The 144,179-nt window shown below is 42.0% G+C and overlaps 5 protein-coding genes across 7 annotated transcripts; all 5 read left to right on the forward strand.

The window, feature by feature from the left end:
* The first annotated feature begins 15,736 nt into the window (after positions 1-15,736).
* Positions 15,737-18,075, forward strand: JUN (Jun proto-oncogene, AP-1 transcription factor subunit). The gene has a single exon (XM_080623623.1). It carries the CDS (start codon positions 16,527-16,529, stop codon positions 17,469-17,471), a length of 945 nt encoding a protein of 314 aa, XP_080479749.1. The 5' UTR covers positions 15,737-16,526; the 3' UTR covers positions 17,472-18,075.
* A 19,867-nt stretch (positions 18,076-37,942) lies between these two features.
* On the forward strand, positions 37,943-40,201 carry LOC308223623 (CARD- and ANK-domain containing inflammasome adapter protein-like; the record flags this gene model as incomplete). Its single annotated transcript, XM_080622938.1, has 1 exon — positions 37,943-40,201. One exon carries the CDS (start codon positions 37,943-37,945, stop codon positions 40,199-40,201), a length of 2,259 nt encoding a protein of 752 aa, XP_080479064.1.
* A 2,895-nt stretch (positions 40,202-43,096) lies between these two features.
* Positions 43,097-72,257, forward strand: MYSM1 (Myb like, SWIRM and MPN domains 1). Of its 3 annotated transcripts, XR_013957345.1 has the most exons (21): positions 43,097-43,180; positions 44,777-44,852; positions 45,044-45,114; positions 45,475-45,552; positions 45,688-45,714; positions 46,246-46,324; positions 47,794-47,892; positions 48,872-49,635; positions 50,829-50,959; positions 52,446-52,549; positions 53,454-53,531; positions 54,175-54,263; positions 54,584-54,638; positions 54,724-54,774; positions 55,437-55,511; positions 55,775-55,963; positions 56,167-56,299; positions 58,129-58,234; positions 58,955-59,012; positions 59,655-64,055; positions 64,529-72,257. XR_013957345.1 is itself a non-coding variant. In XM_080622653.1 (20 exons), exons 1-20 carry the CDS (start codon positions 43,104-43,106, stop codon positions 59,817-59,819), a joined length of 2,505 nt encoding a protein of 834 aa, XP_080478779.1. In that variant the 5' UTR covers positions 43,097-43,103; the 3' UTR covers positions 59,820-72,257. The 3 variants fall into 3 exon arrangements, 2 of the variants coding, with proteins under 2 accessions (XP_080478779.1, XP_080478780.1); XM_080622653.1 differs by having other exon boundaries at positions 59,655-72,257; XM_080622654.1 differs by having other exon boundaries at positions 58,958-59,012; positions 59,655-72,257.
* TACSTD2 (tumor associated calcium signal transducer 2) lies at positions 66,297-72,257 on the forward strand (the record flags this gene model as incomplete). The annotated part of the gene is given in 7 exon segments (XM_080623243.1): positions 66,297-66,372; positions 66,499-66,882; positions 66,885-66,931; positions 66,935-67,019; positions 67,022-67,110; positions 67,113-67,256; positions 67,260-72,257. Coding segments are annotated over 7 exon segments (1,032 nt in total). The 3' UTR covers positions 67,467-72,257.
* Positions 72,258-77,997: 5,740 nt separating this feature from the next.
* On the forward strand, positions 77,998-95,175 carry OMA1 (OMA1 zinc metallopeptidase; the record flags this gene model as incomplete). The annotated part of the gene is made up of 8 exons (XM_080622655.1): positions 77,998-78,506; positions 78,937-79,165; positions 80,339-80,512; positions 80,605-80,712; positions 82,296-82,424; positions 85,758-85,832; positions 88,325-88,474; positions 94,963-95,175. The coding sequence occupies 8 exons, from the start codon at positions 77,998-78,000 to the stop codon at positions 95,173-95,175; spliced, it is 1,587 nt and encodes a 528-aa protein (XP_080478781.1).
* Between the last annotated feature and the right edge of the window lie 49,004 nt (positions 95,176-144,179).

The raw sequence follows: 144,179 nt of genomic DNA on the forward strand, positions 1-144,179 counted from the left end.
AGGCAGGGCTCCCCGCAAGGCTTGGTCCAACACCAGCCAAGGGGGACCCCTTGGCCACAGCCACCCTCCTACTTAGCACAGCCTTCCAGCCCCCAGCATTTCCAATGGGCCTTATTTGGAAGCAGAGGAGTTCAATTAGTTGAAAAGATCATTTTCAGATCTGAAAAGCCAGATGGTTTGTGGGGGAACCGTGCTGGGTTTTAATGTGACATTTTAAGGCACTCAAGGCAATGTTTTGGAGCACAAGCCTCTAATGTCAGGCATCTTTTAGGTTCCTACAGAAGAGGGCAGGTTTCAGAGGGGATGAGCAACTGGATTTTCCAAAGACTTTAACAGGAGGAGCAGGACTCAAGCCTCAGACACTCAGCAATCTGTTTAAGCAAGCTTTAGGAGCACATGTGATCAGGGCTCCTCCCCAGTTGCCTAAAACTTAAGGCTGCTTGAGAGAACAGCAAAACCATTTTAGTTTCATTCTGCTTGTTACATTTCTTTTTGTTTCCTGTTTTATTTTCTTAGGGAGCAAAACAACCCAAACCACCTGAGGCCAAATCCATCTATACAGGTATATGCGTAAGCAGCCCTGACCATGAATGGCCCCATGCTGTTGCTCTTCATACTTTCCTTACCCTAGATTTCAGAAGAGAAGGCTGTGAGGAAAAAAGAACTTCTTTTCCTCAACAATATCCATTTTAAGATTTTATTTTTAAATCTTTCTCAGAAAATGGCAACACAAAGGGAATGTCCTGGAATATTTTTCTTTGGAAAATTAAAATTAATCCTTTAGATATGGTTAAAAAGAAGTCATTTGCAGTGTAACATTAAAATGAGACACTACCCATCCAGGAATATACAGTATCCCAGTTCTGAATATGAAATGCCACACTGAAACTCAAAGAATTACCCATACATTTTGCCATCTTCGTTTCTTGAGGCTAAACTCAGGACAGCCTGCCTGGAGATGCTGAATAGCACAGGTGTAACTGAAAACAGCAACTTTTAACCTGGAGATAGGAGAACTGCTTGATGGTTTTGATCTGTACTGCTTTTAAATCCACAGACACGTGGCTGTTCCACATCACACACTGCTGCCATTGTTGGTGCCTTCAGGTAGTAATTGCAGCAGGAAGGCCAAAACTTCGGTTAATCTTGCCACATCCCACTTGCAACATATTGGCAAGAAAACATGGGGAAGCAGTAATTATCCATGGATAATCACAGGGCATCTGTTTCCAGGATTCCTTGTGAAAGGCCCATCAGGAGAAAAGAGGCCACAGACAACATGAAAAATTACATTAAACAACTCAAAAATACCTAAATATACGACAAAGTTATCCAGTATGAGCTCAGACATTGGGCAGGACCTTCTCCAGCTGCTGATGGGGCTGGGATTATATGTCTATAGCTCCAAAGGAGAACTAAGGTAGTAATTTCATAAAAGGAACACAAGCTTTGACACCAGGTTTCGTACTGTAAATTTCTCCTTGCAAATAACTTGCTTGCCAAAGCAGTGCAGCAGCCAGAGAGGGAGAAAGGCAGGCAAACTATTCCCCTAAAAGCACTGACTATGCTGCTCAGGTACACAAGGCATTGCTCCAGAAGTAGGGAACGCTGGCTCATTAGGAGCAATGAAAAAAACCCCTCTGAGGGGATTTTAAAAACAACAACTTCCCAAAGCAAAACATGCATATGTACCACATGCATTTGTTTATGCAGCTGTAATGAGTGATGAAATCCATTTATGAGCTGAAGTCACAAGATTCTAAGCAGGTCTTTGTTTCATCTCAGTAAGTCCTGACATTTCCCTACTACTTATAATAATGTGATTTGGAGCAACATTTTCAGACTTAAGCATCTGGGGTTTAACAGTGTTTCTCATCTGCTTTGCTGAGACTGAACAGTCCACTCCTGAGCCTCTGCTTTGATTATGCATCCCAAAGACAGATACAGAAAGCTTGTTTGAGTTTAACATCCGCCTGCAATTCCTGCATCCAGCATATATGCTGCAATTCTTACTCAGACTGGGACTCTCAACCTGCAAAGCGTGTAAATAGAAATCAATGAGACCATTAGTGGAATGAATCCTTACAGCATCAGCCCTTCTATAACCACAAAGTCTATCCGGATGGATGCCCGTAAAAGACTTGAGAAGGTTTGCCTCAGACAATGGCCTTTGTTCCAGCCTCTAGCTGTGACTTGGGAGAATAAAATGAAGATAACTGCAGCTGGCTGCTGTTTACATTAATGCAGCATTAGTGCCCTGAGTAACAAGGTAGGACACAGTATGCAGGGGGTGGAAAGATTCAGCACAAATAACTATTGAGTTATATGTTTTGTGGATTTATAAACTGTGCTAAGCTTTAGATGCATTATTATATAGGTTGATGATTCAGTAATCCTGCATTATAAATCAAGATCACATTTTTAGCTTTGATATTAAGGAGAAAAAAATAAATAATATAATAATAATAATATATATAAAAGCCTCTGCTGCTCTTGCCATTACTCTCTATTAGCTTTGCAAACAGATCCGATGTTTTGTAAGGATCAGATCAAGCCTAAATGAACACAGGTTCACAGTTAATATAAACAGAGTGACTTCTTTACACTTCTTTTAAGAAGGGAAAATAAAATAGACTCCTGACCTGAAAAGAACACCAACCTACCTAATGTACAAGAGCAGAAGATCCCAGACATAGAAAATACCCTCTCAGCCTTTAAGGTCTGAAGGGAAGTGTTGCTGTCTATTCTGTTCCTCATGTCTGGCACATTCATTTACTGCTCTCCAGAGTCCCAAATGAGTGAAGAGGTGGATTTTACAGTGTGTCACCAAGTCAGGATGGCAGCAGGATATAAGGAAAATGCAAGGATCTTTCACTTAGCACATTTGTTCTAAGCAACCTCTTGTTTATATGCAAAAGCATGAAGTCCAAGACAGTTTCTTCAGTAGCTTGGACCCAAACTCAGGAAAGCTCTAAAAGTTCAAAGCCAATACACATAATCAGCAGAGGCAATGTCTCACCTGACTGGCATACAGTATGTTCCTAGCCTTGCCTTTTTTATGCCCCATCACTACAGTTCCTGATGAAGAGTCCCTCTCAAGCATCCTTGTAGGCCCCCTTCAGATACTGGAAGGCTGCTCTGAGGTCTCCACGCAGCCTTCTCTTCTCCAGGCTGAACAGCCCCAACTTTCTCAGCCTATCTTCATACGGGAGGTGCTCCATTACTCAAGCACAGAAGTCACACAAAGCCGTATCAAACAAGAGTCTGTAATATTCTCAATGCCACATCAATTTATATATGCTACATACATTAATGGGAAAACAAACTCAGATGAAACCCTCTCACCTAAATTCTAAGTCTATAAGGATTGGATATTATATTCCCCCAAGGATGTGGTTCTGAGCAACTTGATCTGGTTGAATATGTCCCTGCTCATTGCAGCAGGGTTGGACTAGTTGAGCTTTGAAAGACCCTTCAAGCCCAAACTATTCTATGCTTCTATTTCCCTTTAGCTTTTGGGGATCTACTACACCAGTGTGCCAGAAAGAAAATGTCCATAACTCCTGAAGCCAGAGAAACAACTGAAAAACACACACCAGTAGAAAATACTATTTAAATACTGCTCCACATGAACTAACCCCAGCTGAAAAGCTCTGAAAAGGCACATTAAAAGAAATATAACTGCGAGAGTATTAAGTAAACAGCTCTCTTACTGGATATGCTGTAACTGACTGAACCTTTCTTCCCCTTTCCACATTAAAGGAGAGCCCTAAACCCACATTTTGCATATTTTATTAGTTCAAACCTTTTCTAACATGGTTCCCAGGGCAGACCAAGTCTAACGAACTTTAAAATACTAATGTAACACTGCTCTGCAATAACAGTATGAGAAGCTGGTGGAGTGTGAACAACAGGGCTATCAATATATGCCTAATTCCCAGACTCAGAATGCAATTCACCCTACGATTCACAATTTATTGAACCTGAACTCGCACTCCAGCTCCAGTAATCAATGTTCCCCATCTCCCACCTCCGCTTTCAGCAGAGAGAGGACCTGCACGTTGGAAGAAAGAAAAACATTGCCGTCCCTGTTTTAAAAACCATAGTTGAAAGTTTCTTGAAAGGTCAGAAAGCCCAGAATGATCCTGCTAGGAACAGATTAACAGGCAGAGGGTAGGAAAGGTGCTCAGGGGTGGATGGGAAGCACAATCTATCAGACTGATAACACCACTATGTATATGGTACAATTATATCTTATCTTTCCAGCTCCACAACCCAAATAAACCACATGGAAACCTTGGAGCCTGATTCTGTTGTCTTTAAGCACACACCCCTTAGGGTGGCGACCCAGGACACACCACACATCTTTTTACTTCATATAAGACAAAATCTAAACAAATACAATCAGTATTTTTCCTTTTAGGACTCTCACGGAGCCTCTTTGATGTGTTTTCTCTAACAGTTTGCTCTCAGGGGTTTCTCTGAGCTTATAATGGGCTCGTTTTTATGTAACCTCTTTCAAGCTCCCAACACAGCAACTGCTGTAACAGTACACAGCAACACTACACCGAGGAATACCTTATCCAAATGAAACCAAAAGGGAAATTTAGATGAGTACATTCTGCTTAGGTTGGAATTTTGGCTCAGACACAAGAGTTCACACTCCTGCTCTTGTGTAAAAAAAAAGCAGCTCTAATAGAGATACTGAAAATGAAAGTATCTCTTCCACTTCAAAGCTGACAATCTGGCCACTTCTATAGCATGTTTTGCTACTCTGGGAAATTTTACTTATCTAGACCCATTCAGGAAGGGGAAATCCTCAGTGCTACAAGCTGAGCGTGGGTTTGCCATTCACTTGGCCAGACCCAAGACTCCAGCACTATGATTTAGTACCTGTGATATAAAACTAGTAGAATTTCTATAAGGTGCTTGCCAATTTTTCTTTGGTTTAGGAGCAATAATTCACATTTACCTTTTATTTTGATTTATCCCTCTTTAGGAGAGAATCCTCAACCAGATTACCACATTCTTTTCAGTGTTACCAAACAGATACATCAGTGTGCTGCAGGTCTAAAAGTCTCCAGATCCGCTCCTAATAAAATGCCTGAAGTTAAAATAGGCACTGTGTAAAACTCACATAACTGAACAGCTCTAAAATACCCTGTAAACAGCTGCCCTACACCCACACTGCCAGTAGATTCATGAGGTTGTAGAGGTAATTTCCATCTATCGGCTAAGATAGATACTGATGTTTCTGTTACTCTCTGCTGTGCTCCGTCAAGACACTACACATGGAGGAAGCAGGAGCTTAGACAAGGACTGGAAGTACTGCCTTCACGTGGGAAGGTGCCCTGCTAAGAAACTGCTTATTGAACCTGACAGCGAGGGCATAAACAACATCAGAGGGAGTGCTTACACGTGTACTCCCAGTAAAGGGGAGGGCAAGGCGGTGAAAGTCAGAGCTAGTGCGGGACAAATACAAGTTTAAACACTGTTTTCAATCTCCAGGATACTAAAATGTCTTTAAGTGCCCCCAGTGTCTGGGGGAGAGGGAAGGAGGAAGAAAGGAGTAGGGGGAGCAGTAAACTCTATGGAGACATTACTTATGGTTTATATCCCCTTTTGTGGGAAAAATCATCCTAGAAGGAACGCAACAAAGGGGTTTGAAACCAACAGAAAAGTACGTGCTAAAAGGTAGCTTGCTCTTTGTAAAACTTCCTGATGCCTGAAAAAGCACCCTGAGCATGCACTTCAGCAGACAGCTTTGCATATGAAATGCTCTTCGCTTCAGAAACAGCTGTGTATTTTTACCAGAGACAGGGTTATTCCTGTCAATTGTCCTCTGATTACTGATCTGTGAGAAGCAAAAAAGGGGCACAGCTACCACAAAGGCATAACTATTAAAGTTCGTGGGATTTGCAACATTCCCTTTCCTTACCCTAAAACTTTAACCCTTGAGTGGATGCTGCCATATACATTTCCTTTGTTCAGCTGCCTGCTGGGCCACCTGGAAAGTATCAGCACTCGAAGAAGAAAACTGCTATTGTTTATTCGGCATTCCCTCAAAAGCAAACCTTGCTGTCCATTCCCATTCCCCAGAAAGGTATTTTGCTCTATCGGCACCCCTATCAAATTCAAGTGCAGAGACACGTTTAGGGTACGTGCAGCAGCTCAGATAGGCTGGGCTGTTGCAATCCTGTTGCAATCCAGTGCAGAAAACAGAATGTGAGCACTGGCATGCTGCTCCCACGCCCTCCCCTCTCCAGGCTTTACATTAACTCAGTGACACCCTGCTAGGCACAAGGTTTATTTACACAACACGAAGTCCTGAGACCAGCCTTTGTTGGACTACACTGTTGACAAGGCTCGGGAAGCACCACGGACCATAGTAAAGGTGTATTAAGGACTGGAAGGACCACGTATGAATGAGATGTTTTGAAACTCGCCTGATTGAGTTCCCAGCTGCAGCAGAACCCCCTTACAGCCGGAAGCTGTCAGGACAAACTAGCGAAGCTCCTGGCTTTCCCGGGGAGCACTGAATTGTACTGACACGGTGGTTTCCACAAGGACTTGACTCCAGGATATGCTGGTGACACCCTGAAAAGAAGCAAATGCCTCCCTCGCCAGGCATTCAGATTTTTTGCTGGGCTAGATTAGGACGGGCTGTGTTTCCCAACACACTTCACCTCACGGCTGTGTCAGCGCAAGGGAGGGGACAGCGTGGGAGCCGGAAGAGGGCAGGACTGACTGACAGGCTCTTGGCGGCAGGACCGGCCCAAGACACTCGGGGAGCCCACGGCATTGGGAATTGTGCACTCCCTAGTTTTCCTTAGAAATGCTTGCTTTCTGCATAGCACTTTAAAACCTAACCTATGTGTAAAACCGGGCAAGAAAGCTTAGGTGCCAGCGTACTGGGTGGAAGCATCCAAGGGATGTAGCTTCACCTCCCCAGCACGAGCGCTGCCCACTCTGCGGCACTCACCCTCTTCCCCACGGGGTGTGTAATGCAGAACTCCTCCTGTGTTTTATGTGGCCATCTTCTTGTTGAAGTTTTGGACTAATTCCAAGGCTTTTTCTTGGAGATTTGGAGGTCTGGAGATCTGGAGAGGTGCTGGTTGCTGTGCCTCAGCTTCCCCCTTCTGGGAAGCAAACATGACAGGGATATACATTCCCTAGCACACCTGCCATGATATCCTACAAAGCATTTTTGACATTAACAACTCCGAATCATTGTCAGAGCCTCTCACGGCAGAGACTTTAAACGTAAAGAAAACAAAAGAAAACCTCTCCAGAAAAGCAGGCCCAGAACAACTGAGAGATATTTGGTCAAAATGTCAGAGAGTGACCAAAGAGTGAAAATGGCATCAATTTAAGTGCCAGTATATGCTTTACACAGTCCTGGGTCAGCTTCAAAATGCATTATAAGGCTGATGAACCAATAAAAATGTCAGTGGTTGATCTCCTAAAAGCAAATGGGGCCAGTAACAAATATTTTATACCAATAAGTTAATCCTAGGTCTTCTTCCAGAAAATTTCATTCCTTTTCTGTACCTTTTTCCTTAATGCATTTTTAAAATTAAAAATAGTTCTTTGTATACCACTTGTACAGCATTTATTCCCCACAGACCTGCATGATTTACTAGAACAACAGTCCCATTATGCCCATTTTACAGGCTGTGAAACTAAGCCACAAAGATAAAGAAAGTGATTAAAGGTCATGCAGCAGAGAGGCAAAACCAGGGAAGACTACAAGGGGCCTACAAGGAATCTGGAGAGGGCCTTTCCATAAGGACATGTGGTGACAAGAGAAGGCGAGATGGCTTTGACCTGACATAGGGAAGATCTGGATTAGACATTAGGCAGAAGCTCTTCCCTGTGAGGGTGCTGAGGCGCTGGCACAGGGTGCCCAGAGAAGCTGTGGCTGCCCCATCCCTGGCAGTGTTCAAGGCCAGGTTGGACACAGGGGCTTGGAGCAAGCTGCTCTAGTGGAAGGTGTCCCTGCCCGTGGCAGGGGTTGGAACTGGATGAGCTTTAAGGTCCCTTCCAACCCAAACCATTCTAGGATTCTGTAAAACTGCACTTCTATTCCATTTCAGTTTATTCTGTTCTCCTGTATTTTTCTACTGGTACACAGAAAATAAGATGACTTCTCATTAAACTCATGAGGTTATATTAAAAGGGTGAACAAATTTTTGCTTCATTTTGTAAATTCTCTTGGTTTTCTTGAAGGGATAAATATTTCCCACCATTACTGCTACAGGGTTAGGTAAATACTTCACACACAGTACGTAAATGTGAAATACACCCCTGTTCTTATTAATATTTATGTAATAACCTAGGGCTGGAATTGGCTATCATTGGCTTGACCTCAGATCTTTGACATAAATGCCTATTTGAAGCACCTGGCAATAGGCTGGAAGCCTCCACACCCAGAACTGCTCTGTCTGGGCTTGCAGTTTTGCCAGCCACACACCTTTTCCTATCCTGACTGTAAGGAACGCAGCAACTGGAAAACATCAGCACAAAACATGCTTAGAGAGAACAAGGCAACGTTGTACCATTAGCTCTTACAACACACGTGCTTAACCTCTCTCACATGACTTACCTGAGTCCACAGTCCATGCTCAGCTGAATAGAAGCCTCTGCAAACATGTGCATGCTGCAGCTGGTGCCCAGACCCCTAAATACCACATAGCCATTTTTGGAATGTCTTTCTAGTTGTGATCTCTAAAAACAACCAAAAAAACTAAAGCAAAATTCAGACTAACCCTGAATTTCAATTAGCAGCCATTGAGGCCTCAGGCCTTTGCTTTATTATTGCCCTTTTATCCAAAAAATGTCCTTTGATCTTATGAACTTTTTTCTAATGTATTCAAATGTTATGGCTTTTTTTATCTGTTTCATATGTCCTCAGCAGACTGTGTAAACAGCCCTGTGAGCTGACCAACACATCTGCCAATCCAGCACACATGTGAGCAGTGTTCCCACTGTGGAAACCCAGGATTTCACGTAGGGATCAATACTGAATTCCACACTAAATTTTTCACCTCTGCTTCCTTCTGAAACAAGGGCACACATAGACACTGCAGTGTTGGCAACTGCACACTATTCTTAACACAGGAAAGAGAAAAGAACAGCGATTTTGAGGGGTGTGAGTATCCTGGTGGTTCTCCTGTAGAAGTCCTAAGGGGCTGCTGTGGACAAGACCAGGACATTCCCACCCTGTGAGGGGACAGGTCTGCCCTGAGCAGCGGGGAGCAGCCACACAGTTGCTGTGTGATACATCAGCTGCAATCAGAGATCAGGTTTATTATGAATCAGATGGGATTAAGAGTAGCTGTTTAGTAGCATCTTCTCCCAAACTCAAGTCTGTAACTCTGCTTGTGCTTTCAGGTATTGTCCCACCCAGGCTGTGCCCTTTCCTCCCTGCAATGCCTTCCTTGCCTATTTGGCAACCCCAAGTGCTCCCACACCATGACTCCAACACAAATGACTATCATCCAGAGTGAATGCTTCCATTTGAATTCCATGAGCAGGCATTCTGTAAACTTCCCTACAGGCTCCACCACTATAATCCCTGGGAAGGAGCAACCTGCAGGACCTACTTTCACTGGGGAATGCTTTCTCTGCTTATTGCTGCTCCTGTCAGAAACATTACTCTAATTCAGACAGGGGTCCTTACATCTGTCAGCCACCAGGCACTGGTGACATTCATAACAGAAACTCAGTGTCCAGGTCCAAGCCTGAGCTCACAGCACAGAGAAGGAAAGCACAATTCCTCACTGGAAACCTCTAAGCTCTATAATGCTTTACACCAGGCATTTTTGGTCTCACACAGACTTGCTTCCTTTCCTTCTCCTGTTGCAAACACTGATTTAGCCCAGGTTGCCAGGAGCCTACTGTTCCAACAGCTGCTAAGATAGAGTGAGGTGTTAACTTTGACAGGATGCCATACTGTTTATTAATTAAAAATCTAAGCATTTTGTATCCATTCTGAGACCCTCACCATAACTGAGCTATTCACCAAGGGCTCTGAAGGGTTAAATCCAGTTACTTTGAGCCTTTCAGTCACAATTGGCAACCGTAAATCAATGCATTTTGTTGCCACTACTGACTTTAATATGTGTTTATTGGACCATCAAAATGCCAGAAAGCAAATTTCAGTTCTCCAGTGAAACCACAGCCCAGCAATATCAGAACAAATGCAGGCCTCCAGTGGGATCCTCATTCCCAAACACAGTAAATATCCTTTCAGAGGTGTTCATCTGCCTCCCCACCACTCAGCATTAGCAGCTTCTATTTGTGGGGGTAATGCTCTCATGCTGCCAGCTCGCAACACTGAGCGCAGCCGTCTGCTGCCCATATGCCACCCGTCCTCCAGTGCCTCCTTGACCGCTTACCTGCACTCCTGGGGCTCCCGCTGCAGATCAGCTGCTATTCTGTCAGCCTGCTTTGTGTGTAGAGGATTTTTCTGACTGTAAGCTCCACAGGATGGGAATTTTGTCCAATTCTCTGTTTCTCAGAGCACCAGTTATGCTATGGAACAGAAATGATTAACACAGAGACATTAATGGTGTGACATTTTGATCTGTAACATCCTAAAAAGCATGGGGAGCAAGCCTGCAGAGTTCCTTATCTCTAAGACACTGCAGTTAGCTTCTATTTGGTCAGGGTTTTGATCAAAAATGGTAAAATACATACAGTTTGAATAAAAAAATATATAGTTTATTACTTGTTTGAAAATGTATTTCTGGGCGTTTTCAGTGACCACTGAAATCCTTTATAAAGCTACCTGGGAATGGGAAAAGTAATAGTGAGAAAACTGGATAAAGAGATGACCATATCAAATCTTTCATTCACGTGTTGCTGCACATAAACACGCAGGGGTTGAATTGCTCAAGGAACATTCTTAAGAAAATGGAAAAGGTTTTTAATGGTTCCTCCCTTAGTTCTGCAGTGTTTCTCTGCGTTTACAGCCAAGTGTTACTGTCCTGCCCCAGAGGTAACCCAACAGGTCTTGCAAAGGCTCCTAACTTGGCCCCACCTCCGTCATTCCCAATCTTGTCTTTCTAACCTACTCATTTTCCTCCATTCCACAAACTATTAGTTTCAAAGAAATTCAGAGATTAATTAAAATGATTGGTGGGATGAGTAGGTGAGGGGGACAGGCTAAAGGGCTTGACAAGAAGAAAGATGAAAAGGACTAAAGGCGGACAGCTTGGTTATGTGATGAGTAATTGAGGGTGGAGGAGATGGACATGATATTCATTACAAGTGCCTATAGTTCTGAGAAGCACTTTTCATGTGCAAACTGCAGACTAGCTCAAGACCAGCTTTCAGATCTGCTTCCAGGGTCCTTCTCTTCAAGCTGTTAGTCCCACTCTTCCCCCAGCCTAAGCATTCCCACCCCTCCCTTGTACCCTCAAATATATAAATATTATATATATTTAATTTCGGCTCAGCTTTCAGCCAGATTCAGTTCCTGGATCTCTACTTGGCCACATGCACCCTACTGGGAGCAAAGAGCAAAAGGAGAGGCCATGGAAGCTGGGGGTGGATGAGGTGGCACCTCTTTGCCACACCTCTGCTGTGCTGCAGACTCCAGTGGACTTGGAGTGACTGTGAAAACACACCTTGAGGAGCCAGGGAGGAATTGGGAGCAGGAGCACCCAGGAATCATCTGTCTTCCTTTTAGCCTAAGGAAACTCTGTTCCTTGTGCCCTCTCACTCCAGCTTCTTTTTCTGTGCTCTGACGTAGTAAATAAAAGAGAAACACTTGCTGCTTCTGACCCTTCAAACTCGTCCTCCTCAGTTGGGGAAATCTGCTCTATAGTAATTGCTTAAGCAAGTGAAAAACAGTGTGAGAAGACCCAATAATTCCCACTCTTGCTCAGTTCATGCAGAGGTGAAACAGGATGTCACATTTGAATGCAGTAAGTGAGTCTAAAAATACCCTATATCATAAAAATGATTGCCTATATAAGAAGAATATTGTGGAAACATCTCTGCTGAGGGGAAAAAGCAAGATGGTGGAATATAGTTAAGTTTAAAAAGGAAGAAAACTGTATGAAAATAAGTATTTTCTTTCCATGAGCACCTTTTCCAATATAGAAGAATAGAATCTGTCATTTATCCTTTTCTCTTTCTTTTTCAAATGGTCTAGAAATAAGCCAAAAGCATTTGTGCTACAGGAGGGGAAGAAAACAACAAACCCATTTATTCCTGGCCACCAAACATCATTTAGATGGATGTGGTATGTATAAGAAATTTTAATTTGTCCCTGAAAAGCCATTTAATTATTCAGATGATCTGATTGCTTCACTCAAGGCTTGTATTGATTGATTGGAGAACTTTATAAATCAAAATCTGCATTACTGCTGCTCCATGCATCTGCTTCTCACAGCAACAGAGATATAGTTCATTTCAATCCCTACCCACAAGTTAGGTTAGTGAGATATGTAAACGGCTATGGTTTATAAATGGGTTTGTAATTCTTCCTTCGTACTACTAAAGGAATATTCACTTAAGGACATCAGGAAAGGAGGGGGAAAAGCCCTAAAGTAAGAGGTGTTTAATAAATCAGGGCATAGTCACCAAAATTCCCAGCTCCTTGGCTAATGGCCAGGAAGGATCACTGTTCATGGGCAGCACTCAGTGAGTCTCAGGGTCAGAACTTGGGGCACTTGGCTGAAATCTAAGCTGAGACCTCCCTAAGCACCCGCTCACCAGTCTCGTCCCGAATTAGGCAGAAAATCCCCTCGGAGCAGCAAAGAGCATTTGGCTTTGATTTCAGAGCTCTCGCCTGTTATGCACAACCTTTCTGACCAGCTCGACTGTCTGTTGCCAGCCTCGACCAAATAACCTCTAAGTGAGTAGCAATTAACATAATGAGTGGACTGATGGGTGTCCCCCATAGCTACAGGCCTCGGTAGCAACACGTCTCTGGCAAACTGGAATGTCTGGTCCTGAAACTCCACCTCTGCAAAAGGAAGGAAGTCGAAAACTAAAATGGGTGGAGGGTAAGAAAAAATAAGGGAGAAGAAATTAAATGACTTTAAATGAATCCCTCCAGCTTGATCCAACACTCACTGAAGCTAATGAAAAACCTGCATTGATAGAATGGGGCTGAACTGGACAGACTACAGAGGCAGAGCTTTTCTGCTTATACAAATAAGTATTAGAGTGATTAAAGCTACACTGACCATATTCCTTGTAGTCTGAACTTGGCTTTCTAGGACAAAGGAGACATGCAGAGAAGCCCCCAAAAAGATAAACCAAACCAATGAAATTCTAACACATTAAATGTGGCAATTAATCAGAACAAAATTAGTATTGCCAATAGAAAAAAGTGACTGAAGCAAAGTATTTGCATGGCTTCCCATGTAACAGAAACCAGAAAAAAACCCCAAACAAAACCTTTTTAGCTTAATTCTAAAATAATTCTTATTTCATAAGAAACCTGATCCACACAGCAAACTACTCAAAATCCACTCCTTACATTTCTCCTTTGCACAGACAAGCCCTCTATAAAGACCAGAAATGCACAGAGCCACAACACAGATCCTTTATGGACTATCTCGGGGGGGAGCTTGAACACAGCAAGGCCAGCCACGTCAGGTCAGACCAGATCCCCTATCTCAGCCAGGAGCCAAGAGCAGATACCTGGAGAGGCAAACAAAACCAGGGCACCACACAGCAGGTTTGCCTCAGGATGCTCTCCCAGGCACAAGCTTTGGGATTTCCAGAGCCAACAGGCTGTATTTGACAGCCCTCAAGTGATTTCTGTGCTGTGAATTCATCTAATCACTTTAGAGTCCCTCAGTCCACACAGCGCTCTTGCCAAGGAGTTCCACAGCTGAGCTGCATTTCTATGAAGACATTTCTCTGGTTTATTCTGAACCTGCCAGCTTCATTTGATGCCCCTTGGCTCTTGTGCCATAAAGTCAGTCACCAGCCTCTATTTATCTTTATGTAAAGCTTAAAAAGGAGTTAAACAACTGCTTCTAGCGTTCACCGCACTAATGAATTTCAGAGATTCTTATGCATATGCAACAACTCACTGCTCTCTGGCTAAACTATTGGCAGCTGATGCTCCAACAGCAGATTGAGTCTCAGTTACCTGCAAGACAGGCAGATGCTGCCTACATGAAGGCTGTGTGTATATCATACTCCCTTCCTGGCCACGGGCTGTTAACACAAACATAGCGAAGCGCAGGTATTATCTGCACAGTCCCAGTTCTCACACAAAGTAACACCAGGGCCCACCGTGTGGTCAAATGAAGCGAGGTGGGAACACCCAGGGAAAACACAGAGCCAAATCAATGTACAATTTCAAACAGGGGAGCCAGACCTTCAGTTCTGTGTCCCAGCTGCCCTTGTTTCTGTTTGCTTCATTTGTTGCTTCCTACACTGTAACTGGTAATTATGTCATTATGTCTAGGAAAAAATAGCACCACAGAATTTGAAAGTGTATTTTCAAACCTAGACATAAGTTTGTCAGCTTCACCTATCATAATGAGTGATTAAACCTGATAGACCAAGTTCTTCACTGGTCTATCCGACAACAGGTAACAACAGCTTTGCGTTGCAAGCCTAAGGAGCACTTGTTACACTGTTAGCAACAGTAAACCCCTTCAGTCCCTGTCCTACCCAGCGTTGCCATCTCCGGTCCTTAAACAGCTGCTGAACTTTATTCCAGAGGCCTGTCAGCATTCACAACTTCACACCTCCCAGAGAGAAGGGTGTGGAGGGGAAGGTGAGGAGGGGAAAGGTAAGAGAAATGAACCCAGGCACCGGGGCATATGCTTTATGAGGGATGCGCACACCACGTTCAGCATGGAGCAGTCACAGCAAACCAGAGATCACCCATCTGTTACTCCCAGGTGAACATGCCAGCACAGACTTTCCTCCACGACCAGAATGCTTCACCTCCAGCCTTTATTCTCCCTCCCGACTAACCTGTGCATCCACAGTAATACTAGGGCACTCTGTCTAAAATTAGGCCGTGCTGTCCCCTCCCCTTGGAGAACGACTTTAGAGAAGCCCATCTGGAGCCGAGATTTTTCCTGTAGGCTTTACAACCCCTCTCCTCCTCTGCCGTCCTGGTGCTGTTTTGAGGCCAGGAACCGGCCTCCCACCACTAGCCGTGCCCACGCCGACAACCCACAGCGACCAGGCGGTATTGGACGGAGGAAGGGAGGCCCACACAGCCCCACAGCGCTGCTGACCGCCCCCCGCACCTCACAGCCGGCAGCGTTGGCGGCGCCCCGGGAGCCGGGAGGCCCTTCCCGCACGGCGGGGCTCCGCCAAGGGTGAAGGCGGGCGAGGCCTCCGCGGCCGCCAGCCCCGGGCGCGCCCGGCCGGCGGGAGGACAAGGAGGGGACGGGGGATGGCGGGAGGCGCTGAGGCCCCTCAGCGGGGCGGGCGCGTAGGCGGGGGCCGCCCCGCGGCGGTTGGTGCCCGCCCCGGCCCCGAGCACCGCCCCCAGCACTGCCTGGAAGCCGCACGGGCGGCGAGGAGGGGAAATCACGTGAGGCCTCCCCCGAAGCACCACCTGAAGGGCCGTACCACCACCGCCGGCGGAGGGGTGTGAGGGGGAACAACAGGCCGGACCCCGCCGGCGCACAGCCCTCCGCGGGGACCGACCGGCGGGCAAACAGACGAGAAACCGGGAGGGAGGCGGCTGCTCGAGGGTGATGGTTTATGGGATGGGGCCGAGCGGCGGGAAGGGGGCAGCGGCTTCTCCGCACACCCCCCCCCCGCCGGGCGGTTGGTACGTGCCCGTTAAGGAGGTGCCGGCGGCGGCCAACCCGGTCTGCGCTCTGTACGCGGTAACCAGCTATTCAAAAACAAGACGTCAGCCCACAATGCCCCGAGCCGCCGCCAGCATTACCTCATCCCACAAGGCCCCGCGCCGGCGCTGAGAAGCTTCTAGGGGCGGGGTGGCCATGGCGACCGGCTGATCCGCACCGGGCCGGGCCAGCGGCCCGCCTCCCCCGGGAGAGGCGGCGGCAGCCAATGGGGAGCCCGCGGGGTGACATCATGGGCTATTTTTAGCGGGCTCCCGGTCGCTGATAAGTGAAGGGCTCCACGCCGGGAGCGGGCTCAGAGCGCGGGGCGGGCAGGCGGTAGCGCGACTGTGGCCGTTGAGTGCAGGCGAGCGGAGCGCGGCGGCACAGCGGAGCCGGGAGAGCGCGCAGGGAAGCGGACAAAGTTCTCGCGGCAACTTGTGGCGGCGGAGCAGCTCCGCAGCAGCGGCAGCAGGAGTGGGACCGGGCGCCGCGCCGGAGCCCCGCGCCGCTCAGCCAGACCAGGCGGACTCTCAGCGCGGCGGCCGCAGGCACCGCGGGCCCGGCCCGCGCCGGGAGAACCCTCCGCGCCCCAGCCAGAAGTAAGGCTCCGTCTTCCCCGTTCCCGCTCCCTGCGCGGCCGGGAGGGTTTGGGGTGGCGGAGCGGGGCGCAAGCGGCGGCCGGGCGGCTTCTCGGCGCTGCCGCAGCTCCCGGCGCCACTCCGCGGACTCTGTTCTATGAGTGCAAAGATGGAGCCTACTTTCTACGAGGATGCCCTGAACGCCAGCTTCGTGCCGCCGGAGAGCGGCGGGTATGGATATAATAACGCCAAAGTGCTGAAGCAGAACATGACGCTGAACCTGTCCGACCCATCCAGCAACCTGAAGCCGCACCTGAGAAACAAGAACGCCGACATCCTCACCTCCCCGGACGTGGGACTCTTGAAACTAGCCTCGCCTGAACTGGAGCGGCTCATTATCCAGTCTAGCAATGGGTTAATCACCACCACGCCGACCCCGACGCAGTTCCTCTGCCCCAAAAATGTCACCGACGAGCAAGAAGGGTTCGCGGAAGGCTTCGTGAGAGCGCTGGCGGAACTGCACAACCAGAACACTATGCCCAGCGTGACCTCCGCTGCTCAACCTGTGAACAGCGGCATGGCACCTGTGTCCTCCATGGCCGGCAACGGTAGTTTCAACGCGAATTTGCACAGCGAGCCCCCGGTGTACGCCAATCTCAGCAACTTCAACCCCAACACACTCAACTCCGCACCTAACTACAATGCGAACAACATGGGCTACGCACCCCAGCATCACATAAACCCCCAGATGCCGGTGCAGCATCCCAGGCTGCAGGCTTTGAAAGAAGAGCCTCAGACTGTACCTGAAATGCCAGGGGAAACTCCTCCCCTGTCCCCTATTGACATGGAGTCACAGGAGAGAATCAAAGCCGAGAGAAAACGCATGAGAAACAGAATCGCAGCATCCAAATGCCGGAAAAGGAAGTTGGAAAGGATTGCCAGGTTGGAAGAAAAAGTGAAAACTTTGAAAGCCCAGAACTCAGAGCTGGCATCCACTGCCAACATGCTCAGAGAACAGGTTGCACAGCTTAAGCAGAAGGTCATGAACCATGTCAACAGCGGGTGCCAGCTAATGCTAACACAGCAGTTGCAGACGTTTTGAAGAGACTGTCTTAAATGAGAACTGTGAGATTGTGGTATAACTAAAACAAAAAACAAACCCCACCAAAAGTGGCAGATGCGTAAAGCTGATGGCAAAAGCTGAAAGGCTGAGTCCTGCCTGTGCTCTGCAAAGCGCATGTGTGGAAAGACTGGTGAGCCTTCAGCTCGAGCGAGCGGCCAGCACCATGCCGAGAAGTGCTGTTCCTGCCCCGGTGAGATGTCAGATCTTCGTTTAACATTGACCAAGACCTGCATGGACCTAACATTCGATGATCATTCAGTATTAAAGGTTAAACTGCAATAGAAATTGTAGATTGCTTTATGTAGTATTCCTTAAGAAACAAAACAAAACCAAGTGGGAGGGAGGTTTGTGGGAGGCTGATAAACAACCCCAGAACTATTCTGCCTGCCTTGAGTCAATTGTGTATGTACAGATCCTTTTTTATTTTATTTTATGAAAGTTGATTAATGTCAATAAACTACTTCATGACTTTGTAAGTTATTTTTATGTTGTTTATTTGGGCACTGCCCAGTATTGTTTGTAAATAAGAGGCTTTTTTTTAGCACTCTGAGTTTACCATTTGTAATAAAGTATAATTTTTTAATGTTTCTGTTTCTGGAAAAAATATCTAGAAGGTTCTATTATATTTAAGAAAAAAATAAAAGAATTAAAATGCATTTCCCCCCTCACACTTTTTGTTTTGCTAGTACCTGAGTTGGGAAAATGCCCTTTGTGCTCAACTCTGAGGGTAGGGATTCTGTTCAACTTGCTCTTGGAGAGTGGGTGAGGAGGAGAGGGAGTAGTTGAATCCTCATTGCTAAAGTAAATCAACTTTTTGGGTCATCCTGAAGTAGCTCTTAGTTTAACCTGACCAGTTTGCCTGCTGTATTCTGCTGGCCCAATTTAGATGCTTGTAGCGGGGTAGAAAGCCAGTGTATGAAGTTGCTCCATAACTGGGGCAACTGGCTACTTGATCTGACATGTTTTTCTTTATTAATGCCCTCAAGAAGATCAGGCAAGTGGTTGTCTTAAACCCCAAAACAAAACATGTTTTAGGCTTCAAAAACAGCAATGTTCACCTTTATTCCTGTGTTCCTTCCTATGTAGGAGGTGATCCTTGTTTGTGAGTATTTATAACAAAGCTGCTGTCAACAGTAAGATAATTTTCTAACCCTTCTCCCCTCTTTAAATCCTTTTGGGTGTCACAGTTCTAAGCTTTTTAGAAATAGGAAAACAGCCTAGTGGGAAATAAAAGCAGCTTGCTGAGAAACAGCAACTCCTATTGCTTGTTTTCAGCAACTTGATGAAAAGACCAACTTCTCTGGTGCTTCCCATGTACTTTTAATAAAATAACTTAGGGTTTAGTACAATGACAATATAAATACGTATCTTAGAAACATGCTACTTAACTCGGGGGGGGGGGACACAATTATTATACCAGGATTTTCAACACTGTGCCCAGTTCATGTAGTTTAATAAGCATGTATTTGCAGGGAGACCAGATGTTTTCCTGCTTGCTGCTTAGAGCCAAACAGCCAAGAGGAAATAGATGCTATCAAAAGACAGCCAGAAATATTAGAAATTCATCATTAGTGAATGGTAGCTTTTTAGAGCAGTGTTAAAAGTGTCTTTTCTCATTAAAATAGGAATAAGCAATAGTCTTATTAAAGCTCACTTCACAAGATAACGATTGGATACATATACACCTTTACTGTTATCAAAATGATACCCTGAAACTTGCAACTACTGTGGGTCAGTTCCTTACAGGAAGCATAGAAGTATCATTCCTCCAACTTTTTTTCTGCCCATATTATATGGATTTTATCATGAGGGGTTGTTTTAGTGTTTTAAATGGGGTTATATGGTGATCTCCCTTCACACGAAAATCCAAGTGTCAAGGTAGGCACTGTTTAGGTGGTGTTTGCTGCTGTCAGAGGAATACAACTGTAACAACATCAACCAAACAAAGGGTTACTAGGAGGATACTGTACTTTGCCAAGAGTACATTTTGCTGATGTCAGCAACCCGGAAGGTAAGTTGATTTTGACCATATGTAGGAATAGACAGCAGAGGGATAATACACTGCACTGCTGGGTGTGGTTTTTACAGGGATTTAGCAAGTGCCAACTAGCAAAATAAGCAGGGCAAGGAGATTAATTACCTGCAAAGGTGCATGTTTAACTCTCAGCAGTGCTGGGTTATGGACTCAATGTTACTAGCAAGCATTCTGCTTCATCACCTCATTACATACTAAATAAATACATTAGAGAAAATCCTATGTTAATTAAACACAGCTGAGTGACAGTCTGCTCCACTCTCTCCTAATACGCACACACGGACACTTAGCACTGCAGTTATGTGTCTTCTCTCGAGTACAACATTCTGTAGCTAAAGAGTTACTGAGTAATAGCACTGCTCCTTAGGTGGGCATCACCTGGCAGGTTGGTTTCTGTGCCATGAGTTACCTGACCTGGTCCAGCTCAGGTGCTGGTGTCCACCACCATCAAGCAAGGTGGGGTTTAGTGCCAGTTACAGAGTTTCAGAAAGAGATGAGGAGTGATTTAGATGAATCTTTGGTCCACATGTCATCTGAGCATCAGGCTTAAGACAGGGCAAAGTAAGTTTATATTCCCTCTGCTTCCATCTGTTTTGTAAACAGTGTAGTGGGCTATGAGCCTGTTGCTATCTGGTTCACTTCAGCACAGATTACAGTCCAGCACTCTCGGTATATCACTAAGTCCCTCAGTGATCAATACGCACAAACTGTAACGAGAGATGTGCCTGCATTTGCATGTGGTGAAATGTAAAGTTTTAACACTTACTTAACTGCTTAGATTAAAACTGCCTAATGCGCTATGTGCCTCGCTTCTATGAGGAATAGCCAGTTTTCTTTGAGATTCAGAGAGAAACTCTCTTTTTGTTGCCCCAGCTGTACTCACAAGGGAATATTTTGCAAATAACAGCATTGTGAACATGTATTTTGTTTGGCTGTGAGTGTTGTCAACGGATTCAGGAAGTGAAGTCAGAAAAAGGCAGGGTTTCAAACAGGGCAGGCTCCACAGAAATGCCTAGCACAGAGCCTCTAATCAGAACAACATGTTTGGGACACAGGAATATTAATTGGAATTTGGGTCTCTACTAAACCCAGCAAAACCCTCACGTTTGTATCCCATGAAGAGAAATGAGTTATAAGGGAGGTTGACCATGATTACTCACTGCATGCTTTTAAATCCGGAGTACTTGTCATTACAGAAATAACAGTCACAATATCTAACTTATCCTACAGCAGGAAAGAGTTACATACCAGCCAGTTCCAATCTCAGAACACAGTCGTAGTTACTAATAGAATCCTGATCCTCAATTGCCTACATCTCCATAGGTCTAAGAAATACTGACCTCAAAACATGGCACTTAAAATACCAGCCTAAGGCAGCACATACCCATTTAACAATGAAGTTTAGCAACCAAGAGATGCCTTAGCTATCTTTCCATTTTATAGGAAGCTGTCAGGAAATACAAACAATATCCCTCCAAACCTACGTGAAAAATGACTGACAGCTTTGTCCCATGCAAATGCCTAAGAAATCCATTACAGTGATTACTTTCTGAGAAAGTAAATAGGCCTTTCAGTGAAGTACATTGCTGCATACCCATTAATGACCTTATCCCCCCAACTGTGCAGGGAGCAAGGACTCTAACTGACAGGCACCCAGGTTACTGTGCAGCAGGCTTACATCGTTCATCTAGTGTCACACAGCACACATGGACACTGCACAGTGGAGCCAGAACCAGTGGCAAAACTGGACGTTACAGAGCTGGATCAGCACAGTGTTTTGCCCAAGTGCATCACCCTGACCAGGGCTCTGGGGTTATGAGCTGGGCAGCACCACTGAAGTCTGTGAGGGCAGATGGACCAACTCAGGCTAGGACAAGCTTGGGCACCAGTTGAATACACCACAGAATGAGGTATACCATGTCCATGAGAAGCACAAGGCAGAACTGCAAAGAAAAGAACACTTATCTTTAATATCAAGCCTAGTGCTTTCTCTGTTCTCCATCTCTCTACTCCTATACCCAAGACTTCGTTATAACAACATAGAGTTACCCACATCAAGAAACTAGGCAAAGTTTGCTGTGTAGGAAAGAAAAAGCTGTAAACATCATAAGTGAATACAAAATATTGCTAACAGGCAGATGGACAGCAAGGAAGCGATATTTGAAATTACCATATACACAAACCCATGATGAGACAGAATATCCCTCAGTAACATGTAGGGATGTAGCTTAGGGATGGGGGAAGGAAGGGAGTTTTAGTCTTATAACTACAGAAAAGGAAAATTCCAGATGTGGGTGGTTTGCTTTTTGAGGAGGCAAATCTTCCAGAGGCATGCTTGATCTTTAGAATTACACATGCTGCCAACACCAGTGTCTGCACCCAAGGGCTGGTGGCAGTCCTGATTCTACACATACACATTATTGTTGACAAGAATCACAGAATGGTTTAGGTTGGAAGGAACCTTAAAGCTCATTCAGTTCCAACCCCTGCCACGGGCAGGGACACCTTCCACTAGAGCAGCTTGCTCCAAGCCCCTGTGTCCAACCTGGCCTTGAACACTGCCAGGGATGGGGCAGCCACAGCTTCTTTGGGCACCCTGTGCCGGGGCCTCAGCACCCTCACAGGGAGGAACTTCTGTCTTATATCTAACCTGAACTTCCCCTGAAGTTTAAAGCCATCACCATGTGTCCTGTCACTACAGTATAATATATCCTCTGAACAGGGAACAGTGCTGCTGACAAAGAAAACTTGTAGAAACTCATCATATAATTTTACTGTGAAAGCCTCTGACTACTTCAACACTTTTAAGGGTGGTTTTGCACAGCAGGACCCTCTTTTCCAATTTTGCACATTATTATTTGCAGTCCATTTTTGTTAAAGAATAATTGAACTACAAGAATCAAATTAGACCTTCACCACGGTCCCTTCTGTCCTTGAATATTCTGACATTTGAGAAACACAGTTACAATGGGAAGGTTATGACTGATCTGATTAATCCAAATCTCTATAAAACACCCAGAAACTAACTCTGTAGACAAAAGTGGAGAAAAACCTGTTATTTCTTTTCCTCAGTCTCACAACTAGTTTGTGTTTTGAGTTTTGTATTCTCCAAGCAATCCTTAGTTTGACTCCTCAAGCAAAAGGACCAGCAAGTTGCTAGAAATTCCTCTGAGCTGTGAACTTTGTTCCTTAGTCTCGTTTAAATGAAAAGCAATTCCCGTGAAACCTGGCAGCAAAATAACACTGAAGATGTGGGAAACAGAACACAATTCCAGCAGATGGAGCTCAAAAGCAAACAGTTCTGGAACAAGCTGCGCAGATGCCTGCAACATGAGCCTTTGCTCAGACGGTGTAGTTGCCAGAAAAGCCTCCACATGAAACCCACCACCATGCAAACATACAGAAAAGACTCATTTTAAAGTTCCCTGAATTATTACAATAATCACGGCAAGTAGGGAGATCCTTCATCATTTTAATCATAGAATAATCGTAGTTATTTCAGAGGACATTAAGGGCTCAAACCCAAGCATCCATGGCTATTTTCCCGAGTTCTCATCCATGATGATGGCAGGTCTTTTAGATGACTGCTTATCGTGCCTTTTATGTCTTGGGTAACCAGCCATGAACACAGGCATGGTGCAGGCAGAATCCAGGGAATGTTGCTATTCATTCACAAAGCCATTCACAGCACTCACATTGAAAAGAGAGAACTGAAGAAGTTTTGAATCTCCACTGAGTGGATTACTGGCAGGTACAGTACTGGCTAGTACATGTGTTAGTGATGAACAGATTTCCATATGCAAAGTTTTATTCTACCGCATCATATACATGTTGTACACTCTTTTTCTCCCCTATACAAACACTAAGGTATTCCCAAACATTAACTATACAAAACTCCTTATATGAATGCACTAACAAACTTACTATGAACCCTCCCTCCAGTGGTATCTCAGGGCCCAAATCAAGCTTTGATCTTTATTGTGCTAAATAATCACTAAGTGTCTGACCCAAAATACCTGAAGGGGGGGAAAAGAACCCAATTTCCTCAAGGCAAAATTCATCTCTAGTTTTCTTGTTTGGCTTTGCTATCATACAGTTTGTCCGTTCTCCTGCTTCCTGACTGAGCCAGATAAAGTCTTTCTAATATATATTCTAACTAGTTAATAAAGTGCTTTTATACACAAAATGGCATAAAAACTGTGTAAAGCTATACCATAAGTGTAGCTGACTTCAGCACTGACAGTACAAGAGTTGACAGTCTGGTTACTGACCAAAGCTAACCCTTGACAAGTTAACAGCAAAGTTTATTCCCCACTTCTGCACTTCCCAACCTACCTCAGCTTAGTACATTTAGGGAAGAGACCCTAACAAAGCTCCACAACTACTGACAGCTTTTGCTTCTGTGTAATTTTGTGAAAGGAACAATAAAGTTGATCAATATGAGTCTTTCTCAAAATACTGATTGACAGTTATCAAAAGTAGGACAAGTCCTGCAGATGCTGGGTATGCCAGGTTTGGAAATCAGGCCACTGATAAGTACTGGAAAGAAAACACGGTTAAAAAGCATTGTACCTAGTATGTTGGGAAAGAAGGATGTCAGAATTCCCAGAGTAGAAAGAAAGAAAATTAGCAAGAGCAAAGCATTTTGTCCCAGGGACTTTTTTCCTTATCAGGAATTTGCTTAGTCTCAGACTAAACTTTTGTGTTTATAAGAAAGCTACACAGCTCCAGCTCTGTAAAATCAACTGTTTCAAACTGCTACACAAGTGTGCACAGCCTTACTTCTTCAATACAACTTGGGGCCTTGCTGTATGACCTGGGGCAGCTTCAGCTGTGGTGTTTTAAGAAGCTGCCAGTAAAGCAGTTCAGGTTTAAATGCCAGTTTGGGAGCTGCAGTAGCTAAACAGTTGGCCAGTACTGCACCAAGGGCCGGTGCTGCCAGGCGAGCACTGACAGATCCACCTCCTGGCCTGAGGGAGCTCAGCTTTGATGTGTGTAAGCAGAGTTTGTACACGGGTGCCAGGCTGAGCAGCCACCTTTTCTCCTCCTCCTCTGCCTCTTCTTTTCCACTCCCTCATTTATGCTGGTAGTGCTGTTTGGAATATTGCAGGATATTTATTTTGATGTGCATTACTTCCCTTATTCTGTAACCACACAGCTCTACAAATACCTGAAATGACAGGGGGCAATAGGAGAGGTGGAACATAAATGCAGGTACAAGCAGTAGGGATGTGGCATCTTCTGAAACAAATGCTCACCAGCAATCTTCAAATTACCACAGATTGAGTCAGAACTCTTAAATTCATTCTTCCCACTTTAAATTACAGTACAAAAATGCCCAGGTGGATTTTGCACCAGTTTTACCAACTTCATTTGAATTCACACTTTGGGTTAAACAAGCTCTACTTTCCATATGGACAAACCTATAAACCGTGGTTTGACTTTCACAGGGAACATTTTTCATGCCCCCATTAACTTGAAGGAGAACTGTGAGTCCTTATATACCTTACTATGAAACTGTTTTTGTTAGATGACTAACTTTGTGCATATATATTTGAAATTATTTAAGAGGGCAGCGAGGTTATTATTCAAAGCCTTCGAAATGGAATTTCTTGCACATGTTCCTGATATTGGCTTCCATGTTCTGTTTTGAATTTACTTAAAAAACACACTACCACACCCAAAAATTAGTTTCAAGTTATTTCCTTGCCCCCCCCTCTGCTCACTGTGTTATCATTCTTATGTGCAGAAATCGCTCCTGGTTTTCCACTGGACAGGAAATGCCAGACTGGCAACAAGAGAGAGGCTTGGGTTTAACTTAATGTTAAGTCCTACTGCTTCCACGTCAATGGGTTGAATGTGGCAACTCAGTTACCAAAATGCTCTCACACTTAGTATCTATGATATCAATTTGCTGCTAGCAAAGCCAGTTATACATTCTAAAGGTAACAATGACAAAGTATAGTAACAAAGGCAACAAAGTCTTGAGGTTAGGGTAGGAAAGATCTGATGGTTATTCTTTTTCTGTTAGAAACAGCTCAATTCCCAAATCTGTTGGAAATTAGGAACACCAGCAACTCAGTTGAAGACTAGTACCACTGATATTCTGTAGCCTTTCTAGTGGTATTTAGTTTCAAGTGTTTTGACACATCCACCATCCTATCTAAGAAGGGAAAGCTGATCTGATCCTTTTGGGAACACGCTGCCCATCACAGCACAGAAGGCAGGCCCATCACTCTACGAAGCACATTCCTAACCTCAGCCCTTCCCTGCCTCTTGAGGAGTGTCTAACTTCTATGGTGGCACTGGAGATTTAAAGGTATTAAGAAGAAATAAAACTCCTTGTCTTGTACTGTATAGAAATGGGAACAAGCAAGACCTAACACTTAGCACACAAAAATCAAACCAGGTTCCTTGGTGTTTCTGAGGTTCAGCTGATACCACATCAGACCAATGGCACAATAAGCAACGAATTTGAGCTCAAATTCCACCTATAGTTTCACATGAGGAGGCACCCATAGTCTCACACGTGATTTTCCATCACTGGTGGTTGTGTGAAGCACAGGGGAGATTTACAGCACAGAAATACTGAACTCCTTTTTCAGGTCTTCGCTTAAAAAACAAAACCAAAAAGCCCCAAATCAAAAAAAATCCCCACTATGTGTTGGCCTAAATCCTCCCTCTGGTTTGGATCTTCAGAATAATACTGACTTCACAGACATCTACACTCCAATTTAAATGACCCTGTGATTCGATGAGTTTAAAAAGAGTTGTTTTATAAGTATAGGTTGAAAACAAACAGAAACTCAACATGTAACCAAGTAAAAATGATAGCTTTGGCCTATGCAACCAAAAAGGGTTATTTAGAATGATGTAGCTCCAAAAATATATGACAGGCTCTTGAAATTCAGGAGAAGAGCCAGAATAAGAACAGAGCTCTCAAAAATTGAGACTTTTAAATTGCTTTCTATTTCTTTTGTTGTCATCCATCAGTATTTGCATGTTCTAAAGCCTCTCACCTAGAAAAATGATATATTTAAATGTATTTTGATTCACTTCAACTATATTTAAGCACCGCTGTATTTTGAGCTAAACTTGGAGTACTATGATTCACCACACCACTAAAACCCTCTGATTCTTTCAGTTCATTTGCTTAATATATGTTTGCCATGCCTAACATCACAAGCCTCATTCTAACCTTGATTTTAGCTATTATTTGATACTTAATGCTCTGAGATCCTTTCCTTAACTCTGAAATCTTAATCTAAGCCAGCTGTTCCACAAGATCTCAACATGTGTGGGATTTTCCCACTAAATGAAAATGATAACTAGGATTTACTTATTCTTTTTTTTTTTTTTTTTAAGGGATACAATGTCCGTTGGGAGGTGGCCCCTTTTAGATAAAGACAAAGAAACTGCCAAAGTTAGTTCACCCATGTGATGTGAAAATGATCCTGTGCCACATGGCTGTGTTCATCAATGCCTTGACCATGTTACAGTTTGAATTACAAAGTTGTGTTGGCTTTTCAAGTTTACCATTTTTACTGAGCTGTGCAGTTTGTTTGATGCTAATAATTAACATGAATATTAATGTATTTGCCCTTTCAGCATCACAGTCCGAGTCTGTTTTTTAAGGCAGTAACGTGCTGCTGACACTGAAGTTCATGTTCAGTTAAGCCTCCTCTGAGTGCAGTGGTAGCCCCACTGCCATTCACAGGCTACTTCCACAATGCCTAAGGTGAGCATGAATTGCCCTCTGTGGTAACCTCCTGTTTTGCATCCTTTTGTCCAAGACAGTGTCTCAGAAACAGAAAACGAGTTCACACTGATGCACCTAACTTACAATTTGACCTCCACCAACTGCTTGTTATGTTTCATGGCCACCTTTGATGTGGCAGCTGCAGGAGAGGATGGGGGACAGGTCTCTAACATCCTCTCCATGAGGTCCCATGTCCTGACCCAGTCTACTGGGGATTGGCTGAGCAATAAAATTGCTCAATAAAATATTTCAGCACCAAACATTTTTAAATATTTATAGTATATATAGTATTTAATGTAATATATTATGAGCGTTAACCATACATATGCAACTATAAAGAAGTTCTACATCCTGCTATTAGAAACACTTGATTCCCTTATACCCAATAATCTAAATCAATATACTTAATTCAAATTCGTTTTCTTCTAAATAGCTTATATTGGTGTTCATGGACATCTACACTCCAATTTAAATGACGCTGTGATTCCATGAGTTAAAAAAGAGTTGTTTCATAAGTATAGGTTGAAAACAAACAGACACTCAACATGTAGCCAAATAAAAATGATCTCTTTGGCCTATACAACCAAAAATGATTATTTAGAATGAATATATATACATATACACATATGTATCTACAGAATGCTATGGGTATGTTATTAAAACACAGAAAACTTTAGCATTGAAACAATTGGTTTTCAATACCATTTTGCTCACAAGACAATGAGAAAGAGGCTTTGGAAAAGAGAAAAGCAGTGCCATACCAAGTAAAGGGTTAAAAATCTACACAGGGTTTCGGAGTAACAGAATGTTTTCCTGCAAACTCCTTCTATGGTGTGATCCAGGGGAAGGTCCAACTGAAGTGCTGGATGTTCACACAGGATTTCCTATGACTAATGCTGTCAGCATTCAAAACTTTTAATTGAAAATGTGGGTGTTCTACACAGATAGGAAATTTACCATTTCATATTTCTTCTTTGAAAATGAATGGAAATTACTCTGATTTTCAGATTCATTTGCTCTACGTGCAATGATGGCATAAAATAAGGAAGTCACTAAGTGGCATATGCTGGGATTGCCTGCCAAGCTTTTACACAAGTCTTTTCTATCTGGATGGGATTCACAGGAAGCTGGTACAGGAAGGCACTTTCCTTCCTTATTTTTGAAAGGCTTTGTTGCATGGAAATTATGCCAGTGAGAAAAAGAGGGGAAGGGGGAACAAACTACCATCCTGGTGGGTTTGGTGCCAAGCCATGCAAAACTGAAAGTCACATCTAGAGCAGCATTAATGTAACCTGTTGTAAAATAAACTGACACAAAGCAAGCCTACAGAGCACAGATACTGTTTAATAGCTTTAAAAGATTCAGAAAGAAAGTAATATAGATACCAAACCAAAACCATGCAGAAAGCACAAATCTGAGACGGAATCTGCTACAATTACGCTAAATTTGCCAGTATTTCCAGCAAGGATGCCATGGCCATGTACACTCTCTAGTAGGTTTGCTCTGAATTCCACTGCAAGCTCTGGCTGTGTCAGATACTTTTTAAATAGTGATATTTTATGGAATAAAACATGAAGTTACTAACAGCACTTAGGCTGTCACAGCAATATCCCTTCCTTTCACTTCTTAATGTCGCATTGATCCCATTTTCATGGTACTATTTTAACTGTTAGTTGAATCTAAGCTTTCCTGATACCTTGTGACATGAGGGAAAAATAAGGTTGATTCTTGAGTTCATCTCTTTACTTATTGTAGCTAATTCATGGTGCAAGTACTTGCTAAAAATCCCTATTCTTTCCTTAATCTGGGTCTTCTAAAATCCTTGGCAGGCATGTTACTGTTTTGTGTACTATGATGCTATACATATTGAGCCAAAGAATTTGCTTCACTGGGAAGTGTAACAGCAGAAAATCTACCTACAGATAGACTACAACAGATCTAAATGCCTCTTCAACATCTACCATGTCACCTGGCAGGAGTCCTACAAGTCTCAGAGAACACAGTTTAACCTCAAGCATCCTATAAATGCAGAACTGCTGTTTAGGCAATGGGAGGGGGAAAACCAATCCAAAATAAAGCTTAAAAGCTTTCTCAAATAGGGAATGCTTCTAGTGCACAGTAAAGGAGACTGAAGTTGTAAACAAGTGGGTCAATGATAGAGGAATAATGGTGGAAGAGAAGACTCAGAAAGGTAGAAGGGGGTAATCAAAGGATAGAGAGGAAAGTAGTACAGAGGACAATGGAAGACATCAAAAACATTAGTGACTGAAGAGATTTTGTAAAGACCGTTTGTACAATTCCCTCCAGATGGATATCAGAACAAACATTCAGAGTATGAAAGCTATTATTATGATGCAGATATAATGAATCAAGCTTGTGCTTTATCCACAACATAGCTACAGCACAGGTATCAACCAGATGCGTTCATGTGCTGTGAGAAAAAGCAATATTAGAGGAAAGAAAATCCATGCTGGTGTGTTTTCATTGCTCCTGTGACCAAAGCAGGTTTGGGGTTTTTGAAAAAGCCTCTTTATGCAGCAAACATTTGCCTGCTCACAATGTACAATACAGGAGTAAGGAATAAAAGAATTAGTTGTAGGAATGGGAATAGAGAAGTCTGAAATTAAAACTCCAGTTCGGATGAGACTGCACATGATTTGCAAAGTGATGGAAACTGAGGGGGCAGCTAGGTCATGCCTTTCCCCTGCTGCATGAATCACTCTTTGAATGGAAATTTGAGTAGGAAGACATAATGGCTTGGGAACAAAGAGAGCTGCTGGAATATCACAGGTGCAGCTGAGCAGAGAAGGATGTTTTGGGATATGCCAAGGAAAGCAAACACCATGAATCTGGAGGAGTTGTCAGGACTTTGTGATTTAGGGAGCTATCCAAATCAACAAGGCTATTTCTCACAGAGTGAAACAGACAGGGGTAGAGCTGAGGTCTTGATTCAATGCTCCAATTCATCAGTTCCTTAATGTTAAAGTAGAATTCAGACAAAGACAGGAGGTGCCAATGTCCTACTGATGTTTCTGGGAGTCAAACTTACTGAGGCACCTCTCTGTAGTTAAATATATAATTATATGCATTGCTGAATTAGAACTAATGTGAAGTGCAGGAATCCAGATCCTGACATGCAAGAAGACACAGATATTGGGAAAACCAGAAGAGTCAGTCAAAGTCAGAGAATTCAAACAGAAAACAGGGAAAGCTGCTGGAATCAGGAAGAAGAGATAACATGAAAAGATCAAGTCTATAAGCCTCAGAAACCCCTCTAGCAATGAGAAATATTGCAAAACTGAAGAAAAAGTACTCACCAAATGATAGAATTGTGAATACTAATAAAAAAGAAATAATTACATCCCAATGATTTTCTAGCATTGCTATTCCAGGACAGTTAAACTTCATTTTGATGTACAACAAACATAGACTGAATGCAATTAAAAATCCAAGATGATTTTAACTAGTTGATCAGGATGGAGTACAACTGAATGCTAAGAATGGCAATCAGGAAAGAAAGAAGATTCACTGGTGATAGAAAACTGAATAGTAAGATAAGTAGAATTTAAATCAAAGTTATATTTTAGCCATTTAACATGAAATAACCAAAATCAACTTAATTCGCCTCTAAACACAACATTCTAGACAAAGAAAGAGTAGTGAAGCTAAGCTAAACCAGCACTGACAGGGAGTCTTTCTTAACCCTGAGTTGCCTTGCTTTTCCACACTGTAGAGACCGATGCTATTGAAAACCTGAGAGGCAAAGAATTAACATAGGAATTACAGTCACTCAAGGGCACAAAGAAGCTTGCACAGATCTTATTTAAATGCTGCTAATTATTATCAGTAAAACTATGGCAGTAACAAAACCATAAAGGACTCACAGTGCAACAGCCACCTCCCCAGGCTCAAAGAGAAGGGAATGCAGAAAACAGCTTCAAGGTAAATGGAAAAACAAGAAACAAAGCTAGGCTATTAAGAAGGGGGGGAAACTTATGGAGCCCTGAATTGACAGATGTGGAGAAGGCAGCAGATGCAGGAAATCTTCTCTGATGTATTATATGAAGTCTATCAGGAAGATTCAGCCAGGCCCAACTGTTTTAATTGCCCTTTAATAGGTTTAAAGAAGGAATTAACTGAGTCCCTATTCACTACTTTCTGCTCTCCCTCTTGCAGGACTACAGTGCCTTTTTGCTGCTGCTGCTACTGGTGGTGGTGGTAGTAGAAGATAAGCTTCCTATTGCTAAGGCAGAACTCTTGCTGCATTTTTTACAGAGTAATTATAACACAATTTTTCTTACCAGAATAAAGAAATATTGATATTGTTTTCCACACTGAGCTGAAGTAAGTTTTACCTTTCTTCAAGTTCAGGCAAAAAACAGCTGTAGAACTAAATAAATGGATTTACTCTGACATAATAAATACAATTTATATATGTTTTACTGTAAATGGATTCCTTAGAGAGGGCGAAATTTCAAAGTGTGTGTGTGGAGACTTCATTAGCAAGACATTGTTTGGGCAAACGTCTGTACTATGTCTGATGCTTGACATCTAACTGTAATAACTTCATAAATAACAGCAATTAAAACTGCTTTATGAGGTGGCAAAACATGATTTCCTTTCAAAGTCACATTAGTCTCTAGTTGTATCTACAGCATTTTACAACCAAGAAGAACAAAATCCTGCTCATGTACCTGTGTACATTCAGAATAGCTTTTCACAAATTACATCTACAGGGCAGATCTGGCCAAAAGGCTTCTGTGGGACATGCAGAGGTAGCACCATATTCACCTTCTGGGAGCAATGCTGCCTGTAATGTTAGTACAGGGGGTGTAAGGAGGATCTTGGTCTTCAACAGTTAAAGAACTTCAAGACAGTATTTCCTTCCGTAAGATGCACTGACAAAGTGCATGTTCCTGACTCCAAACCACAAGAGCTGGTTTGGAAAAGAAATCTGCCCATTTTGGAGAAAACCTTTGGCCCTCTCCAAAACCCCATTTGGTTTTGCTATTCCTTGAAGCTGCCTCAGCATTTAGTAACTTAATACTTTCACAATCACTTACTTTTGTGCTAATGATATGAGGGTTAGCATTTTGCCATAAGTGCTTTCTATTAGCATTGGTCTGAAAGGACACATTCAAACCTATAAAATTTGAAGATAAAAACCATGATACTAATAGAACTTTAAGCCAATGAATTGGAAAATGGTATCTCATTAATAAAATCGGTATTAGTGACCAGGTTTAGTCAATAGATTAGATAGGGAAATTAGTTGTCAAATTTAAATTAAGCTTGTGACAGTAAAACTTCTGCAGAATAAATAGATGTAGAAACAAATAACTAATAATACTCATCACTTAGACACAAAAGAAAATGTACTATTTCTTTTTCTTACTTTGCATTACGAAAATTGCAGTAACTAAATATATCATATCATCATTGACATTTGTTCTGCTTGTCTCAAACCAACTTTTGTTTTCTTTATTATGTTCTGAATCATGACCATTGCCTTGCTTTAGCTCTGTGAAGCTACATTAGAAAGCTTTTTTTCCTTCTGTCTCTGCCATGTAGCTTCCCAGAAAACTCCCTGGCAAATAACTGCATAAAGAACTGTGGAAAAATACCTAAATCTCATGATTCAAAACCTGAATGGCAAAAATACGCCTTCTGAAATGTACAAATATATGTACGGTAAGCTGCAAAACAATCCTCATCCTAACTTTTGGCTGAGTTATGGTTGTTAAGCCACATTCCTACACTTGGATCCAGACAAACAGCTTGCTCTACTCTATCAGCATTTACACCATCGAGGCGCTTTGCAGATGTGGATCATCCACTTACAGTTACCTCAGGTTGGGAATGTCATAAAAGTATACACTAATCTTTGGAAAGAAGAACATTTTGCATCGTACAGGTGCAGCACTTAACAAGGTCGTCATTTTTTGTTTATACTTGAGGAAATAGCACTACAGTGTGGGGATAACATTGTGACTTTGTTTGGAAATAGAATAAATTACCTGAATTATTATATCAGCTGTTGCATTATTACTTAGTATTTTGAAGGCATCCATGAAAAGTAGACAAAACAGGGAAGCTGTGCCTTCTGTGAGGCACCTCTGTCAAGGATAGGACCTGGCAGAGGACTCTGCAGGGATGGTTGTGCCCTGCCAATGCCTAAGGTGCATATTGGATAAGATGGAAGCCTGGAGTGCAAGTCTAGAGTCAAAACATGTGACTGGATAGATCAGCTTTCCCCTCCCTCTAGCAGGCCCCTGCTCAGCCCCTGATGATGATACACATGTTCTGTGTGTGCCAGTCCCGCCCAGAGGACAGCACCACTCCAGGGAACACCTCACATTTAAATACCAGCCAGGGTAGAGATTTCTCAGCATGAGGAAGGCCCCAAGTCTGTCTCTACAGCAATATGACTAACACAAACAGGATCACTCACTGCCAAAGCTCCCTTTTGACTTCCCTGATTTACTGCAGTTCATCTTTAGGCAAAACTAAGCACTACATTTTGTCTCTCTTGCAGACATTCGGACTAGTCAGCTTCTCTCCCAGTGCTATAATCAGTCAAGTGCACTCTAATCATCATTGTGAACACTTCTAGCACTCCTATTTCTCAATCTAGTTATATCTAAATATAGTTCAACCTCAGCCAGCTAGGCCATGCTTAGATTTCCGGTTATCCAAAACAAAGCTTTATTCAGGAGCCATGTTTATTAATGAAAATATATTTCTCCATCCTTCATGATGTTTAGATAATGATGCTGGCTTTATTATCTCTTACAGACTGGTTATTCTACAGCGAGATATGTTCCCAATAAGCACTTGGCATTACTGCAAACAATTGTCATAAATGAAATTACATATTGGGAAACATAAAAATATCACGGTGAGTGAAACTGTGTTATTAATGTTTGACTTTCCATCAATTTGATCAAGAAAATGCCCTAGAGAATATAAGGAGTTACTGGAAGTCATTCAGTCGCATTACATGCCGTTTCAGCAGAAGACAGTAATAACAGGCTCAATGGGAAAGCCTCGGTGGAGAAATGGTGACCTCTACAGGTTCTTCACTCCGGTGCCACACCACCTCCCGTGTCCACCTAACAGCCTGCAAGGTGTAGTTTGGGTTGCTTTCATCTTGGAGAAATTAAACTAGAGAAAATTAAATGTATATTCGATGATGACCTAGCAACATAAAATAAGCTAGAAAACACGGGCACGTGTTAATTTAAGACATAAATGTTCATCTTTGAGAAGTCAGAAAACAGTACTTCAAAGGACAAAAACTTCAAAGCACTCTGTAACTTCAAAGCACTGCACCAACATTAATAAACACTTAGGACATGTCTGTGAGGTAGAAAATATTTCCTTTTTTAATGCTTGTGTAAACAGGGCACAGGGATTAAGTGATTTGCCCAAGGACACAAGTTAGTAGCACAACTGAGATTGCATATCAGAAATAACTGGCTCAAGCCTCCCAGCTATAGCCACGTTAAAACAGTTCCCTATAAGGGCACTTACTTGGCAGAGGCCAAAATAGAGATCTTTCCTATCAACAGTATCACCTGCCCTTTCAGAGTCCTGCTCTAAACTTTACCATGTTGTTTCCAGGGGCACTAGTACCAATCAGAACTTTTTACTACATTCTTCTCAAGTAAAACATAAAATCTCTTCAATGCACACCACTTGATCTGCTCTATAGCCCTGTGATATACACCCTTAATGCAGAGCACAAAGATCCTTAAGTGCTATCTGCCAAAGAAGACAGAAGCAAACACCTTAATTTTCTTTGCAAAATAACCTAACAGGGACCAGTCCTGGGGCACATGCAGCCAGAAGAAATGGAAGTGCTAAGCAAGGAAAATAAAAATCACCTTATGACACTCAGACAACAAATATATATGTAAAGGATAATGATAAATGTAAAAGATTTGCCTTTTCCTCTCTCCAACTTACTTCTTTTCTTAGCTCTTTAGTAATATTAAATTTTGCCACTCTTGTTTTTAATGAAGAGCTTCCTGACAATCACACATGTTTGTGGTCTCATGCACTTAATTAAAGGAGAAGAGATGTGAAACCTTAGTATTTCTCTCTTCTCTAAAACATTTACGTCAAATAAATAGTTAATAAGTTAAAAAAAGATATAAACAAAAAACATGTTTCAAAGAGCCAATTCTCAATCCCTTTGTGAAGTCATTGTTGGAACAAAGGCTCAATTCTAAAAGTAGTTAAATACTAATTAAAAAATAAGAGCTTTTAAAGCACTACTTCTAAAACTGTATCTATACCACAAGCTTCCAAAATTTCCTTGTCAAATGTAATTCTTGTTTTAAGACAAATTTTCCTCGTTAGTCACATACTTATCACGAAGAACTTGTTTAAAAAAATGCATTACTCTATTTTGAAGACTGATTTGCATCTAGTAACAACTGATGTGCTGCATATTATTTTCCCCAAATGAAGTCCCCCAGTGGCTCTAAGAGAGATGCTGACTGGATATATTGATCAAATGTTCCTCCTCAAGGCCAGTTAGGAGTACTGCACCCTTCTTTTGCACTGTTTGCCAGTAAAACTTCTGTATCCAGAACACCAGAAAACTATTGCTGTGCTGTTAGACTCAAAAAGAGTATCACAATCTCTGGTTTAGAAGTTTTCAGGAGTTCCAAACACCTGGGTGCTGTCCATATTAATGGTACAGCTCAGAACTAATGTAACATTTCCCATTGCCAGAACTTAAAGCTTCGCTGTGAAGGTAATTATAGAATCATAGACTGGTTTGGGTTGGAAAAGACCTTAAGATCATCCAGTTCCAACCCCCTGCCATGGACAGGTATGTCTCACACTAGACCTTATTACTCAAGGCTCTGTCCAACCTGGCCTTGAACACTGCCAGGGATGGAGCACTTACCACTTCTTTGGGCAACCTGTTCCAGTGCCTCACCACCTCACAGTAAAGAACTTCTTCCTTAAATCTAACCTGAACTTCTGCTGCTGAAGTTTAAACCATTACCCCTTGTCTTTTCACTACAGTCCCTGATGAAGATCCAGTATTGCTATGTCTATTTTGCATGGGAACAATAACAATAATGATGTTAAGATCCCATTTCAGCAACCTTTAAGCAAGGCCTATTAATTTACTCAAGACATGGACAGACATTCAGTACTTTGTTAAGTCAAATCTGCAAACTGAATAATTTGCAGATCACAGACTGAGTCATTCACAGATTTGGGAACACAATTTAGGCCTCCTGACTCCCTACAATAAAGCCAGGTTTTCCATGATAGGCGTTACCAATCATTACCTAAATGACAAAGGTTTTGCTGTTCTTGGTGTAGTGCCCTTCTTTGCATTTCAGAGGAATTATTGGGCTCTTACATTGGCTGTCAAACTTGCTGACTTGGTAACTGGCTGCCTTTCAAAATATATATTAAAAATCTCACCTTTCACAGCTATTTCTTCAACAAATCTTTATATATATAATAAGCTTTGTGATCTTACTTATAAAACTAAAGTTAACAGAAAACAAATTAAAACTCTTATCAGTCACATTGTACATACTATTAAAGAAAATCCCAGCAAAGGCAGCAGGACCCAGCAGAAAGGGTGCTGAGCTAAGAAACACATGCCAACATTTCCCATTTGCTTAAATAAGGTCAAGCTTTCAGCTTCTCAGCTCATTTTACTTCTAGCTCTTACAGAACTCTGTAATCTCCATTTCTCTCTCAGTTGCTTTCAAAACGTGTAGGTGATTATTATTTCCTTCTCTCCATAAGGAATTTTAACACCAATAAGTTAAATTAATTACAGCCAGATTCAAAGGCCCTACACCCATATTGAAGACTATACATATTCACAGATTTGAAGCTCTATTTAATTATACTTTAAATGTTGCATACTGAATCACATGCCTTGATCCACCTCATGGAAAAGAATTAAGTTCCAGACAGACTCCAGGTTACAGCAGGAATGACAATCTAAATAGCCTTTAAGTTAAATATACTTCTTAGACTGAAGATGTAAATCCTATTAGAAAGGCTGGATTCCTTTTTATAACTAGCTGCTTGTACAGTTTATTTTTATCTAGGTCTTCATGTTTTTATTTCATTACATTATAGCTGGCAGTGTGTACTCTTCCATTGAAGATCATACAAGGTATGTAATCACGGCAACAGTAACTACGCTGTGCATTTTCTTTTGTCATGTTTAATAGACCGGTCATTTAGGCACCTACAAAAAACAGCTTGGACATAGGAGCCACGAACTCGATGAATAAATATCTGCTATTCAAATACCAGAGTCACAAAACCATCTTTTTTTCCTCCCTAATTATTTCATTAAAAAATCTGGAAGAAATCTTCCATGTAGAATATCTTTGCATATCACAGATTTTTGTTTTGTTATTAAACTTTACTCGTTGCTAAGGAAGACCAGAGAAGATCAAAGGACTTCTAACAACTAGCAAAGCAAAGGTAAGGGAGTTTTGATTTCTTTCTCATTCTTCAAAGACTTATCACTGAAGTACAACGGTTTTTGGTGCATAGTTGTATGAAAAGAATGTGTGATGTGAGCTTGCTTTGCTATTTCCTATCTGACTTCAAATATCAAACAATAGCTCAATTCACTTTTTGTGCAGCAACACGATCATGCATTCAACCAGCCTGTTCACAAATCCATACGCAACTGAAGTCCTAAAGACTAAAAAAGAAGACCTCATAGAAGGCATAAACCACCCAGACCATCTTCTGAACTGGCTGATAGACAATGGTGTTTTTACCCCAGAGAAAAAGACGGTCATGAGTTTCTACAGGACACGAACAGAAAAGAACTCTCGAGTTTTAGACCTACTGATGTCTCATGGTGAACGAGCTTGTAGGCTCTTTTTTTATCCATGTTTAAAGCAAGTGGAGCCAAAACTTTACAGCAAGATAAGAAAATACGTCAGTGAAGTAAATGAAAGCATTGGAGATGCTAGAAGACAATTAGTAGGATATTTACTTGAAAAAGACAAGGTTTGGTTTGAAAGTAGCAATGAATGGCACCAGGGAAAAAAAGACAGTCCTAGAAGAAAAAGGAAAGAATGGGCTATTAGGAAGAAAGGAAAAAAACTTCAACTGTCAAGGACAGCAAAATCTAGAAAAGATCACACTGATGTTGGCATCTTTGATGCAGTTGCTAAGGGCAATCTTTCTGAGTTACAGAAGACATTGAAAGACGATATTAACGCGCTAAACTCCCCAAGTGAAACACTTCTGCATATTGCAGCTGCTAATGGACATGTAACTGTAATGGAATATTTGATCAGCAAAGGTGCAAAGGTAGAGGTGAAGGACAAGAATGGAAGAACACCACTGCACAGGGCTGCTGAGAAAGGCCATGGTGATGCAGTGAAAGCCTTGCTCCAATCTGATGCTTATCTGTACAGTTTGGATATGAAAGGCAAGACACCACTTCATTTGGCTGCACAGAATAACCATAGTCACATAGTGAAGATACTCGTGGAAGAAGAGGCAAAAAGCTACAGGAACCAGCACAACTTCTTGCACATGGCAGCTCTTAAAGATGAAAGCAGTCTGGCAAAAATGCTTTTAAAGGCTGGTGCCTCCGTTGATGGAAAGGACGAAAAGGGACAGCCTCCTCTTAGTCATGCTGTATCTCACGGGTCTGAAAACACTGCAAAAGTACTGCTAGAGGCAGGAGCCAGTGTTGATTCCAACATGGCTGAAAGAGCCTTCAACAGCAACAACCCATCCATCTTCAAAATACTACTAGAATATTCCAAAGATTTTCCATCTGAAGTAATGGAATCAGCTCTTTTTAGAGCTGTGCAGAAAAATCTGCCTGGTATTGTAGCTGCTTTAATTGACAGAGGTACAGATATAGATGCTCTCAATGACACGAGGTACACTCCTTTACTCTTGGCGTGTGAAACAGGCAAAGCCGAAGCTGCAGAAGTTCTAATCACAAAGGGAGCAAACTTTGGAATGAGGACTCCTGCTTCAGACACAGCTTTGCACTTGGCAGTTCAAGCTGGGACTGCTTCCACTGCACATCTGCTTCTGCACAAGGGGATGGAAACTAACTTGAGGAACCAAGCCCATGAAACCCCGCTGCATGTTGCTGCCCTTCATAATAAAGGAGCATTAGTTGGACTTCTAGTTAATGCTGGGGCCCAAATTAACGCTGCCACTAAAGAGTTTATTACTCCCCTGCATATTGCAAGTCAAAGAGGTAACAGTGATGCTGCCCAACAGCTCTTGCACCACAAAGCCCATGTTAATGTTAAGGATAAGCAGTTAAAATCCCCTTTACATTTTGCTGCTGAAAGGGGAGACAGAACAATGGTAGAGATGCTTCTGAATGCTAAAGCTGACCCTAATGCACAAGACAAAGAGAAGAAGACTCCCCTGCACACCGCAGCTGTGAGAGGACATCTCAGCATCGTGGAAGTTCTGTTAGCTGGAAAAGCAAGATCTGGAGTTAAGGACATGGATGGATGCACTCCAATGCACTATGCAGCCATCAAGGGAAACATAGAGATTGTAAAAATTCTTCTGGCATCAGGGAAAAATAAAAATATTGATGATAGAAACGTCTGGAGAAAGACTGCACTGCATATTGCAGCGGAGCATGGGCACAGTGACCTGATCAATGTGTTGCTGAGCCACGGGGCAGCCATTAATGCCTCAGACAGCAGCAGGGACACGGCACTGCACTGTGCATGCAAGGCTGGTCACTTGAATGCTGTGAATGCCCTCCTAAACTGGTCACAAGGAGAAAGAGCAAATTTACTGGCTGCTAACAGTCTTCAAAAGACCCCACTGCAAGTAGCAGAGTTTAATATAACAGAAAATCAGGCTCAAATTGTAACACTTTTGAAGAAGAAAATGTTAATAACAAAATGAAGATGTAAAGTTAAAACGTCTAAAGTTAAATGCAGAACTCTCTTGTAATGTAGTTTGGATAGTGCTGCTGCCCGATATGATTGTAACTATGCTAGGGCAGGCAGAATTAAGTTAGCAATCAAAGGTGGCCATGGAAAAAAAGGTATCTTATAGACACTGTTAAACTTCAAAGTATTGCTTAGCCTTTTGTTTCTGTCATGAATCTCCTATTTGGAATCTACTTTAAAAGCACCACTCTTAAACAGAATGTGTATGACCTCTTCCAGTAAAAATCAAGACTTGAAAAAACAAGATAGAAAATAACTGTTCATGTACCTGTCATGAACAGTTTGTATTAGTTAAGTGCTGTTTTGTAAAATCACATTTTTAAAAGGCCATGTCTATTATGAATAAGGGGATATCAGTATCTTCAAGGACACTGAGATAGAGACGGAGTAGATGAATCCAGTTTTGTTTAACTTTGGCAGTCCTAACTGCAGAGTGCTGCCAAGAGAGGTTGATCTGCCCTCCCTTCCATTCCAGCCCCACTCTAGGTTGTATGTGTGATCTGATCCAATTTACTCCACAGCTGTACCTGAACACAGGGAGAAGCAGGATAGCAAAGAGAAGAGCAGCACTGGCTCTCCTGACAGTAATGTGATATGAGCTTGGTCTAGGCCGATTATAGCATTGCTCTCTGAGCTAACTGGAGATCAGAAGGCATCCCCTGCAAAATGTACTGTGTGGGGTTGCTCTACTCTAGATTTACTAGATTCATTCCCCATGCTAATAAATCATAGAATCACGGAATGATTTGGGTTGCAGGGGACCTTAAAGCTCATCCAGCTCCAACCCCATGTCACGGGCAGGGACATCTTCCACTAGAGCAGCTTGCTCCAAGCCCCATCCAACCTGGCCTTGAACACTGCCAGGGATGGGGCAGCCACAACTTCTCTGAGCACCCTGTGCCAGTGCCTCAGCACCCTTACAGGGAAGAACTTCTGCTTAACAACTCATCTCAACCTCCCCTCTTTCAGTTTAAAGACATTTCCCCTTGTCCTGTCATTACAGACCTTTGTCAAAAGCCCCTCTCCAGACTTCCTGTAGGCCCCTCTCCAGACTTCCTGTAGGCCCCTATAAATCCTACCAAGAACCTTGGTATAAACCAGCCAGAGAAGTGTGTGTTCCAAAACTTTGCTAACACAATTACACTGTTTTTAGGACACTGGTATACGCTACATTGACATTCAGTATTGCACTGGACCTTCTTTAGACACTTCTATATTATACCCTTCAACATGGCACTGACAGCTCCAGGGACTCTAACAATAATTTTTCTTTTTATCTTTCATAATACCATTTATCTAGATTTTGCATTTTTATGTACAGATAATTAAACCAATCATATTTGCTGTTTATTAACTTCACTTTCAAATCAATTCCAGCACAATGATGAAATGTTGAGAATAAAAAGGTTGCAGCAGAGTTTATTGGATCAAAACATTTGTATTGCCATCTCTCAAAACAGAAACGCTTTCTTGAGGCAGCAGAAAGTTCTCTGTGGTAATTCTCTATATAATGATAATCAAGCCTCATGATTCTTCACACCTCTCACCTGTGTATGACTGGAAGCCCAATTACCACAAAGGGCCAAATACCTCTTGTGACACAAACACAGATTTAAGAACGTACGACAGTAAAACTGTAATTTTTAGAGCCATATTACAACACTTTAACTTGACCCACACAACACTGCGGCTTAAAAGACATCACCACAAGCTTGGAAGCACACAGGCAGAGCCCAGCAACCACAGCATCTGCAGCAGCAGGTACCCAGCGGCACCAGTGAGCAGTGTCCCTCTTCAGCCATCACTCCACACTTCCACGGCCCGGTTCTCCCCGGGCCGCTCACAAACCACCACTCCCCCAGTGCGCTTTTGACTACAGCCGAGGGAAGGCAAATCGCCAGAGGGCCTTCATCCAGCTGCAGCCCTGAGGCTTCCCCTCACAGAACGCTCCCACCATACAGCGAGAAGGGCAGATAGGGGTGGGGGACACAGGGGCATGCGGCCTGGGCAGGCTCCAGCCACCTCCTGCACTGCGCTTCATAGTATCATAAAATTAGCTGGGTTGGAAGAGACCTTTAAGAACATCAAGTTCATCCGTTAACCAGGCACTGCCAAGGCTGCCACTAACCCATGTCACTGAGGGCCTCGTCTACACTTGCATAGATGGTGACTCCAGCACTGCCCTGGGCAGCCTGTTCCAATGCCTGAGCACCCTTTGGGGAAGGAATTGCTCTTAATTTCCAGTCTAATGCTCCACTGGTGCAGCTTGAGGCTGTTTCCTCTTGTCCTGTCACTTGTTCCTTGGGAGAAGAGACTGACCCCACCTCCCCACAACCTCCTGTCAGGCAGTTGTAGAGAGTGTAAGGTCCCCCCAAGCCTTCTTTTCTCCAGATTAAACCCCCTCCAGGCTCCTCAGCCGTTCCTCATCACACTTGTGCTCCAGACCCTTCACCAGCGTCACTGCCCATTTCTGTATCCGCTCCAGCACCTCAACGTCTCTCTTGTAGTGAGGGGCCCAGAACTGAACGCAGGCTTCGATGTGCGGCCTCACCAGTGCCCAGTGCAGGGGAACAATCACTTCCCTGGCCCTGCTGCCCCGCTACTGCTGGCACAAACCAGATCCCCACTCTCCCACCCCTACCTCACATTCACCCCTTCTCCCTCCGCCCGCCCCCCGGACGCGGCCCCTCAGGCCCGTCCCGCCTCAGCCGCCCCCGCGCGCCCCGCCTACCGCAGCGCCATGTCCCCGCCTCCGCCCCGACGGCCCCTCAGGGAGCGGCTTCACTGAGGTAACCTGCGCATGCGTGGAAACCCTGCTCCCGCCAAATCTCGCGAGATTGCTCCCAGAGCCGGTGATGGCGGCGGCGGCTGAGGAGCTGGAGGTGGATATCGAAGGGGACCCGGCATCTGTATCCGGGTCTGCGGGGCCGGGGTGAGTGAGAGCCGCGCTGCGGGCTGTTGGCTCTGCCGCTCTCGTCAGCCTGTCCCGTGTTCCTTCTTCCCCCGGCGCGCAGGGCTTGTGGGGCCGCGGCCGCCGGGGTTTGCGTGAGGGGACGGCGAGGGGAAGGCTGCCGCTTGCTGAGGGGCTGCCCGGGCTGGGCCGCGCTCGCCCGGGGCCTCGGCCGCTTCTGGTGCTCCCCGCTGCCGGGCGCCGCTGGGGAGAGACCTTGGAGTCTCATTGAGGGCCCTTGGGGGCGGGGGGAAGCGGCAGTGTGGAGCATTATCGGGCAGAGCATCGAGAATGGGGGCTGTGGAGGCATTAACGTGGGGTGAGCTCGAAGCTGCTGTCATGGGACCCAGCGGTACCCGGAACCAGGGAGCTGGGTGAGGCTGCTGGGAGAGATTCCTTTAAAAGAGAGAAGGGACTCTGTTGTGTAACTGGTGGCGAACTTGCAGATGGGTTCAGAAAACTGAGTCAACAAATTCACAGTTGAGGGATCTGTAAACAGATGCTGAGGAGAACGGGCAGCAGCTGCAACACTACAAACCCAGCATTGCAGTTGCTGGCAGAGTAAGAGGAGGTCGTACCAGAGGCCTAGAGTAGTACCTGCCACTGCTGGAAACAGAATACTGAAGAGATAGGCTATGGATCTGACCCATTTCACAGAATCCCAGACTGATTTGAGCTGGAAGGGACCTTAAAGCTCATCCAGTTCCAACCCCTGCCACGGGCAGGGACACCTTCCACTAGAGCAGCTTGCTCCAAGCCCCTGTGTCCAACCTGGCCTTGAACACTGCCAGGGATGGGGCAGCCACAGCTTCTCTGGGCACCCTGTGACAGCGCCTCAGCACCCTCACAGGGGAGAACTTCTGCCTAATGTCTAATCCAGATCTTCCCTATGTCAGGTCAAAGCCATTCCCCTTTGTCCTTGTCTACATGCCCTTGTAAAAAGTCCCTTTCCAGATGTCCTGTCAGCCCCTTTTAGTACTCTTTCACAGAAAAGGTCAAGTATAATCAGGATGAATTCTGTAAGAGCAGTAACAACCCAAGATGATAGGATTCTATTAAACCTTGTGTAAGTATGAGCTTTCTTTGGCACAAAAACAGGTCTGTGTTTACAAGAGGGTATTTTTTTGTTATTGGGGGAAAGATGTAGGAATGTGAAGTAGAGATAATAAAACTAGATGACTCTTGTGATACTAAAAATACAGTCCATTTGTGGAATTCTGACTTCTTCTGTTGGTGTAAATTTTACATGGGCCTTCCTGCTCTCAGTCATTCTGGATAAGAATTTTTACTCTTTGGAGTTTCACTGGTATCCCGTACAGTCTGCAGTGAAATGGGTGAGCAGCTGATACTGAGATTACTGAAAAATAGGACTTACCGAGGGGTTTATGTTATATCTAATGGAATATTATGAGAAAGTAACCTTATATAATAGCATGCAGTATGTGAATTTAGCTTTAGTAGCTAATTCTGTCATCTTCTGTTGAAGTCTGTCATTTACTGCAGTGTTGCTTTAACTCTGACAACATTCATTTTGTTTGAATCTGTTTGTGTTGTTCTGAGCACTGGGATCTTTTCCAGAGATCATGAAAACACGGCTGCAAGCTTGCTGCAGGATCACTACCTTGATTCATCCTGGAGAACTGACAACAGTCTTGTAAGTTTTTCTTAAATAGATGCTACTTTAGCAAGGTTATCAGAACTTCTGTTTCCTCCATTCTCGTGTTCATGCTTGTTTTTAAGCAGTGCTTTTTGCTGACTTTTAGAAACTATTATTTATTGCTTCTTGATCCTCAAGTCACAGCATGATAGAACTCAAGTGTTAAATCATGCTTGTATTGTTTGCAGCCATGGACGCTGGACAGCAGCATTAGTGAAGAAAACAGGGCTGTCATTGAGAAAATGCTGCTGGAAGAGGAGTATCCTTTTGCTTATTGCTGCATGGTTTCCTGTGGAACAATTAAAAAACTTCCTGTTTCCAAAGGAACTGGATGATCTTTTCTTATTATGGTGACTGAAGCACTGTCATCCTGTAGGTAGATTGCAGAAATGCTGTTGTAGAAGCAGGATACCCACTTGGCTGCAAGTAAAGTGAGCATGGAGGTACAGAAACCAAATGTCACTCTCTTACTCATTAAGTTAGTGTGAGAAATTGTTTTTTGATATTGTAGCAGCGCAGTATTTGTTTCTAGAGCTGCATAATTAGAACCAGTGTATGATTATTAGAATCCTCACGTGTACACATCTCAGATGCTTTGAAAACTTAATAACTATTTCAGATATTATTTATCTAATAAATCCCTTTCTGAAAAAATATGGCTCAATCAAAAGGAAGTGGAGAAAAGATCTGTGAAAAGGTAAGCATTCTCTGGGAAAAATTCTCAGTTGGATGACAAGACATGAAAAGCCCTTCTAAAACCAGGTTATTTTCCGAGATATGCAACTGCATCACAATTATTAATCTTTATTTTCACTTTGTTTTATATTTGCAGCCCACATAAGAAAACTGGAAAAGTCATGTACGTACATCTTCATGATTTAGTTGCCTTTTTAAGTGTGGGGTCTGATTTGTGAATTACCAGACACTACCTGAAAAAAGGTTTTGGAGATCTTGCAACACAAAGAAATACTGTTGTGTATAATAATAGGCCTGTGGTAAACCAGTTTGGCTTTTGTTACACAGCGGTCCTTAGGGAAAGAAAAACCTTGTTAATTCTGTTGACTTTCTTGCCTGAACTTTTCTGTTTGCTGCTTGCATGTATTTCTCTGCCGCTGGTTACTGATGAATATTGTGTTGCCTTAAACCTTCCTTTATGATGGAGAAGAAATACTTAAATCTTCCTTTGTGATGGAGAAGCTGAGATAATTCTCAAGATTTTATCAGTCATATTCATGTTTAAATGAATTCCTTGAGTTTTACTAAAGATTGGGAGTAGTTCTCCTGTCAGAAGTTGCCTTCAGTTACTGGGATTGGAGAATGTATTGTTAATATTAACATTAGTATCAATAGTAATGTTAATGTTTTTCACTTCTGCTTCCTATTTTCCTAGGGTACGATCACCTACCAAACCAGCTAACTACTCATTAAAGTGGACGCCAGAAGAGAAAGAGCTATTTGAACAAGGGCTGGTAAGTTTGTTTATGTAATATATGGAACAGAATTAATTAGCTTATCTTTAACAAAATAATAATATAAGCATGTTAAATTCATCTGCTCCAGCCTTTGTACTTCTGATTGTTTAACAACACTTGCATCTACCAAAAGCATAATAATGAATAATTTTGGAGGATTCATCACTATAAATCTGATTTTGTTTCATGTGAGGTTGATTACAATTAGAGATCACAAAATATCTCAAATATACAGCTTTATGAACTGTACGGCTGTAATGCTGTAGTTACCTACAGTGTGTTCTTGAGGCAAATTGGGGAATAAAATGAAATCCTTTAGCTACTGTTGGAAGGTCCTTGGAGATTTTATGGTTGTACAGTGCTGACTGTAATGGGGTTTGCTTTGCCAAGTATAAATTCATTTGTCCTGGGTTCAGCAGTAGCAGTCTTTTTTCTCCTTCTTAGTAGCTGGTGCAGTGCTGTGGTTTTGACTTTCAGCCTGGGAACAACGCTGATAATACCGATGTTTTTAGTTGTTCCTAAGTCGTGTTTACTCTGACCAAGGACTTCCTGAGTCTCATGCCCTGCCAGGGAGGAGGGGAAGCTGGGAGGAAGCAGAGACAGGACACTTGACCCAAACTAACCAAAAAGGTATTCCATACCACAGCACGTCATGCCTAGGATAGAAACCGGGGGCAGTTACCCAGAAGGGTTAGCTCACTGCTCAGGTCAGCTTGGGTATCAGTCGGCGAGTGGTGAGCTGTTGTATTCTCTTCCCTTGTTATTCCCGTTATCATTATTATTATTGGTGGTAGCAGGAGTGGTTTGGGTTATACCTTAGTTACTGGACTGTTCTTATCTTAGCCTGTGGGAGTTACGTTCTTTCAACTCACCTCCCCATGCCTCCGGGAGCCGGAGGGAGGAAAAAGTGGAGGGAGTGAGCGAGCGGCTGCGTGGTTCTGTGTTACCGGCTGGACTTAAACCACGACATCATTTCAGTGTGATTCCTTGGGTTAGTAGGCAGCGCAATTTACAATGTGCCTTAATTGAGTGAAGATCCTCTAGTTAAGAAGAAAAACAGTAATTCTTCCTGTTGAATACAATATTCTTGGTAGAATACGAATAGCGAGGTTCTTTACTATGGATTTGCTGTACTATTTGTGCATTTGCAATGAATAATTTGTGCATTTGTAATAAATAATTGAGATATTGAGATTGTAAGGATGGTGAGGCACTGGAATGGGTTGCCCAGGGAAGTTGTGAATGCTCCATCCCTAGCAGTGTTCAAGGCCAGGTTGGACAGAGCCTTGGGTGACATGGTTTAGTGTGAGGTGTCTCTTCTCATGGCAGAGGGGTTGGAACTTGATGATCTTAAGGTCCTTTCCAACCCTAACTATTCTATGATTCTGTATTAAACTCTTGGCATGTAAAGTGCAATGTTTGGAATGTTAGAGTGTGGATAACTTAAATATGCTGTCTTGTACCAGGTGAAATTTGGCCGCCGGTGGACAAAAATTGCCAAGCTGATTGGCAGTCGTACTGTGCTGCAAGTGAAGAGCTATGCTCGGCAGTATTTTAAGAACAAGGTAAATAGAGTATCTCTGTAGTTAGCAAAAAGGATGTTTGATAAGTCTGCTGTTGCACATGTGGCTTGATTTTAACCTTTCTTTTCAGGGTACTGCTGTTAAAGCATGTGCTCTGTTTATTCGCATATTCAGAAAAGTAGTGGAATGTGCTTATTTGCAGATTTAAAGTCAGAACTGATTCCAAACTCCTAGAATGACTTAGGTATTTTTACTGTTGTTATAACTAAACAGTAACTAGTATAATTGTAGTCTTACACTGTTGGTTGTTAGTCTGAAAATTTGTGTTTTCCCACTACACAACTGTTTTAGTTGTGTTTGTAGCTTAAGCTTTAGCCTCATTTGAGACTTCTGGAGCGTTTAATTACTGCTGTCTAGTTGTTTTTAAATGAAAATACATGTTAATTTACACTTTAGCTGAAAGTATATCTATAATGCTGTGTCATGAGCAATGGATTAAAATGAGAAGGATATGGACTTGTTTGAATGAGTCCAGAGGAGGCAACTGAGATGCTCCAAAAGCTGGAGCAGCTGTGCTCTGGAGCCAGGCTGAGAGAGCTGGGCTGGTTCAGCCTAGAGAAGAGAAGGCTCTTTAAGCAGCTTCAGGTGCCTAAGGGGCCAACAAGAAACCTTTAGAGGGAATTGACAAGGGCAAGTAGGGACAGGACAAGGAGGAATGGCTTTGAACTGACAGAGGGGGATTAAGATTAGATGTTAAGAAGAAATTCTTCCGTGTGAGGGGCTTGGAACACCCTGGTCAAGTGGAAGGTGTCCCTGCCCATGGCAGGGGGTTGGAACTGGATGAGCTTTAAGGTCCTTTCCAACCCAAACCATTCTGTGATTCCGTGAATGTTTATTAAATGGATAATTGAGGAAGAAACACTTCCAAATATCTGCTGTTCAAGTAAAATAGTTCTGACTATTTGGGAGGCAGGGGGATTCTTTTGATTTTTCCTTTAAAACTATTTTATGTTTCCCAAAGGCAAAAAATGGTGATTCTGAAAAAGAAGCACAAAGTCAATGTGGGAGCAGCCTTCCCATGGAAGACAGGATAAAGGTAGAAGCATGGTCAGCTGGAAGCTTGAGAGGCCGTGCAGACCCCAATCTGAATGCAGTGAAAATTGAGAAGCTGTCAGATGATGAAGAAGTGGACATAACTGATGACGTGGATGAGCTGCTTTCTCCTACTTCCCAGCAGGAAACCAGAAAACCTGAATTAGCTGTTATTTCCAAAAGTGCAGTTGAAGAAACAAAAGGAGTGGAACATGGTTCTTCATCCATTGGACATAGTTCTACAGGTTCTTTACATAAAGAAGATCCTCACCATATCAAGCAAGATACGGTGGATGCATTGGTATTCCCAAGTGTTGCGGCAACATGTTCTCAGCACCTGAATGGTGATAAACCTGTGAACTTAGATTACCAGCAATACAGTAAGTTTCTGGACAAAAGTGACCAAGGCCGACTAGCAACATCTTGTGGTATTAAACAAGAAGCTGATCAGGAGCTCCATGAGAGACAGAGAGACCTGGCTGATAATGGATTGCTCTTTCCCTCTCCCTGCCAAGTGGATGAAGATCATCAAGAAGAAGCAGAGGAGCTTAAGCCACCTGAACAAGAGGTGGAGGTTGACAGGAGCATCATTCTGGATGAAGAAAAGCAGGCTATTCCTGAGTTCTTCGAGGGGCGCCAGGCCAAAACACCAGAGCGGTACCTGAAAATTAGGAATTACATTTTGGATCAATGGTAAGGTGCATTAATTTCATTTACCGAAATGAGTGATTAAGATAACTCATGTCCTACTCTGCTTCAGTTAAACACTATTTGGTACCAATAGCTTAGTCTTGAAAAAGGTAAAACTGATTTTATGGCAGCATTATGAAGATTGCCAGTGAACAGCACTGATTATTAATGCTTCCTCTGCATCTTCCCTGTGGTTTTTTTTCTGGCATTCTGGAAGCTTAGCAATGAAAATACTTTGAAGCATGAGGAATATCAGTGTTCTGTATCAGAACAAGCTGCATCCATTTAGATTGTGTTATTTTCTTCCCAGTTTTACCATCCTATATGTAAGAGTGCATATGCTATTATAATAAATGGTTCCTCAAAATGATTGATTCCATAGTGAGGTCTGTAGCATTACAGTATTGCCTTTACAGGGCACCTAAAAGAAATAATCTGTGCTAGAGCAAATAATGTTGACCAAAAATCACTCCAAATTGAAAATCAACTTGGGGTAGTGCTTGTCACTTGAGTGTTTTCTATTCCAGCTCCAGAGAATCAGTTTAAGAACTGAAGTGCCTCGTGGCAGCAGGCTCCGTGTACAGTTTGTTCTGTTAGCAGCTCTGGTTTGGTGTGTGCTGTGCTGGGTAACTTGCATTTCAATAGGAAGAATTCCTGAGTTTAACTCTGTTCTCATCCACTTGTCTTGTGTATTGATAGCTTACGTAGTTGCAAAGACACCCTGAAATTCCATAGCAGAGAACTGCTATGTCAGTGTCAGTTTGAAAGTGAGTAATAAGTGCAAAGAGAGTAAGAACAGTCTCATTCATTCCACTAAGGAAGCCTGTGATTGTATGAGCTCTTTTGGACTAATCTAATGCAGATGTTCTTGTATCAGTTTAACTGTATTATAGCTTGTCTGAGGAATTCATTGCTTCCTGGCATGGCTTAGGTTGAGGAGTTTGTTTTAGCACAGGGAACACGGGTCTTACTCTGCTTAAGAATGAATGTGTATGAATAACCCTAAAATAAATAGTGTGGTTTGTGAAGTTGTTATTTTTGCTGTCATTGCCCTGCGTAGTAGTAAATAGTGTGTGCATCACAGAGGGAAAAACCACCAGTGGCTTGTTTTAACCTCACATTAGGTCACACAATTCCTTCCTCCCTCTCCTCAGGATTTGTTTTACTGACTGACAATGTGCTGTGCTTGATTTTAGGGAGAGGTGTAAACCAAAGTACCTGAACAAGACATCAGTGCGGCCGGGCCTGAAGAACTGTGGCGACGTGAACTGCATTGGGCGCATCCACACGTACCTGGAATTAATCGGAGCAATTAACTTTGGCTGTGGTAAAGAGATTGTTATTGGGATCAGTTTTCATCAGTGCATGCTCAACATCTGTCTGTCAGCTTCTCTTATTAAAATGAATGATTCCTTGTGAAGGTTGAACAGGAAAGTTCTAGTAGATAAAAAGGAGGATGGAGCTAGGGGGTGGCTGGTCTCTTCTCCCAAGTAACAAGTGATAGGACAAGAGGAAACGGCTTCAGGCTGTGCCAGAGGAGGTTTAGACTGAAGAATAGGAGCAATTTCTACACCAAAAGGGTGCTCAGGCATTGAAACAGGCTGCCCAGGGCAGTGATGGAATCACTGTCCCTGCAAGTGTTCACACACCGTGTAGATAAGCCCCTTAATGGCATGGTTTAGTGATGGTCTTGGCAGTCCTGGGGTAAAGGTTGGATTTGATGATCTAAAAGGTCTTTTCCAACTGAGTTGATTCTATGATTCTCTATGTCTTTAAAAGAAAACTCCTAAGTTCGCTTGATTTAAGTGTGCATAACTGCACTTCATCGGAATCAAGCATCCATGTGGATAATCCAACTTCTCTGTACTCCTAATGTCTTAAATAGTAGTTGTTGGTACGTTAAATCATGTAGAAGAGAGCCTCTGTTTGGACTGTGTTCCATGTTCCAGCCTCTGTGGCTGTGGCCTATTTTGGTGCTAGTGTTGAAAGATGACTTCATGGCAGGGTGCTCTACATTAATCCTTGCTAGGGAGAACCGTCTGAGCAGATTGTCACTGGTGACCTTTGAAATCTGCAGGTGTTTGTAACCTGTTACAGGATTATGGGGTTTCTGGTTTTATCCATATCTATTACTTTCTTCTACTTTTTTCCCCCCTCCCTCGTGTTCCCCACACACCAGCTGTGAGGTGGCTTTGTGCTTTTCTGTGTGTTAGTGTGGGACTGATGTATTTTCCTGATACCAGCTGGAATTCTGCCCTCCCTCCATGTCAGACAGAGCTAAGACCTTGCTGTTTCTTTTCCTATACCGAATTACAACTTTTTCCTAAATAAAAAGCAATATCTTCATCCTGCAATTACAAAGTTTTCCTGCAATTATCCAAGTCCAAGTGGGTTAAAATTAGGTGACATGTTTAAAGTATATATACATGAAGTATAGATACACCTTAATAGTTAACTTAGATAACTTAGATAATTAGATAACTTAGTGTTGGTTTGGACCAAAATCAATCCAGAGGCTCTAAAGCTGAATGACAGTCACCTCGGGGAGGAGGAATGTCCTCCAAATACATTTTGGCTGAAGTAAAGGTTATTAATGATAAGGAAGGAGGTTTCCCTGTCTTAAAAGCACTGTGGTAGTGGGAGTGTCAGTAACACCCACCATCAAGACTTCTTTTTGCTGTGGGTTGTTCTGTTGTTGTTGCTTTCTTCTTTATGGTGTTTGTTACCACTTCTCTGTGTCATTCTTGGCTCTGTACTGGGAATAAGTGGCTTCATTCCGCACTGAAGAGCATTGTGTCCCCTGTCTCCTGCAGAGCAGGCTGTCTACAACCGCCCCCAGCCAGCGGACAGGACGCGGGCCAGGGAAGGCAAAGACACGGTGGAAGCGTATCAGCTCGCCCAGCGCTTGCAGTCCATGGTATGTTGTGGTGGGGGCAGCCAGAAACATTCAGCGTGGGGAAGGTCTCTGTTGATTTTCATCTTCAAGCTGGGGTATCTCAGGAAGTTTCTTCTCCCATTCAGTTCGCAGTGGCATTAGGATGCTCTGTCATTTGAGTGTCAGGCTAAGTGCAAGGTCTGCTATGTAACAGGTTTCTGCCCTAACTTTGGCCACGTTACCCATCTGATTGCTGTTCAGGTACTTAACTACAACTGTGTTTCAGTCTTTGCCCTTCCTCCCCATCTCTCCATAACTTACTAGCCTGAATTAGCCAGAAAATAGTGGTGTGTGTCGGTAGTGTGATGAAGGTGCTTGCTCTTGAACTGTTAAGTGTAACAGGTATGTGATATGGCTTCCTGAGAGCCTTATGCATGCAATGAAGCACTGTGGTAACTCATTTATAACTTCATGAATTACCAAGGCTTGCCAGGTTTAAATAATGTGGCATTTTTAAGTGCTTCACAGCAAAATAAACCAGTTGATGAGAGAAAAACCAAGTCAGTCTCACTGGAAATAAAATAATGAGTTGAAATATGAAGAACTGCAGCATCCACTAGATGTAAACTTACTGGCTGCTTGGATTGTCTGAGCTGTAATTCAGAGCTGGATATAACACACTGCTGCTGTCAGATGTGGATGATCCATGGAACATCAACCAGGCGTTACACTTTACAGCCTTAAAAAATGACAGCTTGATTGATGATGTTTGATGACAGATTGTGAACTGCTTAAATCTACACAACTCCATCCAGGGTGTTCTTTCTTCTCTGGAAATACAGCACACTGTTAGTAACCTTTTGGACAGTGTTCTTAGGGCTGATTACTGTAATGCAGTGTTCTCAGGAGTAAGATCCTTGACTTGTGGTGCTTTGCTTTGCTGCAGCGTACAAGACGACGGCGAGTGCGGGACCCTTGGGGAAACTGGTGTGATGCAAAGGATTTGGAAGGACAGACGTTTGAGGTAACCCTGCTGGGGTCTAAACTGTCCTTAAAGAATTAATTGTTGCTCATGGTTGGCAGGTGCTGCTGTATCAAATGTGTAGGGAAACAGTTGTGTAATGGGTACATAACCTCTTGTGGTGGAAGCAATAACTTGAGGATAATGTAGTGGCTGTCACATCTTTATGTTGCTGACAAATACAACTGGAGCTGGGTGTTCACAAAGGTGTTTGTTGTGAGCATGTGTTGCCCTGAGCTGTTTTAGGCCTATAAAGCTCTTTGCCTTGCCTTGTAGATCTCATGACCCTTTGTTTTCCATTACCTGCAGTACTAAAGCTGACAGTAGTTGATAGCAGAATAAGATGTAAATGTTTTTTCAGTCTTACATGGTTTATTTGTGTTTATAATGCAGGTGTTAGGGGTTCCTATTATTAATTCTGCTCCTGGCTGGGGTTGTTCAGCCTGGAGAAGAGAAGGCTCCAAGGAGACCTTAGAGGAGCTCCCAGTGTCTAAAGGGGCCAATAAGAAAGCTGGAGAGGGGCTTGGGACAAGGGCAGGCCCTTGTCCAAGGGGCACATGGCTTTAAGCTGGCAGAGGGGAGATTGAGATGAATCACTGCTGAAAGAACACTGAAGACATTAAGACTCTTTTTAATCTCTTTTTAGCATCTCTCTGCTGAAGAATTAGCAAGAAGAAGGGAGGAGGAAAAACTGAAACCTGCAAAATCTTCTAAAGGTTCCAGACAAACAAAAAGGTATTTGATATACCTGATGGGCAGGTGTAGAGCTGCTAGAAATGAGACCAGTGCCTTGCATGGTGTCAGGCTGGAATGCCACAAATCATTAATGCCTATTGTGGTCTGAAATCACACGTGTGTGTTTCAGCTGTTTCACACTGACATTCAGGAGTGTGGGTAGTGAAGTTCCTGTACTTGGTGGCAATCATCCTCCTGTGGGATGAGAAAATCCAGTAAAGAAACCGTGTTTGTTCCTCCCCTGCCAAGGAGACAGTGGGAAACTTGGGAAGTTTCCTGACTGTCCTACATCTTTAGAGAGATTTTCTTTCATTTTATAGTTCCTTTGATCCCTTTCAGCTGATTCCGTGCTGCCTGTTCACTGCAGAAAAGCAGGTACGTGCCTGGGAGTGAATGATCAAGAATGCTTCATTTTCTTAGGTCACGTTTCTCATGCTCACTATTGCGTTTATCATTGCAGGAACCCTTTCAGGTGAAAGTATCTTCTGAAGCACTTCTAATAATGGATTTGGTGAGGATCAAGTTTTATCTTTCCGAAGGCTGTGCTGTGTTGTGTTACTTCTTAATGGGCAGCATAAGACTGAGAAATGCAGCGTTTGTTTGCATCTAGACCCAGAAGTGAGAATCTGGGACTAAATAAAGCCTCTAAAGGTTATTTTTGTTAGTATTGTGCTCAATGTACAACCATTTACGTTCTAGGAGAACTAATAAGAACTTTAATGCTTACTACTCTGTCATACTTTAAATGCTATCTGTTTAAAGCCTTTCTAATACAGACTGCTATTTTGAGATCTTAAGGGTTCATTTTCTGTCAGTCTCGGAGCTGATTTTGTGGTTCTAAAGTGATGTGTGGGGTGTTGTTAAAGAGCAGCAAGGTTGTACCAAGACTTGTGCAGTTATTGAGCTTCAGTTTTTGCAGCTAGCACTGCATCACATCTGGAGGTGCTGTACAAGTGTACTGCATACCCGTGTGTGTATAAGAAAGCAAACATCCTCTTTGATTTGCTTTAACTGAAACACTACGTGTTTGAGAATCCGTAGCTATCCTAAGGTCTCCTTCTAAACGTCATTGAGAAGTTACTGCCTTGCAGCTAATGTGTTCTGTCATGTGTAGCTCCAGACTGGGAGACATTGTACAACTTGGGCTTTAACACTTGTTTGCTATCTTTTTAGCACTCTCATGTGTCTATGGCAGAAGTAATTGGGCTGCTGGGTGGAAGGTACTCGGAAGCGGATAAAATTGTAGAAGTAAGTGTTTGTCTTTACATTTTCTCTACAGTATTAGAAATGTTATGATCATCTATATTAATTCGAATAGATGGAAAGGTTATTTCTGAAGGGCAAGTACTTAAGTATATTGAAGTTAATTAGTCTTGAAGTGTTAAAGTTACGCAGAAGATCTGACATGCTCTCGATCTGACATGAGGAACATGAGGTGTAAGACTTAATGCTTTAAATTGTATTGAACTGATGGAGAGTTGCATTTATCCATCTGGAGGCTTTCTTAACAGGTTTGTGCAGCGGAGCCCTGCAATAGTCTCAGTACAGGGCTGCAGTGCGAGATGGACCCAGTGTCTCAAACACAGGCCTCGGAAACACTGGCTGCCAGAGGGTACAGTGTCATTGGGTGGTACCATTCCCACCCCGCCTTTGACCCCAACCCCTCCATCCGAGACATTGACACTCAAGCTAAATACCAGGTAAATGCTGCTCTGTACATGACAAGAAATGGCAGAACCAAACCCCAACAACTCTGAAGCTTCCCTGGTATTTACAATGTTAATGCACATTATCACTTGCATTGCATCTTAAAATCATTCCTAAATTGAGATGAATTCTGTTAATTTCAGAATCTGTTCTGAAAAAAGTTGTATTTCTTGGGTGTGTTTTTGGGTTTTTTCAGAGTTACTTCTCCAGGGGTGGTGCCATGTTCATTGGGATGATTATAAGTCCTTACAACCGAAATAATCCTCTCCCATACTCTCAGATGACTTGTCTAGTGATCAGTGATGAGCTCAGTTCTGACGGTTCCTACCGTAAGTACCAGTGTTTTATCCACTGTTTTATTTTGTCTTTTCCTTTTGGGTACTGAGGGGGAGAATGTTGCTGGTTCTTGAGCTTGGAATTAGAGATTTATGTATTGACAACATGTGCTGTATAAACCTAGGAATTTCACTTAAGGAGTAATCCTGCAGGTAGTCCCTGCTGTCATGACAAGAATATACAGGTACAAATAGAGGGGAGAATGTTTTGGTGTTTCCCATAATCCAGGAATTAAAGGGCTGGGACAAGAGTCACTGCTATTTACATACAGTAACCATACATAAAGCTGAGGAGCTGCTTCACATGCATCACTTACTTTGCTGTGTAACAAAATCCTGAGCAGACCCTCTGATTGAGAGGACGGAAGTGTGGTAGCAAAGAGTGGGCTGCTATAGCAGCCAAAAATGCTTGTTTGAGTAACTTAACATGCAGAAGGTCAGAGGATCGAAGTTCCTGGTGTCCAGGAAAACCCAAGTTCAGAGCACACCAGATAAAATTCATGGGATTTCAAGTGATGATTGGATCTGCTCATTCCCTGACACTAATTTGAGGGAAATTCCCTTGATAACAGTACAGGGTTATAGTAGCTGCATCTTCCCTCTCCTTTTCCGCTCCCCCTGTTTAATCCTGATTTTTTGCATCCAAACTTCAGGGTTCCACTTTTCTTGGCAAGGCAGTAGCAGAGGCTGTGTGAGCCAGCAGCTCCCCTCTGTTTTTCCCTGTGTCAGGAAGCGGAGGAGCACATCTGTCTGCAGACTTGCCTCACAGGCCAAGGGGAAGTGAAGCAGTGGCCACATCTGTGCCTGGATTCCTGTCTGCTGTGCTGGTGGTGCTGTGACTTTACCCCCACTTCCCACGCACCCCACCTGTGTGGTGGTTAGGAACTTTATCTGCCCTCGGAAGCAGATGTGTTTTGGTCGCTACGTTTTCTATCTGAGGGGGCTTCGTATTGATGTTTATCTCCTGAAATCCACTTCTTCCCAAATGGTGTCTCCTCTTTTTCTTTGGAAAAGCAATAGCGCAGCACTGCACAATGAACCTCAGTTAGTGTTTCATGTGAGCCAGAAGTATTGCTATGGATTAATTCTTGCTCTCAGAATGTGTTCTGCACTGAACACTTAGCACCTTTGAGATGTGTTGAACTAGCAAATGGTATTTGCTACTTTCTTTTCACTTCCTTTGTGGTCTGGTTGGAAAGCTGGTGTTCCTCTCGTTAAATTAATATGATCTTAAAAGTCTTTTCTAATGAATTACTCAGATTTACAGTCTCTTTCGTGCTGATATTTGGTAACTGAATTGTTCTGCAAGTCATTTTCTGGTGTTCCTTAAAATACTCCTAAATTCCTTTTCCCCCACCTGCAATAAACTAGAAGATTTTCTTCCTTGAGGAGCAGAATCCCTCTGACAAGAGTCAGCCACTTCATACATAAAACCCAAACCTTTATTATTCACTGAACAGCTACATAGATTTTTAGCATCCCTTTTGTAGTCTCCCTGAGTTAGAAAAACTCCATCCATTCTGGCATTTTTCTGTTACAGTGTAGGTTTCTGGGTGTGCTGCCTATGGCATGAGGAATTGCTGAGAGTGAGAACAGGTTTATTCCCTACTCCCACCAAAACCTAATTTGGAATACAAAATATGTCATGCTTTTAGTTTAACCTCCTTAACATTGGCAAGTAACAGGGCTGGCAGCTTCCACAGCCAGTAATAACTTAGGAGTGGTTATGGGGAAGGAAGGGCTTCCACCTAAAGCTAAAGCAGAAGGGAAAGCAAATGGTGAGTGGACTAGAAACACCAACTAACCCTGTTCTATTGTTCCAGGCCTGCCCTACAAGTTTGAGGTCCAGCAGATGCTGGAGGAACCTCAGTGGGAATTAGTGTTTGCAAAAACCAGGTGGATAATTGAAAAATACAGATTCTGCCATAGGTAAGTGTCTGCTTCTGTTACAAGGAACAGCCAGGGCAGGGTTTCTGTGTGTTTGTCACTAATGTGTCAATGAAAACATGTGACTGCTCACTACAGCATTATTATTTGCCAGCTGTGAGCTGGGCTGCGTCAAAAGGAGTGTGAGCAGCTGGTTGAGGGAGGGGATTCTTCCCCCCACAGTCCTGTGTCCAGCTCTGGGGCAGCAGCACAAGAGGGATGTGGAGCTGTCAGAGCAAGTCCAGAGGAGGCCACGGAGATGCTGTGAGGGCTGGAGCAGCTCTGCTCTGGAGCCAGGCTGAGAGAGCTGGGCTGGGTCAGCCTGGGGAAGAGAAGGCTCCTGAAGGGGAGACCTGAGAGCAGCTCCAGTGCCTAAAGGGGCTGCAGGAAACCTGAAGAGGGGCTTTGGACAAGGGCCTGTAGGGACAGGCCAAGGGGAATGGCTTTAACCTGCCAGAGGGGAGACTGAGATGAGCCCTTAGGCAGAAGCTCTTCCCTGTGAGGGTGCTGAGGCGCTGGCACAGGGTGCCCAGAGAAGCTGTGGCTGCCCCATCCCTGGCAGTGTTCAAGGCCAGGTTGGACACAGGGGCTTGGAGCAAGCTGCTCTAGTGGAAGGTGTCCCTGCCCGTGGCAGGGGTTGGAGCTGGATGAGCTTTAAGATCTCTTCCAGTCCCAAACAGTTCGGTGATTCTTTATTTCTATGATTTGTTTTTCTTTCAACAGCAGTGTGCCCATGGATAAAATTTTTCACAGAGATTCCGACCTGACTTGTTTGCAGAAAGTAAGTTTCTTCTTTCAGCTTTTCTAATTTTAAATCGTTTTCTTAAATACAACTGTTTTGATTGCCACAAGTCTGCAGCTGGAACATGAATTGCACAAACAAGACAGAAATTGTGCCTAAAGCAGAAGACATAAACAGAAAACACGTGCACAATAATTACCCACAGCTAATTCTGTCTTTCCTCTCAACATGATTTTGCTTATGAACAGCTTCAGTCTCCAGTTGAGTTGAATGGTGGAATGCTCTGGAATTTAATTGTTGTATAATTGGTTTTAAATCAGCCATGTGTTCCTGTTTCTCCAGTTTATATTGTACAGTTGAACTCTTCCCTAGTGTTAATCCTGGAACAGGTTGTCCAAAGGGGTGGTAAATGCTCCATCCCTGGCAGTGTTCAAGCCCAGGTTGGACAAAGCCTTGGGTGACATGGCTTAGTGTGAGGTGTCCCTGCCCATGGCAGGGGGTTGGAACTGGATGATCTTCAGGTCCTTTCCGACCCAAACCATTGTATGCTTCTGAGATGACTGGTGTTAATTCTAAATAAACAACTAGAAATTCCTTTGGAATACTTACCAGCTAGAAGGGGAAAAAATAAACTCAGGAAAAATAACCATTTAAAAGAAAATGTTCTGTTCTTTTGACCAGCTTTTGGAGTGCATGAGGAAGACTTTGAGCAAGGTCACAAACTGCTTCATTGCTGAAGAGTTCTTGACTCAGATAGAGAACTTGTTCCTTTCCACATACAAGAGTGAGAAAAAGAGTGATGCCGAAGAGAACGGGAATCAGAGTTCGAATGAACTGCTGGGGTGATGGCTTTAACCAAACCAACTGATGGAATATTGATTTTATAGCTTTCTCTTGTTCCCTTTCTCCCCATTATGTTAACACCTTCAGAATTCCCATCCATTTTAGCTGTAGCTGTTATGGAATCCAGTGTCATCCCACTGTTAAGGTACAAAGATACTTTGAAAGCCTCCTAATGCGTGTGACCTGGCTAGGGAGAAACGCTTCGTACTAATACCGTGGCGCACAGTGCCACAGGATGAACTGATTGACAGTGTGATGTTTGGGAAGAAGGCCATCCTGTCAGGAATAGTGGGCTTCAGGCTTCAAGGAGAGTTTATCCTCTCTCAAGTCAGTTTGTGAATTTTATCTACAGGTACACATCTCACTTGGGATGGATTTATTCCTTAATGCTTTAGAGATTGTTAAGTTTGAATGAATTCACAACAGAGAAACTTAAATGAAGGGTTTGTAGCTCCCTGCTTACAAACTTCCCTGGTATCCAGTCTGAAGCATTGATTGGTTCTAGCTTAATACATCATTGATTGTTTTCTTTTATTTCCACCCCCCCGACACGCGCGTTGAAGGTCATGTAGCTTCTTGGCATGTTCTTTGCCATCTTGCTTCTGTATTGAGGAGGAAAAAGCTGACTTCTCAGTAGCGGTTGTACTTGTTTCCAGTGGAAATGATAACTCCTGTCTTGTTACAGGCTGCAATCTTTCTGATCTTCCATTCTGCAGGGAGGTGTTCTGCTGTTCTGCCACATCAGTGTGATTTGTGTGATTCTAATGGCTGCTGTTTCCTGTGGAAACAAGAGCTCTCGATTGACAGCAAACTGAGTGCAACAAGCAGAAAAGTAGTTGTCTTTTTAAAGAGAAAAGGCCAACAATTTTTATATTCAGAGTCTTTTCTCTAACGTGCAGCTCAGAACAAAAACACGCTGGTTTGTATCAGTTCTGTGGTTATAATTTCTTACAAGTCCCTAGTCAAATGAGTTAGACAGGATAAGACAGTTGGGGCTGTTCAGCCTGGACAAGAGAAGTTGTGTGGAGACCTCATAGCAGCTTTCCTGTATCTGAAGGGGGCGTACAAGAATCCTGGGGAGGGACTCTTGGGACTTTAGTGATAGGGCAAGGGTTGATGGGTTCAAACTTAAACAGGGGAAGTTCAGGTTGGATATAAGGAAGAAGTCCTTTACTGTGAGGGTGGTGAAGCACTGGCACAGGTCACCCAAAGAAGTGGTTAATGCCCCATCCCTGGCACAGTGTTCAAGGCCAGGTTGGACAGAGCCTTGGGTGACATGGTCTAGTGTAAGGCATCCCTGCCCATGGCGGGGGACTGGAACTGGATTATCTTAAGGTCCTTTCCAACCTAGACTGTTCTGTGATTCTGTGATTGATCTTGAGTGAGAAGTTTCTTGATTGCAACTTGGAAATGAGTTTCCTGAGCTGTATCACTGTGAATCTTTATAAAATGCGTGCTTTAAACTTAGCTTTTAAATCATACAACAACTTATGTACAGTTATTGCTCTTTATGCAGATTTATCTTGGGCAAAATTTATCAGAGAGGTCTAAAATATATTTGAAAAGCAAGACCTTGAGTTTATATCTAAAGGAGTGACAATGGACTCAGTTCCTATCTTAAAAATATATATGTGTGTATATATCTAGTTCTACATAACAGAAATGGGATTTTAAGATTTTATATGTTTGTTTTTAACTTCAGCTTTTCAGTTGTATAAAGAGTTCTGAAAAGCTTTAGAATTGTAAAGTTGCATCCCGAGGAGGGAGCTCCTGTACAGGGAGTTCAGGTCACACCTCACAAAGTGGTAAGTGTCTCTCTGTTACTAAGTGGAAGGTGCAGAGCCTGCTCATCTGAAAACTTCAGCCCCTTGGTACTGGGTGGTTCTCCCAAGAGCTGTGGATTTAAAAGTACTTGTGAATGTTCTGTGCTCTCACCTATGCTCAGATCTGCTGCTGAGCAGCTCAAGATCCCACCACTGTACCACACTTAAAAGCTTGGTGTATCCATCTACATAAGGCATGTTGACTCAGACTGCATCTATCCTGACATGCCATCTTTAGGACTTCCAGATGAAAACCATTGCATGGCTTTCTGTGTTTCCAGTTGAAGCTGCACTCTCGGTGAGCAAGCATTTCTCCCCTTCTTCATTGTGGAGTGGTCTGCAGTGTAAGGTATTCTTTTGCAGCTTTGCATAGGTTTACTCTCTAGAAAAAATACCCACTGTAAATGTGCTACAAGCTGTAATTAGGTCTGGTTTATAGGAAGGGAATTTTGAACCTCCTGTGTAACAGCAATATGAAGTAGATCATGTTCATTCTCCACTTACGGTCCACTTACTGGTCAAGCCAGTGCTGGATGTGTGTTGATACTATTCAAGGAGTGGTAACAATGTGCTGGCTGCTTCTCTGTTAAATAATTAAAACGAGTTCAAGTAATATGATTGTGTTAATTTGGTTTAACAGTGATGTTAGATAACGAGTTTGGAGTAAAACCTATGTTTGAAGTGGTTTGTCTCTTGAGAAGAGGACGTGCTGCAGTGTTGAGCTGTTGATACACACACACACACGGACTCAGGATCATCTGAAGGGTTGGTTAGAAGGGTGGTGTGGGAGGAAATGTACCTGTAGTACTTTCATACTCCATCACAGGCACATGCTGTTGCATGTGAACAACTACCATACTTGTGATGCTGAGTAGTAAGAAAATAACCAACCTACTTTTCACAATTCATATTGACCGTGATTAATAACATGAGTCTGGAAGTTGCTTTCTTCTGTTTTAGTAATATCACCACTGCTGGTACCAAACACACAGATAAGGCATTAAATTGATTTTTGCTATTGACATTTAAAACTTATTTTGTTTTTTTATTGCAAAGCTCACTTTCATTTCTTTGCTTCTCATCCAGCTCTTCCTTCTATGCCAGCTTGGGTTAGCACACCTCCTGAGGACCAAGATGCTTGCTCTTTATGTTGGACCACTTTTGGGCATTGCCCCATTGTTGCTCAGGAGATGGTTGATGGTTGAGTAGCAAGTAGAGTGATGCAGTTTAAACTGGAGGAGACAACAGTGTGAAAAATTAAGAAAGAATCACCAAAAGGCCGTCCAAATCCCTTAGATATCAATTGCTGCACAAATCCTTCATGGGCTGTGTGAAGGTTTGTGTCCCACTTAGCAGCAGTGCCTCACACAGGGACTTGTATTCCAGAGGAGGGGAAGGACCAGAATTTAAGTAACTTTCAAAGAACACTTTTAAGTTCATTTGAGCAAAACCAAACCAAGCAACCCCCAAACAAACAAAACCGAAGTTAACAGTGTTGCCATTGCTGTTATATACTTTTTCCCTTTTAGTAGCTTTGCTATTCCTAAGGGATGGTGTACAAGACTCTACTGAGCAAGGCTATACATGGTTGTGTTCCACCAGTGTAATGTCTTGTCTCTTGAGTGTCAGATCTGGTATTTCTTTATTCCAAGTCAGCAACTATAACCAAGTGATTCAACGACTTTCATACCACTAGAGGGAGCGTTGCTACAACTGATTCAAAAAGGGTTTTCAACGAAGAGCTACTCTGTTTCTACTAGTTCGTGTAAACTTCTGCCTAGTGATCACATTTTATGGGCAGTAGCACTGTACCTTGATACAGGCTTGTTTCTTTCTTCTATTATAAACCCCCTGTTTAGTCTCCTGCAGAAACTTACCCAGTGGTACTTTGTGGCTGGGATGCCAGGATCAGCATTTTCTACACTCAGAATCCTGGCTGTAGGATCATGAAACTTACGTAATGGGTTTGTTTTCATGGGCAACTACAGTGAATTCTGAAGATGATCATCAGATTATCTTCACGGAATCCTGGAATGGTTTGGGTTGGAAGGAACATTAAAGCTTATCCAGTTCCAACCGCCTGCCACAGGCAGGAGCACCTTCGACTGGAGCAGGTTGCTCCAAGCCCCGTCCAACCTCGCCTTGAACACGGCCAGGGATGGAGCATCGCCAGCGATTTAATCCAAGTATGGTTTAGCTTTAGCTCTGCCAACGGCAGGAGCACGATTAACTCCTTCCTGCTGCACTAGCAGAGTTTGTTCTGCTGGGCATTATGGAATACGTTGTATAAGGGAAAGAGATGCCACGGAAGTGGAAGCAAGCAGCATGGAGATGAACAGCCCACCTCTAACACCAGAGCAGTGGTCTTCCAGGGTCTGCAAATGGAAGGGAATGCACTGCAAGGCCTGCTGAGAAGGTGAGGTCGGGATGTGTGCAGAGAGACTTCATCTGGCCCACAGAGGCGGTACATGGGAAGTAGCTGGTTGTTAACATCCCAGCCAACATGGTAATAGTGTCTGATACTGGACAAAGCATTTAATGGCCTAGATGAAAGCATTCGGGTTGTTTAATTGGAAATGTCGTGCTGGTTTACATAGACTTAGTGCCCTATTTTGATGAGATTTAGAATTGTGCTGAGAAATTGTTTCCATGGAAGCAGAGATCACTAAAGAAATAAGGCACTCCATAGCTCCTGCAGGATTATTCCTTTTTGCAGCCCGCTGTTAGAAATAATTAACTCTTGTAGTACCATTACAGCTTAGCACGGATTAAAAGGAATAATACTTATTTTTTAGTGTCATAGAGGCACTATATATATATAGTGTAATATATGTATATAAATATTTGGAAAGGCTTTTATCTTCATAATATGTATGCTGTTATTTACAGAGGGGAAAATCCACCAGTACAATGAAGCGTGCTTTGGCAATTAATGCAGCACCATCAGGGAAACTCAGAACTGTTCCTCTTTGCCCTGTTTTCATCACTGTTCTACAATTTTTGCTTGGTGGCATGTGTGTTGTAAAACTGTCATTGTGCTGCGGCTCACCTTTGAGAGAAGAGCCAATGAATGTGGTTTATAACTAAGGTAATGGCAATGAGAATCTTCCAGCAGTGAGAACAGGCTGTCTCGTTGCGTAACTGATGGATTTCCTTCCTTCCATATGTGGCTTTTGACAGCCCCTTTTTCTCTACTTCACTGGAAGTGTCTGTAAGAAAGGAAGCAGTCAGATGACAATATGAGGCTGAGACCAAGTGTGAACATCTGGAAACGTCACACAAGCAAAGTGCTGTTCACTAAAACGCCCTGGTTGTGCCCAGCCTCGTGGTGCTTTCTAAGCACAGGGGTGGTGCAGCTCTTGGCTATATGGAAATTGCCAGTTTACAGCAGTTGAGGCTCTGCCCTCCAGAGAGGGGAAATCCAAACCCCCCCTCTCTCTGAAGTTTATAACATGAAATGAAAGAAAAACAAGATGTATGTGGGTGAGAGTTAAATGGATTTTGACTATGAAAGAGGGATGTGAAATTGAAAAAAGGGCAGATGAATGAGGGAAATGGGAAGAGTTACTAAACTCTTACCAAAAAATCAAGATGACAATGTGAAATGGCAGCCATTTAATAGTAATAGAAGGTGTCCCAGCCCGTGGCAGGGGGCTGGAACTGGATGAGCTTCAAGGTCCCTTCCAACACAAACCATTCTATGATTATGCCTTTTTCTATTGGGCATTTACATCTGGAGCTCTAATATTAAACCTATACTGGGTTATAAATACTCACTGACAGCCAGGGTAACTTCCCCCTCTTCACTCAGATGGAAGTAGTCAGTGCTGCTACTACAAGTAGCCCAGTTTGCACTGATATGAAGCAGTTCAGGCCTTCAGGAACCAGCAGCACATGTAGAATGAGCTGACTGTAGGGCAATGGGCGAGTTGCAGGTATGGCAGAATGGCATATCCACTGTTCTGTGGTCATTACTGGTCCCAAAATCAGGATTTATAAAGTGGCTGACAGTGTTTGACCAATCAGATGGATGGGAGCTCCTTAATGCAAACTGGAAGATATCTTTCAGCTGCTGCCAAAACACATGGAAATGGTAACTCACACTTTGTAGATCATTAGGACGCTTGGGAGCTATTGGAGTGTACTTGAAAGGCGTTACTCAAAGTTCAGATTGAAAAATTTCTTTAGAAATGACTAACAGTGTTGTAAGGGTAATGCAAGCATGAAAATCATCATTCCTAGTGCTGCCCTGGCATGAGTATTGCCAAAGGAACACAGGGAGAGAAGTTTTCCATGTGGGAAGATGAGAATAGTGCTCTGTAAGTCAGAGAGCAGCCATCAACCTGGCGAAGTCATTCCTCTTGAATTGGCAGCTTCTCCTGGCAGCATACATAAAGCTCCAAAAGACTTTATTTTATAAATATATGGAAGTAGAAAGGAGGAAGTCCATAACTGGCAGTAAGACAGACAGTGGAATTCTACAGAAACTGTGATGGAAGATGCAGGGAAAATGATGATGGAAGTAGAGTAGGATTTCTTCCACAGACATAGGAGAAATTCCTCAAACATGCATTTACATAGTCTGTAAGAAGTCTGAAGAAGGAAAAGGGCAAGATGCTTGTGCTTTAATCCATGTGGGAAAGCCAAGGTGGGAGCTATGCTTCCAGTTGGCTTTTCTCTCTCCCCTGTTGTTTCTTCACTAAGAAGGAAGGATGACAAACATCTGGAGGCAGGTATTGCATTGCTGCTGCTCCCTGAACCTTGTTGACTTCTCTGGGTACCAGAAGAAGAACCTGTTTGGTGGGTCTGGTTTGAATCTTGGTAAAGGGAGCAGCACACCAGTGTGTAGAGATGAGCAGACTCAACAAATGGATTAAAGCTTCAGGTATTGACTGCTGTCATTCAGACTGCATCCAGGCTATGCTTCCATAGCAACCCTGTGCTATGGAGCCTGTTTGGGGGTTTTGTTGGGTTTGTTTCTGGTGTACCTCTATCAGCGCAGAACAACTGCACCTGTGAGACCAACAAGTGGATGGTGTGTGCCCAGCATGGACCTGAGAACTGCATCTGCACACTGGCAGGTTCAAATCACATGGTTGACTGTTCACAACTGACTTCAAGATGCTTGATGACGAAGGCAGAAATGATCCTCTGCAAAGAGAAGCGCTTCTGGGGCCATCCCCATGGGCTGTTAAGTAATGATGGCATTTACAATACAGTCTGGAAGAACACTGGCATCTTCAAAGCAGGCAGTGCAGTCATACCGATGCTTGCAGATGTGTGAGCAATGCTTGAGTCAGAAGAACTGAAAAGGGTGATGAAAACCTCAGTAGTGGTGAACTGATTAGAACAAACTGGATCTATACTGAGCTGAAGCACAAAACAGGTCCAGTGTCTTTGATGGTCCTGATGTAGTGAATGCCTTGAAACATCTGTTTGAGAGCCGATACAAACTGCACCCCAAGTACATCACACAGCCTGTAATAATGTGTACCCAGTTATCCAAATCCGCCTGAACCAGCATGAGAAATCCAGATGTGATGTAGATACAGCTGATGTAGTCTATTACTTTGAAAAAGATACAAAACATGACTCCATATTTCATTCTAACAGTACATGAACTGTCTGTGTCAATGGAGATGCTCTGGACGTTGAAGAACTACAGATTTACTACGTTGATGAAAAGCCCCTGGAGTTTTGCATGCAGCAGCTGGGTCCTGGCTTTGGTGGTGTGATGACAGTGCTGCTGCTGGCTGCTGGCACGGGCATCACTGTGCTGGCTCTTCTGAGGTGGCTGAAGACAAGAAAATATGAGCAAGGTGATTAAACAAATGGCAAAAATAGGAGCACTGAGCTTACAGCTCTGAAAAGGAAAGGCAACAAGAGGAAGAAAAGAAAAAAGGCACAAAACAGAAATAGCAAACAGACTCCGCCAGTGGATGGATTTGAAGAGATCTTTTCCTTTCTACAGGTATTTGTATAGTGATTGCCTTAAATTATTCTACCTTAGCAAGAATGGCTTGTCTAGTGTTAGGTATGTATAAGCTAAGTTGGGAGGCAGTTACCTAAAGATTTTAACTGAGTCCCAACTGAGAGCCTCAGAAAACTGTTGCAGCTGTCTATGTAACATAGAATGCTTTCCCTGCTCCTGCAGGCTTGGTTCAGCTTTCCTCAACACTCTGAGAGTGGTTCTTGCTGTATCTGCTTACTGATATTCAAACACTTGCTGTGGCATAATTGGGTTGTACAGTTGCTTTTCTGTGGTAAAGGCTGTTTTTAAAGTATGGGTTGTGTTTCTTTTAAAGTTGCTGCTGCTGGAGCTTTTTATCAACAGAGAATGTCATAAATACTACTGAACAACTAAATCAGGTGGTGATGAGAGACTAGAGCCTTTTACAGAGTCACTTGTTAGGAAACATTTTTGCAGTCCCTTCCAGGTGCAGAGATCCCAAGTTTCCAAGTTTGCATTCAGGCAGCACAGTGAGCTATACCCCCTTGTGCTCTTTAATAGGGGTCTGACACTCCTAGTCAGCAAAGATCCCTTGATCCCAGTGCAAGTGTAAGTTAACCTTGGTTTCCACCCAAACTCCAGCTCTGGTAATAGCTTTCTGTCTCCCTAAATTCCCCTTGCAGTTTTAATGGGAGGAGATAAGTTTTCAGTGTTGTACAGCTTCACAGAAATACTCCACAATGCTTCAGGGCAAGCTGAAAAAGAGCTTTATTCTGCTACAGCTGCAGGGGGAATTTAAAGAGCAGAGTGTAATTACTGAAGTTGGAATTTGGCCAAGACACTAGAACTGGACTTCTCTGCTACCTCATCTGCTGCATTCCATGTTTGCAAGGTCATGTCCACCATGAAGGACACTTGAAAGAAAATAGTTGTGAAATGTTGAAATAGTGGCAGTTACATTCTCCATACTGCATATGGATGTCAGAAGTCCCATCAGTCTAATCTGGTAATGTTGAGATGAGACTGCTACACCCAGGCACTGCAGCAGGAGCAGCTCTTTCATTCTGCTCATTAGTTTCTACATTACTAGTTTGTAATTCTACTAACGGTGAGTAATGTGCTACTTCCAGGGAAAACTGTTAAATATGCACCTCTGATTCTACCGAATGAACAGGATAGCAGGAAGAGTGAAAGTGCTTTGATTCTCTTTCTTCCTTGGTTCAGATAGAAGAGGAAGAGACTTGTTTGGGGGTGTTTAATATTTTTGTCTCAATATACACCATTTTCCTTTAAGCTCATCCTTGCTAGCTTATCTGCAGAAGAAATCTGGGCTTTGAATACATAAAATAGAGCAGATGCAAATCCAAAATAAGGGTTTTTTTTATGCAACTGCATCAGCATTCCCAAAGTTTTGGAGCAGGATCTGTAATTTATCATGTGCCTTATGGCACCACATCCAAACTGGTTGGTTTTCAGTCAAGTATATACATTAGTACTGACAGAAGATACAGTGAGAATTTAGTATCTAGGCTGGATTTTCCCAAGACATAGGAAAAATCAGAACTTAGGCTAACTCCACACAAATCTCCAATCAGGATTTTACAAACTGATTAAAACTCCGGAGCCAAGTGGCCCTTAGTGATGAAGAAATGTAAAGCTTTTACTCTCATCCTACAAGTACGTAACTTATGAGAGGTTGGTGCTGTCCCTCCATCAGAGATCACGAGATGTGCAGTCTTCTCTGGGGATCTACTGTGGCTTTCAACTCTTTTAAAATCACTGTATTCTTCTCATTTCTGTCATAAGAAAAGAAAAAGTGAAGGTGAATGACGAGATTTCATGTTAAAATGGAATATAAACATAATTCTGATTAGGAGAGGCAGAATTGTTGAAAAATCTGAGCAGGTAACAGTTTTCAGCAGCTTTCTTTGGCTCCTGGCTTTTCTTTTTAGAGGCTGAGATTGAGAAAAGAGGCTGTTGTGGCGCCATTCATATTTTTATTAATCATTAAAGGATTAATAAATGGAAACCACATGTTGTGGTCAGTTATTTCCTTGCTAATCATCAAGCACCAGTAGAGCACATGCTGCTAGGGGATGGGAAATGCACAAGGGTTATTTAATAGGAGTGATAAGGTGTGTGTCTGCAATTAATCACCAGAATGGGAAGATTAATTGTAGTGCAGAGCTCAAAGAACCTCTCTTTGGACTGGATCATTTACTTGAATAAAGCTACTGTAGGCTCTGGACTTGAATAAACTAAACATACCCATTGCTCCTGCTAAGCGCTCATTTCTCTCCTGCTGCTCCACTCATATGGTCTCTCAGGCTATATATTAATCTCTTTGTTGCACATGGTAAGTCAGGTATTTCACTGGAACACTTCATGATGTTCAGCTTGTTTGATTTTCTGTCCACTGCTGATGTTTCTCCACTGAAAAGAAGAAAATTAAATAGTCAGATTTATATTTAGCAAAATCTAAATGCTTTTTATTATTCATTCTAAAGTAGAAATTTCTAACTGGAATTCCTAGATAGCCTTTTCCTGGTTTAATAGTATGTGTGTTGTATTTAAGTTCTGTATTATTTGCATTGGGTTCTGTGGGTACAGGCAGCATGGTGATAGTAATGGTGGGTTTCTGTTCTCAGTGGCACTGGCTGCCAGCTTTCAAGCAGTGCCTGGAACAATGTGATTAACATCAATCTGGTATCAACTTCTGTGGCTCAGGCATAAATGTATTCAGAGGATTGTTTTGCTTTGGAATGCTGTTTGAATACTCTGTAGGTATAAATACATCCATATTTATTCATCTATGTAGATAGAGAAATAAATGCATAGCTGATAGAAAAGAGTGCTCTGTGCCATTGCCTACCTGGATTGTGTAACAGAGGGTTATGCCTGCTTTAATGAAGATCGAGCTGTCTGTTGCCTAAATTATGCTCTGCAATTCCAACTGGTGAAGGGCTGCCTTAAAAAGCTCAAAATATCCACTGTCTCTGTGCTACAACTCTGAAGAGGATAGTGCTGCCCTTTCATTCAGGGCTACTGCCTTTGTGCAACTGCACAAAGTGAGTTTTGGCCTTTGCTTTTAACTTTTAGTTAAAACTTTAGTAACCACTCATGATCTGACGACAGTGCCAGGAGCAATGCCAGCGCTACAGCAAGGAAATGAAAGATAACAATTCATAGAAGGATTAAAACCCTCTTAAACTCTGTTCCTTTTGTTCCCCCTGGTAAAATCCAAAAAATGCAAGTATGCATTCTCGAATGCATTGACTCAAAATCCCTGGTAGTGACTGGTGTGTGTATACACACCTATACTTAAAGACACATGCATCACTGTTTGTTAGAGCAGGCAAGCCCTAGGGAAAGCTTTTTTGGGCAGCAAATCCTACACTGGACTCAGCCAGCCTGCAGCCTGCTCTAGCTCTTATCAGTACTAAATAGCCCAAACCTGCTGCCTTTTTGGAACAACAAGGAATCCTCTTCTTGTCCCATCTTCCCCTGATTAAGAATAATCTCTTTATGGGTGTTTAGATTGGGATTATGGCCAGATTAGGGTAATGATGTGAAACAAAATGCTTACTACAAGAATGCACCTAACCCCTCTCCTGTTTAGACAGTAAAACACCAGCATATCTATGAACTTAAGCACTTAAAGACAAGAGGTAAGATCCCCCCAGTAGTCTTTAAAATGTTTAAACCTTTGGGAATCACCTTAGAAAAAAATCAAACCAATTTCTGTTGCTTGAATATCTAATCCACTTCCTCACAAAATAGTTAAAGAAGAAACAAATTGTCCCTTCCTCCACTTCTCCTCAATTGGAGCAGTTAATGCTATTAAACAGACAGGTATAATTATCTTTTCCAAAGCATTTCCACTGTTTTGCCTCAGGCTTTTAAGTACTGCAATTACCTCTCCTTTTTTTTCAATGCTAAAATTAATCTTAAATCATTACAGTTGCTATCAGAGCAGGAAAAATCAACTTCCAGAACTTTGACAATTTTTATTCAGCACTTCTAACAAAATTCCTTGTACCAGGATTTAGCTAGTTAAAATTTCACACACACCAGGCAGCCTGACAAGATTCACATCTCATTTCCATGAGGATCCCTGCTCCCTGAGGGATAACACTCTTACAGTGCTACTCCAGCACAAATCAAGCGCCACAGACACAATTAGGGAGACGTGGTATTCTCTAAATGAAAGACTGAATGAGAATGCAGTTCTGATTTTCCACTGGGATTTGCACAGGTGGGCTCCACAGGACATATGGTGGCACATACACTAAACCTTTCTCAACTTTTCCAGCTATTTTTCATTTTAAGTAAGTGTCCTTGTAAGGCTTGAAATGAGAAATCTCAGCATTTCTGCTAGTCTGGCTGCACCCAGAAAAGCTAAGTGGAACAAGTAGAAAGTAACTGGATGTGGCTGTGTTACAGCCACTGTGCACTGCTACAGCCATTGTGCAGTGCAGACCCACTCAGTTTTTTTGCATAGGTCTGTTGAGTTTTCCTTTTTTAATTCTTATCTTCATGTGCTCTTTTCTGTTGTTGGAAATGACTTTGTAACTGTCTCAATCCTGCTGAAGGACTTAAGTAAAATGTCTTGGGTATACAGAAAGTTAATGAATGCTCTACAAATAAATTTTGCATTTTAGACATCTAGTAGGAGAATTCTGTGCTACTTACTGTCTTCACTGATGTTTTTATGCAGTCAGCTGCTTTCAAAACAGTTCATAGAATCACAGAACGGTTTGGGTTGGAAGGGACCTTAAAGCTCATCCAGCTCCAACCCCCTGCCATGGGCAGGGACACCTTCCACTAGTTCAGATTGCTTCAAGCCCCATCCAACCTGGCCTTGAGCACTTGCAAACACAGTTTTCAAATTATGTGCAAGAATTAGAAGAACAAAAGTTATAGTGATAGATTCTCAGAATTTCTGTCACTTTTGCAACTACTAAGCATCCAAGTCGCCCTCTAAAGCGCAATGGCTGACAGATCTGGCAAACTGAAAGCAGTATATAATGCTAGAGCTCATTTTCATTAATTCTTAAAGCCCTCAAAATCAGAAGTTCCTAAAATGCAGTCTAAATGTTTGTATATGTGTTTCCTTAATCTTGTCTATATTTCTCTTGCTCCAAAGAAGAAAACAGGTGACACACTTAACTTTGGTTGATTGGCATCCTGGGCCAGCAAGGCACTTAACACTAGCGCTGAGTACACAAGGTACTCAACATGTTAAGACTGGCAGCAAGAATCACTGGCCAGGGCTGAAAAAATGGCACTGACAAGCTAAATATCTGGGATATCAATTCCTTAGTGGGAAGAGATCCAATAGACTTTTGTGGCTTTTACTGAGAGTCTTTCATTAAATTATTGTAACGTAGCAAGGAAAGAAAGGACTTCTCCTTACTTACAAGCTCACACGTTTTGGAAAGAAAAGTATGTATTGAATTTTAGAACAACTTTTAGAGGAGCAGTTTTGCAGTGAACTTCTGTTGGGTTAAGTAACTTCATCTTCTGGATTTTAAATCTACTTTTTCATCAACAACAGATAAAAAGCAGAAATAGTTATTACCTATTAAATTCTTAAGTGGCATCTACTGACTGATATGTCAGTGGGGCTCGGAGGGCAAGGGACAGCTAGAACCCAATACAATACACTCAGTGAATCAAGGCAGGATATTCTAGTGAAAAACATTTGGAAAAGTCTTGATATTTATGAAAAGCACTGAATGGTCTTTTAAGTGACTGTGACCTCCTGAGATTTCAACTGGCCAAACAGGCCAAGTGGCATTAAATAGCAAGCATTGTTCCTGCCAAGATTTTAGCCCAACAGTAATAAGCAGAAGTGAATTACGCTGAAACCTGAATGACAAAACCATTAATTAATATTTAGTTTTAGCTTAGATTTACAGAAAAGCAAATATTTTGTTATTTTATAATAAGATTTTTCATTTGGAACTAAAGACTGTACATTTTAACAGACTTTTGAACTGTGATGATCAAAACACATAGCAGAGAGGTTTTATTACCAAACTGTTTCCACCTGAGTATACAGATATTTTTAACATTTACAGTTACACTGATCTTCATTACTTCTATTGGATCTGACATTTGCTTATGTGAACAATTTCATCCATTGTCCTGGGTTCAGCAGTGGCAGTCAGCTTTTCTCCTTCTTAGTAGCTGTTGCAGCACTGTGTTTTTGACTTTCAGCCTGGGAACAGGGCTGATAACACCGATGTTTAGACTGACCAAGGACTTTGTGAGTCTCATGCTCTGCCAGGGAGGAGGAGAAGCTGGGAGGAAGCAGGGACAGGACACCTGACCCAACCTAGCCAAAGAGGTATTCCATACCACAGCACGTCATGCCCAGGATGTAGAACTGAGAGTTCCCGGAAGGGCGAGATCACTGCGGGGTGGGGGTGAGGTACCGGTTGGTGAGCGGTTGTATTCTCTTCCTTGTTATTTCCTTTATCATTATTACTATTAGTGGTAGCAGTAGTGATTTGTGTTACACCTTAGTTATTAAACTGTTCTTATCTCAACCCGTGGGAGTTGCATTCTTTTGATTCTCCTCCCCATCCCTCCAGAAGCGGAGGGAAGAAAGGTGGGGGGGGAAGTGGACTTCGTGGTTCTGATTTACAGCCTGGGCTTAAACCACAACAATCCACATACAAAATCTCGTTCAGTTCAGTACAACTACTTACATAGAGAGATACACAAATACTCATGGATACATCTACACAGGAGAATTCTGCCTGTTAAGCAGAATTAACACCAGGTGTTAAATGGTTAACTGCACTAAGGACTACTGCACAGTGTGTTTGTACGGTGTATGTGGAGAGCAAAAGCTTTGATAAGCTCATACCAAGTCAGTCAGGGGGGTTTGATGTTAAGTGTTTTCCTCCACAGCAACTTGAAGCAAGGATTTGGGGACAGGTGATGATAAATGACTCTGTGAGCTCCATCCTACCACGCAGAGAGTTCAGAGGCATTTCATATGCATTTCATCTTGGGGAGGAAAAAAAAAAAAAGACAGCTGTGAAAATACTTCATAATCTGAACTCACTCTACAGATCAGTTTTTCAGCAATGAGATTCAGTGCCATGCTGAGGTTCATCAGAAAACCTATACATCACTTAGGACCTCTAAGTAGGTCCTATGCAGTCTTAAGGCATGAAGGCTGCCTTTTGGTGTTCTTCAGAAATGTGAATTAGCCTTTTAAGAGATGAAGCTCATAAGCAAAATCTCAGCAACAAAACAAGTCTTAACCTATCTCTCTAAAGCATAGAATTTTACCCCTTATTTCCTCAGAAATAAATGGTTATATGCATATAGATTCACTAAAATTCAAGAGGAGCCATGGTATAAATGACTAGCTAGAATGGGGTTTTTTTCACTGCATGTCTGTTTAGAGAAAACCACCACTATAACTATCTAATTGCTCAACTGTTTACCTGATTTTCATATAGATATTTAGTGTTGGTATCTGATAGAGAGATCCTGTAATTACCTGTGCTGTATCTGCTGCTTGTTCGCTTTGAAGTTTTAATTGTAAGTGCTGATACTTGGGGAGACTTCAGAAGTGCAGAACATAGAACACAATTCTTAGCCCCACCTTGCACACTCAAAACATCCATTGAGTTAACAGGAATTTAGGAGAGCCTGGAATGCAGAAATAGCTCCTATACCCTCTAAGCACACAGTTAAATAATGCAATTGGAGAAACAAGTAACAACAAAAAGAAATATGCAAAGAAAAAACAAACATTTTCAGCAGACTTGAAATAAAGTGGAGACTCTGTAAGGGGGAAGAATGACATTTGCTCCATGGGAAAACATGGTAGAAAGCCTTCATGCTTGGCTTAGGCATGGAGAATTCTAGATAAAGATCAAGAAAAGCAAGCAAATACAAAGTCTAAGAAATAAGGATATGAAGCATCAGGAGACATTCATGAGAGCTCCCATCTCAGTTCTTCATTTCTTGACAGCTGGGACATACACAAGCCTTAGGTTAGACAAAGTGCTTTGCTGCTGCTACAGCTCAGCTGTTTTTGTGACTGGAGCCGACAGTCACACAAATTAATGCTGTGCTAATTGACTGACAGATTTTACTCTTCATGCCTCTGAGGATAATGGAGGCTGGGCAGGTCTTAAAGGAATTCTGTCTCAAGAAAACAGACTTTCTACCTATCACTACATTAATTTTCTTCTTGGCCTGTACTCCCAAGATCTGGTCATTACATATAGGCCTCTACAATAAAAAAGGGGTGGAATTAGAAGTATATCAGCAAACACTAAATATTTGACGGTGTTTACACACACTGCTGAAGGCAAAGATCTGCGTTTCTTTACCTTCTGCAATGAGAGGCGCTTTGTTTACATGCAAAGCCTCAGGGCTTGGATGAAGCCTAGGCTGCCCTGTCACTACCAACCTTTCATTCAGCAAATAACCTATTTTTCACCTCCCACCATTTAAGATGTACTTCTGTCAGCTAGCTGAGCAGGCCACAATTACATATTAGATTAACAGCAGGTTTGGGAAGAGCCAAACATCACCTCCCCACCTACCACTGTAGAGCTGACTGCTCTCTCTCACAAGGGGTGTCACCAACCCTCTCTGGTAGCAGGAAGCACTTCAGCTCTCCAAAACCAGCAGCAAGCAGGCGTCTACAAGGATGCCAGAGAGGGGCTCCTCATCAGAGGCTGCAATGAAAGGACACAGGGCAGTGGGTTAAAACAGGGAAGATCTAGGCTGGATATAAGGAAGAAGTTCTCCCCTGTGAGGGTGCTGAGGCGCTGGCACAGGGTGCCCAGAGAAGCTGTGGCTGCCCCATCCCTGGCAGTGTTCAAGGCCAGGTTGGACGGGGCTTGGAGCAAGCTGCTCCAGTGGAAGGTGTCCCTGCCCGTGGTAGGGGGTTGGAACTGAATGATCTTAAGGTCCTTCCCAACCCAAACCATTCCATGGTTCTACGATACAACCCATGGGTTCTGAAAGGTGAAGGGACCTCCAAGTCTGCCTCAGTCCCAGGGGCACAGGAGTCAGGGCCAGCCCCAGCTGTGAGGTGAGACAGGGCAGCACACGCCTCAACACTGAGACACCGTTGGTAAACCCAGAGGAGAAGCAGCACAGGAGCAAGTACGGCGGCAGCTCTGCGCCTCCGGAAGGCACACTCCTCCCTTGCCCCTGCACAGCCCAGCCGCGGCCGCCTCAGCAGACACAAAATGGCGGCCCCCCCGCCTCAGCTTTCCCGCTCTCCCCTCGCGCAGGGGCTCGAGGCGGGGGGCGGAGCTTCCGCAAAGGGGCGCGAGCGGCGGGCGGGCGCGGCCGCCTGAGGGAAGGGGCGCGGAGCGGCGTCTGCCGCTGAGGCGGTGCCGGGCCCGTCCCGCCTCCCGCCCGCTACCCCCGCTTGGCAGCGACGGCGTCTACCGCGGTCTGACCCCTCCTCCTCCGCCTCCCGGGGAGGTGAGTAGGGGAGCCCGGTGAAAGAGGTCTATTACAGAGAAGAGGCCAACGATATCCAGCTGTGGCGGCGGCTCTTCCCCTGCTCGCCCCGCCCCGGACGGGCGCCTCAGAGTGACACGTCTCCTCATCTCCCCCTTTCTCTCTTTTTCCCCCGCCTCCTCACGTCTGCCTATATCACGATAGTCGCGCCAGCACTGAGTCTGGGGGGGATGCTTGCCTGCGTGCGGCATGCTGGGAGCTGAGGGCTGGTAGCCGAGGTCAGTCCTCAAGGCCGCTGCTAGACAGGAAGGACAAGGAAAAGGCGGGGGAAGGCGGCGGTGCGGTTCCTCTCCTGAGGAGAAGGGCGGGAGCTGAGGCTGCTGTTGAAACCGAGCGCTGCGGGGGGCTCGGGAGGGGATGGCCGGGGCCTCCCCGGTGGGAAGGCGTGCCCTGTGAGTATGAGTCTGCCGGCTGGAGCACGCTTGGTTTAGCTGTTTGGAGCCGTTTTGTTTCTAGGCCGGGTGCCTAGAAACGCACCCTGTGTTCGGGAGCAAAGTATCAACAAAACGCTCCGTAGATCCTGTTTTTCCTCAGTATGGATAAACAGCAAGGAGCCCAGCAGGGAAAAGTTATTACGCGCGCGTCTTCCACAGGGACACCGGTAGTTATTCTGGTGTGGTGATAATACAAGTGAAAGCAAAAAATCACACTTTATTTTATTCTCAGTGATACAAGATCGGGTTTTTCGGATTCAGCAGCAGATTGATACCTTAAAACTGCAACAGGATGCAGTTGTAACTGACTTGTTTTGGTGCAATGCAGCTGTTTGCAAACAAATACATGGTATCTGTTCAGGTGAAATGAAGTAGTGTTTCAGAGTTTCATGTTTGAGGGGTTCCTTAATACCTCTCTGCTTTTTTTTTCCTTTGTTTCAGGGTAACCAGCCAAAGAAGTTATGAATATCATCTGTGGTTTAAAGTTGTTGGGCAGGAACTGTATTTCCTTTCGTTTGGCTTCTTTGACAAAGGAGGCAAAGTGCAATAACTTCTATGGGCCTTATGCTGGGTATTGCCGAACTCAAGTCAGTTGTACACGAGATAGAGGCCAAAGGCTGGATTCGAGTGGAAATACTGGAAACTGGTTTTTCAGTGGAAGCCCTGACTCTGATAGAAACTTCATCAGTAAAGGACTGAGATGTCTTTTGAATGTCCCAAATACAGCAGTACGCAAGAATGCACACCACGGTCCGGGAAGGTTTTGGTTCCAGGCATCTCATCTACTGGGGAAGACAATCGCATCCCTCCAGATCAGTTCCGTAGGGCAACTCCCACATCATGTTCCAGCTTGGAACATTCAGATCATCAGGTCTCTTCACACATCACCATCATTTCAGGCTGCACCAGCTCCTCTTTTCTGGATTATTGTTAAGCCAGCTCAGAAATTATTTGCTATTCTTCTTGGCAGGTAAAATACTATGGCACTTCCTCTCAGTATAAGACTCCATTATACAAAGATCTGTGCATGAGTTTGTGAAGAATGGTAGGTGTATTTGTAGTGTTTTCATTTCATTATCTGCAAAGTTTTATAGGACTGGGGCCTAGGCTGACAATTTGCTCAACAAGAAGTTGTTTCCATTATCAGAGATGTTAGATGTATCTTTTGTTCTTTCCGTTCTCATTTATGTGTGGTAGAGGGAGATGAACCAAGACACTAAGGGGCATTCCTTCTTTTCCTGTGGGAGGGAAGAAACGGAGTGGAGTTGAAGCCAATTACAGTATAATATTCCCTAAGCTCTGACGTGAGGTGAGACTGTAATAGGGAATACAGCAAGGGCAAACACTTAAGAAATTCTTCTTAAACTGAATCCTAAGTTAACAGTATTTATATCTTACAGGAGCATAAGAAATTGGTGGAAGGCACTTCCTCCTAATAAACGGCAACTTTTTAAAGAACATGCAAGACAAAATAAATGGAAGATGCTCCTGGGTGTCAGTAGCTTTGGAGTTTTATTCATTGTGTTTTATTTTACTCACTTGGAGGAGACACCCATCACTGGGCGCCCCCGACTGTTGGTGTTTGGAAAAGAACATTTTAGGGAACTGTCCCAGATGGAATATAAGATGGTAAGACTCTAAAGAAACATTCAAAATACTCTAACACTGTTAATGCTTTTATTACAGTGCTGAAATAGTCCAGTTAATGAGATGGGCAAACAAACCTTGTCATGTACTTGATATATTTTGAACTTCATACTCAGATCCCTGCAAAGGACCCATATCAACTGCTCCCTCCTCTTGTTCCATCCTTTTTAAACATTGCCTTTCCATCAGCAAACTGCTCAGGGGCTTGTAATAGTTAAAGAGCACATTACCTGTGTGTAGCAAACACTTCTAACCATTTTACTGTAATCTAACAAGTACAGAAATCTAGCAGAAACAGTAAAAGCACAGCTAATGGGTACATGCTGAGATCTGTCTCATGTTCTATGCTGAGTTGAGCGTTCTTTGACACTTGTTTAAGGTCCTCTTCTATGCTGTTGCTTTATAAGGTAATAACTCTGTACCTACATTCAGTTTTTCATTGGATCAGCTTATTTTTCTATAATTGCTTTCGTTTAAGCTGTCCACTGCATTAATTTCTGTAACAAAAAAGTTCTGTGACGTTCTGTTCTAAGGCCAGTGAAACGTGATAATCCATATACAAATGTTAACTGTATTCCTGTCTGACAGGGAACATGAGATAAGAACTGAACAAGTACGAGGCCTTGGGTGACATGGTTTAGTGTGAGGTGTCCCTGCCCATGGCAGGGGGGTTGGAACTAGATGATCTTAAGGTTCTTTCCAACCCTAACTATTCTATGATTCTGTGAAGGATATATTCAAATTATATCTTTTGTATAAGTTTGACCACCTTACAAATTACAACAGAAATCTACAGATCAAAAAAATCACAAATGCAGCTGGAAATTCAGAAAGGTCTAGAAAGTTTTGCCAGATTGTGATACCAAGCTTAACTGTGGATTAGGAAAATGCCAGATACAAGAGGCCGTAGGTCCAAGTTTATACAATCTTGTTTTTGATCTGTGGTCATCAGTTTACTTCCTTTGAAGTTTATTAGTCCTTAACTTGTGGTTCTGAAAGCCTCAACTCTTATGTTGGCTTTGGCTGCGTGAAAGAAAAATGTGTGAAAATTTCGCTTTAACTAAGTTGTGTGTAGTCACTGAATTAGTTTACCATTCAGTCATTTACTGTGTGTTTGTCCTGCATGGCAGTCAGGAATTTTTCTTTGTTTTTAAGTGGATGGAGGAATTCAAAAGTAAAATGTTACCTGAGACAGATCCACGCTACCAGGTTGTGAAGAAAGTTGTTGGTCATTTATCTGAAAGCAATAAGGACATCGCACAGGTCTCTGCACTCGAGTGGGTTATCCATGTGGTAGAGGAGCCAGGTGTTAATGCTTTTGTGCTTCCAGTAAGTTGAACCCAATACAAAAATTATTAGTCATATTGAAAGAGCTTTTATTTATGTGTCTTATACTTACTTTTTACTCTTTTGCTTTACAGAATGGTCAAGTGTTTGTGTTCACTGGATTGCTAAATGCAGTTTCTGATATTCATCAGCTGTCCTTCATTCTGGGACATGAAATAGCTCACGCTGTGCTGGAACATGCAGTAGGTATTTAAAGAAAGCTGTCTAAAATTCTTATATTCATTCTAATTACTTTAATTCAGTTTTTTCCTATCACTACCAACCAAAGTTTCAGTGTGACTCTTTCAAACTGATGAAAAATGGAGTTTGACATGAAAGTATTCTGCTACAGTGTATGCTTGTTACTCATGTAGTACTTAATAACTGTTGGAAGTGCTGTAGCAGCTAGTGTTAGCACAAAGTCTGCCAGTGTCTCTTTCATAGCTGTACAGATGGATTATGGCTCGCTATTAACAGTCCTTTAGGACTTAGTCTGCAGATGCCTCTCCTGCTGTAGCGCAGACGTAAGGATCTAGAGACACTCAGCAGCTTGGTTTGTTACTCCCACGCTTGTTAATATCTACAGAAATGGATATACTTTAATAAATTATTCTAACATGCATGATATTTTTATTATAGGAGTACCCAGTCTTAGAATGCCAAATTCTAGAATGCCTGGAGCTTGAGTCTGCATTTACAGATGATGGCTTTCACAGACTTAATTTTTCTGTATCCTGACCTGGATGTGTTGAATTTGCCATTTGAATTACAATGAATGTGATAATTTTGTTGGGCTGTGTAGGTACAGCTATGACGAAAAGAGGATGGTATAGAAATATGGATCATACTGTTCTAGATTGAGGGGATTTGCTAGAAGGTGCTTCTTTACCTCCAGATTGATTTCTTCCTGTGTATGCATGTAATACATTACCTATCTGTCAGTGTGAGGAGACATAATCTTTAAACATAAAGATCCTGCTAAAATTGCAAAACTAATCTGGAAATGGGTAAATTAAAAAGTAAATTTTAAAGGCAGTGGAAATACAGGAGAATTGAGTTACTTCATCTTGTATGATTCTGGATGACCAACAGTTCACATCATAGCTTCTTGGGCTCAGCTGAGCCAAGTAACTTGCTAAACTTCTAAAAATTAAAAAAAAATAGTTCTAATAATAAAACCAACTTAACTTTGTTTGCGTGGAACCTGTGTTACCCAACAGGCAGAGAGAAAAGTATTGCCTGATCCAGCTTGTGAGTGCTCATCTCCATTTGTTACATTTTAAATAAAACTCTGAATCCAAAAGAATTTTAATTTCTTTCTTTGGGATCTTGGTTTCTGAGATTAAAATAATGTAGCAGAAAATAGACAATAAGTATATAATGCCTCTTGTTCCCTTATCCCGTTAGTGTTCCTGTCTAAATGATGCCTTAAATTAATGTAAAAAACAGTCTTCTAGGTCTTCCTATAGATTTTTCATTCCAGCTGAGGTGTTTTATGGCCTTTGTGCTAAAGAACTCTGTCTGCATGTTGCCATCGTCTTATCTCAAGCTTTGAATCTCTCAAACTGTATTTGTTCTAGCTGTATTTATGCAAGTGGTGGGGATTCTTTACTGGAAGTACCTTGTATCCAACCATTAGGGGTTTTTTTTGTGTGAGCAGGGGACCTTATGCTTGCCCTGTTCCTGCATAAACTCCCCCACCCCTTTTTTTAAAGCTTTTCCAAATCCTGTTATGTTCTACAGACATGTCAGACAGGAATGAAAACGGGACAATTTCTGTTTGCAGGCAGAGAAAGCCAGCCTGGTTCACTTTTTGGATTTTCTATCACTCATCTTTCTCACTATGATTTGGGCCATCTGTCCTCGAGATAGTTTGGCAGTTGTTGGCCAGTGGCTTCAGAGCAAGTTGCAGGAGGTAAGACTGACACTTCACAATATCCTTTTGGAGTTCCATGGAAAAACATTTTTAATCTTGGGGAGATAGTCGTATTGAATAATATATTTGGGGGGAAAAGGCAAGTGAAGAAATATTAGCAAAAATTAATATTTGAGTATGTTTTAAATGAAATATGTGTTTCAAAATCTGCATCTGCTTTAGGTGATACATATTTTCATCCATCATGCTGAAGAACTCCCTAAATGACTAGATTGAGCTGCACAGGCTCTGCGTACCTGCTTGCTCATTGTCTTTCTGACATATATTTCCCCCTTTAAAGCTGTATATATTGAAATACTATGGTTTTATTTTGAGGAGTTGTTAAATTGTTTCTAAGCAAAATAAAATATATGGAATTCTTTAAATATATTGTTAGTGGCAAGAATGGTTTCCAAGATCAGAAAATTGAGAATCTAAACATTCCTTTAAAGTATAAAACATGCTATAATAGAACTTACTGAAATAATCTTTTCAGACAGCACATATTCCAATAAAGTAAAATTTAGAGGCTTTGTGGTGCCAGTTTTCTTCAGTCTAATTTACTCTCTGCCTCCAGACAGTTACTGATTCATTTCTTTTTTTAAAAGTGGGTTTTCTTTTTGTTTAAAAGAAATTCTGCTTACATCATAAACCAAATCTGAATTTAAGTGAAAGAGCTCTTTGATTTCTTTGACTTTTCTCGATGCTTCTCCTGAGATTTCCCCCAGTTCCTCAAAAACATGAACTGAAACATAACCAATCTGTTTTGGTAGTTCTTATGCTAATGGGTGGATGTGTGGATTCTGAACATAAATTATCTCTAAAGAGCTTGGATATTTGTACAAGTAGCTAAGAAACCAATACATTGATGAATTCTAGCCAGCATTTTGAAGAGCTGAATTTGGGAAAAAAGTGTGAATCAATCCTGAGACTGCTCATAATTTAGACAGCAAGATTTAACTCCCTGTCAGCATCTTTTCTTCTCTTCTAGGCTAATTGCAAATGCTATTCTGGCATTGTGGGCTGGAGTTGTTCTTCAGGTTGCAAATGGAGTCTGAGTTTCAGTTCATATTCCTAGTGTGCTACAGGAAAGATCTGTCATATATGAGAGATTGTACTCTAATGTCCTGGATTGTCCTCTGATCAAACTCATTTTCAGTAACATTAAACATATCCGTATGTAATTCAGAATAAGGGATTAATATTTGCATCCTCTATACAAAAGATGCTGAATAGAGTATTTTGTTTCTGTTAGTCACCCAGGAGGGCAATGTCTGTTTCCTGGACTCAGTTCCTATTGTGCTTGTGTGAAAATGAATTTTTCTGCACATTTTCTCAGCATGATTCTTGACCTCTTCTTCCATATTTTGCTTTTTAAAATTTTAGCATCTGACCCTATGAAAAGGTTATTTAAGCCATGTTGCAGCACTTGCTTCTGTTTCAGTACTTGTTTTTCTGTTATTTCCTCCAAGGCTTATGGTTTATTTTTTATTATAAGTATTTATATATATTATTATGAGTAGTTTCCAGTGACTGTTTGTAAGGCTTTTGGCATGGAGCTCCAGTTCTGATTTTTCTCCAAACCTAGTGGGTTTGCTTGCCTTAAAAAATTAAGTTCTCTTACAGGATTCACTCATAGTTGTTTTTTTAGTCGTGTAGTTCTGAACTGAAAAGTGCTGGCTTTGTTGCTACAGCAGTGGTTATTTTATATAGGAACTAAAGCCTAGGAATTGTTCTTGGAATAGCACAAAGCATGTCTCTTGAGTTTTACTCAAATCCTGCACACTAGTATGTACAGATCCAGTACTTCATACTCCCTTTCTTGTGCACCACACACTATCAGATAGATACTTCATGTGGAAACTGGTGATTTCGGATAGTCAACTTACCTTAAAAAAAAGGAACTTCCTTTTCTTCAACATGTACAGACAGCTCATGTAATTGGTTTGAAAAATCAAATCTGCTTTTTTGTTATGTCCAAGATTTTAGATCAGGAATCCTGCTTGGTCATGAGCTGTATCTTGCATTAGAATTACTATAGGGAATCACATCACATCACAGTGTCTTTATGCTTCTATCTTGTCTGTGACTAGCCAGTAGCAGATACATAGGGGAAAAGTAAGGGAAGTATCAGGAATTATAGGGTAATAGCTTCTTCAGATGATATCCTTGCTTCTGTAGTCTGCAGCATGGCAGGTCCTGAATTAAAGATTGCGTTAGTGTTGTGTTTAATTTTAAAAAGACACCCATGTTATTTGTATTGGGATAGACATACAGGTAAGTAGTAATACCCTATTGTTTAACTGTAAATGCAAATAAATCTATTTAAGGGGTAAGAGTTTAAATGCTGATCCTTTTATTACCCTCTTCTTGCTGTCCCCGATCTCTCTTTCTAAATGGTCTATTAAGACACATGCATTCAGGCATCAATTTCTTAGTTCTTAAACTTCTGCAAATCTTTTTGGAAATGGATGCTACCCCATAAATGCTATCAGATAAAGAGCGGATAAAACCTTTTTCTCTTCACTAACCTTGCACATGCCCATTCTTGAGTTGATATTTCCTAATCAATGCTTAAACCAGAATGTTGTGACATGTTCCTTATCTCTGCATGAGTGGGCTGTGTTAACACGTCCTGTTTTGCATTTACTATAACCTGATACACCAGGGCAGGGCTGCCCCAATCTACATGAATTACATATGCCAGAATATCCTGGTATTATATGACTACATAACCCTTTGAGAAGACTATCACTCTCTCTTAGTGTGTGTTAATACAATGTCACCATAGAAAAATGAGAGAAGAGTTAGTCAGATTTACGTCTTCTAGTTTCATTTCTCAAGGGCAATTTGCAGCTTGTGTTGGTGGGTAATCATGACAGGGGAGTGATTGCTGCATGAAAATGTTTATGGCTGTATTCCATACTGTGGCCTGTTTACCATACCAAATAGATCATGCCAGGTTTAAAACCAGTCATCATAAAAGTTTAAGGGAACCACTGTTTTTTTTACATACAGTTACTACAACAGAAATCTTAAAGAGTGAAGTGAAACAATTCTAGTTTTAAAGATGGCATTGCCCCTTCAGATGCTGCAAAAGAGCTGTGAGGCTGCCTGATGAGAGGAGCCATGAAAATGCGTGTCATTTGAATACAGGATCAATGAATTACATGTAATGGACTTAAAGGTTACATGAAGTAAATTAATACTGATCACATGCAATGCGAACATGATAAACACCATTTCTTATGAGATCAGAAGAATAGCTACAGTGTTCTAGCTTTGTACACATTCAAATCCAAGAAATAAGAGCTTTGATGTGCTTCTTTGCAGTTTATGTTTGATAGACCATACAGCAGAACGTTGGAGGCTGAAGCTGATAAAGTGGGACTTCAGTTTGCAGCAAAGGTAACTACTACTGGTTTATTTTAGTAGCAATTTACCTGCCGTTTTTCAGTTTCTATTGCAATATGGGGAGTTTCATACTTCATACAGAGGTAAACTGTGTGGGAGGATTCCCAACTTTTTGCAGATCTATCTATTAATGAAGTAGTGGGAAATAAGTTATAGGGAAAGACAAAGTCATTCTGGCTAAATTGTATGTAATAAGACTGAAGTTTGTAAAGTTGTGCATTGTTAACTGCACAGTATACTTTCTATGCAGTTTATTTTTACTGGAAGAGAAAGCTACATATTTATAAAGAGGAGAATGCCAAATAGTGAGCTTCTCTAAGAAGGATTTAATAGTTTGGAAAGGTATAAAGTACTCCTAATCATAGAATCCCAGACTGGTTTGGGTTGGAAGTGATCTTAATACTCATCCAGTTCCAACCCCCCGACCACTGGCAGGGCCACCTTCCACTAGAGCAAGTTGCTCCAAGCCCTATCCAACCTGGCCTTGAACACTGCCAGGGACGGGGCAGCCACAGCTTTTCTGGGCACCCTGTGCCAGCGCCTCACCACCCTCACAGGAAGAATTTCTTCCTTATATCTTAGTGCACCTAATCTGTAATACCTATTCTCATAACAACACAGCAAAATAGAAGAACTTTTTGATACTGTGATTATATTTTCTGTGATTGCTGATAATTATGAAGTATATTGACATTGTTCTAGAATTTAAATATTTAGTCAAAATACATCCATAAAAATAATGTGACTTTGCTGAAGACAGACACAAATTTAGTCAGAAATTACTCAGCGGTTTTTTCCTAATTAGTCTTTTTCAATCACTTTTGTTGTGTCTGTGTGTTTTAATTCTGAATTCCAGACACTAAACCAGCTCTTGCATAGCTGAGTTCATTAGAGGTAGATAAATGTTGGATAACTGTGAGAGTAGCACCATCTGGTGTTAATATTTCATAAAGAAAACTTCATTTTCTTAATAATTATTAATATTTCTTAAAGGAAGAGTTTTTAAAATTAATGTTGACTCTAGGGTTGAAACTGTATTTGTAGTTTAAAGTCATCTAAGGGAATAGTGCAGTCTGTGGGAGAAAAAACTAACTGCTGTGTTGGTGCTCACTGCTTTGTAATGCTGAAGATCTGGGTCTGTACTAGAAAGAACCAAGCAAAGTGGTATTTCAGCATTACTGTGCTGGTGCAGGTAATCTTTTTATAATAATAATTTCAAGAAATAAATTCAAAGGATAAAGCACTTCTGGATTTCTGGAGGGGGGGAGGGGGGAAGAAAAGTAATTTTCTTACCTTCTGAATACTCATCTTTTTCCTCTTAAACAAATGAAAATTAATGTAGGAAATCTTGTTCTTTCCCACCTCTCCATTTAAATGCAAATGTAAAGGGGACTGTTGGTGATATACAAATACCATTCATAAAGTTAGTGTTCCATGACTGTCTGTGGTTAAATACATACTTCTGTGGAGAGAGATAGGAATTCTGCAGAATTACTATTTTAATCTGTGTGGATTACGCAGATCAGCCTTGAAAAAGGCAGTGTGATCAACTTACAGAGAAGCTTTTGCACCTCATTTTTAGAGATACTTAAGTATGAATTGTTACCGTTTTCTATTTTTGGCTCTAAACTTCTTCCTGTAAATTTGCCTAGATCTGTGGAGGTGATTAATTTGTTCTTTTGCTGCACTGTGTCTAGCAAATGTAGATTAGAATATGCAGCTGAGTTTGTTTTTTTTTTTAAAGAACAAGTACATGCCAGAAATTGTGAAGCTGTTTTTCTCCTGAATTTTGTAATTCAGGTGTAAGCTTTTTAAGATGGGTGGAATTACATAGATGTTAAGAGCAACAAATACAGTGTTTTATCTGGATGAACCTTTCACTGCATTTAGAATCATAGAATCATCGAGGTTGGAAAAGACCTTGAAGATCATCAAGTCCAACCTTTATGCCAGCGCTGCCAAGGCCACCACTAACCCATGTCACTGAGGGCCTCATCTGCACGGTTTGTGAACACTTCCAGGGACGGTGACTCCAGCACTGCCCTGGGCAGCCTGTTCTGATGCCTGAGCACCCTGTCAGTGAGGAAATTTTTCCTAATATCCAGCCTAAACCTGCCCTAGTGCAGCTTGAGGCAGTTGCTTCTTGTCCTGCCACTTGTTACTTGGGAGAAGAGACCAACAACCACCTCACTGCAACCTCCTTTCAGGCAGCTGTAGGGAGCAATAAGGTCCTCCATAGCCTTCTCTTCTCCAGGCTAAACACCCCCAGTTCCCTCAGCCGTTCCTCATGAGACTTATTCTCCAGATCCTTCACCATATATCAGATATTTTAGAACAGCATTTTCCTGTCAGGTACGAGGGGGACCATCTAAACGAACTTTAGAGATTTAAAATTTAAGAAGTCTTTTGTAATTCAATATCCATTAGAATGTCTATTGTATAACTTTAAAAATACAGTGGTTTATAAGTTTTCTTTCTCTTTTCAGGCTTGTGTGGATGTAAGAGCAAGCAGTGTATTTTGGCAACAAATGGAATTAGCAGAAACCATTCAAGGGCAGCCCAAGTTACCAGAGTGGCTCTCCACACACCCTTCTCATGAGAACAGAGCGGAGCACTTAGATCGGCTTATCCCAGAGGTGAGCAGAGTTGAAGAAAGTTTGTCTTTCTGTCTTAGGAAGGTTGCCAGGATTACTTTGATATTGATTCATGAGCTACTTAGGTATTGATTCACAGTCTACTCCTGTAGCATCAGTCTTATCTTTCTCTTTATCCTTAGAGAAGTTTTCTGTTACACAGCTCTTAATGTTAAAGGTTTTATTAAATGAGGAAAAATTAAGATAGCACAGATAAAATGCAATCATATTCTAGGATTTCTTTACTTGCCTCATTTTTGATCAAAGTGTAGTATTTTTGCTTTTGAATGGCCTTCCTGGTGTAGATGAGACCATGTCGCTGATCTCATCCATTCTTTTCTCTTTTTTGCCATTTTGAAAGCCAGTTTTTAAGTTGGATCACTAAACTGTCTCAGCTCCTCTTGCTTTGAGTAGCTAGCCCTGGACTGTCAAATAAAGAATGCTCCTTCCTATCCTGTTTCTCTCACTGACATGGAATTGAATATGCCTCGAATAATGTGCCTCAAAAGAACATCAGATCCCCAGTAGATTCCCTAATAGCCCTAATAGTTATGATAGGACTCTGGGGATTTTGCAGCCTTCTTTTTTCTTCACATCTCTGTTCTGTCAAATTAGGAGCAAATGTTACCCCACTCCAAGGAACTTGAGCTAATTCACACAATTGCCCTTCAATCTGCAGTCTTTGTTCTTTCTTCTCAGAGGAATGCCAAGTGGATAGCTACTTGGGGGTTCTCTTCATTTGATGTGCTACTCACTGGTAGCTTAAGGACAGAGAACCAAGTTTGGTAATCCTAGTTTGTTACTATTTCTTTAAATAGTGGGGGTTTTAACTACAGAGAAGGAACATGGGTTGCTTTTTGCCTCGTTTTTTTCTCTTTAAGACATAGTGTTTAAAGCACTTCACAAGGGCACTGTTTTTCAGCAAGCTAAACTGTGTTTGGAAATTCCCTTCCTTAAAACCAACTGGTAATTTTTAGTTCTTTCTCCTCTTTTTGTGTTTTTTATTTTAAACTCTCAGTCACTTTAATCCTTTCTCAGTTCCAAACTGTGAAGGCAGTTGAAGGTTTATTGGCAGAGGGAGGCCTGGAATGTCGAGGTGTTTGCTGATTTCAAAGGAGAAAAAAGGATTCTCATGAATTCTTTGATGAGAATGAATGCAGTAAATACTCTAAATGATGGTATAAATCAAAACTAACATTAGGGCTAGGAGGTTGGAGACTGGCCTGACTGAACATTTAAGTATACACAAATTCTGTCCTGGTTGTGAGGCTATTTTGATCGATTTTCTAATGCATTGGAGCAGCTGAATGGAAAATTATACTTGTTGTGAGGTCTTAAGTTCAGGTAGATTGAACATAAAGATTTTGGGATCCTTTAGTTTCATACAGTTATTGATTGGCTTATAAAATGGGAATGAAATAAATCACTTCTTATGTTCTACCCCAGGACTAAGGAGGTAAGTTAAATAATTGAGCGACTGTGTAGAACTGGTAGTCATGTTATTTTGCTCTTATCTCCTGTAGTTTAGCAGGTGCAGCAGTCTTCATCTTTCTGTAGCCATTCTCAATTCCAAAAGCAGTGGAGGCTAGGAAACTATCTTCCAAAAGTTAATATGAGATGTTTCCATTTGCCTTTTACCTTGAATGTTTTTTTTGGAGTAGGATGAGAAAGCAGGGGCCAAAGGCTTCCTGTTTTTAAGAGAAGTTCACTAGATAAGTGAGGTTGATACTACAAAAGTAGAATAAAAATTAAGTAAAAGTATGTAGAGATGTCCTTGGAGGCTTCTTGTTTGAAGTGTTGACTGCGTCAGAGAGCTGCCTTCTTGAAGCTGGATCTCAGGCATTTAAAGGGAATCCCAGGGCTTTGTCGTTATTGTTGTTCAATATCCCACCTTTTTGTTTCATTATTCACACAAAATTTTTTTGAACGCTATGCTTCCCATATATATTTAATGGCCATTAGATATTCAGAACCTGGGGGGAGAAGTCAGGTTTTGAAAATGGCTTTTTTATCTCTGTAGTGTCTCTCTTTGGAGAAACTGTACTTATGAATCAGTATCAGATCCATCCTGAGTACTGTTGTGTTTCATATGCTGGTGGATTTGAAACTGAAATGGTTTTCAGGACAATACAATATCTATTATTAGACAAGCTACTGGAGCTGGGGGAAATAGGGACAAAGTTTTGGACTTGTCAGACCACACAGATATTTCTCTACAGACTTCTAAGCAAGTTCCACGGTAAGATGCTGTTATAGAAAGTGAGAATTTATCTTCAGTCTCTGAACCTTTTCTTTTAATGTTCTCTGACTACTGTTTGTCTACCTTTTTCCTACTATGCTCTGCAAATGGAGCACTGTGCGTGAGCTGAAGTCTCAGCTATACTGACTAAAGCAGAAGGTTATATACTGAGCCTTGCCTGTGACACAAAAATTCATCTTGATGTGACATTTGCTTTCTTGGCATCAGGTTGTTGGCTCAGATTCCATTCTTCATTCACTGTAACTCCTGTTTCCCACTCTTTCTTGTGGAAATGCCATGCTGAGATGATTTTGAGAGCAATACTAAGTTGGGACATGCCAGCTCTGCTGCTTCTCCTTTGTTTCCTTGCTCAATTAACTTGTCAAAAAGTGAATGAATTTGTTTTGGCAAAACCTGTTCCTGTCAAACCCACATTGGCTGTTTATTAGTTGTATTATTGTGGGGGTAGTTATTGCTTATTCCTCAGTCTGCTGCCTTTGGGATATTGAAGATACATTTATTTCACTTCCTTTTAAAAATGGGTTGGTGTATTTGGCCTTCACTTGTGATGTGAAGATTACTTCAAATAGTTCTTGTACCAGAATATATTAATCCCTATTAGTGTGAAAACTTAAAGGAAAATGAGAATAAAAAAATACTGACCTCCCTATAAAGTTGTTAAATATTTTGTCACAATTTTTCTGTGCCAACAGAAGCAAAGATTTGAAGAATTAGCAATACATAGAAGTTGCTTTTCTCCAACAAGTAACAAATCTATCCATTCTTCTAATCTTCTTTTTACTACTGCTTCATTTGTAGAACCTGTTGTCTTCCCTGTGCCTGCTAATTGTAATGCAGTTTGCAACTCAGCATTTCTTATTTGTTAATTTTTCCCTTTTTTACCCTACATACTTGTGCTATTTCTTAGTTTTTGTCATAATTGCAAGGTCAGAGCGTAAGTCAGCCCTGTTGAGGTAATCATAGTTAATACACAAGAGAATATAACCCTTGTCTTGTTTTGTGGACAAGAGAATGATGTGACTTTTATTCTGGGAGTGCTGATGGCCTGAGAGGTAGGATGAACTCCAGAAGACTATAAGGAGTCAAGAGGCAGCAGTTAGCCTGGTATCTGTGACACTAATGAAGGATTAATACTGGCAGTTAAAAATTACATGGTCCTGAATGTGTCTCTGCTGGAAGGCTTTATATGAAAGCAATAGCACAAGGTGCAGCTCCTGAATTATTATGCCTTCCCCTTCCCCAGCACACTGCAGGAGGTGACTGCAGTTGTATTGGTAAGAAAAACAGCTTCACCTTTGTTACTTACAGGCAATAGTTTGATATTTTATTTGAGACCTCCTGAACTAGTAAGCATGCAGGTGGTCTTTATTCTGAACAGCAGTACTTCTCTCTTAAGGTTAACTTGAAATGACCAGCATTAAAGTACTCTCTGTTCCCAGCTGAATCTATCTACTCTCTCTAGCTAGTTAACCTTGGCTCAGTTCTGTCTTCTTTATCAAGAACACTCTTCAGTAATAACAGTCAATGGAACATGTTCTGATTATAATATCAATATAACGTCCATATGCATGTGCTTCATTTAGAATGCTTTTACTTGTCCTCTTACCCAAATTGTCAAAACCCAATTGACTTGAGCAGTATTAGATTAGATCCAGTGTGCTTGACCATGTTGGCCTGCTTTATCTTTCAGGAAAAATGTTATTGTTAACTCCTCAGCCTGTTAACTGGTCTCCTAAGGATCTTACAGAGCTGCTGGCACAAAACAATATAGCAGCAGTCAGTCAGCTGAGCCAGGGGAAGAAACAACTAGGGCTGAATGCTGCATGGCAGTCACAAAGGCCACTTTCACTGGAGTGTGTAGTCATAGCTGTCTTTAACATGTCAACAGAGCTCCCCATTCTCATAGCTGTAGTCTGTTTAATGGCATGTGAGTTGATGGTGTTGAATAGATGCCATCTTACCCCCCTTGCACAGCTTTATGTCTAGCAAGAACACAAAGACATCCACAAGGTAAAAATATTAACTCTGAAGTGTGGATTTTACCTTTGCTGTTGTGAGTTTAGCGTTTTAGATGGTTTCAGTTATGGAAATAGGCCAGGCACTATCTAGCCATGAAAACCAGAGATATAAAATCACTAAATTAGTTTAAAAGAGGATTATGTTGCCCTTTCCAGTATACAGCCTAAATCTTTATATTTCCATTTGCCTTGAATAATGCTGTTTGACATTAATGCAGTCTAGCAGCAGCTTATGTTCTAGAAGAGAACAACAGAAAACTCCTGGTTTGTCAAAAATGTCAGTTTAGAAATTAATTGGTCACTGAAGCAGAAGAGTGTTCAGTGGTACAGTTACGTTTAGTGACTACATGGACAATCATGCTGTAGAAAAACAAATACTGAAAGCTTTATTCACGTCTTTAAATGTTAGACTAGAGGAATATTTGCATGCCTAAATCAGACTTGTGTTTCAAGTAATTTGAATGTTACATTTCAACAAGAAACAGCTGGAGAAACTCTTGTTCTACATTCCTGAAACACATCTTTTTCCAAAGCCAGTTGTTAAATATAAATGCTGTTTGTTTCTAGCCATTTACAGCAAACTCTTTATTAGCTTGCTGTAATAAGGATAGGGAGAAATATGTTTTCATATCCCATATGCAAAGAAATGAGTTAAGAAGCTCTGCTCTTCTGTTTTATAATCTGCTGCAGTAAGATGTTTCCAGTGTTGCCTGTGGAAGAACACCAAATGATTTCAAACTGATGGGCAGATTCTTGTGCACAGGGGTACTGGTGTATATGATTTGATATTTCAGCCAAATCTAGTGTCTATAAAGAATCCATGTTTATGAAATGGAATAAAACACACATTTGAACTTATTTTCCCATGGAAGAGTTGAAAATAAAGCTGGATGTTAATCTGGCCAGAGTTTTGTGCTGTTACTTGAGGCCAAGATACAGATAATACTGCGTTAAAGTGACTACACCACAGTGGCTATTGATGAATGTTAAATATCAGGCTAGGTTTTGACTTGTTTTCTTCCTGTTTCATTTTGCAAGTCTTGAAAAAATAGTTCTCAGTGGAGATATAGAAACCCCTCAAATTCTGCATATAATATTTTGCTATATGATACATGAGGTCTCACTTATCTTGATTAGTTTAAATGGGTCTTGTAGGAGAATTCATGTAGTAGGTCTGTGTCCAACTGCTTGCAAAGTACTGCATCAGATTTAGTCGTGTGGTATCCATTGTTGGCTCTAAAATGAGCTGCCTGTTTGTATGGACTAATCAAGGTATCTTCAGCACTGTTAAAATGAACCAACCTAAGGATCCTTTAAAGCAGCTGACTTCATACAGTTTCATATCAATTTCTCCACGGTGCCTTTGAGACATGAGATTCATCCATTGTCATTCCTTGCTCAGATTGCCCACAAGGCAGGATGACCCGGGGAGAGTTTGCTCGCACTAATGGATTTTGATTCTCTGGAAAATTCTTTGGCTCCTTCGTGCCTCTACTTTCTAGTGTGTAGAATTGGAAGCAATGGCACTTAGTCAGTGAGCAGGAGTTACATAAAGTTTGGTCTCTTTTTATCCAGATGAATTTTTACATTTTAGAGACATTGTTTTCTCCAATACTTGGAAGCTGTGTATTCAAACACTTCTTGGAGATGAGACCACTTCTGTAACTGGTCCTTAACTGTACTGATCAACCAGCTGGATCTCTGGGCCAAACAGTTCAGTGTCCATTATGTTACTGGAGGGTTTTCCCTCCTTTTCTGAGTTGGGCATCTATATGTAGTCACTTTAATCCTAGAACCTGTCTAGTCTAAAGTAAATTATTCAGAGCTCTTTTTTTCTTGGTGCAGTTATTTTAGTTTACATGTGAATGTAAATTTAAAGGTAAAAGGTACTGACGTGGATAAGTATTGCATAAAGTAGTTGGAGAACTTCCTATCTATTTATGCTGTACCTTTGGAGTATCCATTCTTTGAGAGACTGTCTGTGAGAATGATTATCATTCTTCATTTTTTTCCCATTGTTTTACTGTATTGCTACATTTCTTCTCAGGAATTCTTGGTTTCTGTTGACAAGTTGTTTGGTAACAACTCAGGCTCAGTATTGTACTCACTAAGCTCTGTGTGCAAATGCAGACCTTATGGAAAGCCAAAGCGCTGATTGAAACCTTGTTTTTATTACTTAAATGAGCTTGATTTGTTTTCCTATGTATTCACAGGCTCTTAAAATAAGAGAGAGCTGCAATTGCCCATCTCTTTCTGGACCAGATCCTCGTCTCATTTTCAAACTTAACATGCAACATCTTCTGGAATCATCTAAGAATCAAGAAGCCCCAAATTCTACAAAGCGCTCAAAACCCAAACTGGATTTTCCTCACACTCAAAAAGTGGAAGATAGACCAGTAACTTTTGCAGTTAAACCTACAAACTAACGAGAACAACTGCCCATTTTTTGTAAACTTGTGGTCCCTGAAGGTCTCTCTTCTAACACAATTTTGTCTTTGAACCATAAAGAAGATGTAACCACTCATATTCTATGTTTTTTTAAAAGTGATCTCTCACTCAAAGCAATAAGGAATCATGCCCACACAAGAAGAGCGGCGTGTTGGAGCAGAAAGCTTCTTAATCATCTAGAGTTACAAAAATAAATCACTTCTCAGGGGAAAGATAATCTCATACAATCCAGTCACACACTGTAATTTTCAGCTTTATCAGGCTCACCTTGATCAGAGGACAGATGAGCCAGAAGCGTCCCTAAAGCAGAGGAAAACGTACAGTTTTCATTCACTTAAGTTGTCTGGTTTATCTTGCTGTAATTTGGGTTACATCTCTTCAGCTTCATTTGAGAAATAATGAGGAGAGCTTACTGCCTGCTCCACATCTGGTATCTTTAAGAATATTAAGCTGAGATGTGGTAATAGCCTATGGGTGAGATACACTCCTGCTTAATTAGGTGGATTTACTGCTGGGATTTTTCTTCTTTCTAAGGCATTTTAGGATATGGATTGATTCAACGTTTTTCTTCAAAGTAACCTGAAAGGGTTGAACAAAGTTCAATTTTAAAAAAGGGGTTAAATGATTTTCAAGGAAGTCTTTCTTCTGAAAGAAACATAGTATAAAAGTGCTGGAATCATAGAATCATAGAATGGTTTGGGTTGGAAAGGACCTTAAGATCACCTAGTTCCAACCTCCTGCCATGGGCAGGAATGCCTCACCCTAGACCATGTCCACCCTAGACCATGTCACCCAAGGCTCTCTCCTGTCTGGCCTTTTAGCACTGCCCAGGGATGGAGCATTTATCACTTCTCTGGGCAACCTGTGCCAGTGCCTCACCACCCTCACAGTAAAGAGCTTCTTCCTTATATCTAACCTGAACTTCCCCTGTTTAAGTTTGAACCCATCACCCCTTGTCTTATTGCTACAGGCTCTAAATGCTTTGCAAGAATGGCTGTTGCCTTTTTAAAATGATCAGGGTCCTTCATCAGAGTGCAGTTTTACTGCCATGACATTTGATCTACATTTGGATAGAAGTGATTGCTGATGTGGAAGTATATTATGTAGTAGACAGATACAGCAAGATTCCTTGTCTACACAGCTTTTGCAGCTGTACCTTATCCTAAAAGGTGACTTCTCTTCAGGAAACTGGCATCCAGTCCTGAGCATCCCTCCTCTCCCCAGCCCCCTTAAAGCCACCCATTTTATGCTGTGGAGACAAATATGCACGATATAGGTTAAGCTCTGCCTTTTGTGATAGGCTAACCAGTACAGCATGGTATTCTTCATTTGCACATGTCTGAGTTATCCTTGTTTTGCAGTTGAAAGTATTGAAGTGGTGATCTTACAGGAAGATGTAGAAAAAGGTGGCAATGAATGGAAATAAAAATGGAAATCCAATTCCTTTTTCTGTTAAGAGGTATTTGCTATTAGGGGTTTTGTTACCCATATTAAAACAAAAATCTGGCTCATCTATGGTAGGATTTTACATGAAGTGGATATTTTACAGTGTATTGTATTTTGAAATACTCATTTTTTTATATATAGAGAGGGGCAGACTTTATCTTCTTTCTTCAATTAAATCAAAATGCAAGCTTTTAAACAGGAAAACCCCAACCTATTCAGTGGTGCCAGTGAATACAGTTGGGGAAAAAAGATTGTGAAGCAAGTAAATCTTTTCCTGGCTTAAGTCGACGAACCAGGGTCCTTTGAGAAACACCAGCAACTCCCTATGCAGAGGTAAGTTGATGTATGTGTAATGTTGATGATTTTAGGTCTGATTACATAGCTCTAGACCGCCTGCATATTGCTTACAAGCCAGTTTTAAATCTCTGCTCACTACTTCTGGCAAGATGCAGAAGCTCCAGCCTGACCATTATTCAGCCATCCATTTTTATTTCTAGTGACAGGAGGTTTTGTAACAGCCGTTCAGTGATGTGTTGAAGCATTTGGACATTGTCACCTAAAGGTAAACAGAAAAATACACCAGTTAGATTTCCCTGTGGACCTTATAGTTTATACATCAACACTAAGACCCCAGTGCTGCTGCCTCTCTCTCCTTCCAGTGTCAAAGCTTGTTTTGTTACCCTGGGCTCCTGGTCGACTTGCAACATGATGCTTGTGTCTGTTAGGACTCAGGACAACATAGGGTTTCTGTAGTGTTGAAGTATGAAACTAGGCAAATTTCCTCTTTCTGTTTTAAGTGACTGAAGTATTGCAGTGGAATGCTGGAGGTGCATTTTTTTAAGTTCACCAAGGGAGATGTTCTTAATTTGTGTGTAAATAGTCTCTTAATCCTGATCATGGTGATGTGAGAGAAAAGGTTTCAAGGGAGAATTAGCTTATATTAGACCAACAAACGGCTTGTGTACTTCTTCCAGCTATAACCAACAAATGGCTTGTGTGCTTCTTCCATCTATGCTGGTCTAATAAAACACATCTCTTTCCTTACAAAACTTGCATATGTACATACAGTACACACCCAAACACAAGAGTTAGGCCTCTGCACTAAACCACTGTAGTTTCAAAGTGCAATATGAGATGTTGAAAATTTCAGGTTTTACTTTACATCTTGAATTATTATTTTTCTCTGGTGTTTTAGGAGGGGTTTCTTCTTTCTGCATATTGCATCCAATGCAGAAAATGCCTTGTGCTCATCTGCCTCTCGAGGGCACTTTTCCCTTAAATTCTTAGGGAATACTTAACCATTACATCTGTCTATATCTGTTTTCTTTCTTAAACAGAAAAACATTGCTTTCCAAAGATCTGGGAAGTCATAGGAAAAATGAAACTTTTAAAATTGAAGGTTATAATAATAATAATTTAAGCTGTGTGTGTATAATAATATATTTAATATGTTAATGTATAAACCCCACAATATATTAATAGTTTGCTAATCGTAATAATTATAATTTCAAAATGCATCCCTTAGGAAAATACTCTAGTTGTAGACTCCTGATGATCCATAGAAACTTTCATTGCAGTTGTGTGACTTAGTATGTCACAGGAAAAACAGATCTAAATTCAGTACTTGAAAGACACGTGTCAAACAAGGGGGAGGATAGTGGCTGAAGTGAAAAAAGTCAGGACAGATCAGTAACAACACCATCTGCATTTCTAATACCAATACTGCTTCCTGTTGAAAGACTAAATATACAATACAAATCTCACTAAATCTCTTCATGCATTTACAGTAGCGGGAGTGTTGAGAGATTTGCTGAGCAGGGGATGTGCATTCAGGGCACTCCTGTAATAAAACCTGCTCCTTATAACTTTGAGTTTGTCATTTTTACTGTTTTTTTAAACTTGAAATACCAGAAAAGTAAAGCAAACAGCTGTTAGAATGCCCTTTGTTCTTGAATTCTGTTTGTAGTCACTAAAGCAGAGCAATCCTGCAAGCTTGATGCTTTTTTTTCATACATTAAGTAGGCTGCCACAGCTATGTTTTTGTAGTGCGGGGTTTGTGTCTCAATATCCCTGGCTGAAAAACTATTTCTGTTCTGTCAGTCTGTTGTAAGCTGTTTTACTGACAACACAATTCTCTCTGCTGAAAATCCTTGTTTTTCCAGCTGTTGGGAGCTTCTGAAGGGGGAGCAGGATGATCACGAAGTGTAGTTGGTAGCAGAGGTAGCAGGGTAAGACTCCTGTCACCAGTGCACTGTGACTTCTTTAGGTTTCCAGTCCATATTGCAGAGCGTGCTTTAGTCACCCACAGTAAGAACTGATACTAATAACTTGCGTTTCTAGATCACTTGATACACTTCATAAGTAATAGTTGAGTTTTTCTGTCATATCTGAACTTTCTGACAGTTCTATTGGAGATATTGAAGCTTGGCAAGAGTGATTTTAACAAAGCTTTGTGGAAGATGCGTGAAAAAATCTGGGGCTGGAACTATGGCATTCTGAATCGTTCCTTAGCTTACTATAGCATGCTGCATCCTGTGTGTGTGTCTAAAAGCAGAGTCCTCAGGGCAAATTGAAGTGATAGTCTTTGGATGATTGTTACATTTATACAGTTTGCCACCTTTCACTGTGTATCTGCAGAGGTTGGATGTACCTTTTTATGTATACAGGACTAAGATACAGTTATTTGTTCTTGATGTAGTTATTTCTTAACTACTTTCTCTTACGCCTGAGCTGGTTATTGTTTCTTTACTGCCCATCATCACTAAGGACCAATGCCTGAATCTGTTGACGTTGTGGTTATCTCATCTCTAAAAACTCTTTAATCTCAAATTTGTGGTTCCATCACAAAAATCTGTGTTGTGCGTTTACTGTCACATAAAACCCTGGCAGTGTTCAAGGCCAGGTTGGACGGGGCTGGGAGCAACCTGCTCTAGTGGAAGGTGTCCCTGCGTGTGGCAGGAGTTGGAACTGGATGAGCTTTAAGGTCTCTTCCAACCCAAATCATTCTATGATATGATGCTGTGATCAGCTGTAAGGTAATGCTGCATTAAAGTCAGCTACAGTTCTTCCTTTCGCATGCCCCTGCCCCATCTCTCTTATGCTGCAGGTGTCTGTGCTGACAGCAGAATTGACTTTTAACTAAGTCATATAAAAGCTAGGGTTGAATGTTGTGTCTGTGATAACTTCATTGCTGGGGTTAGCAATTGCTGGCAGATCTGTAAAGAGAACTGACTGTGTGTCTCTGGTGTCCCTCTTCGCTGCCTACACATATTGCAGCCATCCAGTCAATGTGCTGTTTGATCTCCCAGAGCCTAAGGCTACGTGCCAAATATAGGCCTAGCAGAATATTGCTGGTTACATTGTTGTGGCTGTGCTGGTAGAGTGCTGCTGGTCCTGGGATGAGCAAGGAGTTTTTACCCTGATTTATGAATGGATGCAGAGAACTGTTCTCTCCAGCACATACATTCGTTATAACTATTAAACTAAGCTGAAATTGAACCTGGTGACCTGGAAGTAAATGGCTCCATAACATTTCATTAATCCTTTGAGATGTTTAATTCCTGCTAATTTGATATTTCAGATATGATCTCCTCTACAGATATAATGGCTTCATTAGTATACATTACATGATGTCTCTTCACACTGCCCCATGTACAGTATTTATCCACTAGAAAAGTAATTCAGTAGAGCTCAATTGTAAAACATTGATGAAAGTACGAAGAGGAGATGTGCAGTAGTCATATTTTAAGCATAAACATTGTCTCAAACAGTCTGCTATTTGTTGATATCTATCACCTTCTAAAAATGTGCAACTTCTGTTGCAGCTTACTAAAATGTTTCAATTTAAAATGGTTTTCTGACAATACTGGATTCATTAGCAAATCGTAGGCAGCCAGTCACCAGTATAATTTCCTTAATCCAGTCTTTCATGTTGTTGGAGACCAGCAAAACAGATGTGAAAATTTGTATTTTGTTGCTGAAGAATACTTTTCTATTTGCAATGGTTGTCTTCTGTCTCTTAATTTGATCAAAATTCTGCTCAGTGACAGCCCTTTTTTGTGATGGATAGATACCAAAGTATGTGCTAAACACATTTATTTTGAAGCATTCAGTTTGTAAACCTTTTAGCTGAAGGCACCTGTTACTGAGCACACAGCTCCATGTAACAGTTCAGGACAGTGGTTCCAGTTGAGCTGCAGGGAACAGGCAAAAAGAAAGGTAATAAGACTCAGGGATCTGGTCATTTTGCTGCTTCCTTCCTGTGAAAAGCCAGTGGAGACACCTCTACAAAGCAGCTCTGATAGCTCATCTTAGAAACAGTTCAGCTAACAAGTGGAAGGAAAAATTTTCCTTGTGGCATATGCTATATGATCTGACCTGCTTTTTCCTTCAGCTTTCACTGGCATGTAGATTTTCATGGGAAAGAATTGTTAGTGATAACTTTATTGGGACATATTGTAGACAGCCTTGTGGTCCTTCTGTCTTTCATTTGCTCTCCATAGTGAGTTCCATCAATATGTTGCAAGTTGGGGTTTATCCTGTTCATGAAGGATGTTGTGGTCAAGGCCCCCCAGTTTCTCTCAGGTTCTTATCATGCCTTTTCTACACAATTCAGTGTAGAAAATTACTCAAGTGCCACAGAGATAGGGTGAGGAAACCAACATTTCAACATCAAATCAATATGATGAAAGGGTGATCTCCATGCATAAGCAACAGAAGCTACTGAAGGTGCTAAATGGGCATTTGATAAACCTTAGAGGAAGCTCTAAAGTTCTTGTGCAGGTTTCATTGCAGGTTCTACATAGTCTCAAGAACTACTTTTGACCTTTGCAAATAGTCAGTCCAAGGGGTCACAAAAGATGCATAAATGTGCTAGAAAAGTGGTATTTCTCAACTCTAGGAGGGCAGAGAGGATTGGGTATTTGACCCAATTGTCAAATATTTTCCTCAGGCTTTTAAATGATGGGTTTTTTCATGTAGGTATTGATGTTGGTTTTCTTTTGTCAGATCAGTGTTTATAGAATAGTACCTGAATTTAGATGACTCCTGCCCCAACCCAGATGCTCCCACTCCTACCGCCCTCTGCCATCTAAGACTTAAGTTAATGAAATGAAATCTCTTTTCCTCTTCTTGGGGGTTGGAACTAGATGATCTTAACGTCCTTTCCAGCCCTAACTATTCCATGATCCTATGATTCTAGCAACATTCCTCTGTATTGTATATTTGGACTCCAGAGAATCGGAACTCCTTACTCCTGTCTGAGATATGGTGTAGTCACATTTATTCCATACGTGCATTGAATAAATAATGAAGGAGTAGGTGATGGAGTAGCAAAGTTGCAGCAGTAGGATTTGTTAGCCACAAGGTGGCAGTTGGGCTGCCTGCGCTGGGTTTGAAACTGCTGCACTGCAACACCTTCGTTTTTAGTCTGGCTTCAGTAAATTATCGAAGTGATTTTTTCCTTTCAGAGTTAACTTGCAGTGACTCTTCCCTAGAGTAAACTCCAAATATCATCCTTGTGAGGCAGTGTATCTCCTGTGGTTCTGTTGAAGGCTTTCAGTTCTTTATCTGGGTAGCAGATAGCTGCAGAAAGCTGCTGTCTAGCAAAGCCTTAACTTGCCTTCAGCAGAAATGGTCAGAAAGGAGAGACTGACTGAGTGAAAAATTGTACATCGAAAAATCAAGTATGCACCATTGGATTTACACTTGGAGTAACCAATGTTGAGCCCCCATTGCAAATCTGGTCTGCTTTCCTCCAGCCCTAAGGTAACAAATGAAGACAGAACATTCTGTTTCGGTGCTGACAGGATGCATGTCTCTGTCTAGTGATTAAAGCAGGATTTGTGCTCTAAGGACATAAGATGTGTGCTTCCACCTGTATTTCTGGTGTGCTGGGGCTTGGGGTTTTTTAATTCCCTTACAACCTGTCAGTGAGGCTGCTGTATGAGGGAAAGTGATCTGGGAGCTGAGGGTGAGCACAGTTACCAGCTGGTCATCTCACATGGGATTGGTGGTACAATTGGGTCCCATTGACAGTCCAGTGACTATCAGACAAATTATAGGTGACAGACTTGGTCCAGGATAGAAGCTGGAGGCTCAGCCAACCTGTGGGGATCAGCAGGGAGCAGGCTTCACTCCAGCAAAGCTTGTCAGGGCCCAGGGCTGAGCTGACATGGAGCCCTGGGTGGAGGTACCTGTGCAGAGGCTCCTGCTCAGGCTAGTCAGGGCAGTTAAAGCCTGCTGGTGCTTTTGGGCCTCAACACAGCCACCCTGGAGAGCCTCTTTGAAATGTAAGAATGGACTAATGTGACGTGGAATGGAGACTCCAGGTTTCAGTGTCCTATGCCGTAGTTACATAGCTCTATAGTTTATGTCTTCAATGAAACAGAGATGTGAGCGAATAAATTCAAGGATGGCAAGGATGTATCAGGGTATGTATCTGATGTGAAGAGAAAATGAAAATACTAGGATAGGCTGGTTTTATTTTCTTCTCTAGAGTTCTGATTTTAGAGTATGAGGGATAATGGAGAGCGGAAGAGATGGTAGTTCTTTAACATCAGCCAACCCTACTTGTTGAGGAGGGGTGAAAATGGGAAGACTCTGGTTTTGTTCTGTGGCCTCAGTGCCTGGTGTTCTTTCTTTCCCCCCCTTTCCATGTGAGATATTTCATGAGCTGAAAGGGTGAAGGGAAATAGTTGAGCTTGGTATTCAGAGGAACTGAATGTGTCTGAGCTGGATTTCAGAGACTGCCAGGTATACAAAGATTGTCTTCAAATGCTGAGTCTGGAGAAGATTTCTGTGTCTTCTTTAAGCATTTTAACAAATGGCAAATGATTCTCAAAGCAATCAGAACCTGAGCTAGCACTGTGTTTGGTGGGGTTTCGCCCACTTCTTTGCTGTATCCTCAGCTGTATCACCCTCCCATTACTTTGATAACACAGATGGGGCTATACTGGTCTGAGTTTCACCACTTTTTCAGCCAACAAGCTAGAAGGAAACAAAACCCTTGAGAAGCAGCAGGGGCCAATTTTCGCTGTCAACAATGAGACCTCTATTCTGTTCTCATTGAAATCCCTGGCACAAGTCCCAGTAGTTAGATCTGGATTTCTCCCTTCTTAAAACAATATTCTTCCCTTTGTGCTTTATCCTCTGCTTGTCAGAATCAGCTGATTATGAGCTCTTGCACAGATTACATTTTATCTTCAGTAAGCAGGAAGGAGGCATGAATTAGGGCTTAGAAAAAAAGTGTTAAATAATTAACCACAGAGGAAGGAAAACATCCAAAAAAAGTACACAGAAGGAATTGATTTATTTCATGTGACTGGGCTGGAAAGTTCAGCTCTAATGATAGTGGTTATATTAATTATGATGATTTGGTGACAAGGAAGCTTGTTACCAAATGATGGGGAGTATTTTCGAACCAAGATGAAGCAACTGCAGTCTGCTGCTGCTGTGTGTCAGAGTCATTGATACCAGGTATTCCTGAAGACTTGTGCGCTGCACGATCGTAGAATCATAGAATAGTAAGGGTTGGAAAGGACCTTAAGATCATCCAGTTCCAACCCCTCTTTCCAGGTGGCTTGTGTGATGGCACAATTTGATCTCACACTAACCCTTAAGCCAGAATTCAGGTAAGTCCATGGAAGGTGTTAGTGTTTACTCTGAATACTTCACTTATTGTGAATAACTGTGAAGGACACAGTTTTGGGCACTATGGTGGGTTGAGCATTAGAAAGGCAAATTCTTGTGTCTCAGCTGAAGTGTATCCTGGGGCTGTGCTGAGAGCACTCCTCTGTCTTTAGTAGGGACTGCTATTATGAATGCTGCTCATCCTGCATTGTCACACCTCTGATGCAGCTCCATCCTGCCTTGGCTGCAGCTTCAGTGACTGGAGGTGTTTGTGGGCATAGCTAACATAACATGCACATTGAACATGTCTCTGTCTGGTATTAAAGAACTTCTGTCTGTCTCAGGGTATAATATTCAAATTTGCCCCAGCTTCAGTTCGTCATGGCTGCTTTGTCTCTTTTCTCATTCTGGCAAGCTATTTTTAATGCTCACTTACTTTTGACATGCTGACCTCTGTTTATCTTTGTTGTCAGTATTGCAAGAGAGAGAACCCACTGAAATGACTTTTCTGTGTGGCTGTGGAAGCCGTTGAGACCTCTGGACTTGTTGATTTTTCTCTGTGAGCAGGTCCCAGTCAGGCTATCCCTGAAGAAATCTCCATCTCTTAACTCTGGACTTACAGTTTTAACATTTCATGGTGCCTGTGGGACATACATATCAAGAGGCATCACATCTTGAAGGATATTACTTAATGGCTGTATTGAGCTGATACATCTAGGACTTTAAAAAGGAGGACCTTGAATTTGCAGAGGATAACAAAGACAGCTAATAAAATGAGTGCAGCATAAGGAGAAGGGTGTTCAGATGGTTCTCCTGATATGAGGTGACATGGTTTTTTGGGTGATATGATTTAGTGTGTAGTGTCCCTGCCCATGGCAGGCAGGTTAGAACTAGATGATCTTAAGGTCCTTTCTAACCCTAACTATTCTATGATTCTGTGACGTGGTACACTGATCAGTTTCTGGAGCAATAACAGATTTGGGGATCTTTAAGCTTCCCTTTTATTGCCATTGATGTGGAGTCAGGCTGGAACTCATTGCCTGTCATTACCTGCACAGCTATCAGGTGTGGCTGTGAAGGGACATGGCTGCTGATGGTCACACCACGATGCCGTAACAAAAGCACAGCTATTTTTAGAGGAAAAAAACACAACCCACAAACATTTATACCAGTTTTACTTCATTTTAATACACTAATAAAAATGCCATTTTTCCATGTGTAACTTCACCTGCATAAGAATGGCTTGCTATAATGGTATACTATTTCAGTATATATATATATTTAGTATATATATTCCCTATATCACTAAAATGTTCCTTGTGCATAGTCTATAAAATGACACCAAGTCCAAATGATAATGCAGTTCTGCTTTCTGGAGCAATGGAACAAAACATGCAAGCCTCTCATGCAGGATCCATAAGCACAGCTCATCCTCTCAAACACCAGACAGAGCTGCTTTGTGACCTCTGTCTTCCTATAAGGCTTCTTCCATTTAATCTTTTTTCTTACTTCCTGCTTGTCTACTTTAAACTTGGTTCCTTGTGAAAAATGTAAGGCTAAATCCAGGTAGCTGCTCCAGCTGCTGCTCTTTTCTGCTTCTGTGTCAAGATAACAAGAAAAGCTTTGCCAGCTAAGAGCCTAGGCCAGATGAAATGGCTTAACCCATGGAATATGGCAGTGGCTGCAAGTAATGCATGGCATGTTGAACTCTTCCTATAGAGACTTTCGCCCCAGGTGCTGGTACATCAATGACTCTTAATGTGCAATCTATTAGCATGTTTCACTGTAACAGTCTAATGAGTGTAGTAATCCAGCCTGGAGGTCAGAGATGAAAGGATTGCTGTTGAAGCTGCTCATTGGACTGGATTCCCCCATCTTCAGAAGGTCATAAAACTCACCCACCAAGGGAACAACCTTTGCCAGGTCACAGACACTGATGGGCAGGTTGGCCTGTGCAAATCTGAATGCGACACCAGTCTGGCAAGCAAATGGTAGTGACTTCATGTTTTCAGTAAGACAAGGCTTACTCTGAATCTTTGTTAGTTCAAAAGGCGAACCCAGGAAATCATGCATCTTTTATGATAAAATTGAATGTAGGACAGAATATTTTCAGGTTAGGAAACTGAGATGTTTGGGCTGCAGTACCTCACTGGCCTCAGTGAGATCATGATTTTACATGTCTGCTCTAGTCCATCAGGTTGACCTGGTGGAAAGGTAATAGGAAAAACCAGAAATGCAGCAAAGAAACTGAGAAACTGAGACAATTAATTTAGGAATTTTTGCTTCTACATACCTAAATGGAGAATAAAATGAAATCAACCCCAACAAACTTTGGCAAAACTACAGCTTCCTGAGGTTTTAGAGGTTCTGGTACAAAGGAACCTCATAAAGCTGTGTGTGAGTTGTGGAAAGGAAAGAGTTGCTTCTTTCCCTTTTAAGAAAGGGAATCTCTACCAGTATCTCTATATCTGTATCTCTCATCCCCCCCAGGTGGGCTTCAAAGACCCCAAAATAGTCACCTGGGAAACTTAAGATCTTGTAGAATTCTTTCATTTAGTATAAACATGTTTCTGAAATCTCAGTGTTGTGATTAATGTTGACAGTAAAATGTGGATTTGTGCACTGTTTGTGGAACACAAAGGCGATGTCTCAGAGGTTTCTGCAGGTGGGAGGTTTGAGCTCTTTGCTCTTTCAAATCCTATTAGATTTTGGCCAAAGCTCTGTGGGAGAACCAGAACCACCTTCTCCACCCCTCCTCATCTGATTTCATAGATACCATGTGGCTGTGGGGTTTGTTCCCTCTACTTCCTTTGATTCACACTGTTACATAGACAAATCAAAGCCTACCCTTCATTTATTGCAGCTAGCGAGAGTGTGCTACAGATTTTATTCAGAATATGGAGCCAAATCCTTTCCTGGAGCAGAGTGTAGCACTTTGTCATTTGCAACTACTGGGAAGCACAGTGCTTCAGCATTCCTGTAATCAAGAATAAATTTCAGGAAAATTTTGAATTACATGTGTAGTTTAAATTAATATATTGGAATCAGAGCACTACACATCAAGACAAATCTATCCATCCTGGGCATTTAGTGTAAAGCCTGTTGTCCTGTGAAAGTGGAGTTGAGATTTTTCAATCCCTCATGTTTGCTTACACTTGTATCAGTGCCCCAGGAAAGCTCAGACCCTTGTGTCCACCCAGTCTGTCAGTGCCCATTATAGGGACCCCTCACTGAACATTCTTGCTGGATCAGAGGTGATTCCACTGACTGGTTCAGGGAATAGCGTAAGAGGGATCCCTCAGTGGGTCTGCTCACTTTATATGAATATGATTTCTGGCACCCACAAAGGACCAACGCTGACAGTTAATGGAATAACACTCTTTATTAATATAAAATCATGCCAAATGAAGGTTTATGACTTCTGCTGACAGGGACTGTCTGCAAAATGAAGCTGGAAGCAATGCATAACCAGATTATAATCACTAGTAACAGCGGCGTAAGTTAGTTACTGAGTGCGCATAAGACAAAGTTCTTACCCAATAGGTGTTCCTATGATGGAGGAGACAGATTGAGCTCATGGACTGATCCCAGAAGTTACAATGGAGTATTCCCCCCTTTCCCTTTCTAATTTCACGTGTTGATACCGTTTGATTGAGGATAGTAACTCCTTGTAACCCTCCTACCAAGGTACAGACTAGACAGTTAGGTTGCGTGAGGTTACATCATGACACCCTAGTCATGTTTTGCTCACATGTGAAGATGTATGTTGATGATGTCCATGCTGTCCCAGGCTTCAAGGATAGCCTTTCCTGATAGAGATTTGTTAGCTCTGTTTCTTAATCCATCTACACAAAGGCAAAGCCTTCTCTCTCCCTATCAGTTCTTTGTTCATCAGTGTTCTTCATCCTGACCTTGTGGGAGGCCTTGGATCTGTCCGGGCTTCTCCATAGTAACAGAGGTTTCAACTTTTTAACTACGGGCCTATGGAGCTTGGGTCAGACTCTAGTCATACACTCTTTGTTACTGATGGGTGTAAAATCCTCTTGCTTTGCTTTTACAAATACAACTCTGGTTTCCTCGTTTGACAGCTGCTATGTGGTTTATCAGGACATGATGCCTTCAAGTTCCCACTCCTGCAGGGACTGTAACAGAGCCTGGCCACTCCACCCTCCATTCAGTTTCTTTTAGCATATGCCACTGTTGCAGGGTTGCCTGGGGAACTATCACCAGGTAGATTCCGTGCATACATCCTGGAAGTAGCAGCTTCATTTTACACTAAGGTTTCGTTAGTGTTATAATATAACTTTGGGGAACTGGGGGGAGGTGATCTCTGATTTTCTCCATTTTCTCACACCTGTATTTGATTTTCTTTACTATTCACATAGATTCGATCAACACGGAGGTTCTGTCATTTACTAAATACATGGGCTCTGCTCTTCAGGACACCAGCTCATCCGTTACTGAGTAAGCAGCCTGTCATAGGGCCTGCACAGATCATTTGTAACTGTCACATACCCAGAGATCAGAATCTTCCCGGAGCCTGATCCTTTGATGGCTTGGAAATAGGCTGCCTGTTCCTGATAACAGGGAGAATGGAGGGTGCTGGACCTGAAACCTGGATGTGGAACAGGCTTGAGAGAGCTGGGCTTGTTCAGCCTGGAGAAGAGAAGGCTCTGGGGAGACATTATAACAATTTTTCAGTGCCTAAAGGGACTGACAAGAAATCTGAAGAGAAGCTTTTTACAAGAGCAGGTATTGATAGGACAAGGGGGAAGGCTTTAAACTGACAGATGGGGGATTTACACTAGGTACTAGGAAGAAGTTTTTTACTATGTGAATGGTGAGGCCCTGGCACAGGGTGCCCAGAGAAGCTGTGGCTGCCCCATCCCTGGCAGTGTTCAAGGCCAGGTTGGACACAGGGGCTTGGAGCAAGCTGCTCTAGAGGAAGGTGTCCCTGCCCGTGGCAGGGGATTGGACCTGGAGAAGCTTTAAGGTCCCTTCCAACCCAAACCATTCTAGGTTTTCTAGGTGCCATTCTAGGCACCTGGGTTGGAGCAATCCCAGGCACGGCTACAGGTTGGGCAGAGAAGAGATTCAGAGCAGCCCTGCAGAGAAGGACTTGGGGGGTGTTGGTCAGTGAGAAAATGAACATGAGCCAGCTTCAGTGTGCGCTCGCAGCCCAGAAAGCAACCGTATCCTGGGCTGCATCAAGAGGAGCATGACCAGCAGGTTGGAGGAGGTGATCCTGCCCCTCTACTCTGCTCTTGTGAGACCTCACTTGGAGCATTGTGTGCAGTTCTGGTGTCCTCAACATAAAAAGGACATGGAACTGTTGGAACAAGTCCAGAGGAGGGCCATGAGGATGATCACTGGAGTGGAGCAACTCCTATACTCTCCTATATCCTAAAAGCTGCTCTAACATGTATCATGTCTGTGATTCCTGATCTACACTAATCAAGTTCTGGTTTGTTTTCTGTCTTTTGAAGATAATTTTTATTAAATGAGTAGCTGTTACGTTTAACTTCAGTAGAACAGGAATTGTATAGTGACTGCATGTAGTTCCAAGCCAAAACTTCCCAGGGATTTGGTAGTAAGGCCAGTTGCCGTAAATCAAGTGCACTTTAAGGACTTGTAGAAATACTCCAGGATTACAGATTCCCTGAGTATTTTTGACATTATAGACCTTGTGAACTGTAATACTTCTTTGGGAGCAGCTGGGGAATGCTGTGGTAATACATGTTGATAAAAGCACTAGGGTGACCTAAGTAATCTTAGTCAGGAATATCTCCATCCCTTCCTTTGGTCACCAGCAAGCAGAGAAATGTTCTTGTTCCTGTGAGACTCCTGATAAATCTCAGCTTCCTCCTCAATAAATGATAATAAGTTTTTAGCGTCTTTGCTCATTAGTCCATTTGAGGGTTGTGATCATCTGGGAAATTGGTATCTACTTTTATTTTTCTTATTATTAAATAGATTCAAAAGGTGAGCTATAGATGCACTGTGGTGGGAGGATGACCATGCCTCTGGGCCTCCCTGCTTATGTCCTTTTTCTAACTGGCAATTTGCCTAGGTAGACCTTGAGACCTCAAGTTGTCTAGTGAAGTGTCTGTGACATCACTTCCCGATGTCAAAAATACAAGTTTTCCTATATTCCTGTTGCTGTTGCTTAGGATAGCTACAGCGTGTGATCCATGAGTCTGTCACTGCTGGTACACTAAGCAGCACATGAACATGTATTTCTGTACCAGGCATCCCAGCACACCTCGCAGAGATCCAGGTGGAACCTCCTGCTTCCAAGGGAGATGCTGTCACAGCCAGCAGCTCTCACTAACACAAGACTCTTTCTGGGCATCAGACTGATAGTTCTTAGGCTCAGTTTTGTGCCACTACACCTTCCCTAAGGACTAGCTTTTTGCTCTTTCACACCCTTCAAATTCTTAATGATGACATTTCATTGGCACTTCCCCCTCCCTACCCCAAAAGCCTTGACTCCGACTGAATCTCCACCTTCCCATATTGTTTATGTTTTCACATTCTCATTTCCAATGAGTTTGTCAACATCTTTCTTTGCCATTGCTAGAATAGTCATCATTGTCTCATCCTGTATCACTGGGTTGTTTCAGTGACATTTTCCACTCAGGAAGAAAATGCCACACTTCCCGTGTCTTTGCTTTCATAGCTTAGGTCAAACCCTGCCTGAACACTAACATACTTTCCTGCATGTTAATTTTAGTTAATAGCTATTCAGTAAAACAATGCACCCAGTTCAAGATATATGGCACAAATTAAGCTGAACGCCCAAACAAATTCAGCAACAGATCTTGGCCTCAGCGGGCTCTTTAAGTCCAGTGCAACATCCATTTACATTGTTTTATTTCTCTCTCAAACTGTAACTTGCTCCCTGTGGGTTTACGTGGAGTTAGTTTCATTTTCGCGTGGTACTAGCACCATGATAGTCTTGCATTTAAATAGTCTCATTTCATTTTGATACCATGATGTCGTCTCCACAGAGGTGCATTGAGACAGTTTGGAGAATTTAGTGATGATGCCAAGGCAGAGTCAAGCAGTACTACCCAAGCTAGCCAGTTGGTCAGGTGCGTTGCTGCTCTGTACAATAAGCTCAAATTTCTGAGCCCAGCCTTGTTCTCTGGACTGATAGTGCAATGTATTTTCATATCCTTTGAGCTCAGTTTACTCTCTCACTGGCAGAAAGCATTAAGGTCTCTGCAAAAGCTAATAGTTTTGGAACACGCAGGTCAGCAGGAGCTGGGAAAGGACACAGGCAGGGCTGGTTCTCCTGTCATAGTTCACTTTCTACAACTGGCCTTGGCAGTGCTGGGGAAGGGGTCTTGATGGTCTTAAAGGTCTTTTCAAACCCAGTTGATTCTATGATTCTATGATTAGTGTTTCTCCATGGCTGTAGCTGGTGGGGAATTTACTCTGATGTCTAGAGATGATTAAAGTTACCTGCTGAAATATCCCATGGGGAGGCAAGGAAGGGTGAATCCATCCCCTAGGTGCCATGGAGTATGGGTGAATCTAACCTACCACTTGGCTGTTCTGGAGCCAAGAACAACTAGACATTAGTGAGCAGATGCCCAGAGTCCCTGGAGAAGCCCAGAGCTACTGCAGTTCCCCAAGTACCCTGAATGCCATGGTAACACAAAGCACTTCCAACTGTAAATGTCATCATCCCAATGGCAATCCCTGTACATCTGTCTGCAGCCTGCATCTCATGGACAACTCACAAGCTGTGTCTTGCCACATGAGGATTTGTGCTAGACCCCCCCTTCTCCCAGCTCAGCCTGAACCACCTAGCCAACGAGGGATCCAAGTTTCAACTGTTAATGGCATGTATCCTAGGTGAGGATGTAGCTCTGGGGCTTTGCCCACACCCTCAGCTCCAGCAGCATCTTGATGGCAGCAGCAGAGCTGGTACTTCAGGTCAAGGGGTTTTATATTTCCAGAGCTGCCACCAAATCAGCCTAACTCAGTCATATAGTATTTATGGTAGGATTAGATACATGACTGCATCCAGGGCAAATAAAGAGATCCTCACTTCTTGGTGGAAGAGATCCTCACTTCTTTAACGTGTGCTTCTTTCCCTACTGCTCTAAGATTTCCAAGGACAAATTCAATCAGGCTGCTTGACTTCAAAGGTGAAGTCTTTGTGGTTAGTGTTTTTCTTCTAATTATTTTGTTTAAAAATAAATGAGTTCTGCAGCTTTTGACCTTGAGGGTTAGTGGTTTGGTTTTAATTCTCTCCAAAAGCTGTGAAACTACTCAGTGTGAGTCTACAAAAGCAATTCAGGGAAGCTGCTGGGTTTAGGCATTTCTAGAATGATGCAGGAATGAAACTATTTGTTAGAGCTACCTCTGGGATCCAGTGCCTAGATACATTTGTCAAAGTACATGATATTGAATATTTCATTTTCCAAACACTAGGCCAAGATAAATTATATCTGGGTGTTGAGCCTTCCTGATATAAATCAGTGGCATATCAATAATAGGATTCAGCTTTCCTCAGAAATGTTAAAGTAAATGTGCTAGCATCCTTGTGGGAAATGGTAGGTTTCATTTCATGAACTTCTGCAAGGAATATCGTCAGTGGAGCCTCTTCTTTAATATGGCCAATAGACTAATGGGGAAGTAAGTGTAAAAAGACACGAACTAAATGGGATTGGGATGATGCTTTGGAACAAATCTTTCTCATTGATAAAGCTGTGAGGGTGTTTGGAAGCCCATGCAGAACCAATGTAAGTTCTTTAAGGTCAGAGATGAAGAATGCTTTTTAAAGGTCAGATGAGACTTGGAAGTTAAACTGAATGGGGAAGGAAGGCAAATAATACATGGAACTGTTGCACTAGTCTTGAGAGGCCGGGGGTTAAATCTTCTGCTAAGCTTTAAATAACAATTAGTTTGGTGGTTTGATTCCAATCTTCACTTTTCACATGAGACACAAGTGCAGTTCTGAAATCTGTTTGCTATGATTGACATCTATTAGTTTTCAAGTACTTTTGCTCACTTAGAGGTCCTCAGTAACACTTTCATGACCTGCCTTTCAAAGCTGACTTTTCACTTATGCTTCCCAAAGAGTGTCTACTCATTTGCTGAGACATTCATATTCGTCACAACCTGGAAACAGTAAAGGCTTGAGCTTTAGGCCCCATGGCTTTGAAATCATCGTTCTCCTTATAGACAGAATACTGAATCTGCTTTTTTCCCTCTTTGAATTTGAAAGCCAATTCTGCAGTGGCTGATATTCTCCCAGGACTTTAAACCTTGATACCTCAATACAAGTAGTGAGCTATGAGAGCCAGAGAGCACTAGAGTCCTTATTTATTCCTTACTCAGGTACCCGAGATGCAAAGAAGAATTAGATTTGTCTTACCCTTTGTGTGTCCTACACATCAGCAGTAGGTGCACAGTTCCTCCATTGGCTTCTGCTGCAGTGAGACACCATACAAAGATGTGCTAAACATGTTAAGAGGGAGAAGAGCAAATAGGTGGAAGAAAAGAGGCTGTACCCCAATGGACAGAGGTAGTGAGGGTAAAAAAATGGAGACACAAGCAAGTGGAAACAAAAGGAATGGAGAATTTCAGCAGAGATTGAAAACTTGTGACAGATTAACATGTGTGCTGCAATGGAGAAACCAGACAGTAACACAAATGACAAAAGAACAAACCCTCCTGAACCTGTGTACTGGGTTCCTCTGTTCTTCTTTAGAGACTAGAAAAATAGATCTGCTTTCCCAGCCTTTAGCCTCAAAGAGTGGAAGAATAAATAGCTCAGAGGCCAGGGACTGTATCTAAGAGTCCCCAGGTTAATTTCATTGCTTTGTCACAGGCTTCCTGTATAGTCCAGGAAAACCAGTTCCTTTAGTTGTGCTCCAGTCGAGCAGCAGAGAAGTGATACAATTGCTTCCTTATTCCAAAGAACATGACAATGCATGTTATGAACTGCAGAGCTGATGGATGTGGGCAAGGAGCAAAGTGTGTTTGGTGGGATCATGGTATTACTCCCTTGCTATTTGCTTGCTACTTTTTGTTCTTGTTGATCAGAACGAGAGAAGGTAAGAATACATTGGAAGATGCAGGGACGTTTCATCTTGAAACACTGTCATTGTCACTGCAGGAACCTCCTCTCTTAATTCATACTTGAAAAGGGTTTTTTTTTTCCCATCAGCTCCATGCAGATGCTCAGACTGGACTCACTGATTCCTAAGGGCTGTGTTTCACTGCAGCTGTCTGCCATGTAATGTGAATTGATGCTAGCCCTCAGTGACTCCACTTTTATTTGTACTCTCCAGGGGTTAGTGGCTTATAGGATTATAGAGTTGAATTCAACTAAGTAAAGCAGAGTGAGAAATCATGCTTTTACTCATACTGAGAAATATTCATACAGCTGCATGTTTCTACTTCTTTTACACTAAACATTGTTTTATTGATGCTTATTACAATGTTTTCCTGGGTAATTATTCAGGCAATGAAATGCACCTCCTTTTTGCATTTAATTGTATTTATATTTATGTTACTTGTTTACTGCTGGCAAATTCTTCTATAGATGAAAGCAGATAAAAGCACTAGCTGAATCAATCAGGGAAGACAGGAAAAATATGCATTAGCAACAATCTGCTGGGTTTTAAAAACTGGGACAAACAAGAACTTGATGCTTTCTGCTTACACACACTCCTGTTAGTGTACACGAATACAGTATTGCAAACAGAACTTGTCTTTGCTTCCAAGACTATAGAATGAACAGACCTATGGGGTTAGCTGAAAGGAGGTCACACTTGGAGAGGAACGGCTGTGGTGGCCTCTGCAAGATGACCAAATATGCAACATAGGTTCCTAGGGTTTTCAACTATCCTTGGCTTAAGTAATCTATAGTCAACAGACTTCCTAACAAATGTTGTTGTGAAATACAGCCTTCACACCATAAGAAAGTTGATCTTTTTACAGATTTTGGAAATCTCAGCCATTGCAGCTTCTCTTTAATACTTTGACTTATTAAATCTAACTTTTAGGCTTCATGAAAATGTTCCATTGGGATCAGTCTCACAGCTCATCACCATCTCTGTTATTTCTGAGTCCTTAATATGAACTTCTGTTGTGTTTGCAAACATGTTACCTTTGCATTACCTACCTTTTAAAAAGTAGCCTTTATAGCTGCAGAAAAGCTTTCTTGGGTTGATGTAATTTTAAATTAGGGAGAAATTCGTTGCACCAGTGAGGATTGCATCTTACTTAGTACTCCAAACATTTGAGAGAGTTGCACAAAACCCAGGGGATGCAGAAGTACCACTGATAGCGATGGAAGGTCATTTACTGGACAGATGTTTCAGCTTTGAAAGAAGATTCAGCTTTGGGACCAGATGTTGCAGGTACAATGTGCTACAGTTACAAAGCAACAGAAAGAAATGTGATGAAAAATAAATGCAGAATGTTTGCTGTGAAGGTCACTAGTCCATGCCACATGTAGTACTCTCACTAGCTATCAATAAATCCTTTGTTGTTAAGGTTCCTGTAGTCAATCCCTATCAGAGCTATTCCCATACAGGAATACAGGAGCATTACAGTTCCCATACAAGAGGTAACACATTAATTACTTTCAGATAGTCTGTACAGATTCTCTGCTATTGTTGAACGTTTGCTTTTCATATTTATAATTTCATTTTTCAAGAGTTTGACACATGAAATATTTAAGTGTATTAATCATATAAACATCATTGTTATAGCATGCTTTGCTTTAACAGAGGTGTTACAGCCTGTCAGGCACTTATACACCTGTGATTTGCTGTATTGTATAAATCTATCCTGTACAATCAGTTCTGTATAAATCTGGTAATGCAAGATTACTGTTCCACTGAAGCCAGTGGAAAAGTCTCACCAAGTGCAAGTTTTCTCCAATGTGAAGACCATGAAATTCTCACAGAAGATTGATAACACTGAATATTGTGCAAAGGTGTTATGCTGTGGTAGGCTACACTTCAGACAGCTCCTACTGGTCCCAGAACACATCCTACTCTTGGTCAACTGCTTCCCAGTTACTGTTCTTTTCAAAGGGAAGTCCTAGAACTTGGCCAGCTTCAATTTCTGTGTTTGTCATTGAGATGTAGATGTGCATCAGCATCCAGGCTGCAAAGCACCCTTGAAGTTTGTTCTTGCTTTACACATTTTAGGCTATGGTTTGTATTTCAATAAATGTATTGTGTTCTAAAGTATCTGGGGGGGGGGGGGGGAATGGAAATAAAGAAGTCCCTTTGATTTCTCCTTCCCCCCAGTATTACTGTTATTGATTGGTCCTTACTGGTGAATAATGACTTTCTTAAAGTGAAAAGAGATTAAAAAGTCAAACCCAAAAGCATTCAGGCCAAATTCTGCTTTCGCTGACACCAAGATAAATCTGAAGGCACTCAGATGGATTACAGATTTATGCTGGTGTAAATGAAAGCAGAATTTTGCCTTAAGTCTTTAACTCATTAGGGATAAATAGCCTTTTAGCTAATGAAAATGTAGCATTATTGTTAACAGCTTCATAATGATATACAACAAGTGCTACATTGCCCTTATAATTGGAAAATATACTTGCCTTTTTCCTGACGTAAAACATAGACCCTGTTGTAGTTATTCTATAGTAAAATAATTGAGCCAGAAAATCCAAACACCCAAAATATGCTCATATCATTGAAGTATAAGCAAAATGCAACTCTGAGCAACTAAACCCTACTCAAACCTGGCAGAAAACAGAACTGAGAAAAATGTAGTGGTGTTGAGCTCCCCAGTGCCAAATGGGGACATGTGCTTTCACATGGGATTTTTCACAAACCCTTCTTCAACCCCCAGCTGGAATTTTGTTCAGAGCCAAGGAAATGTGTAGTGGACCTTGAAAAGTGACCGACCATGTGAAGAGCGTGAATGTCAAGTTGGACGCAGGCTTTTGACAGGTTCTGTAGAGAAACAACCTTTCCTTCCCACACGCAATAGGAAGTTTCTCAAGTTTGCCCTCAAACACCTCCTCTTTGGCTCAGGACTACCTGTCCTATAGGGTTTCTAGCAGCAATGCCAGTTATTGGAGGCAGTGTGTTTTGTTCACTTGGCTGTGGAGTTTCCCATTTTCCAAGCGCCTCTTCCCTGTAAGAATACTAACAAAACCCTCTTGTCTTTCTTGCAGCCCATCAGTTATCGTAAAATACATCTACTTAAACATACATAATCAATATCTTCATTATTAAGGCCTTATTACAGCCTTTTTACCTGCTCTAGCAGGAAACAGTCAACAGCTGTCTGAGGAACTGGGAGCCACAAGCAACCTGTTCCAGTGCCTCACCACCCTTACAGTAAAGAACTTGTTCCTTATATCTAACCTGAACTTCCCCTGTTGAAGTTTGAACCCCTTTGTCCTATCACTTAATACCCACCTATGGCAGTAGAACTGATGTTAAAACATTGAGGATGCTTTGCACGTATTTCCATGGGGTTTCAGTCTCCGTGAGTTTTGCTTTCCCTTTGTTGCTGAATTATTAGCTATGGAGACAGATAACTCAAAAAGCAGAAAAGTGATTTTGTTGTCCATTTCTCAAAATCTGCTTATTAGGTTAAAGTCAAACATTTCTGCTTTCTATTGTATTTACAAAAGCAATAGTAATAAATATTGACAGAGCTAAAGAGCCTCTGGGAAGGAGCAGCCTGGAATCACTATTCAAACATGCTTTAAAAATTACCTACAGACAATACTGCTGTATTAAAATAATAATCCAAATGAGAGTAGTTGCTTGAATACTACTTGTTTTGCTTTCCTTTACATCGAGGAATAATGACGGATCTTGTGCTACTTTTGAATGAAAACATCAATTGGGGAGTGGATTTACATAATAAAATTAATAGAGCATGGAAAGCTTTCGGCATCGCTTTCTGCTTCTCCTCTGTGTGTCACAGAAGTTATATTTAAAAAGACAGATGATTGCAAGTTTGTTTAGGAAAACAAATCCTCTGGGCTGCATATATGAGATCTTTACATGTGTCAGCTGCCCCAACTCACAAAACACCCGGGTTCCTCCTTTTCTGTTCCTATAAAGAGGATCTCTAATTGTGCAGAGTTTTTTTGGGCATGTGGGGCAAAATGGCATTTTTTATTTTGCCAATGGCAAAATTACCATTGGCTGGCTCTCTCCATGTAAAGATGCCCTTCTTAGTTATGTGCTCTGGAGTGCACCCACCAAAGAGGAGATGGAATTAACATCTGTTATCCAGTCCAACACAAAATAGTATTTCGTTGCACTTCCAAAAGGAAGATTTTGTAGAAAAATAACTTACCATCTTCACACCATGATCTAGTTATTTCACTGTTACCTGTGTCTGGGCTTTCTGTTGCAGTAGAATAAACCTTGCAGTGTCTTTTGCCAGTGGTGCAAGCCAAGAGATCTTCCAGAGCCTGATGGGAAAGGGAATAGTGTTAGAGTTGAAGGAGATAGGTAGGGAAAGCGTGTTTCCTTGTGGATCAGGAGTGGTATGTCACTTAGCTCCATATTCATTATGTCCTCTCAGAGCTGCAACCGTCCGTCTTTACAGTAAGGAATAATGGTTGGGTTTTTTTATTACCTTTGAAAATCGTCATACCCAACAATCTGTGGCTCTATAAAATAGAAAGGATGTCTGTTTTGATGAGCCACGGATGAACAGTGAATTGGCTGAGCCTCAGGAGAGAGAGACCAAGAGAAAAGGAGAAGCAGAAGGGTGGTTTCAACATCTCAGCTTCTGGTTTCTCACACACAGGCCCCACATTTATTCACCCTTGTATCACAGTCCTCCTTCTGGAGAAAGCTGTAAAATAATGTCTAGTCTTGTAGCCAAACCTGTCCTAGATTCGTGCCCAATGCCTGTTCTACATTCTTCTTTCATTATCCTGTAATGCTGCCACATTTGGATTGGTGGTGTCTTGCTGTCCATGCTTCTGGATCTGCACATGGGGCCAGGAAGTGAGCTTTCTGCACTCCTTTGAGACCGAGCCTCTCTAGTTGGCAGTCAGTTCACAGACTGCTTTGTGAACCCTGTTTTAAGGCTTATAAGAATTCAGTTTGAGCTAAGACCAAAGAGGAATTTACTGATTTTGAGGTAGGGACAAGTTTGCAATTAGTTACTAATGGAAACTTGGTGGTGCCCTAAGGGTGACGAATCAAGGAGGGTTCAAGTTAAAAGAGAAATTGTTTCAGGGCCTGTAGAACAGTGGAAAAGTACTTTTCTAGATCACGTTCTCTTTAGTGACAAGTCAGGCAGTTTCTGGTTGTCTTTCATTGCTTCCAGTCATGTCAGTAAGGACCTACTTAATACTCAGATCTGTTTTATTCTTTTTACATATAAATTCCATTTCATAGCAACAGTAGTGCTTTCCAGGCAGTTCACCTGAGGATGATTACTGTTCTTCATATGTAGTAAAACTCATTCAGTCTCATTATACAACACAAGGTATGTGAAGGAAACAATTGCCTATAAACATGCTGCCTGATGGGTGTTAATGCTTCATTATATTTACTGTTTTCTTTTCACGGCTTCAGGTAACATGACAAACGTTTTCCCCAGGAATAAGATTTGCAAAATCAGATAGCCTCTAAAAATTGAAGAGAAAATCCTAATCTTCACACTTTGGCTTGAATTTTTATAGTGTAAGAAACATGTCTCATTTGTTGTTTGTGTGTGAGAGAGTATCTTTACAGAAATGCATCATTTATGCCAAAGTGTTTTAACTTCTATGCTGAAATTAGGCACCTAACTCTGCTTAATTTCCCAAATAATGTCCCATTTTACATCAGCACTTAAGCATGTGCTGAAGTGTTTCCTTGAAAAGACAACTAATTCTGCAGTGGCTCATCAATGAGATGATGATCAAAGTTCTTAAGCAGATTCTCAGCCCCTTAGATGCTTGGCTATAAAATAGTCCCCTGCTTATTTGGCTGGATTGGAAATTACATATCTGCATTGAGACATCCATGGCTGAACATTTTGACCATCATGTTTTTAGTGCTTACCAGTGACAGTTTTAATTATTATAATTATTCATACAAAAAAAGAACACTTGACTGCATCTTCCCCTCTCTGCAGTCATTAGCAAGAGGCTCAGTGTGTATTTGGAAATGGAAAGGTTACTCTAGTAAATGAAAATCAAAAACCTTGTGCATTTTATTCCTGTTTAGAGGGTCCACTGAGTTCTGTCTGGCTATGGTGAAAATAGAAGTGGTAAATGCTCCATCCCTGGCAGTGTTCACGGCCAGGTTGGACTGGCTTAGAGCAACCTGCTCTAGTGGAAGGTGTCCCTGCCTGTGGCAGGGGATTGGAACTGGATGACCTTAAGGTCCTTTCCAACCCAGACCATTCTTTGATTCTATATAAGAATACAGATATTGCTGGACAGCTGTTTCAACCTTCTGCAACACAGAACATTTACAAGTATTTTAGCAAACGGAGGCAGACTGTTATATGAAAGGTTCATATAATGACAGACTTCAGTGGTTTTGGCATTTTGTGGTCAGGGCCTTCCATCCAGGCTGCAGGTTCTGTCACACAGAGCATTGTGTAACTCTAGGATATCCTATGTGAATTTCTATGGACAGGAATCTTAGCTTTTTATATCATTTACCTCTTATACTTTCATATCTTACACTTTTGTCATAGTAAAATGACAACTGATTTTAATGGAGTGCTGTGTTCCTTAGGAAAACGGGCTTATGGAAGATTTCCTGAGTTCCTGAGTCCTGCCTGTTGCTGGCTTTAGCCAGAATGTGCTATAATTCCATTCACAGTTACATTGACTTGCCTCCACTGGAAGTCTTCCAGAATCTTGGTCTTCTCATGATGAGAAACCATGCAACTAGCTTCCTAATTCTGCTGGTGGCTGATTTATAGTGATAGTTTTGGGGCTGATAACACCCTTTATTTCATGCTAGCTGCTAATGCCTTTTGCTTCATGTTTCTTCCTTGAGGTGTTTTGTCCTCCTGAGGTATTTAGAAAAAGCATTTCCATCACTTGGACTATTTTACAAAGCTCTTTTGGATCTATCCCCTAGTGCATCTAAATTGTCTGCCTCTTCTCAGCTGTGATGTGTAGTCATCTGAGCTGCCCCTTATCCCTTCTTTCATCTGCTGCTTTCCAGCAGAATTTTTTTGTGAGACAGATCATATAATCTAAACCTCATCTGGTCACTTTCTACCCAAGCTTAAATAATTGAAATGTCAATAACATACCATTTAAAATCTATTCTACTTAATCTCCCAGAGTGGGGTGTTGGCAGATTGTGAATGTCACACTACTGATGAGCAAAGGACTTGGATAACTATGATCTTCCAATCAAGAAATTAATCTAAAATTGTCTATCTGCGTAAGAAATGCTGGCACAGAAGGGTGAAGTACTCACTAAAAGCAGTTGGGCCTAAAGTGATTACTAAAGCAATTCAGAGCATGAGGGACTCTAGAGAATATAGTTCTCTGCAATGATTCTGCCATCATAAGTCTGATTGTTCGCTGCTGCAGTGCTCCCTAACAGAGGCAGTGCTGCAGCATCCTCCTCTAGTTTATGCTCACTGAACTGACTTCAAAAAGCATCAGGAAGAGACCCAGGGCTTTCCCCACTAGCTGAAAATCATAGAATCCCAGCATGGATTGGGTTGGAAGGGACCTTAAAGCTCATCCAGTTCTAATCCCCTGCCACGGGCAGGGACACCTTCCACTGGAGCAGCTTGCTCCAAGCCCCTGTGTCCAACCTGGCCTTGAACACTGCCAGGGATGGGGCAGCCACAGCTTCTCTGGGCACCCTGTGCCAGCGCCTCAGCACCCTCACAGGGGAGAGCTTCTGCCTAAGAGCTCATCTCAGTCTCCCCTCGGGCAGGTTAAAGCCATTCCCCTTGGCCTGTCCCTACAGGCCCTTGTCCCAAGCCCCTCTCCAGGTTTCCTGCAGCCCCTTTAGGCACTGGAGCTGCTCTTAAGGTCTCTCCTTCAGGAGCCTTCTCTTTCCCAGGCTGACCCAGCCCAGCTCTCTCAGCCTGGCTCCAGAGCAGAGCTGCTCCAGCCCTCGCAGCATCTCTGTGGCCTCCTCTGGACTTGCTCTGACAGCTCCACGTCCCTCTTGTGTTGTTGCCCCAGAGCTGGATCAGGACTGCAGGCAGGGTCTCCCCAGAGTGTAGCAGAGGGTGAGAATCCCCTCCTTTTCAGATTAGGCTATTGTCAGTGTGCTTTCTCGTGTGTGTACCAGTCCTCTTGAAGAAAAGTCTTGAAGCTGTGGGTATTCACATCTCCCAGAATAATTGTCTCAAGGAATCTGCAAATTCAGACAGACACCACCATATCAGTTGCATTTAGAGTACATTATCAGGATGCTATTTTCAGTTGTAAAACAGATTAGATTTCAGCCAGACACTTAGTAATGCTATTCGAGGGTTTTAAAGTTTATCCTAGTGATTTGAATAATGACTAGAATAACAGTTTATTCTAACCATTTGAACTGCACATCAGCACAGTAACTGAGAATGCATTAATAATGCTTAGAGCTTACACATTGCATTTCAAAGAGACTTACAGACAGTAGCTAATTAATAGCCTGATGCCACTGATCTGTCTGTAAACTTCAGTCCCTGTCACAGGCCTTGTTTCTTATGCAGTACAGCTCTTGACAGCTGGGATATAACACACAACTTTGCAGAAGATCTCACATGTCTCTGGGTAAATAGAGGATGAGGACTTTGTGGTCTTCTAAGAGATGGAGCAGAGCACCCAAGCTTCAAGTCATTATCTTTTCTGTTTAGACAGCAAAAGAATGCTCCTTAGCAGCTTTCCTGTCTTTGAGTGATACCAGTGACAAGCAGTTCATTGCCCACTTGACTGAAGAGGGACAAACCCCAGCATGGGGCAGTGAAGTTGCTACTTGGCAACTGAGTGTTTAAAAGCCCAAATATGGATGATATTCTGTGCAAGAGGTTTTCAGCACAGACCTTTCGGCACCCTGAAGGGTGTCCTCAAACTGGGACAGGACCTGCTTAGGACAAAAGTATGCCCACCCCAGAGCAGACGAAGGCCCTGGCAGCCCTGTGCTCCTACTGCAGGGATGGAATCTATGGCAATCAGATAGATGTACTGGGAGGAGGATGTGCGTGATTCTGGGATGGGGGTACAAGTGTAGTATGTCCAGTCCAGACTAGATTTTGGAGTCCAGAGTAAGGGGGGTCATTGCCAGTGCCAGAAGGCACAGAGGAGCAAGTGGGTTGTGGTAGAAAGGTACCTTATCCCTAGAGTCAGGGTCTTTCCAGGATTTATCAGTGAAATGAGAACAGGCTCAGTCAATACGTGCTTGAGAGATGTCTCCTGACACGAGCTACTGGCATCAATAGTTTGCAGTCAAAGGATCAGAGATTCAGGCCTAGTATTTTAATGAAGTTTATTATTTTCCCAATTGTTTCAGCTCTACCTGTCAGAGGTTAAATCCTGCCAGTGTAGTTCATAAACCTTCTGCTGACCTTGACATCTGAACGGGGGTTATCCACTCCAGCCTTAAAGATTCACTTTGGTGGGCGCATCATTCCCATTACTGAATACTCTGTACACTTACTTGGTATAAATATTCATGTTTAAAGAGAAGGTAAGGAAACCAATTGAACTTATTAGCTGCTAATGAAAAAGCATTCTAAACCACAGGTTAAATGTTGCAAATACCTTTGACTGTCATAGATGGGATTAAAAATATCTGTTAAAAAATGTTTGGAAGTAGCTTTGCACACCCGATTTCTTAAGTGCAGAAGGAAATGTCATTCTTGCAGGCTCATGCTTTTTCATCTGATTATTGCTAGTGCAAATTGCCAGTAGGGAATGCATAAATCTGCACTGCAGCTCTTGAAGTTGGTGCAAACAGTACATAACTTTTTGCAAATACATCTATCTACTTCAGTCCTGTACTGCAGAATGCTACTTTCTCACTGAAAGACTTGATAGACACTGGGTTGTCACAGGTGGAAGATCAAAATGTTATTTCTTAAGAATTGTGCAAGCATTTCTCATTTTGCCAGGTTCTCACCAAGTGTGTAGAACAAGAGAATTTAATCTCTGTACATGCTTTGGGAAGATGGAAGTTGTACTAGGGGGGAAGTCTCACTCCCGATTGGAGAGGGTAAAAGCAAAGCACTCAGCAAAACCATTTAATAACGGTTCATTTTGCTCCTCTCCTGGAACAGGAGACAATTAGAAGAGAACATAACATGGGGGAAGGGGAAAGCAAACAACACTATAGAATTACTGAGCTGAACAATATCCTCTCTTGCATTTCAGAGGGAGGATTGCAGGGAAGTTGACATTTTAATATTTTCTAAATGACTCTGCAACATGTTTCCTGATGAATCTAATCTGGCACCTCTTCCAAATTCATATTTCATCCAAGAATGTTTGGGCAAATATGTTATTAAGTCAGTAATTTAAATGGAGCAAGTTTTATATTTTAATATATTTTTATGAAGGTAGCCTAATTCCCAGAGTTAAAGGAATAGGGCTCATTATTTCCCATGCATAGAGGTAAATGGTTTACTAGCTAAGCTCTGTATTGATTTTCATCCAACATATCAATATTGAATGTTGTTTACACTAAAAGAGGGAGAGTGGGTGAGGAGATACAGGAACAGAGCATTTTGGTTGCGGGACTAACGTCCCTACGCTACTGATACATCTGATAGTGACTCACAGTTGTGATCACTACTTGAAAGCCAGTAACAAATGAAGTAAAATGGTTTGTCTGAAGTGTAATTGGTAATTCTCAGTAGCTAATGAAAGCACCAGCTCTTCCCGTTGCATCTCTAGCTCTGACTACCTGAAAGGAGGTTGTAATGAGGTGGGGGCCAGTCTCTTCTTCCAAGTAACAAGTGATAGGGCAAGAGAAAACGGCCTCAAGCTGCACCAGGGGAGGTTTAGACTGGAGATTAGGAAATATTTCTTCTTCAAAAGGGTGGTCAGATATTGGAACAGGCTGCCCAGGGCAGTGGTGGAGGTGTTAACGTCCCTGGAGGCATTAAAAAACTGTGTAGATGAGACCCTCAGTGATATGGTTTAGTGGTGGCCTTGGCAGTGCTGGGGGATGCTTGGACTTGGTGATCTTAAAGGTCTTTTCCAACCGAGCTGATTCTATGATTCTGTGATGAAGAGGAGAAATATCTTCTCAAAACTACCTAAGTAACAATATTCATTCCATCATTCATTACAATAAGCTATCATCAGGTACCTTCAAGACATCATCTTGTCTTCTCTTAGCTAGCTCGTTTTGCACTGTTTCTACACAGTAGTAGCAGCAAACTTGGTAATCCTGAGGAGCCTGTTCAAACCTGTGAGCAAGCTGGATGGCTGCTGGGGAGCCTGAGGAAATGGGTGAATACTTCCGCTTGTGCTGGTAATTTAGAAGGGTTGATGAATAATACTTCAAGTCATAATGAATGTTGGAGTCTGTTGCTTTTGATTGAAATCTAAAACAAGCCATATCTGCTAGGATATATGTGCCTGGCTTTTTTATAAACCACAAGTTTAATATTCATTTATAAACATCCTTTTATATATGCTGAGGAAATTTACTTGTAAACAACAGATATAATTCATCACCATTACAATCTCACCAGCTTTATTTGAAATTAAGTTTGGAATCTGGGCTTAAACTCATTCACATAATTTCTCTACAGAAACAATCTTGGCCTCTGCTACTTGCAGTTAACAAGCAATGCTGCCTTTCAAGTGTTGTTGATGCAAAAAATAGAAACATTCATATTCTTTTCTCTGCCTTCCAACACATTAAGTTACTTGGCACTCGACAAACTGCTGTGATTTGGTTCTTTGGGACAGCTGCTGAAATGGTCAAGTCAGAAGGGAAGTGGGCATTGTGTTATGGATACACAGGGCTTTTTATAGACGTTGGCTCAGTGGTTTTTGTATATCAGTGGCTGATAGCTAAATCTAGGACTGTAAAAATAATAGGCTATATAATATCCAATTTAGAGTGATCCGCATAGAATCATAGAATGGTTTGGGTTGGAAAGGACCTTAACATCATGCCATGGGCAGGGATGCCTCATCCTAGACCACGTTGACCGAGGGTCTGTCCAGCCTGGCCTTGAACACTACCAGGGATGGGGCATTTACCACTTCTTTGGGCAACCTGTTCCAGTGCCTTTCATGGCATTTGCTCATCAAGGGGAATTTGAAATCCATCAGCAGACAAGGGAGAAAATACATTAAAAAATATACTGAAAGACTTAAAATCAATGTCCTTTGCACCAGCCTAATTTGATGCTAGAAAAGCTGTCCTTGTTTCATTACAGACCAAGCTACACGTTTCAAAGCGTTGCCCGTTCAGTGTTTGCTTCACTTGTCTGTATATGATGGAAGAGAACTAGGAATTTATTAGGCATCAGCAGAGTGGGCTGAAGGATTTTCTCCAGGAGTGGACTGAGTAAAGCATAGTGTCAGGTTTTGTGTATCCAGTCAAAGACATTTACTATTACAAAGCAATCAGTCATTGAATTACTGATGAAACAAAACAGAAAGCTCTTAAATGTATCCATAGCCTATTAAATCTTTTCTTCTGCTTGTTCAGTCTTTTGTCTTTGAGCCAGACACACTTTATGTCTTCTTTGTCTGGTACCCTCTATTTCTATTGTAGTCCTAACACTGTTAATCTGCTCAATAATTTATAAGACAGCTGACCTCAACATTAGGTGAGCTATTGAGCAAACATCAGGGAGTGTTAAATTCAGTTTAGGCACTGTAGTGGAGTCCACAGACTCCACTAAGAGCACAAGGTGCCTGGAGGGAATAGGCAGACCTGGGCTCCTGCACATCCTCCTCTCCTGTCATTACCCAGCTGATAAATATTTAAATCACAAGCCGAGGTGGGTGGGCCACTTTCTGTCCTATTGTCTCCTCTTTCACTTCTGTGGCTAAAGGTACAATCTTGGCACACAAGCCCTGTTTAAGTACTCTGTTACTAAGGAAACAAACTTGTCAAGCATGGACCATGTGGGAATAATGGTGATTTATTTAGAAAAGGAAAGGTTTGTCATTTTAAGCTCACTACTACAGAATTGCTTTTTGATTACCTTCAAGCTTATTGCATTGTCTTGTCACAATAAACTATGGGAACAAGTGGAAAGGTTAATAATTGTGGGCTTTGTTCTTGTCAGTTGTTCTGCAAAAGATCATACAGGAGACCTGCACCCGTAGCTCAAAAGGAATGAATTTCAGGAGGGCTGGAGTAGGATCCTGGACTCCATTTGTTCTGTTATTGTTGTTATTATCTATTTATTTCCTAACTGCCTCCAAAAGCAGCACGACTGAGATGCGCAGATTTGCAGACCTGCTACAAGGATAGACTAAGTAAGTGGCACAGTGCTAAGGGTAGGCAAGGTTGGTCACACGTGTTTGTCAGAGAGGGGGAAGGTGAAGGATATGAGCAGGAGAGGAGAAAGACAAGGAGATTTGAGAGTGTTTTGTGAGCTCTAAACTGCAACACGTTTTCTGAGCCTCATCACTGAAGGTTCTTTGTTTGTTAAGAAACATCAGGGGTTTTGGTTTCCTTTCCCTTTCTTTTCCCATTTCCTTCTCCCTTTCTCTTTTCCTCTCTCTTTCCCTATTTTCCTTTCCCTTTCTTTCTCACTTTCCCTTTCTTTCTCACTTTCCCTTTCACTTTCCTTTTCTCTTTTCCTTTCTTTCTCCCTTCACCTTTTCCTCATCTTTCCATTTTTCTTTCCCCCTTTTCCCTTTCTCTTTCCCTTTCTTTCCTTCATTTAGATGCTGATAATCAGATTAGAACTATTCTAAATAACCTCAGTATGCTTTGAGCTTGGTCTAAGGTGCATTTTGTTAGGATAAATTAATTACATCAAGAACTTTCTCCTGGAGCAAGTGGATCCCTTTCTTGCCCAGGGGTGTGTTCACCAGGAAGGACTGTGCTGCTGTGAGCTGCTTGAAGATTAAAGAGTTAAATCATTTAAGGAAGAATAGAGTGAGAGGTCCAACTTGCTGTTGAGTTTGGGGGTACTTTAAGGAATGAGCCATTAACAAATCACCCTAAAAGCTGCTGTATTTTCACAACAGGACAATAATTCAGCATGATGGAAAGTTTTTGAAGTGGCAGTTTATTGGAGCATCCTTGGTTTTAGGGTTAGATTTTGAGGAGAAACCCCAAACTGTTCATATGGAATACTTTTGAAAATGAGGGTTTGGGGGTTTTTTAATATGAAATGATGACTCCTTTTGGATTTTCATTTGAAGTAACTGTAAGAATATCTGAAATCTAAATGAAATGTTTCACAGGGCTGAAAGGGAATTTATTTTTGTATATCAGTCACATTCTGACTTTCTATTCTTAGCTGGTCTGGAAAAAACTAAAAAACCATGAAGTATTTCCCAGTAGAGGAAAACCATTTCCTACATCTTCTTGGAGCTCTTGCCACTTTCTCTCAGCAACAGCAGTTCTGCTTTCCAGGAAAGCCTGAGGGCTGATTGGAAAAGCAAAAAATCCTTGCTAATACCCATCTACATCCACGTCTTCTCCCATGTGAAATCACTTGCCTCTCATTTTGCTAGAAAATGAATAATACAGTAGTAAAGGATGCAGCATAAAGTATTTATGGCAAATTAAAACTCATCTCCAGGACCATTCAGATAACAGGGCCATGGACCACACCTGGTCTGTTCTGCACTGCAGGGAACTTTAGAGGAATTATTTATCAGTGTAAGTTATTTTCATTAGCTACAAATATGAATGAAGAATAAATTAATCACCACATAACAGGAGGTTTATGGTGTAATTGTGACCAACTTGGCGTTACTTGCTGCATTAGAGTCAAGTTGGGTGCTGCTTAGTGAAGGGGTTCATGGCACTGAGCTGTGGAATCTATACTGAAGTCATATAATGGAATGTACTGAGACTTGGTCAGTAGATTTTTATGCAGCTGCAATGTCAGACATGAGCATATCTTTACTTGCAATCTGGGAAGGACTAGTAGCAGTCTAGCATGTTCTGTAGTGTATTAGCTACCCTGTACTGCAGCCCTTCTTTATCTGCTGTTCATAGAATCATAGAACAGTTGGAGTTGGAAAGAACCTTAAGATCATCCAGTTCCAATCCCCTACCATGGCCAGGGACACCTCACACTAGACCATGTCGCCCAAGACTCCGTCCAGCCTGGCCTCGAACACTGCCAGGGATGGAGCATTTGAGGCAAAAGGAATGTGGGGACTTTGTGAAGGGAGCCAGTGTCTCCTATTGCTTCCCACTGTAGCTGAATACCACTAGATTTCTTATTTCCATCTTTTGAAAGGTATGGTTGGCAACTAATCACAGTGGCACGAGACATTCTACCAAAGCTCTTCAGAGTGCTGCAGCCTTTATCTGTGACAGTACACTCCCAGTGCTAGCATGCATCAGCTTTCTAACCCTAGCACATGCACGTTTCCAAAGGCCTCTTTTCTACACATTGTCTTGTGACATGTAGGGAGAAAATGCATTCTGTTCTCTCAAGAAGTAGCTAAAATTATTCTCCTGGGACGGAAAGCTGTCCCCAGAAATGCTGCTGTTACAAGATTTTTCTGTGGTGCTTCTCCTTTCCTTCTGGAGATAATACCTTCTTCCCATTTCTTCCCATTTCCAGGATGTATGTCTGACTTCTGTTCACGGCCACAGGCAAACAATGAGATCACTCTTTCTCAGACTTCTGGTGGGGTCTAGATGTTTGAATGTGCAGCCATTCCATTCTAAACAAAGAGCTTGAAGTGGAACCCTTACAAAACAATCTTCTGTCACAAAAGGAACACTATCTTTAATTTGTTTGCCCCAAATTCTATCTAGAAGTGACTGCATCTTCTAGACAGGAGTCTCTTCAGCCTTTGGCCATGCTCCTGCAGCCTCAGGGGAGCTGCTCAGCTGCAATATAAGCTTCCATGTAAGAAGGATTTCTAAGCAAAAGGCACTGTAGGTTTGCTAGAAGGATACCAGTGAATGGACTGAATGATTAAATAACTTGAGATTTTATTTGTGGCTTCATTTATTCTAAATGCTTTTGAATATATTTGTACTTTGGCCTATAGATGTTAAATGCACTGTACCAATCAAATGCTAAATCTTGTAACTGTGCTTTAAAATGCACTGACAGAGGTGATGATAAGGAGTAAAAAAGATTTCACTGTCATGCTTGTGAGCCACATTATAACTGCAGTCTTGCTACTGCAGCCAGCTCTCAGTCCTCAGTCTGCCTGCCCTTCGTTCTGCTCAATCAATACTGGTATAAATAACTTCTCCCAAAAGATGAACACAAGGCACTGCCTTCTTCATTGCTGGTAGTAGTGCCAGTGAGCCATGACAGCAGGGCAAGGATGGTGGCCTTCATGTAAAGTCACCAAATCAGAGATTCTTGAACCATTTCCACATTTTCCCCGAAGAATTACTACTTTGCACTCCCACATGTCCCTTGTAACATGTGTAGCATCTACCTGCATTAGAAGCCAGAGCACATTACAATAAAAGCACACAATTAAAAGGATTAATGTTACTCACTTTGATGGAGGAAGAAACTCCTCTTTGTAATCTTCATCTTGTGACAGGGCAATTGATTTCTTCACTGTGTGATGCAGAACTGACATTGCTCCTGAATTCCTCAGTATTGCCTCCAGCTCCTACTGCTCTAATCTCTTCAGGTTACTTTGCAGCTTGATTAGGTCCTGCTGTGTATGTGTTATACCTCCTCAGCAGAGCTGTCACCTGCACATTTGATCACAGTTGAATTCCAGCTCTAAGAAACACCCAACAAAGTCATGCTGTGGAGGGAACAGAGTTGTTTGGGCTCCTGTTGCTATAGCTACAACGGCTTAAAAGCCTTGGGAAACCCTGGCTGGAGTTCAGCAGGATGTGACATTGTGTGAAAGAAACTTCATTGTAAGGATTAAAGTAGATCTGTGAGCCCCCAGTGATCCCATCAGCCTTTCACTTTGGAAGGGGCAAGCGTCCAAATTGGAGAATCCCCTAGTTTTCCATAGTTTATTTTATTTTTTACATTGAATTCATTATGTGGTAAAGAGTCCAAGGAAAGGGCAACATTTTCTGCTGATAATTTCCGGTCTTTTCTTCACTAGCATCTCTTTAGTATGGGAGCAAGGACATGTGCTGTGTTCCTGTCACTGGGGTCTTCATTCAACTCTTTGAGTTCTCTCTAGAGTTAGTGAGGGAAACAAACAGCTGTGTAGAACAATTCATCCCACTCATTTTAAGCCTGTGAAGTGTTTAGGGAGGAGCCTATCCTCTCTTCACTAAGTGTAGTGAGGGATGAGGCAACTACTTTAGACCTGATGCCCTACTTAAGCTGGACTGAAACCCCAAGGTGAGGTAGATGCTACACAAGGTGCCCATGCTGGCTGGCTAGTCAGCAGCTTCAGCAGCAAGCCAAACCCTGCCCTATGCTGTTCAGTGCATACCTTGCTCAGAGGGCCCATGTGTGGCTTTAGCAACCCGCTTTCTAGTGTCCTCTCTGACAGCAGTGATGCTATTTGCTCTCAACCAGTTTAGTTTACATAGTCAAGGATTAACTTTTCTTCTGTAACTGGACGTTTAAGTCCTTGTTCATGCAGCACAGCTCTGGATGTGAGCCTTGTGCCTTTTTAGAAGCTGATTCAACATTGCATTGCATATAAAATCACAGGAAATAAAACTTTTTCCTGCACCAAGAAATACCTAGAATTATATAGGCTCTAACAGCCAGGTAAGGTGTTAGTATACTATCACTGCTCAGAATCTTGAATAACACAACCATACAAAAGCATAGTCTCTGATTCCCATGGGAGGCCTGCTGGGAGCTCAGCTGGGCTCCATAGGACTATAGCTTACCTTCTTTAAAAACATGTTCTTTTCAAAGTTCTCTGATTTTCTGAGCCATAAATGACTTTTCAGGCCTTTCTGAGATTCAAGTTGTTACCTGAAGACGAGAAATGATTTACTGAAGAATAAGTAAGTCCATCTTCATGAAGTGAGCCTCTGTAAATATCATAGGTGTAATTCATAAATGATGGCATAAAAGATGGCATCATTTCAATTTGCTCTGCTCAAGTGGCAGTAGGCCCAGCAGAGTGAACAAAAGGAAGGAGATAGGATGTCTTACAAATAAATCCAATTAAATTGCCATATGGGAATTGATTGTATTTTATTTACCCAGACATAAACCAGATTCTAGATAGTCAAAGCTTTGGCTTCTTGAACTGTATTCACTTATTCTCAACAGAGAGGCTCAGTGCATACGAGCTCATTTTGTAATCCATTTTGCTTTCCTCCCAAGCCAGGCTAGAGTGAAAGAATAAGTTTGATGTTGCTGAAAGGCTTTCTGCAAGGGTTGTATGTCCTGCAGCTGCCATTCAGGGAACACCAGGGTGCTTGAGAAACACAAACAGTAAGGTTCATATTAGGAAGCCTCTGTTAGGTTTGAATAGTCAGTTGTTTAGATATAGAATATTCTTCAGTGGATGTAGCAAAAGTTCTCACAGGGGCTCCTGGGAAACACCCAGATGAAGTTCTGGGCTTTGCTGTTGCTTTTTCTCTCTTACTAGTTTAATACTGTGTGTAAAGAGACTTTGTTTTTAGGAACTGTATTTTTGCCTTCTTCCTTAAGGTGCAAATTGAATTCTCCATCAGGTGGAAGAATTACCTTGGAGCTGAAATCAGAACTTGTTTTGGTTCTAAAACAAGGTGTGTGGTGGGAGGAGGGGTGGAGGGCAGGGGCCAGGAGGATTCACAAGGCTGGAAATGGAGCAGTTCTGCTATTTAGTTGTAAATCATATGTGATGGTCTGAATGGACAGATCATAAAGATCTTAATTTCCAGCTGGGCTCATAGGATGTCTTTTGTGATGACTCAGCTGATGAACAGGATCACACACATTGATACCAATCTGCCTGCTGTTTCAGGAAGAGTTTTCCTGTGATTTTTAACCCTATTGCTGCTGAAGGTCAGGATTTTGATGTGACTTACAGTTTACAAAAAGTCTTGAGGTGGTTGTTACCTACTTCATAAGCCTCCCATTTTTCTTACCTCTGTCTCTCCTTGCCTAAAATATTGGCTTATTCTAAGTGGTACCATTTTTCTTGTGGAATACACAGGACATTCTCATTTTGGAACTCAACCAATTTTAATGTCTTCCTTATATTTCTCCCCTTCAAGCACTGAAAAATAGTCCTTCACCATTTTATGACATAGCAGTGGGCGTTTCCTGTGTGATGAGTGGAGTCAGCATGTAAATAACCAGAGCAGTCTCATTAGCGTGTATTGTCAACTGTCAGTAATGGCTGAGAGTCTTAGCTTTGTATATTACAACCTACTTTATTCAGTAAGGGGAAGTTAGGATGCAAGGGCTATTCCCTGTGCTGCTTAAAAAGTTCCAGGACATCTTTAGCTTCCAGCTGGAAGAACCACCAGAGACTAGCAGGAGGAATCTTAGCTTTAAACACCTTATTTGAAGGTCAGAACCTCTAACAGCCTAGCAGAAGTACATTGCAGTGTCAGCGTTGGTTATGAGCCCAGAGCCTGAGGTAGGGCTCCAAACCATGACCTTCTACACCAGTGTTACCAACTGAGCCCATCTGACATTAATTAAACCCTCATTAAAAAGGGCTTTTTTCCTGGTTTGAAATGTGGTTTCCTCTGCAAGGTTTTATCATGCATATTTTATAAGGAGTTTTAACATGTGGACTACAGACCCTGCTCTGATCTTTTGGAATCACTGTACATGGCATATGTTTCATGCAGATGGGAAATAAAAAAGAGAGAAAAGTATACATATTCATTTGTTCTGGTTTGTAGGCTAGGTGGCTATGTTGTGACGTTCAAGGAATAGCTTAAAGGGGGAAGTTTATTGTCTGTTACCACATACTGATACAGGGAAATATTCCGTGTAGTACTTATGGGGCATGAACAAGCAAACTCTGCAAGGTTCAATTTATCCAGGATTATCCAGAGTTTGAATATCACCTGGCAATAGAATCTGGGAAAAGTCCCAAGCTCTTTCTGCTGATTGTCATGAGCTCCTCTGGGAAGTGTATTTACTCACAAGCTTGTTTTTACCTGCAGTGTAACACACATTTTCCTTTAAACCAGCCAAGGCTTATGGTAAGTACAGGAAAGCAGCAAGGCAGAGTTCAATGTTAACAGAGTCTTCATTTCTAACAGTATCAGAGTGATTTATCAGTATCACTGAGGCTCTTTCCAATCTGGTGCTGCAGAGATTGGTGGTGTCTGACAGTTTGGATACTCTGTAGGAGCTTGGATGCCCGGACTAGTCTTTAGCTTTGCCGTTTATTCTGTGTTTAATGAGTTTCCCCTTCAACAAGAAAGAGGGAAAAACCTTGAAACAACTTCATAGCCACATCCTGCACCAGATCTTTCAGAGCTGATACACAGTAGTTCACAATCACAATGCTGCCCAAGGGAGCACCCTCCCTCCTGCTTTGGCACCATATCAGATAATAGGACTTCTGACAGCACTGACCTCACCAATCTCTCTTTTGCTCAGGTTTCTTTTTACATACTGCTCTCTAGGAATATGTAAAGCTTATTTCATGTAAAGCTTATATGAAGCTTTTCAGTTTCAGACACTTATATTTTCCTCCCATTTGATGACACACTTTCAGATCCCCTTTTCTAGTAGGCAACGCAGACCCCAACCTCTGCTCTTGTCTCTTTTCCTGAGAAGACAAGATTCATCACTCAGGATTTCTTGACCCTCTGAGGAAAGAAGCTGATCTTTCTTCCCAGCTCTGTGGGAATCCCTAATGCCAAGACACACTTCACTGGGAAATCAATATAAATAAAAAGCAGTGAAATGTCTTTGTTGTGAAGAAGCCTCTTTGTATTGCTGGTGAGCTCATGCAGAGGGCACATCCCAGTCCCAGCCTAACTGAGCAAGTAGCAACCATCGATTCAGGGTCCGTCTTACTCCGCATCCTTTCCTGCATGTCAATTCAGCCTTATTCCCCTTCTCAGCTTGTCCCCTTTGGTCAATTGATTAATCATCAATATTACTCACAAAGGCAGCTACAATTAAACAGACATTAGATGACTTCCCCTCTCATTTAATATCACTGAGCTCAATCAGACACCTAACACTTTGCCTTCCTCAAAACACTTAAACATGTCCAATTGAAATAAAATGCTGTAAATTCAGCACCTGCTACAAAACTCTGCTGAGAACCCACCTTCATAGTGAAGAGTTTCTTGCTTATATCTAACCTAAATCTACCCTGCGTAAGTTTGAACCTGTTGCCTCTGAACAGGGCAGCGTTAGCTGGCACAAACACCCCAAATAACCCTGTTTCATTTTGTGTGCTTCCCTGGACCTACCTTGTGCTATTCTGAAGTCCAATCAGGATTTACTTGCCTTGCTTCCTCCGGTGGAGAGCAACCCCAAGAGTTTCTGCAGCAGGGGTACTGATCTGTTCAGCCCCAGGGTGATGTAGTACTTACCCTGTGGAGGAAGACCCCAGCTTACATTTTCATGGAAGTAAGTATAATATCTCAGACCTTGACTTTGCGCTAATTCATGTGGAGATTATAAAATGTCACTGGACTTCTATCCTCTGTGCACTGTCAAGTGGAGGTATTTTACCTTTACCTAGGTGCAAATGGATGTGTAAGGGGAGGGCAGTGGAAGAGGAGACCTCTTTTGTTCTCAGAGTGTGTTTGAACACCCTGACTTTCCTCAGACTGTTGCAGTCTAAATGTAAACCAGTAAAACCATCACACCTCTGTAGATGCCGTGCTTGTGATACTGGAGAGAGAATAGGATTTATCTGTTGCACTATGTAGTCAATTGATATGAAAATACTTGAATAAACTCAGAGAAATAGAAACAAAAATTATAGATGTGAAGCAGTGGAGAGACTTGTCATTGTCCCAGCCTGGTGGAAGTTTCTTTTCTTATATGCATTCATCATCCAAAGGCTTGCTGCTTTTATAAATTCCCTGCTTGACAAGTTTTCCATCCCCAGATTTCTGAGAGGGTTGAAGCCCTGGAACATATATTTAGTGCCTGCCGACAGGTCTCTAATTATGGCTTGATTAATCACAGCAGTGCCTGCACCTGCCTCTACAAAACAGCTTCAGTTTTGCTTTGTGACCCATGCAGGAGCTGGGAATGCTGCACCAGTGGCTATGGAAGCTTTGTTTGCTTCCCTCTTGGTTCTGCTGCTGCTCTGACCAGCACAAATGATTCCTGTTTTGTGGGAACAGGGAGCTTTGTCCTTTGCTGATGTTTCTGGAGAGACTGGTACATACTTGGAAGCTTTTCTCAGGTACGTTAAAGGGCTAAAAGCTGGTTGCATTAAGAGTTAAACACCATGTGTATTCACCATGGTGTATATATACTGTGGTGAACACGCATGGTGTGTAAAATGATGAACAGAAGCCTTAAGTTCCCTTCACAATTTTATATATATGTATATATAAGTACCTACATATATGTAATATTATTATAGATATAAATTACACCATGGTGCTTATATACCATGTGTAATTTTCATACACCATGCTTTCCACAGAAAGTGGTTCCCATCAACCCCAGTGACATGGATGGGAAGGTTCACAGGATTTCCCCTAGATATGGTCAAAATGCCTTTGTCTTTTGAAAACCATTAAGAACACAGGGTGCCCAGAGAAGCTGTGGCTGCCCCATCCCTGGCAGTGTTCAAGGCCAGGTTGGACACAGGGGCTTGGAGCAAGCTGCTCCAGTGGAAGGTGTCCCTGCCTGTGGCAGGGGGTTGGAAATGGATGAGCTTTGAGGTCCCTTCCAACCCAAACCAGTCTGGGATTCTGTGATGCTATTAAATACACTGAGCACTTGTATCTTTACAGCTAGGAAAGTCCTGATGCATTGTTACTTTAATTTTGTGGAAGCAAAGAACAATTTTTCCAATCAAACTTACCTGCTAGCATTACATCTGCTTCCACACAATGTGGGCTGTTGTACTTCAAGAAGGGATTTCTGGAGGTAGCAAATAGCTCCATCCAACACATGCGTCAAAAATGAAACAAAGGCACATTGTTATTTGGAATCCGTGAAGCACAGACAATGTGCTCTGTGTAGCATGAGGCATGGATGCCAGGATTGCTTCAGCTGGCAAACTGGAGGAACAACGAATACAGGGGAAGGGAGGCTCTCCGTAGGCAGAGCCGTAGGCACGCAACTAGAAAGTTGTTGCTATAGAAGTCAATGAAACAGAATATAGAAGGAGCAAATGTTCTGACTGTTGGGCTAGAGAGGAGGCATCATGGATCTTTAACACCTGGAGGGAGGGAGGAAGCTTGACTAGTAGAATAGTAAAGTTGTGAAGATGAAAAGGGCATGGGCAAAGTTTGAATTGGTCTGACTGAAAGGGTCAGATATTACGGAGCAGGGAGTTCACTAAATCTTGTCAGCTTGCATGTGAGAAAGGGGTGGCAGAAGAATGAAAGGTGGTGCTGACATTGAAGCTTGGGGGAAGGGGAGGGAAGCAGGGAAAGAGGGGAAGTTAAGAAAATAATGGAGAAAAGCAGGAAAGGGGAGGGGGGAGGATATGAAATAAGGTGCTCAATTTTGTCCAGGTTGCCCTTGAGCTGGCAGGGGGGTTATGCTGGATGATGGGCTGGAGAGATTTATGTACATGGGGTAGGGCTGGAAAGGCAGATTTGTGACTTGTCAGCATAGAGGTGATAGTGGAACGGCAAGAGAGAGCCATGAGACAAAGGACAAGAAAAGAGCCCAGCCCAGGCCCTGGGAGATTTCCAAAGAGGAGGAAGGAGCAACACCACCAGAATAGTCACCAAAGAGCAGGATATTCACCAGGAAACAAAGAGCAGGAGCCCTGTGAAGTGATGGCTGGAGAGGTTGGTGCATGGAGGAAGCATGAGCATTTAGAAGCGAGTTTTGGGAAAATGAATCAGTGTCATAGTTATTAATTATTAGTTTTATATGACATGGCTTTGAGAGAATGATTGACTTTGGGTAATCATTGGAGTTCATGGATTGCTGTCTGGGCTCTGGCCTCCTAAAGGAAACCTGTACCTCGAGTCAAACAGACCGAAAAGGAGGGAGGGAGGAAGGAGGTGGCACAGATAAAAACCCAGGAGAAGACAGACTATAGCCTGTCACTGCAGATCTCCTCTATTTCTAATGGCAGTGACATTTAGCCACCCCAGTGATCGGTATATGCTGATTGAAATACACACATCCAAGTGGTGTGTCCAGGGAGTTATGGGTTCAAGAGGGAATTCTCATGAAATAAGAACGGAAATCTACTTGATGGCCTGATTCTCCATGGCTCTACAGCCATCCTTTCCTCCTCTGCTTCTAATACATGCTCTCTGCTTTCACCCCCACATAGGCAAGAAAAATCCATGTGACCAGATAGGGAGACCTTTAAGAAAAGATCAATATTTGCATATCTATTATAACTATACTCAGTGTTATACTTGTTTCATTAAAATTTCTATTTGGATAATATGTAAGGTCAATACTGTCACTGTTCTGGAAAATTCATTTATTTTAAAATGAAAGCTAAATGTAGCAAGTATGATTCTTCCCATACCCCCACCTGTATAAATCCACTGAGCTTGACAGAGTAAGTGGATGCTGAATTGAGCCCAGTGTGTTTAGAGATGGGGGTCTGCTGTGTGGGGAAAAAGCATGCTAATTACATGAATCCTCATGTTCAAGGTAAATCACTTGTTACAGATGCTCTGAGTTCCTGCTCTTTTATATTCAGGGCTTGGTTATTATTTCAGCTGGGTGCCTACTGAGGTCCATTAGCTTTTACACACCAGTTAAGGTTGTCAATTGCTGGGATTGAAAATACGTGAAGAAATACTCAACAGAAATGTGCTTCCCTAAGGTTACCAGCTTTCAAACCTCAAGCAGCCATTTTCAATTGAATTTGCTTGTTGAGAAGGCTGATGACAGGAGTTCTTATCCCAAAAGAGAGGAAGGGGATAGCTGCTTTCAAAGGTGTCTGTGGTTTCCTGGTCTGTTTCTCTGCTATTAACAGTTTTCAGGGCCTGTATCTGACCTGGTCTAAGTCTTTGCAGAGTTTGGGCTCTTTTGTGTGGTCAGTTGTTGTTTATAATTAATGCTTAACAGTCCTTAAAGTGGCATCTGGTTCAATTGTCAGAAAGCACGAGAGGGGAAGAACTGATCTAAGACAGCTACTGTGGAAGTCACCTTTAAAGTACGAAAATACATTAGAAGCAAAAGCTATCTTTAGCATGCACCAAGGGAAAATGTGTATTAAGATAGTTCTGTTTTAATTTTAACATTTCTGCTGTAAAATAGATTTATAAAGGCTTCATTTAGTATACAGGGAACTTCCATGTGTCTGTTCAGTCCTACTGAAATTCCAACTCTGTTAAAGAACCGTGTTTGTTAGATAACATTAAACCAGTTACACTAACTTCCACCCTTAAGGCTTGAAAGCAATCAGATGGTGTCTGTTACCCTTTTCCAAGGTGGCAGTGGTCTCTCATATATCAAATGAGCTCAGTGGCTTTAATCCCTGTCCCAGATGTCCACAGCACAAAGAGCAGGATCTGAAGCAATAATCTTTATGTCAGTCTCAACAGACAGAGCCACAACTACACTCACCCAGGGGAGCAAGAGGCTTTCTTGTCAGCAAAGATTTTTCCCTCCAGCAGAAAAGAAGGACAATTTACATTAGTACTTACAGTGCTTGGTCCGTTCTCCAGTGATATGTCTGAAAATGACTATCATTTGTAGACAAGAGACTGGATGAAATAGAAGTTTGCAGTGAAGCAATGTCCAAACCCACCTTTTTCATTCAACTTTAGATCCTATGCAGCATGCTGGTAGAAGGACTGTGTTATCGTTTTACAGGAGGAGGCTGGATTACAAAGGTGGGATTCATCCCACTGAGTTTAAGCATCCAGAAGTTAGCTGTAGGTACCCTTTATGTTTAATGAGAGAGAACTGGTTTCTCCATCTCCATCAGTGGCAGATAATTTTATTGCAGAGCCTGTGGTAACTAACTTTTAGACACCTAGAGCTAGGCTGTGTGAATGCCACCCTGCCTCATTGAAATCTTTATCAGGGGAAGGCAGAAGGTGAAAAATCCCAAGTCCACAGCTGAACTGTCTTCTCTTATATTATTCCTGATCTATTAATGAAACAAAGTAGTGGTAAATGCTGAATCCCTGGCAGTGTTCAAGGCCAGGTTGGACAGGGCTTGGAATAACCTGGTGTAGTGGAAGGCGTCCTTGCCCATGGCAGGGGTTGGAACTGGATGAGCTTTAAGGTCCCTTCCAACACAAACCATCCTGTGAATCTATGATTCTATGTGCAAAGAGCTTCATGCATGTTATTAGTCTGGGGAACTGGGGAATGCAGACGGTGTTAGAAGGGTAACCCACAGTTGCTTTCATTGTTACATTCAGAAAAGCCACCAGGGCAGAACTCATCAAGGTTTATATTTGGGACATGGAAATTCTCCCTTTCCCTTTAAATACTTTGAATTATTTCTGTAAGCAAAAACATTAAATAAGTCAACATTTCAACAAAGTGTTTCTTAATCTCATGCAAAGAGATGGATTTTGCATCACCTGTGTATATATGTGTTTATACCTTGTTAGAACTGATCAAAGTGGGATTTGTTTAGCTTGGTAAGTGCCAAGGCCTAAAAGAGGACTCACTGATGGTAAAATGATATCATCACTTTCACATCAGTGAGCAGGAGTTGTTAAAATGGTCATTTCTTTTCAGTGCTTCACTATTGAGTTGAAAAATCCAATCTTATCCTTGTACTAACCACTATTAGCACAGGGGAATAGAAAGGAACATCTGAGGGCAGAAAATCCATGGTATTGACCTGGGGAGGTTAAAATGTGATACTGGCCAGGATTGGGGGAAAGGGGGTGAATGAGGTTAAAGGCCAGGTTTGGATCCTGATAGATTAAATGGAGCTCAGAGAGGGACTCAGGGAGTAATAAGGGACTCCTAACCCTGCCAGCAAAGGGTTTCTGTAAGCCTGCAGCTTGATCATCCTTCTGGGCTGGGACGTGGAGCCTTTGATGATTAGCATGCAAATGCAACAGCACTGTAAAAAGTTCCACATGATTTTATGACTAAGCCTTGCTGCAGGGAAAAACATGCTTGACAATATGCATCAGAAAAGGAGAGGTGAATGAAATTAGGTGTTAGCCTGCAGTCACTGTGGTTGGGAAGGTGCATAGCAAGAGGTGCAGGTACATGGGATGTGAGAAAGAGAATCCTGCACACAGAAGTACGTGCTGAAAAGGGAAAGATCCTGTGGCTTTGCAAAAACAATACTGGTCAAATAAATGCAACTTTCTGCTTGGCAAAGCCTCTTTGTGCCCATATGGCCACAGAGATTTCCTTAGACTAAACATTGCTAATGGATGCTTTCAGAAAGTAGTGTTTCACCCTTGGAGTGGCCTCCTACACGAGGTAACGGCTGCGTTTATCCTCATGCATCATCTCTCTGTGAAATAAGTATTATTCCCAATTCACAGACAGGAAAAGTGGACCAGAGTGGCAAAGACCAACATCTGCAAAAGCCATCTCTTACAGGAGGCCTTGACCTTTAATCATCTCAGAGAAATTTAAATGAGTAGAATGAGACCATGAACACGGCCAACATGAAGAGTGCAGACATCTCCTAGCGTCAGTTCTGTGTGCGAATGTGGGTGTTGTAGAAGGGGTTATTTTGGCTACTGCTTATTAAACCCAGCTGTGCTGTAGGTATCCAACTGCCCAGCAGCTCTCCCAGTAGCAGCATAACACATATCCCATAAACATATATCCCTCTAAAAAGAAATAACTCATCATCTTCCCAAAAATGGTTCAGTGACAGGACTCCAGCACAGGTTGTCTCCTGTGTGTTTAGCTCTATGAGCGTTATGGCTTTGACCTTCCGACACAGTGGCTGTTTTTCTTGCCTAGTGCTTCTGGCATCCTAAAGAGAGGCCAGTCACACTGGAGCTCAAAGTTACGGCCTGACTGCTTGGGTTCAGGCATTCTGATGTGAGAACTTACTGGTTTCATTCTTAAATGGAGATTCAGTTGGCTGCTTGGCTGCTGAACTAATATATTTGCAAAGATAACAAGAATGCCAGCTCCAGGCAGGATGCAGAACTCCTGTTCCTTTTTCTCTTTCTTCTCTCATAGGTTTCTCAGCTTTCTATCTCCACATGTTTCCCTGTCATTTTGACCTCTGTGTCCCTATGTAGTCTTGACCAGTGAAATGGTATTTCTTTTACTCTATCTAGAAACAGGGAACTTTAAGCCCTAAATCTCCCTGAAAATAACTCAGTTGTAATCTTTCCTTAAAGATTTCCGTAAGTTCTTATCCCTGGCACTGCAGTTTAGATTATGTGATGCATATTTGTTTCAACTTTGTTGGATTTTCCATGTAGTGAACTATTGACTAAACATTAGTATCTAAGTCTGGTGAAGTGGCTATAAACATGAACACTATTATGTGATGTTCAACTTTTTGTGAGGACAAATACGTGTTTAAAGACAATTTACGTTTGAAAATCAGACTCCAAGGACACATTTATCTTGAAAAGTTGAGAATTCAGCTCCACAACAGCGGATAAATATGTGTGTGTTGATAGATGTATGTGCACACGTGCACTTTTGTGTGCCCTGTCCAAAGATAACTCAGAAATACACCTAAAATCATACACCACCGATGTGAAGGACAAGGTAAGAGCAAAGCCAGATACATCAAGTGCCTCTAAGGCAGTTACCCGGTGGAAGGAAGCAGACCAGCACAGCAGGTAGCAAATGTCTTTTTCCAGAGCATGGAAGTGACTGGTGTGTAGGCAGGCATGAAAGAAAACCCCACATTACATTTATTGTCAGTCTGCCTGTCAGACTGCCTTGTTAGGCACGACCAGTAGGATGGAAAATAGACCAATATTTACCTTCCCTTTGTGTGCATATGTGAAGGCAACAAATCTGAGAAAGGGCTTATTACAAAGATGTTCTTTGTAGTGTCACGAATTAAATGTACAGGGTTAAGATAGAGAACCATACATATGGCAGTACAAAGAAGATAGTTACACCTTGGTCTTAACCCAGAGCTGCTAGACCTGAGAGATTTGTTCTTTCCATTCTCAACTGTGCTTGAGCCCTTCCATGGCAGTGCCTGATTTATTTATGGAAGGGGAATGTCTTCCCTGCTTTATTCCTTTTATTCCTTGCTGCACTGTGTTCCTGGTGCAGGACATCTCAGTTAAAGAAAGATAAAGAAACAGGCAAGGGAGAAGAGAACTAGAGCAGAGAGCTCTGTATGTATTTTCCATCCACTTTCACGTTGCGGAAGGACAAGAGTGAGACAGGAAAGGGGAATCTTCTAACTATACCAGTTTTGGGGCAGAAAACAGTTCCTTTTCCCTGCTACTCATAAATGTCACTTCTCTTTTGTGTCCAACTAATATTCCCTTTGAGCAGGGTGACAAGGAGACGGATACCCACATCATAGGAAGTTTGTCCAATAGCACAAGCTCTTGGATGGGAAATGATGCTGTAGTTGCTGATGTGTGTGTGTGTGGCCCCTCAGCTGATTCAGGATTGCAGGGGCTCACTGTGCCCTATGGACAGGCTGAGAGATAAAACATTTTATCATTAGATTATATATGACTGAGATAGGCTGAGTTACCATGTCCATGATGGCTGCATGATATAAATGAAAATCACTCCAACTGTTCTGTACTGCAAACATTCCTCCCAGTGTGTGTTCCACAGCTGAGGCTGGACATGAGTAGTTCCAGTTGCTGGCAGTGTTTGCACAGCAGCTTTAATTCTTCAAATATTTCACACTTATGACGGTTGTTGGACCTTTCATGCTTTTGGT

The sequence above is a fragment of the Psittacula echo genome, assembly GCF_963264785.1.
Source record: "Psittacula echo genome assembly, chromosome: 7".
NCBI classification, from domain to species: Eukaryota; Metazoa; Chordata; class Aves; order Psittaciformes; family Psittacidae; genus Psittacula; species Psittacula echo.

Excerpts from the sequence above, each read along its gene's own strand:
- JUN (XM_080623623.1), top strand. The coding sequence starts at position 16,527 with ATGAGTGCAAAGATGGAGCCTACTTTCTACGAGGATGCCCTGAACGCC.
- MYSM1 (XM_080622653.1), top strand. The coding sequence starts at position 43,104 with ATGGCGGCGGCGGCTGAGGAGCTGGAGGTGGATATCGAAGGGGACCCG. Across the intron at positions 55,512-55,774 it reads AAGCGGATAAAATTGTAGAA|GTTTGTGCAGCGGAGCCCTG; the intron begins GTAAGTGTTTGT and ends CTTTCTTAACAG. Across the intron at positions 59,013-59,654 it reads ACCTGACTTGTTTGCAGAAA|CTTTTGGAGTGCATGAGGAA; the intron begins GTAAGTTTCTTC and ends TCTTTTGACCAG.